Source organism: Mytilus galloprovincialis, chromosome 1 (genome assembly GCF_965363235.1).
Source record: "Mytilus galloprovincialis chromosome 1, xbMytGall1.hap1.1, whole genome shotgun sequence".
Taxonomy (NCBI): Eukaryota; Metazoa; Mollusca; class Bivalvia; order Mytilida; family Mytilidae; genus Mytilus; species Mytilus galloprovincialis.
The window spans coordinates 27,193,078-27,337,256 of NC_134838.1; the positions used below are offsets into that span (position 1 = coordinate 27,193,078).

Consider the following 144,179-nt stretch of genomic DNA (forward strand, 5'->3'; position numbering starts at 1 on the left):
ATTTAATCATTGTTGATAACTTCGTAGTTTTTGCACCTTCATGGCCTTTATTCTATGGTCCACTTCCATAATAGAGAACAATGTTTCACAGTTATATTTCGGAGTTAAGTTTCACAATTAGTTAAGTATGACAGCCATTATCACTGACCCATTGTTGGACTTCAACTGTTGTCTGCTTTTTGGTTGGGTTGTTGTTTTTTGACACGTTCCCTATTCCCATTCTCATTTCATAATAGAGAACGTGTAATGAGTGCACTAATTTTCAATAATATTTCGGAGTTTAGTATGACGTCCATTATCACTGAACTAGTATAACAGTAGACCTGGTATGGGCCATATGCCGGAGTTTCTCACTGCATGGAAGACCCATTGGTGGACTTCGGCTGTTGTCTACTCTTTGGTTGGGTTGTTGTCAAAATGACACATCTCCCATTTCCATACTCAATTTTAAACGGTTGAAAATTGAAACATGTCCAATATCACTACACAGAGATAGTTTATTTACGCACAACTTTTGTCGTCATCAATTAGAGATGCTTTACTATGGCATATTGACAAAATCATTTTATTGCACTTCCATAATAGAGAACTATATTTCGCAATTATATTTCGGAGTTTAGTATGACGTCCTTTATCACTGACATAGTATAACAGTAGACATGTTATGGGCCTGCTGAAGCACGCCTCTGGGTGCGGGAGTTTCTTGCTGCATTGAAGACTCATTGGTGGACTTCGACTATTGTCTGTTCTTTGGTTGGGTTTTTAAAATGGATATAAATTTAAACATGTCCAATATCCATGATATCACTGCACAGAGATTATTTGTTTCACACAACTTTTGTCCTCAATAAGATGGGATATTGACCCAAATACATCTGTTATGGAAGTGCAATAAATTAATGTTTTAGGAAAATGTTCCTTCTCTTTATGTACAGCATCTATTAGCCAGCACATAGCTATTTCCAGTTCAGTGCTTACTTTATTTACCACAATTTTTATATTGTCTTTGTTTGGTGATAAACAAATGTCAACAATATCTGAGCTAAGATTTAGTGCACTCATTACACGTTTTCGTATTTTTTAATGTACATGTTGCACTTAAGGCAAGAATACTAGCACTTGGACAAATGAATCTTACTTCTCCAATGTGTTGGAACCATTTCCGAAAAGCTGGTTTCCCATCAGTGTCTTCTCCCGTGAAATATATATATTCACAACATTAAGTGATTACTTAAACCATGTGAACCGATTTGTAAAGTTTGTTCTTATGTCATACTGCAGTTAAACTACTGTTCCAGGTTAAGGTGATGGTTTGACACTAGCAAATATGTCTAATCCCATCTCATTTTGTATTTACATTGTAAACGTCACATGTACTAGTACTGCCCCAAGTCAGAAGCCTGCAAATCTGATGATGTCTTATATCCATTGTTTCGTACAACTTTACTACAATCAGTCCTTTATTTTCATTTGAAAAGTTTTACATTTTTCATTTTGGGGTCTTTCAAAAGGTATAGATGCATTACATGTGGCCTCACTAGTTCATTTATTGATTTGCTCATTGTTGAAGGTACTATTAGCAATCATATTACATCGTCTTATTTTTATTAAAGTGAATGACCCTCTAGAGGGCATTAAGGTGTATTACTGTCACCTAGATTTCCATTACCTAACCTTTGTGTTGGGTTTGTAACTGATCTATAAACATGATAAATACATGTATGCGAACATAATATATATATATATAACAAAATAGAGTATACTGCTGTGTATCACTAAAATATAATAGTTATTACACTATTGAGATTGAATTTCCTGTCATTAATTTATCATCCACACACGAAATTGTGTTAAATTTTAATACTATATATAACATGTATAAACTTCACTTTCAGGTGTAGAGAATGTGATTTTTTATTTGAGACTAGTGTTTGTTATCATCCACAAGAACTTGTGGTACTTCAGTACTATGATATTAATAAAAACTATTATTTAGTTTTTCTTACCAAGTAGCAATAGTGTGGAACTCATCAATGACATTTGTAGTCACATTTAAAGTCTCCAAGACTTCTCTACAGATAGGGTCTTCAACCAGTGTCTCTGGAGATGCATATATTATAGTTACATCTGTCATGACCTCACTGATATCAGAACTGGAGCCTTCAACAAAAAATATTTATAAATTAAATAAAGTGTATGATTTTTTGTCAATATTGGACAACACACACTAGTAGCACGATTTCAGTCTGAAACGGTCATTTTGGTCTGATCACATCTTGATTGACTGGATTTACCGCTAGAAAAAATCGTCAAGATATTTAAGATAGTTAAGTCGCCGTTCAGATCGATAGCCTCATCAGGTAAATCAGTTCGTTAAGGCGTGTCAAGACGGAAAAGACTGAATCGTCTAGCGGGTTGTTTAGACCCGTTAAGACCGTGTCAGACCAAAACAGACCATGGATACAAAAGAACGTTCAAAATTTTTAGACCCTGTTTTGATCCGTTCAGTATACCGGTTTGATACCACGAGTTGCGCCCCTTCTACTCGATAATGTATTTTAGATTAATACATGTATATATGTATTTTATTATTACAATTTGAAGTATATTTTGATTAATTAAAAAAAAAAGATTAAATCTTGTGTTAATTCTTTATTTCTTTTCTTGTTTTGTTGAGGAACTAATAAATTATTCGTCTATATATATATGTTGTTTATTTTTTAATAAATGTTTATTTATATAAATATATATTGATGATTAAATGCAAGGACGTACGTTAATTGTATACACATCAGAATGTATGCCATAAATTTAACCTTGAAATGTTGTGAACACCGGTAAAAATGTTTTTTGTATTTGAAGATTAGTAACGGAAAATCCTAAACGTAACCTAAAAAAGTTAAGGAGATGTGGTATGATTGCCAATGAGACAATCCACAGAAATGCAGCGGAGGCAAATTAACACAGTCATGCATATTTTTGTTTTATGCATGACAGTTTCTTTAATTCGTTTTCTGTTGATATATGTCCTAGTTTACCGTTGAAGCTGTTGCTTTTTTGGTATGTTTATTTTTTTTTCGTGCGAGTTACTCTATTAAAGCTGGAAAAAAATATTCCCGACATTCGGAAATTCGAAAAAAGACTTCCCGGATCCCGAAACCTGATCATATAATGCATTCAGTCTCTGTCGGGACGGTGTTAAAGTATCACCGTATAAAAATTTTCATTCAAACAATATATCCTTATAATATTTATTTTCTTATCCATATAATATGTATATAGTACTTTGTATATACTTTGTATATATATATATATATGGCGTTGATTTAAAATAAAATCTGTTTTAGTTAAAACGGTCGAGTTCAATGGCACGTGCTAGTAATCAACCGGGTCAACAGGTAACAAAATCAATGATCCATAACGTAAGAAAGTACATGCCTATTATATTTTACAATTACTCTCATCATCATTCTTGATAAAAAGGTCTAAACTTTAATAAAGAGTGAATGAACACGTATTAGTGATGTCTGACCTTCAGTTTTTAATATAAATTAATGCTTATGTTTTTTTTATATTGAGCAAAGTAACGAATGTGAATATGTCTAAACACTATACCAAAAGACCATGCAAAATATTTGAGCGCCGCATGTAAAACCATTAAAAAAACATGTACTGTTAGGAAGTTTGTTTAGTATTCAAAAGAAACGTTTCGCTTCTCTACTTATATAGTTTAGAGAGTATTCCTTTAAATTGTGTCAGTTATATAAAGTAGTGTGTATTTGTATTCTATTTATTCATCTAAATGTATCATTATAATATACATTTTGTATTTCACAACTATATATACTATAAGTTGTAGTGTGATTGATTGTTGTTTAAAGTCCAGTGGCAAATACTTCATGCATGTTCAGGACCAGCTGTAAGTTTATGACATGTATGGAACTCACCGGTGTAGTTTTCACGTGTTATAATAGACAAAGAATAATTAATTTTTAAGATATCGAAACATAAAGGAGGCAAGGCGCATGGATTACCCGCACTTATCAGTTCTTTTCTCTTTTTTGTCTTAAACAAAAATCGATTTTTTTTTATATGTTTATATAATTTACGATAACTGTGGTGTATACGTGCTGTCAGACGAAAGATACATATGTGCCCTCTAAATATCTTTTTTTACTATGGATTGTTTGCTTTCGTACTGACGTTTAACACACAACTTTAATTACTGACTGTGATGTATGTAGAAATTCAAACGTACTGGAGAATGAAGGATGCAAATCCAAGCTTTGAATTAAAATGGTCATTAAATTTGCCACACAAATAAAAGAACAAGTGTAAGTGTTGGAATGACATATACAATATATCAACATGTGCATTGTCGGAGAATTTAATTTTGATTTTACTTTGGTAACTGGACAAAATTGAAGAGAGGCAGCCCAATCTTTTCTCCTTTTTGTTACGAGTACAAATAGATTTTATTTGCTTTATCACGGCCGACACTCGGCTAACCGAGAGTTTGGTCGGTTAATCTATATTGAGTATGCGGCTATATCGGCGGTTGGTCTGTTAATCGGGTTGGCTAAAGTCTGTTAATCAGGTGTTATCGAGAAAATCATTGAAAGTTCAGCATGTTTCACTGTATAACTTTTTTAATATATGTTTATCATAAAAAATATTCATGTCTAACAAAACAATTCAACGTACTGAATCCAGTGGTGTAATTATTATTTTTCTAGCTTCAATGTGCGATCTATAAAATGAAAAGGCGGGTTACTCATCAATAAATTTATACACATTTTACACACACAAACTGTACACAAAATGACACGTTTGTTGAATTTACGTGCATGCAATATTTTAAACATCGAAAAAAGACAGGCATTATGTGTGTTAACCATACTGAAATCATTGTGTGAAAAATCTTCACGGAAATCTGTATTTTGGTGACATAAATCAATCTTTAATTAAAACCTGGTCTGTTAATGGGTCGGATGTATAAAACCCGGTCGGTTAATTGGTCTGTTAAGAGTTATGAATGGCAATAAAAGTATAATTTTATTGCTATATGGGGTGTTATCGGATCAAATGGGTAGGCTCAAGACGAGCGGTTAAAATATACGGAAACAACACATGAACCAGTGGGGGATCCAGGGGGGGGGGGGGGTGTTCCGGGGGTTGGAACCCCCTTTTTTTGCCGATCAATGCATTTGAATGGGAGCCTATAGTTGGAAACCCCCCCTTTTTACTCTGGGTTGGGAACCCCCCCCCCCCTTTTTAAAATGGCTGGATCCGCCACTGTGAACAATGAACAATGTAAACAATGGAAATAGAAAATTGATAAAAACGGTTTCAAAAAGTGTAATATTAAAGTAATGTTAATTTCATCCAAGAATGGTCACATATGTCATGTGGATTCTGTTTAATTATCATGCATGACACCAACTTGTCCAGTATATAAATCAGAGATAAACGTCGTAATGTAACTAAACATCAGTAAGTAAAATATATTGGGATGCTAAAATATAAAGAATAGAGAAAGAATAATGAGTAAGATAAATAAAACGGTAAAAGGAAAAAAAAACGTCACGGAAGAAACGTGACATAACAATTTAGTTAAAGAATACAGAAATAAACAACACCCCCAATCCGAACCCTCATGGTATACACGATAATCTGGATGGATTAGCAGAATATAGAATGATAGATAAGGACAGTAGAGAGTGATGAATTGCTAAAAAAGAGAGAAAAAATAATAATTGTTTAAGAATACACACATGAAACACCCCTGGGTGTTGAAGCAGTAACGGATTGCGATGTACTCATATTGGTGACAAATGCTAGAAGTTTACATGCGGACAACTGCCGTTCTCCTCTACATTTATGAAGAAAGGAACTAAACGGAATAAAATGTATTAAAACTTAAGATGACCAAATGTAGCTGCATTCGCTCCTTTCCATTTACTTCTTGAGAATGACTAACATTGCCTATGTAAAATTTCAAAATCGTTTGTATGCACATTGAACGACAAATTTATGTGACGTATAAAATTTTCTGATGTCAGACACTCAAATCAATGAATGTGTTCGTAGATAGTAGATATTGTGTGTTCTGTTAAATTGTTCCTTTTAAAATTGTTATACGATGATGACTGATGTACCCATATTTTGACTATTTTATTTATTGTGTCTGTTTATTTAACGCCATCAATGTAAATATAACGGAATTTTATGAGACTGTCATTAAAGTGAGAGGGTTAGCGCTATAGAACCAGGTTTAATCCACCATTTTCTACATTTGAAAATGCCTGTACCAAGTCAGGAATATGACAATTCTTGTCCATTCGTTTTTGATACGTTTTGTTATTTGATTTTGCCATGTGATTATGGACTTTCCGAATTGATTTTCCTCTAAGTTCAGTATTTTTGTGATTTTACTTTTTTTTGTAAACAACATATGATTAAGTAATAGAAATAAAGAACCAATTGGAGGATGCTTACGAATTAGAGTTTTTCGTCCAGTGACAAATATCATGTGCATATGAGAATGACAACACGTTATATGCACTGGACAGATGTACAGTTTATATTTATTTTACCGGTACCCTGTGTTGTATTAGAAAGACACTTTCAGTCGGATTTGAGAACGTGCTACTTTGAACAGACACAAAAATTGTGGCTGATTGAAAACATTAATAATAAATTCATGCATATTCCAGCGGCAAATTTATATCACGCTATATTAAAGTGACACCCTTCAATAAAATGCAAAGAAAGTCAAAATAAAAATGCTCTTACTAATAAATCACAACCGAAATGAATGACAGACGGACATTTTTTACAAAACTTAATGAACAATTGCAATCAAGATATTTGAGGTTTGCGTTATAACGCAAATATAGGAAGAAAAATAAAAAAAAAAATGTGTGGCGCTAATTCGCTTTCGTAGGATACTGTTGCACCGTATTATCATTTTTTTTATTACTAAGAAACATCTCATTCTTAACTTTTTCTATGGGAAAATATAAAGGTAGCAAAAATAACTGTGGCTAAATAACTCTTAACTGACACAATTTCAATTGTCCAACCCATTAACAGACTTTATTCCCATAATTTTCACTAAAACGTGGTAATATTCACGTTATATTACAATTATGAAATATTTACCAATGCAAATTTATTTTTTAGACCCAAAGTACTATTTTGTGTCCTTTAAATGATATCTAAAATTGTTTGTTTCGACTTTTATTAAAAAATTCCTATGCGTATAAGCATAAATACTACATACTTTGCGCGACGCCTTTTAATTTTACTGAAAACTGCGTAGACTATGAAATGTTTTTACAAGTGGAAAATGTTCTATGATAGATATCATTTTGTCAGACACTTTTCTTTTTTTGATTTGGTTCTTATAATATGCCAAAAATCTGTATATTTGATACAGTTTAACATTAAATTGTGTGTTTTACTCTTAACAGACGCATAACCAACCCGATTAACAGACCAATCTCCCATATAGCCGCATACTCAATATAGATTAACCGACCAATCTCTCGGTTAGCCGAGTGTCGGCCGTGTTTATAGACATCGAATAGAATTCAGGGCATAACATTACGGAATATGATCTTCAAAATATACAATTTAATACCAATAACGTAACAAATACATTGTTTTTTTATATATATATATATAAAAGTAATTTTTTTATCATCAGTGCAAGCAGTAGCGTTTGTTTGATTTTAAAACACGAATCGATCTATACTATTTAAAATTACAATACGCAAGCTGAAACCGTAACAAGTGATTATTATTTTTGCACACGACATCTAGGCTGTCGTCCCACCTCTAACAGTAGACGGTTCTCTTGGTGGGGATGTTGGGTCCGTGTATATCTGCGTCCATTCGTTTTTCGTTTTGAAATATCAAAAACAAAAAACAAAAATTTCATAAAAACCAAAATGAAAAACGAAAGTGTTCTTTTTTTTCGTTTTTGATTTCTTAAAAACCAAAACGAAAAACGAAAGTGTTTTCATTTTTCGTTTTTGATTTCTTAAAAATTAAAATGAAAAATAAAAGTGTTTTCGTTTTTCGTTTTTGATTTCACAAACAAAAAAAGGAAAAACAAAAGTATTTTCATTTTTCAATTTTGATTTCTCAAAAACTAAAATCGAAAAATGAAAGTGTTTTCATTTTTCATTTTTGATTTCACAAAAACAAAAAACGAAAAACGAAAGTGTATTTATGTTATCTTTCCAACACAGTTTAATTGTCATTCAAAAAATGACAATGTTGTCATTTGTCATTCATTTAAAGGTCGTTAAAGTATACATGCACAGCGGTTGTCAGATCAATACTACTTTAATCGAAGATAATGTCGACGGATGCAAAAGCCTTTAGCAATCGGAACAATATGGATGCGTGAACTTTATTACTTTTAAGTTTAGAAAGGTCGATCCAAGATTATTAGGATCCATCTGCCAGTATTTTACGAACTACGAGGACGATAATGTATTTTGCTTGATTTAATTTTCAAAATTTCCGCAATGTCACAATTCAAACTGGGATATTAAATTGGTTTGTCATTAGGAGCCTATTATGTATTAATTTTGCTTATTTGTGAAGACTATATTAATATAAGGTGACATTAACTAGAGGTCGTTGATGGGGGATTATGGAATCGGGAATAGTGGACAAAAAATATAAACAATAGAGACAATGGACCAAGAAATAAATAAAATAGTTAGAATAATGGTGTTAAAATGTAATGATAAGAGAATAATTGTCAAAAAGTATAAAGAATAGAGAAATATGGCATAAAATATCACAGAATACAGAAATTAAGAACCTCGAATCCAGACCATCATACTAGTTGCCTTAATGAACGTTAGTTTGTCTCTGGGAGATTGATATTGGTTATCATATGGTTTCTCTTTATTTCTATGTCTATTAATTCAGAAGCATGCTTTCATTATTTACCAACATTTTACGTATCACATTATAAAAAAGACTATTATTTTGCAAACTACCATAGATTTCCGGTAATTGTTTTGCATAGACCACACCACATTGGAGTCCCTGTAAAAAAATTTTCAAGTGGACCGCAGTTACCCACCCTACCCCATCATTACATAAAAGTTAATAAACAAATGTCTACGGAAATACTTCTGTCCGAACAATGTGTAAAGGGGAGCTTGGTAGCTGATGTCTGCTTGAGAAAAAAATCAAGGTTGCTGTTTAGCTTATTTTTTGTCAAAGATAGGTCCAAAGTTGGGATCGAACACCGAACCCCATCCTTACCGAAAGTGTAATAAAAATTGTCCTCACTAGGTGCAAAGGGAAGCTGGGTAGCTGGGGTCTACAGTAGAAAAATCCAGGGTGTTGTTCTGCTTAGTTTTTTTTTCTAAAGTAGGTCTAAAGTTGAGGTTGTATACCCTACAAAAACCCTTACCAGACAGTTAATAAAAAAATTCTGCGGCAATACTTTTATCTGCTCTAGGTGAGAACGTAAGCTAGAGATCTAGGGCCTACTTGATCAAAATTACAACTTAATTTATAGCACGGATCAATCTTTTTTCAGCTAATAAATAATTTCCTTGCCCACCATACTTTGAATACAAAAAATAAACCTTTTGTCCAGTCATATTTAAGCGAAATCCACTAGTTCAGAGGTAGAATGTTTTGTAAAAACAGTTTTGTGTGGCAAAAAAAAGTTAAAGCACGAGTGCAACTTTCTTTTCTTTTAATGCAGAATTATTATTACTTAGGTGAAAATTTCATGAACTATTTGACAGGATGCCGATAATAAGGAAAGCTAAATCACCCAATAGTGCAATTTTGCCATCATTAAAAAAAATCATAATTATTTACGATTCTATAAACACTCTCGTCCGGACAGGTGTTGACTTTTTAAAATGTAAAGCGGGCAGTACGCTGTGTAATATATCGAAAGCGATTGATTTTGGCTTTATATAACTAATAATAACATAAGATGTATGTTTCATTATAATTCTACCTTTTTGGAGGACTCCTAAGTGGGGATGCGTTGCATGTGTGCTAATCTAAAAAAAAATCAAATCTTTTATTTTTCTAAACTGCGTTACATGCAAATGCGAAATAATTGGTGTTGTTTGTTCAGTCCAATTTATTTATAAATATTAATTTATTCTTTTGAATAAAAAAAACTACGCATGTAAACTTCAATGAATACAATAGTATTTAATACTAGTAGCCTAAATGTAAAACAATTGCAGCAAGATTTGAGGTTGAAGCGGCTCGATCAAAACGTGAATAGATGAGAAATTGTCATCATTCTTCTAATTAATTACAAAGTATTTTGTGAGAACAAATACTTATATTTTAGTGATGGTGATTCATTGTTGTTTGCCTCAGTCACCTCCAGTGGCAAATATTTCATTCGTGTTCATAACGAGAACACAAGTTTTAAATATAATAGGAAGCACTTCAAATAGTCGTTCGACAATAAGATTAAAAGTAAACTTGAAATACCACTGAATAATGAGAGAAGATTTAATAAGGATAGAAATTTAGCCTTGCAACAGCTCGCTACAATGGGACCACTAACATCATTGAGGAAGAGTTTTCAATTTGCAGAGAGTGATGGTCCTCTCAATCTACTCTGATGTCGGCCATCTCTATTCATACGTGTAGATACCAACATCACATAACGGTATCTAATTTAGATAAGATCATGACTTTAAAATCGCATTAGTAACGGTGATAATTCTGTTAAACTGTATTGTTTATTATGCTCGAGTTTTTGGTATGACTATGCGACCTCTCTCCTGGTTGGTCTCGTGAGAATAAGTTCACCTCGACAGCGAGAGGACTTTAGTCCGAATCCCAAACGGGTCTAACAAAGAGTTTTTTTCTTTCTTTCGAACTGTTAGCTTGTGAACTTACACGTTAAAAATCCATCTCAGTGTGTCGGTCTAGTACAAAGCAGGCTTAATTTTCATATTATATTTCCATATTATAGTTTTGTCCTAAATCTACTGATTTATATCACACCTGCTTTAATTTTCAACGATCGAAATAAAAAAAAATGGTACGTGAAATATTTCTACGGAACACTTGCATTTTTGTCTAAAAAAAATCACTGCTCCCGTATTATTTAGTCTTGTTGCGGTTTAGGCTTTTTATTCTGTATAGGTTTCTTTCTATAACAAAAATCTGTGTGTTGACTCTTAATGTTTTGATTGATATGTGTCGTTGGGTTGATGTCGTATTAATGTATACCTTTAAAATTGTTTTCAAAACCAAATGATGGATTGGGTATAGAAATATTCACATCTCCCGTTCGACAGTATATCTTTGCTAAAATTGGGTGCAGACGTTTGGTTGTTCGGTTGTATAAATAAGCAGCCGCATTTGGTCGAAAAAAAAATAGTCTATGCATGGTGTAGTGAGAGTTTCGCGCTATCTATACGTTAAAAAAAATTGAATAAATCGTTGAAGGGATATACGAACTTTGATTGAAATTTCTAAAAAACGAAAAAGGTCACCTGAATCTCCAAGTAAGCCAGTCGCATGGTTGAATTTAACACTTTAGAAGAAACGAAACGGCCAAAATAAGTTTAGTCTTATTATAAATTGTTGCCAACTTTTTCGTCCGTTTTTGCTTTTATGACAACTTTACCAGATATATATATATAAAGATTTGACAGTAATTGATTCACCAAAACGAGCTCAACTACATGTCGTTGTTTTACGCTTCAACATAAATGCATATGTATGTATACAATGGAGACTGTTTTCTGTTCTACTGCCCTTGTCCTAGATTGGCTGTATACAATCTAACCCCTGACATGGACTACTTTATTAAATGTTTACAAACAAATAAATGCAAAGTACGGTATTGTTAAAGGCCGTACAGTGACCTTTGAACGACTTTGACCCCCCCCCCCCTGCAGAGCTATAGAAAAACAGTACATTAAGGGGTGTTACACAGACTCTTTTTCGATGATACACAGACTCTTCTTAATTGTTACACAGACACTTTTTATGAATAGAATCACTCGTGCATGATCAGTGAGTTCATGGGCACTTTAATTTTCAATTAGATTTGAACTTTTTGGTTCACCGACTTATTTCCTGTCTTTTTATTGGATAAAATATTTACGTTAGCATCAATATCTATTTTCCAAAACATTTCCAGTAAAGTACTATTCATATCAGTACACCAAGGGATTAGACATTTAACTTCAAAGGAGGGGGAGGGTATGGTATAATAAATCAAATTGTCATCACTGTTGGGTTTCTCGTCTGAATATTTTACATTAACTGTGTCAGATGCCTCATTACAGGCTGAACCTTTTATAGGGTGCTCATTATAAAGTTTTAGTTTTTGGTCATTGTTGAAGGGTGTGCAGTGACCTATTATATAGTGACTAACAAGTAAATCACTTGGTCTACATGATTTAAATGGTTGATAGTCGTCTCACCATATCTCCTTAGGCCAAAATAAAAATTGTTTGTTTCCCCTCCCCACACCCAGGTAAAAAATAAGCCCCCTGGGATGGGAAACAGACATTCTTTTAAATGTGGCCTTATTCATGATCTTTTTATTGAAATTCTGTAATAAGAAGATTTTACTAGTCTATAAGTATCACATAAACTTTACATTATCAATAATCCATTAAAATGAAGTCCAGTCAAAATAACCATGCCAGACAGATATATGACAGATAATTTCATGAATTTCATGAATTTTTGAATTTCACAGTTCTTCCATACCCCAAATTTATGGTTAAACGTTTATAGTAACCATAGAAACAGAGAAAAAGACTAAACATAAAAACCATGAAAATGATGTCATTGTCAGATGAAATAAGCCATTCAAAAATGTCAAACATGTACAACTTACATTTATTCCATAATTATGCCAAAAGTAGTGATCCTATACATGTACAATGTAGCTTATAGCTTATGAGAAACATTGATGACCTTCGGCTATTGTCTGCTCTGAAGTTGGGTTGTTGTCTTTTTTGGCACATTCCCCATTTCCAGTGTCAATCTTATTAGGAAGTATAAACTGAGAAACAAACCTAACCATGTTAACATTGTATCAAACTGAAATAAGGGTTGAGATCTCACAAACATGTTTAACCCCGCCGCATTTTTGCGCCTGTCCCAAGTCAGGAGCCTCTGGCCTTTGTTGGTCTTGTATTATTTTAATTTTAGTTTCTTGTGTACAATTTGGAAATTAGTATGGCGTTCATTATCACTGGACTAGTATATATTTGTTTAGGGGCCAGCTGAAGGACGCCTCCGGGTGCGGGAATTTCTCGCTACATTGAAGACCTGTTGGTGACCCTCTGCTGTTGTTTTTTATTTGGTCGGGTTGTTGTCTCTTTGACACATTCCCCATTTCCATTCTCAATTTTATTAATCACTTAAATTATCCATGAAGGTCAAGGTCAGGTCAACCCAACCTGATAGACAAGTAGATCTTTCAAGATACTCATATACAATAAAATGTATCCAATTACATATATAAAATATACAGTATAAGAGAGCATTTCATTGATTAAGTAACAGTATATTTTACATGCAGTCATTGAACCATGAAAATGGGGTCAGGTGCAATGTACATATAATGGCAAACTGAAACATCATAACATATTAATTAGCTACTAGCATCTGAATACAAGACAAAATGTAAAGCTCTATAAAATAGCTTACATCATCACCCCAAGACTGTAATACAAATTTCTTGTATACAACCAACTTTCATGACTTTTGTGTAAGGCGAGACAAAATAAAATGATACTTTGACAGTGGCGTAGCTTTCATGTATGCTCAGATGCTCAAGCATCCACATCATTTTGACCAAAAAAAATGCAGCAGTTTAACTCGGAAGTGTCCAAATGTAACAAGGCTGAGGATATGGGGATAACGTCCAGTCATTTTCGAAGCAGCATGCCCGGTCTTTTATTTAGGATAATTTAGTTTATGTAAACAAGATAGTTGAATCACAATATAGTGTTTCAAGTTAACATTTGTTCGTAAAAACAAAAAGTCATCGGCTAAGGAAAGCGAAGAGGACTGATACGCAGACCCGTGGACATGTTTCATCTGAAATTGAACCTAGTGGAGAGATGGCTTCTCTTTTGCAACTATAGCAACTGACAACTAAAACACCATATCCTGATATCGTTTCTTGCGATATGGTAAACGAAGTGATGAAAAAATCAATTTGTAATATATCGTGATAAGTCCTAGGCTTATGAATTCCCGTTTCTATCTGGGTTCAAATACTAATATTATTTTCAATCAGTAAAGAACAACGATCCAATGTTCCCCGCCATGCACAATTACATGTCATACTTTATCTATCAAAGGGCAAGGAAAAAGAGAATCACTTTTTTTCTTTATCTTTTTTTATTTTCAATATCTTAAGAGAAATAAATGCATCACAGGAAATGAAATGGAATTTTCATTACAATTTATATTTCAAAGGGTCATAACTGGTTAAAATATTTGATTACGACTTATGTTCCAAATTGTCAAAGACATTGCTTATGTATGAGTTTCACTTAATCTGACAAGAATTGTACACATGAGAGTGCTATATGTAACAAGACCGACGATCGAAAATCAAAAACCCAAGGTTGTAGACTCAAATTCCTAGGACTTCAGTCCTATATTCCGAAGTTCCTAAATTATACAGAAGTGCCGCTGTAATGGGGTCCGTTTTTGATACATTGTATGTCAAATATGAGATTGGGTTCGAAAACTTTACATCAAATGTTTATGAATTGAATGATGATAGTTTCGAGGAAACAATAAAATTTGGTTAACAATAAAAATATATGAACTAGTGCCCGTGGGTATTTTTAATTTAAACAAAAATCTAACTAGTGTCGGATTCTGGGGGAGTACATGTGCTTAAATAAAAAAACAATCTGCATAAAAAGGTCCAAAATATTTTTCGCCTCGCTCCGCTCGGCGAAACATACACATCAATTCAACCCTGGCTACGCCACTGTTTGAAGTACATGTATTGTTTAATATGTTTGACTACTATTATAAAATGCCAGTTTCAGAATGAACAGTAATTTAGAAGATTATTAAAATACATGTAGATACATTCAGACTATTATAACTATACAGCAAGCTGTCATTCGACTCTAACCAACAACCATGCCAGGGCTGTAAAGCTTGTCTAGGTTGGTAAAAACGTCCATCATCATGCATATATATGACACTAACCAATAGTGATGGACCGTGACAGACCCTCATGGAAAGTAAAGGAGGTTTAACACTCCCTGGTGGTACATGTAGCCAACAATAGCAATGGCAGCATAGAAACTCTTATTATATCCAAATTCTTATTTCAAATGAATAATTATCCAAGGTGAATCAGATGATGTATGATCATGATGCTGCACTTTTAGTATTGACAATGATTGATATATATTCACTGAAACTAGAAATTTCCATTATTCCAATTTTCTATTCTTAATGATATAACTATCCAAGATAATCATGGAATTAAGATATGATGCACTACTAATATTCCTAGAAAACTTTAAATTCTCTTTATTTCAAATTGTTAATATTACTTATTTCAAATATATATATATGTATATATATATACATCAAAGGTATGCTCTGTCACCAAGTAATGTAGTACATTGTATTTCCTACATTTTTTCTATGAATTGTAAGTTTGCTATTTGTTCAATTCACAATTCTCTTTTTGTCCAATCAGATCATCCCATCAACTGTACATCATGACATAATGCTGTTAGCTCTATCAACGTTATTTCCAAACCAATAAGTAACACAAAATTATGAATGAATCCACCATTTCACAATTTATAGCTACAGGTACAAATGAGGTACCATATGAGAGTAACTTAGTGACACTATATATTTCCTATATATACATTGATAGACATGATATATGCCGCTTCATAATCTGGCTGGGAATCATGCATATATTTAAGTTCTACAAAATTAAGAGCACAACAAATCATTTATAACAAAATAATGAGTCATACCCGGTAAAATCTTAAATTTCTTATCACAAAAGATGAAAAGTGTTAAAAATTGTTGTTAAGGACGCAATGCCGTCTCATCATTTGGAATCAGGCATGTCAGGGCACAATATCAATATACTCTTTTTTTTTGCCCCGGGCAATTTTGAGGTTATTGCATATATACAAACCCAAGCCTTGAACATGTTGAAGGTATTCATAACACATATGTGACAAATTATAATTATTGTACATCACCCACCAGTGGCTATATAAATAGGTATATCATCGTCGTAACTAGTCCGAGATTACTCTGACGTCCAAACGTAACTAGTCCGAGATTACTCTGATGTCCAAACGGCTGTTTTGCCAGACAAGCTTGTCTCGGACTACATCGTAACATGTGAAGATTGGTTGGTTATTGGTTAATAAAAAAAAAGTGACAAATATTTCATGCAAATTTAGGACGTGACAGTTATCAATACATTAACATACAATATGTAGGATTACTCGATCAGGGGTTTAGGTCTTGTAACTGTTGTATAGCCTATAGGCCATCCCGCACAACCATACCATTGTGAATACCCCACATGTCAATGCATGTTAGGCAATAAACAGGGGTGGATCCAGCCATTTTTAAAAGGGGGTTTAAACCATACTTGTTTATATGTAACTTTTTAAATCATGCATGATTAAAACTAATTTTATTACAATAAACGGAAAACGATAAAAGACAGAGTTATATCTATATATTTTTTCCCTGCCTCAAATTTACTCAAATGCAATTTATATAGGTAACATAAAAAGATAAATGATAATGCATTCATTTACAATATTTAAAAATAGGTACATCTTAAATTTAATTTAACATATTAAGATCACGTTTTCAAGTGTTCACGGCCGACATCCGTTATTATTAAATAAGGGTGTAAAAATGAATGACAAATTCTTCACCACGTACGGCAGTCTGTAATTGCATATAAAACGTATTGCAATCACTTGTAAACCATTAAATATAAAGGTTCAGGTGCTTATATTCAATAATCAAATATTATTTCGGCAATCTGTTGATTTTTTTTAGTCAATTCGCGGCGATTTGTGCAGCAGTATGACTTTGGGCTACTTTTTTTATTTATATAATTATAAAACAGTGTTAAATAATTAAATAGGAAGAAGTTAGAATTCAAATTGAATATTTGTTTTATTTAAATAACATGATTAAGGGGACGTGGTAGACTTTCAGTTAAAAAAATCGTCTTCTTTCACAGTTTTATTTTATTCTTGAAAGGGGAACAACCCCTGATAAATAATGGGAAAGTTTCACTCGTTTTGTGTCCAAATTATTAAAATCTGAACACGACTGGACACGGTCTGACAACATCTTGACGTCAGTTTGTATCCATGGTCTTGACGTTTTCCTCTAGCGGTAAATCCAGTCAATTAAGATACGATCAGACCAAAATGACCGTTTCAGACTGAAATCGTGCTACTAGTGACACTATTCCAGATATAATTAGACTTATATTTTTGTAGGAAAGTATGAAATCTAGATTTCATATATTTGTTTTTCTTAATTGTTTTATACATAAATATGCTGTTAGTGTTCTTACTTTTGTGACTATTATTTAATTTCAGGCAATGCATATATACAATGTAACTTACTGCATGCAAAAGTGTATGCGCACTGAACATCAGACCAAACTTTGGCTTATAAAACTTATAAATAAACTCATCATAGATACCAGGACTAAATTTTGTATATACATGTACGCCAGACGCGCGTTTCTATATATATAAGACCTGTAAAAATCATCTCCAGAGGCCAAAATAATAACATGACAAATTATATGTTCTAAAATTCAGCTTTGGTCTTTAAATTCAAAACCTTATTGTGAAGATGGAAAGGTTTTGCTCATTGTTAAAGGCCATATGGTGACCTGTCATGGTTCACTTTTACCATGTATACATCAATTGGCAATCATACATTATTTTGATACTAGTCCTAGAGCAAAATTTTTACTAATGGTTATAATTGGTTGGGATTTAACAACCTGGGGCCCTGAATGAACTATTAAGGGTGCTGGTTTTCACCAGGTTTCATTCAACATTGTAGCAGCTACATGTACATACATGAAGATCTACAATCTCCAAGGATTTCTTACTACAGAAAGTGTGCATGTACAAATGTACATGTAGCTAGCATAGCGGCTAAATAGTTCAAGATCTCTGCTAGGTTAGATACAATTCAGTATTTAAAAATTTATGTAGCCCTAAGAAGTTGCTACTATATTGTCAGAGGTTTCCACCAAGTGCAGATGACTTAAAATCAATCAAACCCATATACATGCAGAGCACTAAACATGATAAAGACGGTCGAAACTAACCCTTAGCCTAAACCATGATTATACCAGTATGACTAGCTTTAACTATAAAACCTTGACTAATTAGCCCACATGGAATCCTTTATTACCCTTAATGCCTTCATAAACATGTGAATAAAGTGAAAGAAGACCAAATCATGTACACATGTCATATTAAACAACACAAAACAGAAGTGTGCCCCATCACAAATATTCATGTTTAGCTAAAGCAATATTATAATTACCTATATACGCTGCTTTAAGATTTGGTATCTTATGAAGCCTTTCAACCTGGTCCTTCATGATGAAAACTAGCGGGCAACACACTATTATTTTCCCAATGGCATTGACATTGTTGACATTCAATTCCCGTTGCACTGGAATACATAATTGAAAAGGCAAGGATTTGCCTAAACCTGTTGGAAGTACGGCCAAACAGTCATCTTTCGCTATTATGCACTTCAGAATTTCCAATTGCTCTGCTTTTAATTCCTCAACGCCAAACTAGGGTAGAACTTTACCGATTGCTCCTTCTATTTCGCTGGACGTCGCCATTTTGGTTGTTTAACCGAACAACAGTAATAAAACGATCGTTGATTGGATAAAAAGAAGGATTTTCCTTGGTCGAATAAAGGTTATAACCTTATTGAAAATTTGACCTCTGACGTGAACTTAAATTGGATGTTGTTAGATCTCCCACGCAGCGACCAAGCATTAAAAAATGAGCGAGTGAGAGATTTAATTTTAATTAGATTGAATTCGGAAAGTCCATAATCATATGGTTTAATCAAATAATAAAACGCATAAAAAACGAATGGACAAGAACTGTCATTTTCCCTGGTATGCCTAGATGTTTTGGCAATATTAAGAATTTAAAAAATGGCCAACATTATCATGGAAACTGGGCGAAAGTTTAACATTGGCCCTATTGGAAAACACATTGAAGCTGTTTTTCCTGCAAGAATATAAGATCAAACCTTCTACAACTTAATGGAAATGTAACATGGCATGTCCCAAAGTGGCACCTGTCTTTATAATTTAGAAAATGGTACCCGTTACCATGGAAATAGCAAAAATGTCAAAAAATCTAACAATGCTCCAAACTTAATGAAACTCATTATAAATGGTTCATGTTAAGTAAAGATAAGAATTTGGACTTTGGAATTTCCAAAATGGCCGCCGTTGCCATGGAAACTTTAAAAAAAAAGGAAAAGTTGAAAATGCCCTAAACTTCGGTAAAATTTACAGACGGATGCGTAGTAATGTAATTTTATGCATTCACTGCTTCAAATTGTAAATTGGTTGAAGTTAAGTGGCAGTGTGGGATGGGTGCCATCCGCTATTGCTTGCAATGGCAAATATAGTTGATGTTATTCTTCCACACATTTTGTCCACGCTATTTCTCGGAATTGAATGGACCAATGTTGATGGAATTAAGTTCAGTAGTTTTGTGATTTTACTTTGTATACCATAATGTGAACCACGATGTGAAGTTGTTCACCTGACTTTGGAATTTGCAAGATGGCTGCCGTTACCATGGAAACAGAACGAATGTAAAAAAAATCGTTTTAAGTATATAACTTGAGTATGCCTGAACTGAAAATTATCAAAGTATATATATTGGTGGTGTCAACTATATACAGGTTTTAGATGATTTTAAAATCTTTGGAACTGCTATATTACCATATTTAATAGTAACGCTCATCATCTAGGTAAGAAGAATATTCGATTTATGAAACGAACACTATTAAGTATTAAGCCTTGGCTGTATCCAGATAATCGACAGTTGTACAAAACCAAGAGTAAAGCAGTTACATACAGATAGTACGCAACACATGTTTAAACCTCATACAAAATGAGTTTGCATTTGTAACATACATCGAGACTGATCGAATTTCTGTGCGTTGGTACGATAACGTCGTCTGATTTCCTTGCATTCATTACAATATAAGTTCAGACTTACCACGTTGACAACAAACAACCATAATACCTTTTCAATAACATAAAGAATAACCCTCAAACATTTTTTTTTGGGGTGTGTGTGATTATTTAGTATAACCAATTCATGTTGAAGAAATGTAAATTATTACAATGTCTACAATCTTTGGTGTGTTTTTGCGATTTTACGATCGGGGTTATAAGAAAGTTATAAACATGAACTGGTGTCACAGAGATAATTCTCGCTTATTTGCAGTTGAAAAAATGTAAATGTTAAAATTAAAATTTTCCAAAATATTCGAACTCTATGGAAACTAGTAGTGCCAATGTTAATACAACTGCATACCAAACAATACCACTGACTTTTCATGAGAAGTTCACTTTAAACAAACCTAAATACAAACCTATACAAGAAAAAAAACCACAATTTCACAGTTAATAAACTATAACTGAGGGGCCAGGTCAAATTATGTGCCAATGATAATAGCCTATATCATTGACCTACTACTAGTTATTCCCCATAAACTGATCTAATCACAAACTAGTACATGAAAACTAAGCAAAAATTTCAAAGTCAATAGACCATGACTGAGGGAGTTGGGCCAAATAATCTCAATTGAAATAAAATATGCCAATGCTAATACAAATGCAAACCAATTATCATTAAATTACTTCTAGACTTAATCACAAACTAATACATGACAAATAAGCAAATATTTCAAAGGCAATAGACTATAACTCAGGAGGAAGGATCAAATAATTTCCATAATATTGGGATGTGTAAATGCTTATACAACTACATACCAAATATTATTGACTTACCACTAATAGTTCACCTTAAGTTAGACAGAAACAAAACATTGTTGACGCCACCACCGACGAATGAAACATCATACCTATGTCTCATTTTTTGACTCCGTCAAGCAAGAAAAAGTCGAAAAGAGATCAGTCTGAATTAAGTCAGTTTTAATTGATAATATTACAGATACACGTTGTTTATGAAGTCTACTATATCATATTACATTCGCACAAAATAGACTTCGTAACAAGAAGAGTGCTGGACAAATCTGCCTTGTATCAAATTTGATTTTGCTGGATTTCTGTGATACCAATAAATTCTAAATCCCTCGTTGTATATTTCTCTAAGAATTATAAGTTTTTCCAATGAAGCTGATGAACCATGGAATTCTACTAACAGCTGTGTGGTGTGTCTGAGAGCTCCGGTTTGGATAATATTTGGAAGAGACGCCCATTCAGAGTTTTCTATGTCCATCTTTAAAACGTTTACATTTCTCTGAAACATATAAAAACCACCTACTTGAAGATGTATTATCTACTTAAAGGAGAAATTACAGAAAAATACATCAATAGTATTTCTTTTTTTATTTATCAGTCAGGGGCATTACTTAAACAAGTAACATTTAAAATTTCCTATCCAAGTAATGTTGAAAACGAGGCTATTTTAAGTATTACTTATATAAGTAACTTTTCTAATTATTATTTTTATAGGTGTCCAACTATACAGATTTTACTAGCTTTAACACATTTTCACGGTCATCTGGTTATTTTTCCCATGAAATATAAAATCTAATCTTTCTGAAACACTAATTGCCTTTCTGACGCACGTATCTTTCATATCGACGCTTTTGGGTCAAATATTGGTCTCTTGGGACTATTAAAGTATCATTTTCCTCAAAAATCTTGAAGGTAGACAAATATAAATAGATAGAAACTTGTGAATTAATTAAGACTTGAAGTTATTTATAATTTGTAACCCAAAACAATTACATATGTTCCTTAAATAAGTGTTATTACTCATTCTTTCAAAGATGTACAAAATAACTTATTCAAGTAATATTTTTGTCAATATTTTGAAAGTAGACCTTTATCTCTATTATTCTCTAAAATGTAATGAATTGTTCATTTTATGATATAAAATGATGTAAAAATTCATGAAAACTACATTTATTCCATGCTTCTATTGAAATTTAAAATAACTGTAATGAGTAATTTTATAATTTTTTAAAACAAAAATATATTAAGTAACTAACAAAATTACTTGTTAAAGTAATGCCCCTGACTGTTTATTACAATCTACTAATTTAGATAGGTCATAACCATACACACGTGGTCCAAAAACATACTGTTGGGTGCAAACCAACCATTACATAAAGTAAGCGCAAGTAGACGCCACGTGCACATTTTCATGTTTTCGATAATTGTCAAAATGTAATGTATAACGTCTACCTGAGTAAACGCGCGTTTTCTCTGTGTTTGTTTAGTCAGAATTTAACAAGTTTATTTTTAACGTGCAATTAAAAGTAAACAGGCGTTTACTACAGATTTCACAAGTGTATTTTAATGTACTTATATATTATGGAGTAATATCATTGACTGTAATCAAATATGCAAATCGAAAATAAACTGTTGGTAATTTTGAAGTACCTTATCATGTGATATGGTAGGTCAGTGTATATAGGATACGACGAACATCAGCGTTAACGCGGGGTTACTACAAAATGTGCGTTTATTTTAACCAAAATAGAAGTAGAGTTTTTCACGTTAACGTAGAAGAACACGCGAAAGTAAAAACCAGTTTATTCTTGACACCATTAGAAGACGCGCCGTTTTCATGGAGGTGAACGAGAAATGAACGCCCGTTTACTTTCTATATCTACAGAAATTTCGAAGTTAATTCAGAGTTAAAGTTGAGTTTTCCTATATAACTAGCAATACGGTTTGAAGTATACATGTTCGCTTAAACTTTTCGCAGTGTGGAGCAGGATCTGATTATCCTTCCGGAACACCTGGGATTACCCCCAGTTGTTAGAGACACAACATATTTCAGTTGCCCGTACGTCCTATTATTTTTACAGAAATAAATAAAGTGCATAATTTCTTATTTTTTCCCCAAACAAGTACAGCTAAACCAGTTTTCTCCAATATTAATTTGTAGTTCTTTGATATCATCACACCAGTATGAGCTTGTTTTGTAGTTTATGTGTCCTTACTTATTCATTTATCACTCATATATTTAGCTGAAATAGATATAGCATTTAGAGTTTCTTAACATTGACAAAACAATTTTTGTGAAAAAAGAATGTGATTGTGATTGTATTTCAGCAAGATTAAATAGTCATCTTTCCATGCAAATGTCATAAATATGTTTATTTTTCTAGCACTGATAAGCACAATCAAGGAAACTAGATTATGTATGGGGATATTTAACTTAATGCATACATTAGAAATAGACAAACAGTCAACCTCGAATTCCAAATAGTAAAGTTGACTTCATCTCTTCTCTTTGCTATCTTTCACCCCTCTTCTAGTACATGTATAGTCAAAAAGTTTTTTTAGGATAACAGTTAACTTCCATCTAAAGAATCTTGTTATATTGCCTTTATAACATGGAAATGCTTGAAGAATGTTAGGCAAGCTGTAAAATGTGGAATGGACTGTACTCTCATTTGACATAATTTGGTGTAAAAACTGTTTATTTCGTTTAGATTAATAATAAATAGTCAATTCACTTTCCATGCAAATGTCATGAATATGTTTATTTTTCTAGCACTGATAAGCACAATCAAGGAAAATAGATAATGTATGGGGATATTTAACTTAATGCATACATTGGAAATAGACAAACAGTCAACTTCGAATTCCAAATGGTGAAGTTGACTTCATCTCTTCGTAAATTTGACGGACGCCATCACGACTTGGTTGACCGTAATTGAATAACTGTTTTATATCGGTATGTTTCCTTATTTCGTAACTACAATCCCCGTCCCTTTTCACGAACATGACCTTACGAATAAGACGTTATACCGCATTTGTATTATCACGAGCAACACGACGGTGCATATGTGGAGCATGATCTGCTCACCCTTCCAGAGCATCTGAGATCAACCACAGATTTTGGTGGGGTTCGTGTTGCTCTGTCTTCATTTTTCTATGTTGTATCTTGTGTTCTATTATTTGTCTATTTGTCTGTTTTCTTTTTTTTTTTGCAATGACTTTGTCAGTTTCGATCTAGGAGTTTGACTGTGCCTTTGCTATCTTTCACCCCTCTTCTAGTACATGTATTGTCAAAAAGTTAAAATAACAGTTAACTTCCATCTAAAGAATCTTGTTATATTGCCTTTATAATATGGAAATGCTTGAAGAATGTTAGGCAAGCTGTAAAATGTGGAATGAACTCTCATTTGACATAATTTGGTGTAAAAACTGTTTATTTCAGTCAGATTAATTATGAATAGAGTTGGAAATCCAATTATTCCGCCTGAATCTTTATGTTTTACTTCTGTGTTGATTTTAATTATCATGTATTTAAGTTTCGTTCACTCCTTAAGTTAATGAAAGATTTAAAAAAAAAAAGGTGAAAATCTGACAGCTTGGCTTGGGTAGGTGTATAATCTTTAAAAAAAAATGTTAGTAAGAAAAGTGCAGACTTTTATTCTTTATTGTTATATGTTTCCTAGTAACAGTTCGATGCATCATTGATGTAATGACAGGTTTCAAGTTTGAGAAGTCTTTGTTAAGGTAGTATTTGCATTCTCGAATTTAGGTTACTCTTTGTGTTCCCTACTTAAGTCAATGTATCTGAACAGTGTGATAGGACAAAAAATACAGTATCAACTAAACATACTTTTCCAAACTGAGGGATGAATCTGGTGTAAAAAAAATATGAAGTAAATTTACATACAGGTGAAAATAAATGTTTGATATTTTATTTTAATTTTGTATTCACTGCAAGATAAAAGACATTAACACACTAGCGGCCATAGGTTTTTAAGGATAACAAAAAAAGTAATCTGTCATTATACATACTTAAATTCATTTCTAAATATTATATTAAAAGTACTTCAGTAAACTGTGTATGTAGAATGTTGGGCATTGATAGAAAGTGATGAAAATTCTAATAAGGCTATCTTTATCCCTTATGGGCCAGGAAATACTATCGGGCCATCTTTACTCTTACATATAAATATGAGGTTAACAATCGCATAGTATTTGAATGAATGCAAAAAAATGAAGTAGTGGGTTTATTGTTCACACACATATCTATAACAGGTACTTATTCTAAGCTATACAAAACATCGATGGCACGATTATCGGAGACTACACTAAAAAAATTACTTGAATTTACTGAAAACAAGTATTAATTTTACTCAAATTCAGTAAAAAACAAGTAAAAATGTTTGACAAAGAATGAGTAATTAACGTAATGCCAAGTAGTTACCTAGTAATTAAATTTAAGTATTTTTTCAATGTATCTTAAATAATTCTTTAAATAAATACTAAGTAATTCTTTGAATTATTAATTTTATATATCTATAAATAATTTACAAATTAAATTTTTTTTTTTATCATAAATGCATATAATTTGAAAAAGTAACATATCGTTTTTAAGAATGATCATGTACTATATCCCTTGTTATAATCCATTTCTATTCTTGTTTGTTATATAAGTTAACATGGGCTACCTCCCGGCAACTCTTTGTGCTACATTTTTATTTAATTGAAATAGTACACAAAGAGAAGCAGGAAACATGAATACCCACAAATTGTCTTTTTTGTAAGGTTCTCCTTTCCTTTCTTGCTTTTCAATCGTGCAAGTATTTCAGCAAACTCAGTATACTTTTGTTTAAATTCAACTCTGAATGAGTTCCAGCCATTTTTCAAAAATAGCTAACCAAAGTCAAAAGAAACCTTAATTCTGTTTGGCCGAATATTTTTTCTGTCTAAAATCAAAAACTTCTTATTAAAAATACAGGACATATTATAAAATTTTGTACAGTTATAATAAATATATAATTATAAATTTTAGTAAAACTAAGACATGTAAGTTTACATTATAAAAATTATATAAAAAATGAATAATGATAATTTGAAGATATTTTGATATGAAAATAATTCAAATAATGAATAGTAATACTGATACTAAGTAATTCCAATCATTTTTTTTAAGCATTTCAAAATATTATCTAAAAACAGGCTTTTTTTCAATTTGGAATTATTTTCAAATATGTAATTTGCATGATTTCTTGGGTTTGAAATTCCTTGTTTATTCTGCACCACAATTTTTTTAAGCATTGCATTACACTTTCCATACAATATACTGTGTATATATAGTGTTGAGCCCGGCACAGTGCATTCTATTGAAACTGTGTTATCTTCTTTGTAATAGAAAGTAGTAGGCGCCAAACGAAACATTAAAATACAGAATAAATATGGAATTAATAAAATATTTCAAGCACAGGAATTTATGCAAATTCCATAATTAAAAATATTTCCAAGTTGACATAATAGCCTGTTTTAAAAAAAAAATGTTATCCAAACTTATATATGATAAATTGTTAAATTATGGAGTCAAATTTCATAGGAAGCATTTATTATTATATATAATAAGCCTTATGCAAGCACACAACATTATGTAGTGCCTTAACCTACTTAGTAATAGCCAGTTTTTTATCCATGTTATCAGAAGTAATTCTAGAAACTTTCATACTGCATTTTAGTATACTATAAATAAAAAAAAATGGTTAGTTCTTGAATATATGACTTAATCTAAGTTAATTCTTTCTACTAAACACAGTAAGTTATTATTTAAATAAGTTCTAAGTAATTCTTTAACTCAAGTGAATAAAATTAGTATTAATATTTGTTTTAATTTAAGTATTTTTTTTGATAGACACACATTTTCAGTAAAACTCGTACTTGTTTCAAGTTACTATTTTCATATCTAGTATAATATAAGTAATTGCTAGTAATATTGTGTAATTCGTAAGTAATTCCTAATAATAAGTAATAAAAAAGAATACTTAATTTAAGTAAAATATAATTACTGAGTAATTTTTGTTTTGTGTGTACATGTGAACCATACCAATTAAAGAAAAACATAATATATAGTTTACAGTAGATAAATCTGTTCTTCATATAACTGCGTTCTACACAATTGAACATTTTGAAATTCATTTACAAATAAGAAGTTAAAATTAGATTTGTCGTTGCAAGCAATAGCGGATGACACCCTTGTTCCCCAATTGCTATTGGTTCATTTAATTCCGAGATCCAGAGTTGACAAGAATGTGTGGAAGAAAAATTAAAAAAAAAACAAAAGAAAAAGAAACGAAAAATAACAATACATCACCGAAACTCCGTTAAGGGTGCCATAATAAGGAAGTAAACAGTAAGACACAGTAGGTGTTCGCTTACAATGTATTGTCTTTCTCAGAATTCTGTATAACATCAAGATAGAATTATTCATCTTCTATTATATCTTAGCTTGTATATGTCTAGTCTTTTAATATATATTAGTTTTATAGAAATAAAAAACCGATATATGCTACTATTATATGTCTATAGTTTTCATACTGATGATTATGATAACATTTAATATGGGCCACTGAGCTATAAATAAGAGACCAGGATTAAATGTTGTATTTACGCCAGACGCGCGTTTCGTTTACAAAAGATCCATTAGTGCTTTGGAATCCCAAAAAAAGGTTAAATAGGCCAAATTAAGTACGAATAAAGCTGTTTTTCACTTTGAATGCATCAAATCACATAAATTTAACCAAAAAAAGTTTAACAATAATACCGAATGTAATGCAAGTTTTTAAAAAAGGAAATAAAATAATCAAACATTATCCTTTAATAACTTACAGTATGTGTATGGAATATTCATAGTCATGGTTACAAATCAAACGATGATCTTTTTTATTTTTAAACAGTTTTAAGATGAGACATGTATATTTTATCAGAAACCAAGAAAGAAAAATGTAAACGATACAATATCCAAGTCTTTAACACCTTTTCAATATTAAGACATAATAGAAAAACAAACAAGATGGGGTATATATGTAACACTCCCAAACGTGCCTTCCCCCCAAACTTGTCCGATTTCCCCAAGCATGTCCGTAATATTCAAGTTTACCCAAACGTGTCCGATTTCATAACCCCCAAACGTGTCCGATAATTGTTATTCGCGTGTTAAACGTGTCCACTGTTTAACGCAAAAAAGTCTCACGCTAATACACGAACGTCCTAAATGACATCAATAACCTTTACGGCAATTCTGTGATGGGGGTCGCAGTTGATAAAGTGGTCCAGCTGCAAGTATGTATGTTCAAAAGGAGCGAACGTACAAATAATTTGAGTACAGTTGAATTAACCGTCTACTTAATTAACCATTTTGTACTAATAAACTCCAATGATGCCTTTTATATTAATCCGAATATTGCACAGCGGACTTTTAGTAGAATTGACTTCCCTTCTTTTCGATAGTTCTTGCATTTTAAAGCTCTTCAAATCATAAACTGGTTATCATTTTCTTAAATAAATTTTAGATTTCTAGCATCACTATATAGACATGAAGAAGGTTATTATCATACCGGGAATTTCGGATTGGGCCTACATTTTAATGGTTATCCGGGTTTACACTATAAATGGGGTTTTCATCTTAAAAATTAAAAAAAAAAAGTTTAGACCGATTTTTTTTCACTTCAGTAAGAAACTACTTCAATGTCCGTTTTGTAAAATAGGCCGTTTTAAATAAAAGTTTCGGAAATTAAAAAAAATATGTTGCCTCCCAATACACAACTGATGGCACAATGAATGAGTAAAGTTTAACGACCATAACTGGCTTCACTGCCCTCGCACGTTCAGAATGAAAGTTTTTTATGCGCAGAGAATAAGAAGTTCATCTACTCGAGGTATTTGATTTAATACACACAATTAAACAGAACATAGCTGCTTCATTAAAATTCAACATAACTGAACGGACACTTTTACCAGGGTTATACAGCCTAAAGTAATGTATATCTGATTTCTTAAATGAAATAGTAAAATGAGTATACGTTAAGGAAAAACACTTAAAAAAAATAAAAGGGACACGAATGATGGTTCCAGTAAAAGTAAAGAAGAGCTTGATATGGATACGTGTGGGGAATTGGACACGTCTTGGCGTTTATATAAATGACACGCTGTGGCGCCCTTTTACATTTAGACATTTTTTGCAGTTCAGTGACGTTATGTGGATACGTTTGATGTAATCGGACACGTTTGGTTGGAAGGACACGTTACGTTTCAGAGTGTTACAAATATAAAAAAAAGAAGATGTGGTATGATTGTCAATGAGACAACACCCCACAGAAGACCAAATGACACAGAAATAAACTTATATAGGTCATCAAACGCCTTCAACAATAAACTAAGCCCATACCACATAATTAGCTATAAAAGACCCTTAAATGACAAATGTGAAACAATTCAAACGGGAGAGCTAACGGCTCAATTGTATACAAAAATTGAACGAAAAACAAAAATGTAACACATCAACAAGCCACAACCACTACATTCCAGACTCCTGACTTTGGACAGGCACTTTATACATAATGTGGCGGGGTTAAACCTGTTAGCGGGATCCCATCTCTTCCCCTTGCATGAGACAATGGTGTAGCAGTACAATATAAGAATGAAGTATCAAACTATTTGAAAAAGGTTTAACTTATCAGATGGATAGAAATAGAAATACACAGAGTGGACAAGGCCAGGAACTTGTATATCCCAACAACAAAAAGACACTTATTACAGATTTGAGAGAACTCGTAGTTACTGACAGCAAGTTCAAAGCAATTTACAACTGATAAAAAAATTATGCATCTAAGATTAACCAAATATTACACACCCGACATCCAATGGATTTAGTAGAAAGACGTCACAAACAGGCAGAGAAAAATAAACACGACATGACATATTTTCGAAAACAGTTGATTAATAAATAATGTTATTACACGTTTTTAATTAGTTGAAAACTTATCATAGTAAATTTCCTTTTCCTCACAAACAAATAGTTCAAGTATGTCCTTTTATTAAAATAGTTTAATCATCACCAAATTCAAACAATTTTCACATCTCAGGCTGCCTGACTCAGGATGACTCGTAAAATAATCTATTTCATCCCATTAACCAAAACTACGGTACCACGATTTCCGAAATACAAGAACAACGTAACATCTTAAAAACAAACTGATATGTCAAAATAACAAGATAATTTATGGTGTTATGCTACTTTTTATGGTGTTATACTACTTTTAACAATATTAAAGATCATGGTTGCTCTTCTCATGTTATCTATGTAGCCGCATAGTAGTTCTCTTAAATTTAAATGTAAGGATGGATTGTATGATATAAATGATAGCAATATTGGAACACAATGACTAAACAATGTTGTTGGCATCTATTTAGAATGCTAGCATGTCCTCTTTTTATTTAAAATATTGAATCCTAAAGAAAATTCAGTAGTTTTCATACCTCAGACTCACTCGTATAATAAAATCATTTGTCTGCATCAACCAAAACTGACCATAATTGCACTTTATTATGTAAATCTTATAGTCGCATAGTAAGTCAATAATATATTAATGTTTGAGCATATTAGTATATTATTATGTTAATATTATAGTCGCATAGTAAATCAGTAATAGATTCATGTAAGGATGGATTGTATAAAACAAAGTATAGCAATATTGGAACATAATGACTATAAAAAAAATTCTGCATCAATTTAGAGGGGCAACATGTCCTTTTTTTCAAAATATTGAATCGTAAACTTTCAGTAGTTTTCATTCCTCGAACTGACTCATATCATAAAGTTATTTGTCCACATCAACCAAAACTGACCATATTAGCACTTTATTATGTATTTCTATATAACCGCATAATAAATATTAAAAAATACTAAAATTTGTTGAGGATTCAATATTCTAAATAGAAAAAAGATATGCTGGAACTCTAGATTGATGGGAACAACATTTTTTAGTCATTATTTTCTTATATTGCTATCATACGTATTATACAATTCATCCTTACATGGAAATATAACTCATTTACAATGCGGCTATATAGATTTACATAATAAAGTGCTAATTTGGTCATTTTTGATTGATTGAGTCAGGTATGAAAACTACTGAAATTTGTTTAAAATTCAATATTTCAAATAAAAAGAGGACATGCTGGCACTCTAAATTTATGTGAAAAAAATGTTTTAGTCATTGTTTTCCTAAATTACTCTCATTTATGTTATTCAATCCATCCAGATGACATTGTTCTATTGGCGCCCGACGAAGAATTACTTCAGCAAATGTTAAATATTGTTCATAAATGGTGTTCGAAATGGAGATTATGTATAAATTTTGACAAAACTGGTGTAGTGGATTTCAGATGTGGATCCTCACCTCGATCTGATTTTGGTTTCACTTGTGGAAATACCGTTGTAAAAATACGACAGCAAATATAGATATCTTGGTATGTGGATAGATGAACACCTAGACTGGAGTTTTACGGTTAGAGAAGTAAGAAAATCGGCCAGTCGAGCTTTGTCGGCACTTTATACTTAATTTATAGCCTGTGGCGGGATGGACTGTTATATATACGAAATTTGTTTTTATATGAAAACCTTGCTCAACCTGTATTGTTGTATGGATCAAGTATCTGGGGTATATCGGAACATAAGCAACTAGAAACTGTGCAAAATAGGACATGTCGATACTTTTAAGGAGCCTTAAAAACTCCACCAATCTAGCCGTTCGTGGAGATATTGGATGTACAACAGTTAAAACAAACAGAACATTGAAGTTATGAGATTATTTTTCAAAACTTTCTAATTTAGAGGATGATATAATAGTTCGGACTATCCATTGAAATAGTAAGACAAAACACCCATCGTGGCATTCACGTGTAGTAGCTTTACTGAGAAAATCTGAATTGAACTTTTTAATCAATCTCAACATAACAAGCAAACAAAAGCTACGAACGGCTCAAGACAAACAGCTATAGATCAGGAGAAATGGTTAATTGATGTTTTTGACGATAAAAATTCTATAAATGGAAACAAGTTAGAACATACATGGTTTAAAAACAATTGCAAAACTAGTTTATTTGTTAAAACAATCAACTTTCGTGACCATCGACGCATTTTATCAAACTTTCGATGTGGATCGCTGCCGCTTACGGTTGACACCGGACGTTACACCAAGCCGACCACTCCATTAGGTGATAGACTTTGTCTTTTATGCAATGACAATTTTAAAGAGACAGAACAATATTTTGTAATAGACTGTAACTTTTATTCACATATAAGAGAAGAACTTTTTAATTATATTAATGTTTTGAATAATACTTTTAATGTTTTCAACTCTGATGACAAATTTGATTTTATTATAAACTGTGATCATGCTTCAGTTTTATTAGCCAAGGCATTGCATCTTATGTTTAAACGTAGGAAGAAAAATTTGTACAATTTATTTTATAAATGAACTTAAAGGAGTTTTTTTTAGAATTTTTAGTATCATGAAAAGTTTTATTATTTAATATTTCTTTTACATTATAGTCTATATTTTTTTAATTTGAAAAGGATGAAAGTGTCTTATATGTCTAAATGGCAGGGATCTAATATGGTTTTAATGATTTTTATATGGTATATGATGATGTATATTGGATTGTAACACTATAATAAAGTATTTACTTACTACTTACTTACTTACTTACTTACTATTAAAATCTCACTTATCTAATATTAATAGATACGTCACCTATATATCAGTGTTGTTTGAGCGTCTTTATATACTATGATCATACGTTACTGCAAGCATGTAGCTGAACTAGATCAGTGGAAAATATGAATAACAAAAATATCTACGAAACGCCTGCTTTTATCCAGCTATCAACTCGTTGTTGTATAAATAAAAAGTTCAAAAATAAAGTTTTGATTATTTTTACTTGAAGAAATAAAGCCTCTAGTACTCCACCTCCATATTGAGCAAACAGTATTTTTGAAAGAAATTTTGAGAATATTTCTGTCTCTGACGTGACAGTTCCATTTCGTGTCTAATTCGTGGTCATCGGTTAAACTATGTAGATTTCTTTGAAAAATGTTTTAAAAAAAAGCAGATTTGGATTTCAAAACTAAACCTTAAAGCGTCAGTTATACATTGTAGGATATAAACAATAAATGTACTTTGTCGGAAATACTAAATGTATGTGTACTCGTTAAGAAAGGAGAGAAACCCTGGACAAGAGTCGCTTTTGCGTTCTGTTTCTAAATATTGAACAAAAAAGTATTGTTTTTAACAGGTAAATGTAATTACAGGTCACAATCGCCGCGATATAGCCTTTTTGTGTTAATGCGGCGTAAAGCAACCAACAATCAATCAATCAAATTACAGGTCACCAGATTAGCAAAGCTTTACCTGTTATATTGCTAATATTTGACAAACGTTTAATTTCCAAAACAGTTTACTTGTTTCTTTATTATATTTAATTAAGAAAGGAATCATCTTTTTTAGACAATCCTTTAGAATTTTTTTTATACTGAAATCTATTAAACTTTTTTTAAGAACAGTTCAGTGAAAATTGACTTCACAATAAATTCCAAAACATATAAATGAACTAATGTTAAAAAGCATACAGGACTAACAAAGGTCAATGGCTCTTGATTTCGGGCAGGCGAAAACATGCGGCGGGGTTAAACGTGTATCGTAAGATCTCAACCTAGCCAATGTAGAATAAAGAAATATATGCAAAACATACAAGTTTTCTAAGACTAGACCACACAAGCGGCGACCAAAGACATTGGTCATCGTGTATTGATGTGAAAAAGGGAGAAATAGAAACCATTTCATCCAAAAGGTATAAAATAGGAGAGTTTTATTATAAATACATTTTTCAAAGCCATACATTTTAACGGCATGATGATACACTTTTATTAAAAGTACTTATCGAGATATAAGACATATAAGACATAAAGCTTTTATTTTTATTTAGAGTCGGTATATGCAGAACAAGTGCAAACATAAGCTCTGAAGAGCTTTTAAAACCGCGGTTATCTAGACGGCAACAGGTATATTTTCAGTTTCATAAAAACGCCAAACGAAACATATACCCAAACGACAGCTGTGCAGTCCTTTTTTCTGCACCTTTTTCATTGAACCATGTGTACTTTGTGTTTCTCAGAGCAATTTAAGACTTGTATTAAAAGTAAAAACATTCTATGTTTTTTTTTCCAAATTAATTTGATAAAGAAAAGCATATATTGACATTTCTTAAATAGAGAATTAAAAATATATAATTTCCTTTCAATAAAATAATAATAAGGTCGTTTGTGCTCTTATAAACTCCGTTTGTGCCCTATGCGCTACATTGTGCTTGTATGTGTTCAAAAGGAGGGAGGTCCTTTGTGGCGTTTAAGAGACAAAAAAAACATGTCATAGTGAATAGGAATGTAGAAAAATTAGTCTCAGGATATAATAACTGTGTGAGATTGTTTTTTATATTTCTTTTTTATAATTTTTAAATGTATAAATAATTTGTTCCTTGTTAGAGGTCATGCTTTACCTCTACCTCTATAACCATTGCTCATGGGGTAAAGCACTTACTTTGTCCAGCAGGTAATAGTTCAGGTGGTCTTTGTGACAAACAGACACCTCCTACCCTATGCTTCAAAACTTTTACAGGTCTATTGTTATTTTTTATTTTAAAAACATGCCTACCTCTATTTCTGGTAACCATTGGCGTGAGGTAGTGATTACCGCATTGGACTACTTACACAAAGGTTCCTGGTTTTGTTTGTAGCATAACGTCCGGTGGCAATACATGTAGTTTTTTCATGTTCAGATCAAGAATATTTTCGAACGTCCCAAATATTATTTATAATCGTTATGGATCAGTCTGTTTAAATTGACGAGATGGTAAAATTGAAAACATACTTATACAACACTTTATCAATATCCCTTTCAGGTTGCATTTCTGTAGATATTAACAATGCAATTTTCCATAGGAACTCCTTTTACGGCTAAAACTGTACAACTTCTACTATGAAGTTTTGAAAAAAATCTTTTCCTAGAATTGAAAGTTCATATGCACTTCAATTTTTTTCAAGGGTCAAAATATAGGTCTGTGCGGCATATTTTCAACGTTTATATGCCCTGAACTTTTCATAGTTTAAACAAACACTAATTTTCTTAACTGCCCTACCTCGAAAGAAGGGTTACCACAGATTTCAATGTAAACAATATGCACATGTGTATTTACTGGTTACATTCCCAAGTTATGTCTCTATGAGATGGAACACAGAGAGCATAACTGGGAACCAGTATGTAAACACAATTAATGTTATATGAATATTCTAGATCTCCCAAAAACAGGCGTGTTTTGAGAAACAACTGTATTTACAACGTGCAACCTATACAAACATTTATTCAAATAGAAACATACTTGAGTTAATATCTTTAAAATCTGTGAGATAAATAAAATTTGGTTAAATAATGAATGTTCTCTATTTTCACCCTATATACAAACATTTATTCAAATAGAAAACACTCTAAAATCAGTTTTTTTCACATTGATACTCAATTATCAGAATTATAGCCTTTACGAAATCACTTTGTATACTCAAAGTTTTTTTTAACTGAACATTTTAAACCCCCAATCCCTGTTTCAATTTTTAAAGGAATTTGAAAACAAGACTTTAATTATTGCCAGCTTACCCTATTCGCATATTTTCTGATATAAAATGCCTAGAACCTGTTTAAAACTGTTTTGATGACAAATTGAAAGCATATCAGAATACTATTATACATGTAATGTTTAGAAGTCAATCATTACAACATTCAAAATTATATAAAGTATCCAATCCTGACTCTGTCTCCAGTCCACATCTTACTGTATGCCGATTTGTCAGTAAAAGTTCACATTTTCTGACTCAAATGGTCGATTTAGAATTCTTATCACATAAGTATCATCTGTTATCATATATCTGACACAATTTACCTAATAAATATTCTAGAAGTGTTCAAATAAGCCATATTTGCAAAGTTGTATGCATGCAGATACCAGTCTGAGATATAAATTCACTTGAAATGTTATAGAAATGACTGCTTACATCTGATTTTTGCATAACTTCCAAGCATAGTTATTGTTTTCTATATCAAGAACTAAAAAAAATCTTAAAATCATAGCATTTACAAGTTAAATTATTTGTTTTATGACCCAAGGATAGGCAATTTTCTATGTTTTTTGCCCCTGGGGCCTCAAATTTCCTAAATCATTCTGCTGTTTCTAGCAATTTGGAAAATGTAGTACAAATTCAGGATAGAACACACTATTGTAAGTTTTGTTGAGATATTTTTGTATTTCTAGCTTGTATTTTTTATGCCGTGATGACAAAAAAGCAGATTTAGGTGTTACGGCTTACTTTTGTGTTATCGACAGGACACAAACACCCCATAAATAATATTCAGGAAGGATCGATGAGCTTCAATGACTGTGAAGAGTAAATATGCGCACTTCTTAACAATTTAACTCACACATATGCAAATATTATGAATTAATTTTGTATTCAGGACTTTAAGTAAACTATGCGTACTGTAAACTGTGAATTTATGCTGAGTCGTCATACCTAAGGCCCAGGATTCTACCAATCTTCAGAAAATATTTATGAAACTTCATATTTGAGTTAATTTCTTTAAAATCTGTGAGATAATCAAATTGGGTTTAATTCTGAATGTTCTCTATTTTCACCCTAGTTAGGTTGCATTTCTGTAAATATTGACAATGCAATTTCCCACATGAACTCCTTTTACGGCTAAGACTGTACCACTTTTACTATGAAGTTTTGAAAAAAATCTTATCCTAGAATTAAAAGTTCATATGCACTACAATTTTTTGTCAAAGGTCAAAACATAGGGCTGTGCGGCCTATTTTCAACGTTTATATGCCCTGATCTATTCAAAGTTTAAACTATAACTATTTTTTCTAACTACCCCTACCTCGAATGAAGGGTTACCACAGATTTCAATGTAAACAATATGCACATGCTTATTTACTGGTAACATTCCCAAGTTATTTCTCTATGAGATGGAACACAGAGAGCATAACTTGGAACCAGTATGTAAACACAATTAATTTTCTATGTATATTCTAGATCTCCCCGAAAGAGGCTTTGCAAATTCTCTAATAGAGGGGGCATTTCAAGAAGTATCGTTTCCGTATCTGATACGTTGACGTATATGAACGTATTTATGGGTTATTGATTAAAATTGATGATTTATGTGTTTAGATAGTACATATTTTATATGGGTTTTTTTTGGTTAAGTTATATGTCTTTTGGTCATTAGTAAAAACTTTGTATTACACGATAGTTTTCAATCAATTGATTTTTACTCGTTTATAATGAAAGGCTCGATATTCAAACCTTTAATCATCACTTTTCAGACATAAATTTAAATAAAAACGCTGAAAATATTAATGCTTGAGTAAAAAACTGTGATAAAAATTGCGAGAATAGAGAAAAGAGAGATAACAAAAAGAGAAAGGGTAATGACAATTTCTGTTCTCTTTCATTTTTAATATTTGAAGAAAAGTATTTCCTGCTAATTAAGGTCTTTCCTTTTACAAAAGGGAAAGACCTTACTGTATTTCTTCTGTTTATTATTATTATTCTTCCGCCAAACTTTGACGAAGTTAGCAGCCTAAACCGTAAGACGCGTCGCTTTCATGTTCACACTTTGTATCTGTGTCATGAATTCCAGATTATCTGGAACTCACCCTGTTAGTCGAAATATTTTGTCGGTTCGGAGTAATCCCTCCGAAACCAAAAAACCTTGTTATCGTTCCAACACCGTAACCATAATAGGTAGAAAAAAAACAAAGGGTAAAATTTGTTCAGGACCAGACCTCGGTTCTTCGTTACATTTGGATCGAAAAGATTCAACGACTCATTGGTAGGGTTATGCCCCTATGAAAATTAACCGGTGTCGGTGGAACACCAAAACTCAGAAACCGTAAGTCGTAGAGACCTAGGACCTTCACCAATCATCATCAATTCATGTATCTTTGAAAAAAACCTCAAGGTCAAATTTGTATGTTGACCTTGACCTTTGACCTAACACCTTGTTATGGGATAATCTCAGAAACCATTATACTTACAGAAGTTTTAAATAGTGGAAAATGTTTGGGTCATTATGGCGCAACTTTGTTACATTTTGACCAAAGAGATTTGACCTTTCTATAAGGGGCATAACCCCTGTTTTAGGTTTCTGAAAAGACAAAATCAGCTTTTACTATATAACCAAAGGTCCTAGACCCTTGGGGTTTTCAGTAATGGCATTGGGGACTAATGACCTTGACAAAGGTCAAAAGGTCAAAGGTCAAGGTCATGTCCCAGATAGCGAATTTAGTGTTTTTAACCTTATATAAAGGATTTTTAGTGTGTTTTGGAGCTTTTTAAAGTTGACCTTGACCTTTTCAATACATTCTACGTCTGTTGGAACATGTATTTTACATTACAAAAGGAAAGACCTCTCAATTGTTCAAGAACAATTGACAGTTTAATTCATAAATATTATTGGTATCAGTCATCAATCCGACTCTACTGATGTTTCCATTTATCAGCAAATTTAATGTACTCGTATAGATATTATTAACGTCAAATTCATTAATATTCAATTTCAAGGCTAGGTAGTTTCAAGGTTTAACCACCATTAGTGTCTGAATTGTCCTACTCGTTATATACATGTAACTAGACAAATCTACTCACTGAAGTATGGTTCAAATCCTCAAAAATATCTTGCAATGTGGACACTTTCCATTTTCCTAATTTGCCTGTTACGCTGCTTAACCCCAAGTTGTGGAACCATAAACGGTCACCACGTCTCATGTCTGGTAGATTGATACTAAAATAAAGTGAGTCATGCTAATCTAGCAAAGTTGTTACTATAAATAAGCTTACCAACAAATGTAAAATACCTATTTTAATATTGGTGATAAATATGTCCCTGAAATAATCTTTACAGGGAAAATGTATTGTCATTTCTTTTGAAAACAGTACTTTCAGATTTGGTACAACATATTAGATAAAAGAATAATGTCACCAAACTTTCCATTAATCTAGAATTATTTCATATACTTCAAGCTCATAATGCACACACATATACAATTAGTATTACTTAATAACGGTACAGATGTATAAGTGAACATTAATATGAATATAAAACACATACAGACAGCAAACGTGATATTAGTTACATTGTAAACAGTCATATTTTTGTAAGTGGTGGTATATGCCATAGATTGATATATTAATATGTATTTGTTGATTGTGTTGAGTATTGAAATGGTGGTAGTGGTGGGTTTTTTTTAATAGAATACTTACAATATCAGAATTTATGTCTTTGATATACATATTATTATTTAGGCTTACCTTGGATCAAAAGAGTGGACTTCACATCCGTATGTTTTCGCCATATAATCATCAAAGCTAAAGTCATTGCTTATTCTGAAATATAATGTGAATCTATCATTATTTTTCTTGTTTTATATAATGACTCGCCGTAATAGTAATAATATTACTAATATTTTCCTCAACTATTCATTTATGCTGTTCTATTTATGATGTAGTCTTAATCATGTCTCAAGTTAAATAGTGCTGTATCATATGCTACCGATTTTCTAAATAACAGCCCAACAATGTTAGTTCTGTAAAATTAGGAAATCATTTTTTTTTCTTCTTCCCTGACTTAGTTTCGACTACATGCTATTGATATATCGAGATACAAAATTGTTATGTACTGTGACCGACGTGCTAGACCACTTGAACACATAGGCTCTCGGTGGCCGGTTGTGTCCTTTCTTCGTCAGTAAAGGAGTCTAAAAACAGCACAAACAGCATTTTACAAAATACATATAATTATACTCGTTCGGTTTGAACATACGCGTTTGGTCAGACCGTACGAGTATACTCATATGGTCTAGTACGACCTGCACCATACATACATTTAGAACAGATGAGTTTATTTTAGACAAACATTTATCAAAAATTTGTTATCAAGTATTACAGATTAATAGTATTACAATATATGAATAAAGACAATAAGAAAATATTAAATCAATTGAAATTAAATAATTTTGTATTTAATTTTAAAAAGAAGATGTCGTTGAATTGTCAATAAAACAACTCTCCAATAGAGTCAAAATTACAAAGAAATTAACAACTATGGGTCACTGTATGGTCTTCCACAATGAGCAAAGCCCATACATCAACCACTGGATTACAGGCTCCTCACTTTGGACAGACATGTGCATACAAAATGTGGCAGGGATATACATGTTTTCTGTCTAAATCCTCTGTTGGAACTCTCGCCCCGGGTGACACTTCCTGCCACAAGGAACATAAGGTTTCTTACATTTCTATGTTTCAATCATACATGTCCCTTTCATGCGAATATTTTGCTTGCAAGAGACAATATTGCTTGTTTTGCAGAAGCATGCAATACAATTCCAGTGTGCAGCTTTAACTTTGTGTGTCAAACGTTCTATATCACCGATTAGATAACAAAAGTTCAATATGCCAAATTCACATGATAATTTGTACAAACTAGAATCCTTACCAATAATAATTATCATCAACCCCGATGTTTTTCTCACAGTAACAAAACTACCTTTTTTAATCTTTGCATTATTTTTTCGACACTTTTTATTATATTGTCTTATTGTGTTTTGAACAGATTTTTTTATAATTTCTGTCCAGTATCTTCCATTTTCTTGCGTGATATGCAGGAGATTAACTTTTAAATAGTTAAAACATTAAATTTGTATTCCAATTACAATTCAACTTTTTAAATCAGTTATGTTGAGCCTTGTATTAATTTTGCCCCCGGGTTTATATCATCCGTTCATTCTATTTGTCTCTTCAATATTCAAGAGTTTATCCTGAGGTAGCACTTCACAGAAAATCAAATTAAAATTGAACCACAAAACGTTTTATCATCTTCCATTCCTGGCTTTGTAAAACATTAATCTAACTGTTTGTGTCATACATGTTCATTCGTCTGTAATAAGTGTTGTCCATGGATTTGATTTTCAGTAGTTAAAAGGGTGAAATATAATTCCTTTTCTGTGTATCAATTTAATATTGCAAAAAGGGGGGATGTCAATTTTTCCACCAAAAATTGGTTCAAAATAATATTTCAATGCCTTTGATGATACCTTTTCAGAAACTATTGACATTAATGATATAGATCAAATCGTCATCAATAACAAGCCGCAGCATTCACATCAAGAGATGTATGACTAAGCCGTCGTACACAGTAAACTGAAGAAAGAATTGATGCAAGCTATACTTTTTTGTAGTTTTAACATGAGTAGGCATTATATTAGTGATTTTTTTTGCCCGAGCGATAGTGATTATTTCGATTCTGATTAGGACAATTTAGGTAATTGTCATGTCCGATGTGTATAAGTGTAAAGTGTTTGTGAAGGCTCTTCCGTGAACATCCCTTTTTTGTAAGCAAGCAAACGACTAGCAATGAGTTCTTAAGAGGTGGAGTTTTGAAGAGCCAGCATGAACGGTTATCGTATCTAGGTCAAATATATCAATTTCGAATTGCTACACATTTACAGACATAATAAATGATTAAGTAACAACATGTACATCATTTAAGAGTTTGGAAGTGTTTTAAGTTAATGAAATATATTAAATGCATGCCAATTTGATAACATTCCTTCTTGTACAATGGTCAAAATACGCAGGAGTAAACATTTTTTTATTGGATTTAGAACATGGGTTTATTCACAAAGCGAAAGAAGCACGTAATATTAGAATTCTATTTTCAGATTAATGTGGATTTTGACAAATAAATAAAATAAAATGGGTAGACCGACATGCTTTTGGTATAAGCTTGGGATGTCAACTTGTACTCGAGCACTCAGGTATCGCTCGTTGGTACCAAGTATCGATTACCAAAATCATGCTCGACTAATCGGTTTCCTGTTTGGCTTTTGATTAAACACAAATATTTTTTCTTGAGAAAGCGTCCCGGAAAATTAAATTGTAATCACAATAAATGCAAAATATGATACGATTCGAATGTTTGCGTTTTACTGTTATCTAATATCCCTCAATAACTAGGTAGGCTATGAACAAGATCCCCTTTCAAAGGTTTACACTTTACACTAATTGTGTCTTAGTTATCCCACCGCCTCTGTACCACCAGAGTTTATATTTCCATCAACGATACTGTTAGTTACATACCAAAGTTGAGAAATCGCCTTATCCAAAAAAGGTTGATAAAATAATAATTTTGATCAAGAACAAATTCGTTTCACGATTTGTCAACCCTCAGGAAATGATTAAAGGCATCAGCAAGTTTTAATCATTACCCCTTCGTTGATTATTGTTTTTCTATTGTTTGGAGGTTACAAAATAATATTGTTTTACCAATAATCATTCTATAGATATTATTAGTTACTTGATTAGATAATTGCAACTTTACAATAGTAGTACATATAGCAAATATTAAAAGCCATTAATTTTAGTACAAAAGTCCTAGGACTATTATCTAGGTAATTATGTTGAGGTTTCTAATTTGAAAAAAAAACAAATGATTCACAGTACAAAGATGTATATGTATATCAAAATGAGTATCATTTTGCGTTTCCATTATGTAAATATTTAACCGAGCGAGTTCTCGGTAAGTACAGTACATATATTGATTTTAAAAGTCAAATATATTCCCATTTTAAAATCGTAATGAAATGTGGAAATGACTTTGTTCCTTGTAATATCTACCTATGCAGATCTACATGCACTTCACTGTTCTTTTCTTTGCTCTATATCAATTTTAAATGTTTCTTGCACTTTCCATGGCAACAGTGCCCATTTTGGAAATTCCATAGTTAAAAGTTTCATCTAAACTTGCCAGTTAACAATCATACAAAGCTACATTAAGTTTGATTTTTTCACATTTTGCTGGTTTCCACGGTAACAGCAACCTATCACAAAACTGTAGTGAAAGATGACTCATTGGTACATGGGAGGGAATCATAATAGTTTCAAATGAGTTTAGCTACAATTTTAACAATGTTTAAGAGATGAAATGTTGCTTTAACGTTTTTGGATTATGTTTTCCTTTTTGGCATTTATTAAATGGTAACGGCATATAAAAATTAGACAATATTAGCGGGCAAACGTTTAGTTTAAACATATTTGCAAAAATAGCAAAAGGGATTGGACAGAAGTTATAACAACATTAGAGACGTCCTCTCCCAATATAAATATAAACTCAAACTACATTAGATAATGGCGAAAAAAACAACATAGTAGTAATGCATGTAATACGTACTTCAAAAAAAAAATTAGAAATAAAAAGAAAAAAAAAATACAATATAATAAGGAATAATAATGAAACAACTGGACTGGAGTGAAAGGTTGTAAAGTAGAAATTTAGAATGTTAATTGATTGCTTTGAATCTTTGTGTTATTCTGATATAAGATTGTACGGACTCAAAATTGTCTTTGTTTTGCTGAAAAGAAAGGTCACCGTTACCAGCTAATAGAAGCTCAATGGATATAGCATAATTTTCTAATTTGGAAAACAGTATTTCTCTTGCTTCATTGTGAAAAGCTCACTCTAAACAATAGTGTATACTATCCTCAACAGGGTGGCCACAGCTGCATGCGGGACTTGGTTTAATATTAACACGATGTAAATCTGAATTTAAAGAACCGCAAATATTTCTCAAACGTGCATAAATGATATTAAGTTTTCTATCCCCACAACTAAAATAGGAAGGTGGCTGTATCAATTTAGACTTCATCTTTCGTTAAAAAATATTTATATTTTTGGACGTACGTATGTCGGGGGTAAGGCCATTCCATTCAATAGTAGTGGATGGGAAAAAGGATTTTCTAGTAATGTCTAGTCTATAACCGGGTACTTCATAATTATTACTGTTTCGCAAATCGTAGTTAGATACTTGACCAACAAGCGGGGGCATTAAATCACAGAGATAATCAGGGGCAGTCCCATTATGTAAAGAATAGAACATATTGAGCTTTCTGGTTTTTATTCTGTCCACAAGCAATTGCCAGCCAGTTTCAAAATATATAGCTTCCCGACTAGCAAACACGGGCAACCCAGTTACTAACCTCCCTGCTTCTAACTGAACATGTTCTAAATTGTCGGCTTCTTGTTGAGTACAACCATCCCATAACTCACATGCATATTCCATAACGGGTCTTATAAAAGTTAAATATATACGAGCAAGATAATTTCTATTCAATACATATTTCAATTTTTTAAGAACATTTAATCTTGTGCTTGCACACTTTAAAATATTTTCTATATGTGTATGGAATTTACCATTGGAATCAAAAGTAATCCCTAAGTGTTTATGACAGGAGACAAATTCTACTAATTGGTTTTGAAATTCTATTTCAATATCACCTGGGGAAGTATGGCAGGAGAATATCATAGCCTTTGTCTTATTAGGGTTAAAATTAATAACCCAATCTTTAGACCATACTGAAATTTGTTCTAAATCGCTGTTTAAGACATCCTCTATAGTGTAAGGATTATTGCTGGAATAAAAAAGAGATGTATCATCAGCAAACAATCGAGTTAGACTTGTCAAATTATCAGCTATGTCATTTAAATAAATAGAAATAGTAGGGGACCTAAAACAGAGCCTTGCGGAACTCCTGCATTAGTATTATAAAAGGCGAATAGGCATTTGAAACAAAAACGCTTTGTTTTTTATTTGAAATATAACTTTCAAACCATTCATACAGATTTCCATCAAAACCATACGCTTTTATAAGAGATGTTATACAGCGATCATCAAGTGACATGCATATCCTATAGTAAATTTCTATTAGCTGGTGAACGGTAGAATGACCTGGAATAAAACCTGATTGAGATTTGTATAATAACTTGTTTGCAATTAAGTGATTAAATACATTTTTAAACACAATTCTTTCAAAAACTTTACCCACTGCTGATAATAATGAGATTGGTCTATAATTGGAAACCAGTGATTTGTCTCCGGTTTTGTATAACAGCATGACAACGTTTAAAAAAAACAACGCCAAACGGCACAAGTGCACATGGCTATTACAATTTTGACATGACATTGTTACAATGTTTACGGAAGCCATTTATGAAAATTCAAATGCCAAATGCCGCATCTAAACATGTTACTCAAGATTATTGTAAAGTTGAAAGCTAGAAGAATATTTCATTTTATCAATTGTTTGCTTTCATTTCAATGGCAACACAGTAGTTTCGATGATTGTCAAAATCAACTTAAACCTGTATTGTGTGAACAATTAGATTGCCAGCAATAACACATATCACCCTCGTTCTTATATTGCTAGGGTAACGGCAGTCATTTTAAACATTTCATAACATATAAAGGAGTTAGTCCAGTCGACCCCTTTTTGACCCAAATTGCAAAATATAGCAGTTTTACAAGATTGTTAAAATGTGAACTTTTAGCTATTCATTGGAAAATATAATACTTCTTTTACATAAATTTTGGCTGATTTATTTAGATCCAATGCACATATATCGGGTACTAGCATCATTAAGTCATGCTTAATTACTGAAAACTTCTCAATTTTAGCATTTGAGTTCAATTTCAAACAGTTTACGTCTTAAGGGGGCTCGCAGGCATAAATCACATTTTGATCTAATATAGGATTTCTCTATATTTTCATATGAATAATCTCTATCTTATACTTAATAGAAAAATAATATAAAAAAGTGGGGTCACCGTTCATTTAAGCTCACAATCTGCCTTCGAAAGAAGCATACATTTTTGGAAAGGTACTTTTTCTGTTGAACTAATAGGAGAAATAAAGGTAAATCGAAATAAAAAAAAAGAACAAAATTACAAAAATCATCCAAATTTTACAATAGTTTAGTTTAAGTACAGCTCGAAAATATTGACAAAAAAAATTGGCCACCGATCAGTTTCAAAAGATATTTCAATTTTAAGGTAGATGAGGTGTCTAAATTATAATCTATAGAATTTTTTTATAATTTGCCGAAATGTAGTTTATATCATGCTTTTTAAAAGACAATAATAAAAAGAATTTTTGTCACGCTACACAGTGTTCAAAATTGACAGAATTTGTATAGATTATGCATAAATAAAACATGTTTTCCGCAAAAAAGCGTAAACTACACGATAGAATGTTCAGATAACAAATGAGAAGATAGCTTTAATAGTATGCTTTCAGTTAAAAAAAAAATGGGGTCACCGGACCCGTTTTCCTGCTACATAATAGAATAGGTAAATTCCTAACACATTTTATGGTAAAAGTACCTTTATCTGAATTATCTGCCCTTGCATTTGAGTTGCCTCCCCTTATGTTGCAAAGTTCGGAAAAATTTAATCAAATAAAACTTTACTGTTTTTTGTAAAAAAACAACCATAAATATGATAAAACACGTCATTTTCTATATTGAAATATTGAAATGAAAGTGATTACACACGAATATCCTACTTCTCTCAACATTTGCACATTCTATTAAAGATCTAGACCTTGTTTTCTGGTATTTCCAAATCCAAGATAAAGGAAGACATCTATCTACTTTAATGCAAAAAATGGCATGTTTACAACAAATGGAGACCATTTGGAGCTTTTTCAATGATATATACATTTTAACAATCATCTGAGGCCATAACAAATTGATTTTTTTTAATGATTCTTGTACCGTATGATAAAAAAACAACTAATAAAGTAATGAATAAAATTTGTAATGAAAAAAAAAATGTTTATTTTTTTCTCAAATTGTTATACCCGCGAGCCCCCTAAATTGGAAGAAGCTGCATTTGTGTTTATTCATAATATTAAAAGTAAGTTGTATCTGATGATAATACAAAACATATATAAAAGGTTGAGAGTGATCACGGATGTGGTCACTTTCATGTTTGACAAAAACCATCAGAAAAGCGACATCTTATAGCATATATGACATATTTATTCTTATTTCAGCTTGACGTTGAGCGTCTTTTGTGACTAAACGAGTTCAAATTTTTCACATACACTATGACTGAAGCAGACATTAAAGTGTTTAATACAGTGTTTTAAGTCAGATGACCTGACATTTTGTCCTTACCGGGGTTACTCCTTTTGGAATTTTTAGTCTGGGTATTATCAATTTAATTATCAAACCTAAGTATTCTTATGTTTTTTACGTTTTTCGAACGTCAAAAGAAACAGTGGCCATATTGTTCAAAATGCAAAAATTCACATTGTTCCATCAACATTTGTTCATTCAATTTCGAGAAACAGCGTGGACAAAATGTGTGGAAGATTAATAAAAGGGTAACGGCAGCTTTTTTTTTTAAAATACCAAGTCAAACAGTTCATCTACACATGTTTATTAACAGTTTGTAAAATTCCGTCAAGTTTGGAGTATTTGTTTTTCATTTTGTTTTTTCAATAAAAGTGATCATTTCAATTCTTTTAAACACAGATGTCACATTGGTACATGCTATTGTACGTACCCTTAACGTTTTGCTTGATTTGTTGTTATAAACTTCCAGAAAATACTGCTTTAAAGTTTTCCCTCCGGATACATTTTAAGTTTTCGCCCTCTATCCATAACAGTATCAGCCATTTTGGAATTGCTAAACACTGTCTGCACAACTAGGCATACACAGTAACATTTACGTAGAGTTTCATGTAGTTGGGTAAATTTAATAAAAGAAAGAGAATTTTTTTTTTTGCATGTTTTCTGATTCCATGGAAATGGACCGTTTTTGCATTGGAGTAGTTCAAAGGACAACTTCATAACCGATTCCTAATCTGCACATGGTGGTAAACATTATTATATAGTTATCCTTATGCTATCTCTTTTACAAAAAATAGCTTATTATTTAAGAAATGTAAAATAAAAATGACCCCACCCATCTTAGAGGCCCCAAGTAATTGGAAAGTGGACACCCTGGTATCATGAGCATTAGTTTCTGCAACCCCCACGATGCAGATTCATAGCATAAATAATTATAAAGTTTCACCCTTCTTCCAATTGTCACTAAATCAAGGGGGAATCTACGTCATCACGCAGGGTGTCGGCGATTGAAATTGGACCACCATTTTGTCGCTTCAAGGTAAGAATTTTACTTATTATGCCAGTTATATGAGGGTTATGATTATACAAAATAGTCCACCAAAGACTATATAAAGTAGGAAAATAAATGAGCCACTGCTCAATATTATTGGTTATCTCAATTTTGCAAACACTTCGATACCAGGTTTAGGAATTAGGTCAAACATGCAGGATATCGGTAAAATTTTTCATAACAACATCTTGATTATCAAAAACCGCCTACTTTATCAACAAATGAACATGTCCGAATTCTTTATTGTACTGGGAAAAATACTTGTTACTCACAAATATCAGTCATTATGGTCGAAAAACGTCTTATTTTTAAAAATTAGAAAAAGGATGTCGGCAACACATCGAATATCGACGGATGTCGGGGACACACTAATAAATTATTAATGTAATTGTCCTTTGATTTTATCAACCATTATGAAGATACGATAAAAAAAAAACCAGGATTAGTGTTCCTTGCTTGCTTCCATTTCATGCACTCAATTTCAAGATTCAATTTTTGTAAATATTCGAGAAAAAAAAAGTTTTAGAAGGTGAAAATCTGATTTACTTTCAGTTATGCCAGGGGTTCCACAGGGATCATTTATTAGACCAAGTCTTTTTGATACTATATATATATATATATATAAGTCTGAAAATTACACCAACCAGTGTTAGAGTTAGATTTTATACTGACAAATATATATAGATTGCCTAACAATGTAATTTTAACACACTATTTAGTATGTAAATATAAGAATGTTTAAAATATTTACAAAATGATGAAAATAAACGCAATATTTCGCTAGACCAACTAGCTTTATCAAGCGTGCATCTATCCAGGTGAAATCGGATGTAGATGATAAGAAACTTTTGCAGCTCAACGTCTGTGTTGCACTGAACTGCCTTCAAAATAAGAAAATTTTGCAGCTCAATGTATATGACCTCTTGCATTTAGCTGCTTTGAAAATAAGAAAATTTTGCAGCTCAATGTACATGTTGCACTTGGATTTAGCTACCTTAAAAATACATAATTGGTAGTTGAAGTTAGCAACGTCCATTGGCCAATATTACGGGATAAAAAGGACGATGCTTTGTTTTAAATTATTCTTTATCTTTCCTGTATCTTTTTTCGTCTTTTTCGTTAAGACCATCAGGTTCTAAAGTGTGGAGTTGGTGGATCCAAAAGTTTTCTCTTCTCCTTCTCGCCGTGGTGTCCCATTCGGTGTTGACTTCTATAATTTGGAAAGTGACATTATCAAAAGGATGTTTCGTTGAACGAAGATGTCTTGTGAGAGGACAGTTTTTGTTGGTTTTGTACGATGAACGGTGGTTATTGAGCCGAATATTAAATTTGTCCATTGTTTCTCCCACATACTGAATGCCACAAGTGTCACATGTTAATATATAAATTGAGTTCTCCGTTTTACAGTTGGAATTAGAGTAGATGGTATAATTTTGTTTAGTAACGGAGCTGATGAAAGAACTGCTTGTATTGGCAGCTTTACAACACAAACAATTCCTTCGACCACATTGTTTGTAGCAACCGGGCGATGGATTAGGCTGCTTGGTTAATACAGATGTCACTAATTTGTCACGGATGTTTTTAGGTCTTCTGAAGGCCATGACTGGTGGTGAAGAAAATACTTTTTTTAGATTTAAATCATTTTCTATAATTTTCCAATGCTTCTGAACAATGGATGACACATTTTTAAAATCAGGATGGTAAGTGAGTACAAGGGGTGTTCTGTTAGCTGCTTTATTCTTATCTTTAGTTTGTAACCCGGATTTGTTTTTATTTCTCGATTTATGAATTTCGCACAGCGGTATACTACTGTTGCCTTCATTAAACACCCGATAGATGTAGGGCCAGATGAAATGTCATTACCTGAAGATCCACCAACTCCACACTTTAGAACCTGATGGTCTTAACGAAAAAGACGAAAAAAGATACAGGAAAGTTAAAGAATAATTTAAAACAAAGCATCGTCCTTTTTATCCCGTAATATTGGCCAATGGACGTTGCTAACTTCAACTACCAATTATGTATTTTTAAGGTAGCTAAATCCAAGTGCAACATGTACATTGAGCTGCAAAATTTTCTTATTTTCAAAGCAGCTAAATGCAAGAGGTCATATACATTGAGCTGCAAAATTTTCTTATTTTGAAGGCAGTTCAGTGCAACACAGACGTTGAGCTGCAAAAGTTTCTTATCATCTACATCTGAAATCACCTGGATAGATGCACGCTTGATAAAGCTAGTTGGTCTAGCGAAATATTGCGTTTATTTTCATCATTTTGTAAATATTTTAAACATTCTTATATTTACATACTAAATAGTGTGTTAAAATTACATTGTTAGGCAATCTATAATTTTATTTGTGTAATTGAATTAATCTCTGTACTGATTAATCCACACTCCCATAGATTTGTATGTCATGTGCTGCTATTTATAGGCACTTATATATATATATATATATATATATACAACTCGTCTAAACATCAACCTAACAATGTTAGATCTGTAAATTTGCTTTCGCAAATTTTTGGTTCTTCCCTCGCCGGGATTCGAACCCATGCTTCTGTGATATCGTGACACCAAATCGCCTGCAGTGCAGCCGTCCCGCTAGACCACACGACCACCTGGGCTCTCAAATAAAGAGCTTTCGCTGGCCGTGTGTTACCTTTCCTCGTCAGTTTTAATCTAGCGGCGTACTACAGTACATGATATATAAGGCATGAAGATGGCCAATATATATATAAGAAAAAGTTAAGTAAAGTCCGTATGCTGGTAACATATAAGAAAATTATTAAAAGATAATAACGGTTTCAATGCATCACTTTTTTACTAGTACTTTCACTGCTTCCGCAGATCTTCAGGTAATGACATTTCATCTGGCCCTACATCTATCGGGTGTTCATGAAGGCAACAGTAGTATACCGCTGTTCGAAATTCATAAATCGAGAAATAAAAACAAATCCGGGTTACAAACTAAAACTGAGGGAAACGCATCAAATATAAGACGAAAACTACGACACAACAGAAATACAACATTAAAATGTAACAAACACAGAAACTAACTATTATATAACAATGGCAATTTTCCTGACTTAGTACAGAACATTTTAAGAAAATAAATGGTGGATTGAACAATCGTATGCATGGCCCTGTTGGTCCTTTATCGTGACCTTTGCTCAAGTTTTCTGGCGGTTTTGTTGACATTTTTTCAGTAAGGGGACGACCATTTGATTTTCGGGGGAGGTGGGGGGAGGAGGATTTTGAAAATAAAAAACTCAGCCTTGATAGTATATGATGTGTCCCCGACATCCTTCGATATTCGATGTGTTGCCGACATCCTTTTTCCATTTTTTAAAAATACGACGTTTTTCGGCAATAATGACGGATATTTGTGAGTAACACGTATATTCCCGAGTACAATAAAGAATTTGGACATGTTCATTTGTTACTAAAAGAGGGACGAAAGATACCAAAGGGACAGTCAAACTCATAAATCTAAAACAAACTGACAACGCCATGGTTAAAAATGAAAAAGACAAACAAACAACAGCACACACGACACAACATAGAAAACTAAAGAATAAACAACACGAACCGCACCAAAAAACTAGGGGTGATCTCAGGTGCTCCGGAAGGGTAAGTAGATCCTGCTCCACATACGGCACCCGTCGTGTTGCTTATGTGATAACAAATTCGGTAAATAGTCTAATTCGGTAGGTCACATTCAGGAAAGGGAAGGAGATTGTAGTTACGACGTGAGGAACATATCCGATATCATTTGTGATACGGTTATTCCATAACGGTCAACCAACTCTTTTGATAAAGTAGGCGGTTCTTGATAATCAAGATGTTGTTACAAAAAATTTTGCCGATATCCTGCATATTTCACCTAATTCCTAAAACTGGTATCGAAGTGTTTGCAAAATTGAGATAACCAATAATATTGAGCGATGGCTCATTTATTTTCCTACTTTATATAGTCTTTGGTGGACTATTTTGCGCTTGCATTTCCTATCATGATTTTCTTGATAGAGGTTTGCTGCTCACAAGGAAGCTATTAAACCAAGAGTTCCAAATAGTGAAGTTGAAATCATCCCTTCGTAAATTTTACGGACGCCATCACGAGTTGGTTGACCGTTATGGAATAACCGTTTCACAAATGATATCGGATATGTTCCTTACGTCGTAACTACAATCCCCTTCCCTTTCATGAATATGACCTACCGAATTAGACTATTTACCGGATTTGTAATCACATAAGCAACACGACGGGTGCCACATGTGGAGCAGGATCTGCTTACCCTTCCGGAGCACCTGAGATCACCCCTAGTTTTTGGTGGGGTTCGTGTTGTTTATTCATTAGTTTTCTATGTTGTGTCGTGTGTACTATTGTTTTTCTGTTTGTCTTTTTCATTTTTAGCCATGGAGTTGTCAGTTTGTTTTAGATTTATGAGTTTGACTGTCCCTTTGGTATCTTTCGTCCCTCTTTTGTATAATCATAACCCTCATATAACTGGCATAATAAGTAAAATTCTTACCTTGAATCGACAAGATGGTGGTCCAATTTCAATCGCCGACACACTGCGTGATGACGTAGATTCCCCCTTGTAAATGGCAGCCATTTAAAAAATAACATTTAATTCACATGTTTACATCACAATACATCGTTCTGCTAATTTATAAAAAGTTTCAAGAGTTTTGATAATTTTGAATATAATTGGTCTTTACAATTTTGAAAAATACTCTTTTCAGACAATCTGGAAAAATAATAATAAGGATAACAAATGGAATGGAAAAAAAAACAATATGTCACCCGACCTCCTTCAGGGTAAAATAAGAAGAAAAAAAGAAACGCAAACTAACATATGTCAACCCAGCTCTGGGTGCAATAATAAGAAACGGGACAAAAAATAAAGTCTCAAAAAATCACAAAAAGGAAAAAAAATAACAATAACAATATCTCATCCCAACTTGTTGAGGATGTTGTAAAAATAAACGTAGAATAACAATATGCCCCCTCTCCCAACTTCTTTAAGGTTGCCATACATAAAGAAACGTAGATAAACATTATGACACCCAACCTCCGTTGTGTAAGCCATAACTAGAATTACCATTACGAGCAATAGCATGTGTCAACACCCTCCGTGGGGGGACGTACTTCCTGTATTTTTTTGTAGTATGATAGTGGCAAAACAGGGTCTCTTTTAATGTCCTGCTGGTTAGAATAGGGTTCCTTTTTCATGTCCTGCTGGTTAGAACAGGGTGTTTTTTTAGACCCTGCTGGTGCGAACAGGATCGCTTATTTAATCATTTATGATATGGTCTTGAACCCAGGTTATTTACAGTATCTATTTTATACTGTCTAGAACAGGGTATACATTTTCAGAGTGTTTCTAGAACAGGGTATGTTTTTCAATATTTTTGTTTAAAATAGGGTATGTTTTTCAATATTTTCTGGTTAGAGCAGGGTGTGATTTCGCAAGTGCTGTCGGCACAGTTATACCTAAAAGGATAGGCAGTATCCCCCCCCCCCCCCCGGTGTCAACCTAGCCTCATTCTCCAATTACCACTGAACAGCAGCAATTTTAAGTTGTCAAACAATGAAACAATGTATGTAGATATATGCTTGACAACAAATCTATCAGTTATTTTTTAAAACCGTCGGAGCATTCTTCCATTTTAAACAATTGGACTGTTTTGTGGTGACAGTGGTTTTTTTTTTAAATCCACCAACAGCTGTAACATTGGCGTATGCCATGTGATAAATGTGAATTCCATTTTCTTCTCGTGATTCAATTCTGTGCATACGTTATTGAAACAGTACGTCAGATAAAAAATGAAAGTCGATTTAATAGAAATTTTGATTCACTTATTCTGTTATTTAATATTGGTCATCTTCAGTTAAGCTACAGCTTCTCAAACTCACCCAAATGAATAAACTAAACATGGAAAAGAAGGTCTGTATTGTTTGTCATGACAAACGTTCCATCCACCATCGGTCATATGACCTATTCGTATGACCTCCTTACAATGTGTTTGTATCGATGTTAAATATCTACAAAGTAAATTAAGATGTTAATTAATTTGACTATGAATCTGTAATAGACCAGCTAATTACAATTTCCAAACATGAATGTATTGTTTATAGCTCGTTTGGACAAATTAAAGTGTGTTTTTGTAATATTTTTTTTTTTGTTGCTCCAAGTTTTGGTAACGACATGATCTACTTAAACATCTGCTGAATATTTAACCTGCAGTCAACTTCGTTGTGTAGAGTCTGTAAACTGCAATTAATAAAAGCTTAGTCTATTACAACAGTAATGACCAAAACATCTGTGTTTCGATACTAGTAATCTATTTCAGTTTTTTAAGTATCAAACTTTAAGACCTTATTATGCATTAATTTTATTGGTTATAGAATATTACATTAGTTTTTAATTTGTTGAACAATTCGTTTGTACGTTTGTTTCTATCAATTTCTTTTTCTTTTGATTAATGATGTGTTAAAATTTGTTCATCATTCGTATACACATAAGTCGTGTTGTGTTTTTTTTTTTTATTTTTCCTTTTATTACATATAAATTTTCGTTAATGGCTGTCACATACGTACAGCAATACATGACCTTAACATATTTAGATGTTTCGTAGTTTTAAGATATACATGTGTACCTGTATACATGTGCAAATAGACACTAACATGTTTTTTTTTCTCCACGTATCATGGAAGACTTAATTTTAATCAAAATGATCAAGGTTCTGTTGAGTTATAAACCATTAACTGAACATAGTTTATATGTAGTCCATATAAGGGGGACGAAAAAAACCAGAGGTACAGACAAACCCATAGATTGAAAATAAAGTGACAACGCCATGGCTACAAATAAAAAGAGAAACAGAAAAATAATAGTACAGAAGACACATCATAGAAAACTTAAGGTATAATATTTTATTTTTTCAAAAAAACGGTTTACATTTTCTCTTGAACCCCACCAAATTGCCCAATTGATGGGTTTATTGATATTGAATAAAAGTTGTTTTATGCATGCATACCATAGAGAACTGTTTCGCAGAAACGAAAAGGAGAACGGTATTGCAACTTATGCATTCTTCTCCCCACTACATATCAAAACGGTTCCATTAGAACATACCTTCTATACAGCTCCAGCATTTCTACGTTGTTTAATTTCTTAAGCATCATGTCCTCTGGGATTTCTAGGTTTCCAGAATTGCCCTAATATACGTGATACAATTTGAGATGAAATCAATCATGAATAAATGTCGAAAGCAACAGGAACTACCTTATCTTAAAAAAAAACCCATATCAGAACTGTTTTATGATTATTATAATTGCTGCCTTGTACTTTAGACAGCAATTGCTTTTATAGTAATGTACAATAAAATCCTAAATATATATACCGACCTTTGTGTGTGAAGTAATTACCTTATCTACAAAGCTGGGTTCAAATTCAGATCATAATACAATGACAAATCCCCTTTGTTTACGCCGATCACACAATGTGTCGCGTTGTAGAACATAGATCGTTAAAGTTAAAGGTGACGCATGAACTTTACTGTCAATACGTAAATAAGTATTGGGTTATATAGAAACCATTCACGATTTCATACGTCTTGATCAATAAAAAGCATGTAAAAACAGTAACTAAAGAAATGTAGGATTATAAACAAGCTATAAAGAAAAATAGTTTTCGAATGCCACAATTTAGCGGAATGCTGTGACTCTTAATAGCAAACAATTAATTTTGCCGGGATAGACGTTAAGCGCACACACAGGTTATACCGCGTGATTAATGTTTACATCAATTGTTTATGTAGACTTCTACCCTGATACATGATGCGTTATCCGTCTTATTGTTTACGTCATTAAGGTCAGTGTACATGGTCAAACAAATAGCGATTTGAGTGTGCACTTAAGGATGTACGCTGGTCATGTTTTTGGCAAAGTTGGCGCACCGTAAATGGGGTGTAGTCGTAATATAAAAGCAAATACATATTTCCTAGGATTTGTTTTAAATATGAATTCGTTGTTATTAATCAATAACAAAATTATTTATAGCAAAAGAATTTCCGCGATAAGAAATTGTTTTAACTAAAAATACACGATTTCCGTTTCCGGAGGTGTCGGCTGCAGATGTTTATATTGAAAATTCTTTTTTTATACACATTTTTAACCTTTAAGATCGCTTTTATACATCTTTATACGTTTTACTTTTTATATACATTTATAATCAGTAATGGCTAAGCGTACGCCGGGTTTTAAATCTGTAAAACAGCAGCAAAAATCGGAGGCAGTATCTGAAGCTCAAAGAAGACGATGGGACAGGGAGACTTCAAAATTATTTGACACAACATTTGTTCAGGACCATCCATACGCTGCTGGGACTAAGCGGTCATCCCCAGATATATCTAACTGTGTTCACGAGGAGATAATTGAAATTGACAGCAGTAACGTAACCGCAGATTTTTCAGAATGGAGAGTAGGTCGTAGGGTTGTAGAATTGGGAGTTTTGGCTGATGGTGTAGCAGCTTGCAAGAAATATGGTCTTCCCCTTTCTTTGCAAAACTGCAGAACCATAACCTCTCACGGTCTAGCTGCCATTTTGAAGATAGTGTGTGCCAACACAGCATGTCTCTTCACTAACTTAGTCCCCATAGGAAAAAGACATGGAAAAGTATGGGATGTCAACTCCAAATTAACATTTTGTTGTAGTAAACATGAACAAGAGAAAGGGGTATATTTAAGAGGGTGTTAAACATGCTAAAGGGTTATTTTCTTGCAACGTGATCACTGTTTTTTTATTTCACATTCAGTCCTGCAAGACTAGTGCCTCATTCAATGTGTTCTGCTAATTTAATTTAATGTATATCATGATTTTCAAATGCGTAATTTGCGTGCTTGGGATATATTTTTTAAATAAATTTCTAACACTAACCAGGGATCGTCAAGTAAAAAAATGATTGAATTTTGTTTTTTGATAAAGAGTCAAGGCCTATAAAGGTCAAAGTCTTTATTTTTCAAGCAACATTCATGAATTACAGAAATTATTTTATATCTTATTACCATGCAAGCACCCCTTTACCATCATCATATATATAACACCTTTTATCCCTAGGTGTGTACAAAAAAAATCTACCTTGATAGCTTGGTAATCATGGTAATATCATATTTACAAGTCAGGTAATACATGTACATGTATGCTTCAGTGTCATTGAATAAAATGGGGTTTGGGGGTATACATGTATTTACCATCCATGATATCGATGCAGATAATAAATTTGTTATTCAGAATACTACTACTACATTGTAGTACAGAAGTGAACTTATGTCATTAAACAAATTATCTCTAACACTAGGCATGCTAGGTACAAAGAATATATTTTTTACATTGTATATTCCATAATATAAATCAAAATAAGTAAACATTGAATTACTGATATATGCATATGCAATACAAATACATGTACAAAAATGTACTTGTAGTGTCAATAGAACAACTCAGCACATATCATGCACATAGTAATATTTAAGAGTGATCACAGTGATTATTAGGATAAAATGTAGGATGCAACCTCATAATTAATTATCATTTTATATTTAAACAAATCATTATCCCACTATGTGGTGGAAGTATGTATCCTATTAAAAGCACAATACCTGAACTTTTTGTTTGTATTCTGTAGCAACATAATCAAGTTTTGAGTAGATATTTTTTGTGTATTGAGCATTAAGATTAAAATCTGGACCAATCAAATATGAAATTACCTCCAAATTAAGTAATAACCATTTATTTAATGTTATTGTTTTAGCTATGATTCATGTAGGACTTGGGGAGCAGCAAGTGAATGGAATTTTAGCAGAGCTGAATATTCCAACAGTCAGCCATTCCATGTTGGATGAGAGACAAAGAGAAATTGGAGGGGTGATTGAGCATGTTGCAGAAGAGTCTATCAAAGAGTGGATGACAAAACAAATTGCTTTAAATAATGAGTAAGAAATGACAAATTTAATGTTTTAATAGAAGAATGATTTTTTATAAACATAAATCTTATACATATTTGTAATGATTGATCAATTTTTAATTGCGTTATTTTTCTATCCACTATAAATGTTATGAAAATAAATTGCTTGCAACAATATATCGGTTTACAGTTTATTAAGAATATTTACATGCTGACTATTTGAATTTATTGCTTAACTGCCCTTGGCTTGGTTATGAATGTTTAAAATAAATATATATGAAATTATTTTCAGATGATTTTTTTTTTAATTGTCATGTATCCCTTCTTTTATTAATTGTACCAACTTTCATGATTTCTTTACTTTGGTATATGTGTTAAACATGTATTTTCTACTTCAGATGTGATGGAACAGATGACCTAACTGTCTCAGTTGATGCTGGCTGGCAAACAAGAGGAAGTGGTAGAGCATACAACAGTCTGACTGGTAATTAAATATTGACTAAAAACATTACAGATCTATATTTAAGTTTTTTCTGGATACAATATACATGTACAAATGTAAAAGTATTACTCTTGTATTTATTTGACCTGGTGGGACAGTGTATAATTGTATAATTAATGTAGTAGTAATCTACTGTAACTTTGATAGTGTTACAAATATTTCTTCCCAATTATGCTATTTGTAGGTGTATAAAATGTATGATATGATCAGTATATTGATAAAAAAGTAATGTCTCCAATTATTTCTGCCTGCCAATATTATTGCTTAAAGCAAAATTATATGAGCATAAGACAAACATATGTGGCATTAGGTGTTACCCTTGACCGTCTGCCTTTATATTGGTCTGTCCAATATTTAGTTAACATATGAGTTTTTCACATTTTAATACAATGTTTATTTCAACTAACCACAGATCAGTATAATAAACAAGATTCGTATGATTGCAAATGAGATCCACAATAGACCAAAGGAGACATAAATTAAAAAAATATATGTCCCTTCAACAGTGACCAAAGCCCATACAGCATAGTCAGCTAAAAAATGTGAAACAATTCAAATGAGGAGAAAAAATATAAGTAACACATCAAAAAACTACAACCACAAAATTACAGGCACCTGCATTTGGTCAGACACATAGTACATACAGATTATGGCATTGTTAAACATGTGAGGGATTACCAACTCCTCCACCTGTTGTCAGTGATGTAACAGTACAACATGATAACAAACTAAAAAAATCAGTTGAAAAAGGCTTAACTCATCAAATGTATACATCGAAATAAATCAAACAAAACCATATAGAGTGGAGGTGGCCAGGTACTTGTTTATCCCAACAAGAAAATGACATTAAGTACTGATCTGAAAGAACTCACAGTTACTGACACCTGATTCTATGCCAACATTAACTAATACAAAAAATCAGGCATCTAAGACAAGCTTGCAGTTCAGTGGTGTCACTTTCACTTTCTTAAGTTATGTCCCTTTTCTGTTTCACCAGCTGAAGCATCTGTGTTTATAGAGATATTCATATTTATTTAACAGGGCATTGCTCAATGATAGGTTCTAAAACCGGGAAGATTTTGGGTTATCAAAGTCCTGTAGAATATGCCAGAAAGCTGAACATGAAGGTAAGATAGTAAGAAAACATACATGCAGAAAGAACTTTACTGGGAGTGCAAAGGCCATGGAACCGGACAAGGTGGAAGAAATGGTCACCGACAGTATAGAAAAGGGGGCAAAAATCACAGCCATTATTGGAGACGAAGATACCACCACTATTGCAAGACGTAGGGCTAAAGTTGATCCAAGAATAAAGAAACTCTCAGACAGCAACCACATTAAAAAAACCTTTCAGTTCCAGTGTATATGATTTAAGAAAAAAACATTCCTGTCTCTCTCAAAAAGTTATTAACTACCTGATTAAATGCTTCGACTACCTCATAGCTAAAGGCAAAGGCAAGCCAGAATAAATTAAACAACATTTAGATGCACTGTCAAAGCATCCCTTCGGAGACCATAGTGGTTGCAATGTCAGTTGATGTAGGTTTATTGAGGAGTCTGGTCTGAAATATAGGTCATTGCCATTTGGTAAACCTTTACATGACAAATCTTTTCAAACTTCACTTACAACTTTATTAGAGAAATACAGAAAAAATCCAGAAATGCTTGCTAATCTAGGAAGCACCCAGAGCAATGAGAGCTTTAACAAAAGTGTTGCCTCTAAAGCACCAAAGAATAGGTTTTATGATGGTTCTGGAAGTTTAGGCTACCGTATTGATGCTGCCGTAGCACAGAAAAACAATGGTCACCAATACACGGTAGATGTAAGGAAGTGTGTTGCCTGTCAGTGATATCCCACTTGTAAAAATGATTATTTTTTTATTCAAGGGTTTAAAACTTTATGTTATTTACTCGTCAGAAATTCTCAGAACAAGTTTTCAAGGGATAGATAACTACATGTAGTGATGCTAGTATTTTATGATTTTTTTTATCTTCTGAGAGTAAAAAAATATTTACATGTACAAATGGGTTATCAGACTGCATGTTCAGTTTTATGATTCACAAGTTTTATGTTTTCAGAAATTTGATTTATTATTAAACTGTTACAAATTTTAGAGACCAAATTTTATGGTGTACTTTATACACATATAATCCCTTTTTGAGGGAGAGTTTAATTTTTGCATGAAATGTTGGATACCCTCTCACCTATTTAGTTTTTTATTCATTGCTAATAATAAAAAATAGGGCTGTTCTAAATTTTAACTTATAAAGGAGGATAAAGGCTGCACTCAAAACAATTTGTTTTGGTAAGCTATGTTTTCCTAACAATTATATATATGTAAGAATTGTATGTGAAATTAAAAAAATATGTCATGGTATTAATAAAGTGCCCCTTATATCCCCAACCTCCCTACCACTCACACACCCATGTGTTTAATCTTGAACAGTCCTATTGAATGACAGTACATGTTTATCCATAAATGATAATGCCAAATAATATAAATAAAGAAAACGATCTATTGTCATCTGTCTCTTTTATAATCAAAAGTCTCATTTCATTTTTAGAGACAAACAGTATATAAGTGTGCATGTATAGTAAATCAACTATTTTTCTAGTAATTTTGTCATCTTCTTGAATCAAATGTAAAACCTGCATTGTTTTTGAGAATCAAAATGACTTTTATTCTCATTTCTTTAATATCATTTTCATTGCAGGTAAATGTATCAACAGGTCTATCTCCCGGGATATATACCCAGAAGCTTGCTACCCTCAGAGATCTTCAGGCTAGAAAGATGAGAGCTGTTGTCACTACCAAAGCAGCAAAACTACGCAGAATTACTTTAAAATCAAACCGGTAATTAAGCCTTAATTTTCGTCAGCACACTATTGTGGTTTTTAGCTCACCTGGCCCCTTGAGCCAAGTGAGTTTTTCTAATTACTATGTGTCCATTAACTTTTACAAAATCTTCTTCTTTGAAACTACTCGACCAAACTTAGCAACAATCATTATGGGATATTTTGTTTTAAATAAGTGTGTCGGTTGACCCCACCTACTAACAAAAATGACCCCCATGGCTAAAAATAGAACATAGGATAAAAGTGCAAGTTTTGTCTTTTATTTTGAAAACCATTATGAATGGGAAAAATCTGACTAAGCAAAAGGGTTTAAAATGTTGCGCTCTACCAATTGTCCATAAACATCAAAATTCATGTTGATATGGACTTGCATTTCAGTCTTAACAAATTTTAAAGGAATTAATAAAATTGTGACCCGTCTTACAACTTATTTACTACTACTGTGGATTCATTTATTTTCGTGGGTATCAATTTTCGTGGATAGAGAAAAAAAAGACGTTTCGTGGTATACGTAAATTCGTGGATCGCTGATTACAACAAAAAAAATTAGATACGTAATTTGTGGATTTCTTATTGATTTAGATCATATAACATCCTTGGTTCGATCAACAATAAAAAAAAAAAAGAAGGAATTCATTGAAAAAGTTTTGAATTGTCAAAATCCTCGCTTAATTGGTCATTTTAGGTTAAAGTGTTCATTGATAACTTCGATTACAATAATGGGCAGAGACAACTAATTATTTGTTTGTTTTACAATTTATATAAATTTTTGTCTGAATTCTATAAGGCATTCAAAACTTTGATTGAAAGCTAATTTCCCTAATCACGATATAATAAACAGCGATATAAGTATAAGGTGTGAAAATAAATGTTCCTGTCATAAATAATATTACCTAATATTACCTACGGGCAATATCCCCGTCCTTAATCCTATCGATTTTTAATCACAGGTAAACCAAACTATGACACGGTAATTAACAACTTTCACGTGTTATGTTACAATGTTTATCCCTAGTCAACACTATACTAGAACTGCATAACATAACCGGAAATAAACATCCAACTCCATACACATTTCTCGGGATTATTCTTCGTTGAATTCTTAAATTCGTGGTTCGCTGTGACCCACGAAACCCACGAAAATTGGTATACCACGAATAAAAATGAATCCACAGTAATATATAAAATAGAAGGTGTGGTATGATTGCCAATGAGACAACTATCCACAAGAGACCAAAATGACACAGACATTAACAATTATAGATCAGCCTTCAACAATGAGCAAAGCCCATACCGCATAGTCAGCTAAAAATAGAACATAGGGGTCAAATGCAGTTTTTGGTTATATCTCAAAAACTAAAGCTTTCAGAGCAAATGTGAGAAAATTGTTCAATTGATCAAGATCTATCAGCCATGAAATTTCAGACGAATCGAACAACTCATTGTTCAGTTACTGCCACTCAATTGGTAGTTTTAAACGAAATTTTGCAGTTTTTTTTTATTATTTTGATTATTATAAATAGGTATAATTTGTAAACAGCAATAGTGTTCAGCAAAGTAAAATCTACACAAAAGTATATATGACCAAAATTGTTAATTGACCCCTTAAGGAGTTATTGCCCTTTAAAGACGATTTTCGCAATTAGTCCATCAAGTTTGCTTACATTTAAAATCTTCTCTGAAAATTAGGTGAGCGATTCAGGCTCTTGAGAGCCTCTTGTTTTCAAAACACCCATCTTATCTGAGTGAAAAAAGGAGAACACTGACTTCAATACCATGTAATCTTACATCTAACAACAAGCTGAAGTAGCCCATATGACACAAGCATTCAGTACATATATACCGGAAGAGCATCAAGCAAAGTGAATTCATATTTTGAAATTAACCATTTGTTTTTCTTTGAATTTCAGGAATCAGAAAACATCTGCGTGTGAGATAAGAGAAGGTACAACTTATAAATCAAATGCAGCCCTTTGTGACTTGAAGAAAGAAGATATAAATGAAATACCACCTCCATCATCAAAACCTGAAAATAATGCCATGTGCTTGGAAGATGCAAAAGAATATACTCAAATATATTTTGATATTGAAGCTACAGGTCTCAGTAAGTTTTAAGCCATCACATTGTATCGATCATTTGTTGCGATTTTGCCTTTTTTGCATCATTAACGTTTTGATATACCATCTGGAAAACTATAAAAATTAGATGTTAGGATTAAAAAACAAAGAAATTATATTTCACTCTTGATGAGATACAGATATATTTTTTATTATACAAGACAGTTGACGGTAACAAACATTTGCTCTTTATTTAATTTGAAAGTAATAAAAATTCATCCTAGATTCTTTTGTTATTATTTTGAAATTAAGTTAATATCCAGCTCACTAATTACGAAACATATTAAACGATTTTATGTTCGTTTGACATGTACTTCCGGTTTACACCGGCGTTTTATATATACAGTGCCAGGTCATTTTCTATTAAAGGTTGGGAACAGGATTATCAGATATAAGCATTAAATTCACTGACCCACTTATTTGTTTTTCACTTATTTAATGACAAGAAATCAATCAGCTACATTTATTCTTTGATTTTTTTTACAGGTCGAACATCACACATTACTCAGCTATCAGCGATTAGAGGAGAAGAAATGTTTTCTACAGATATGTTGCCATCTTGTGAAATTACCTCAAAAGCAGCAGAAATAACAGGATTAACTTTTCAAAACAATTCTTTATTTTTTCATAATGAAATTGTGCCAGCATTAAACATGAAAGCAGGTCTTATTACATTTATCCAATTTTTAGAAAAATCTGAAAAAAATGTTCTATTTGGACACAATATTTTCAATTATGACTGTCCTGTGTTGTATAATGCTTTAGATAATTGTAATTTACTTTCTAGATTTGAAAGCAATATTTTAGGTTTTGTTGATACTTTGAAATTGTTTTAAAATGTATATCCAGGTCTGCATTCATACGTTAATCTAAATTATGTCTAACACTTCTTGATTTTACTTATGGTGCTCACAATGCTGAGGAGGATGTAACTGCATTGCAAAAGCTTGTCAAAGAAAAAATTCATAATACATGTCAAATGAAATCTGCTTTTTATTCAAAAGATTGTATTTTGTATCAATAATCCTGTTTGAAAAAACTACATCAAAATCTTCTATCATTGAAATTACTTATTAATACTAAGAGTGGGCTTAATTTTTATCATTTAAAGTTAGCGTTTACAAGAAATGGTATATCTGGAATTAAATATATTTTTACAGAAAAGTGTGGATCATCTGTTAGAGTTACAAAATCATCTAAAATTATTTCAAGTGTATCAGATTTTTTTGAAAAAATGTAAGGAAGCTTTTTTGTGTATTATTTTATCACATGTTTATACTGTACGCTAATTTTATGTAAGGGAATTCAATGTTTGCTATACCACTCTTCTCATACAAATCAATTTATGGCAATACCATATATCAATCAGAATGAAATTTTAGGAAATGATTTTACTTTGAAATCAAGTATTATTTGTGGAACATTATATGGACAAATTTTCTATATAAAGTAAACAATTATGTGCACTTTTGAAGCCGAAACTTTTTGATCGCCTTAAAGTAGTTATGCAAATGAATGATCTGAAAACTATACCAATACAAAACGACCAGTTTTTGCAATTTTAGCAAAACTGTTAGTTTACAATTTTTTATTTGTTATGGCTTGAATATTTACTTGGAATATCTGTCATTTTCTTCATACCCAGTTAACCCTCATTATGATGTTGTGATCCGTGCATTGTTATTGAATCTTGTGCAATTGTATTGGATCAATTTATTATTAATTTACCTTGAAAGTGTTTATGCTTTTCATACAAGTATATTGACTTAATCAGACCATGCTGTTTGGTGTCAGCTAAGGCTCCTAGTTGAAGACTGTACTTTTACCCCTAATATTTTACTTATATAAAGTATGACTTGGATGGAGACAGGATTGAATTATTGTTATAAGTTCTGTTTATTGTTAACTTTACATGGTAGGTCAATGCTATTTGATCTATGCAATCAATTGGAGGTGAACATGTCAGTCTGACATCTGTAATTGACTAAGTTAAGTTTTTGTAATGAAGTCTGTTTCCTCAGTTACCATATATGGTAGGCCAATGATACTTAGTCAATGGATTCATCCAGAATGTACTTGTCAGTCTTGTGTACACATGTCACCCAACCATGACCTCATTTGCATGGTCCAAACGTTAAAATGTCGTGATCAGCCTGTTTTTCAATATTCTTCATAATAGGTCAATGATATTTGGTCTACATGGACAAATGTATGAGGAAGATATTCTGAAAAGCTTGTGAAATTGTATTCATAAAATAAATGTTTGATCTAAGAAAATAGAGCAAAATCAGACATTTTCCCGTACTCTTCTTTTTTTTAAGCGACTAGCAAAAAATAAAGCGCATGATGATATATTTTTTTTTATTGGAAATTAAGGACAAATGTATGAGGAAGATATTCTGAAAATATTGTGGCGATGTATGTATTACAAAGATGTTTATTTTAAGAAAATAACAAGAAATCATGAGTTTTCTCGTACTTTTTCAAATTTTAACTAAACTGCTAAAATAACACAATTTGTTGATTGGTTTTATAGAAAAAAATATTGAAAAATGTAACACTGATATGTATTCTACTTGTTTTGCCACCAATAAAAATATTTGTACACTCTAAATGTATTGTGCATCATTTTTTTATAAGAAACCTGTTTCTCTAGCTTTTCACAACTATGCCATATATGGGTATATTTAAAATGAGTATACCGAAAAAAAGAGCGCATGAACCCATATTTGTTTTTACATTTTTTTGAACATCTATCTGTACTGAATGTAAAAAACCTGAAAATGAAGGATCTTATTTATTTTGAGTTTGAGCAGCAATCATCATTAAGTCTCAAATACTGTTCGAATATCTCCCTAAAATATGGACACTGCACATATCTAATAATATGATCTACACCCTGACTAAAAACATGTATAACTTATACGTTGTGTCTATATTTCTTTAAACAGTGGTGTAGTTAGCTTAACATCATTTTACACTTCTGTTAAAGAAGTAAAAAAACTGTGCATTGTCAATGTCGTATCAACTATTAACAAAGGCTATTATCGTACACTTGACAGCTGGTAGGTTACTCGGAAGCATGTGTATTAAAATAGAAAATCGAAAAAAAAGTTTGTCTTGGATTACCTTATTACCATTTTGTAAAAAAATATTGATATGAATTTGAAAACAACAAATCTTACTATTGAGCGAACCATGTTATTTGTATGTCATGTATGATTGAATGAAAGACCAGCCGTAGGAGGTCTTTTTTTTTGGGGGGAAAATCCTAATTCCTCCTAAACATTTTTGAAATCTTTAGCAAAATCTTTTAAATAACTATACATGTCAGTGCATGAAGCAATTTACAACCCGATGACGGTGTCACTTTGTTAGACAGTTATTGTACCATTATAGTTGATGAAAGGGATTCTTTGGGGGAAGGTTTTGTTTTGTTTTTGTTTGTTTGCTTTTGTTTTCTGTTGGTTGTTTTTGTTTGTATCTATTCTTTTATTTTTTTTTTTTGGGGGGGGGGGGGGGGGTCATGCCATTTCATCACGGAAGAGCAAATGATTGTATATATATTTTTAACAAATGAAACTAATCAGAATAACATTCTTTTGAATGCCAACACATGTGTTCTTAAACTATGAATCATGATTAGTTCTATACTCTTTATACTAGTTATAAATTACGCGAACATAATTGTATTTGGTCATTTGATGGAATAAAAAGTTAAGAACTGACACGACGAAGAGAGCACGAATATTGATACATGTAGAAGTAATACAGATAGAAAATTAAATAGTCATACATGTAGATATTGCTAATGAAGTATCCTATACATGAATGAGTCTAGCTTGGCTGGTTATAAAAGTGTAATGAACAGTTTTGCATTATAACATGCATTTCATATAATGTTTTTTTTTTATCGTAGCTATACATTTTACAAAAAAATGACATCATCAGTAACGAAATATAAAATGTTCCTCGATGAAGATTTTTGATATTTCAGTCTTATAACTGGAAAGAACACACGATAACCATAAAACGAATTGTATGTAATTGATAGTTAACATTTTAATTATAGAATAGAATGATTTTACAAATATTCTTTTTATATGCCGTTTTATGCCGTGAAAGCATATATTTTATTGAAAATTTGTATCGTTCCAGTTGATTCTTCGCAATAACGTTCTGAAAGAAAAATAACTCCATATATGTATCTAAAATATGGTATTACGATTTCATTGCATATTGTACTTACCAAGTTTTGAGGAGTTGTGTCATCTGTTGGTAAACCTCTACACTTATGGTAAACCTAAGAAATTGATGGATTGCTGTGTATTAAATCATACATATTTCATTACATTTGTTATGACTTCTGCTTATTAGAGTTAAAGTAAAGCCAGCGGCTTAACAGTAACGTCATTAAGTTGAAGTACTTCATATGCATTCATCAAACTAGTAAAACGTCTGTTCTGTAGTTCATGCCACTATACGATAGCTTAGCCAATATACGCAATATTGGTGTCTTGACCAGACGAACTAATAGAAGTTAAAAGCGGGATACAAATGTGTAGTGACAACACTCCTGCATGAGGATATTTTACCACAATAAGTAAAGTTCTGACTCGGATTATGAGGAATTTTTATGTAACTTAAAGCTGTCACACAGAAGACAAGAAGTTAAGAGAGCACCAACGAGTAAATCGTAGAACAAACTTAGGATATACATTGGAAATACATAAACTTCACAAGTTACCAAAGTTAAACTTACCTATACTTACTAAAGATATACTAGACTGACATTCATTTTGACTCCTATGAAACAGCAATCTACTAAAACTTACACTTAGTGATTAATTGAACTACTTAAAGTCCCTTCTACAAAGACACGAGTTAATGACTATAGGATTTTTTTTAATGACGACAATAAATCACGATAAAGCAATCGTCCAAACCTACACGCTCGTCCTTCTTGATTTACAGTCTCCAATTTATACAATCACTAGCATCTGTAGTAACTATGATAAGACTTCTGTAAGAGGTTTCGAGCCCCTCGAACATACAGACGATACATGTACGTATTGATCACCAATAGTCCTGTCATCTAAAGTTAGGTAAGTAGTAGATACATAAAAATTAAGCAATAGAACACCGATCCACAAACCCGATTATATATGATTTACGCAAAGCGCTTTTAATACGATTTTAATAGCAAGGAAACTTGAGCAATACCGGACAACGTAGAATGGCCAATCAAAATATCATATGTTATATTGAAACCCGTGTTTGTTAACGTGAGCTTAGGAACTCATGCAGATGCAAATATTTTGCTATAAAAGGGAGTACGTTAGTAATTCATAATAGAAATGGAACCTTCTAGTTTTTATAAAATTGAACTGTTGAGGTAATGGAAGTAGAGGCTCTAAAGAGCCTGTGTCGCTCACCTGTATTTACAGATGCTTTGGAAATCATGTAAAATAAGGTTAAAACCATTATTTATAGTATAAGAGATCATTACATACTATAATAATATCTAAGATAATAGCAAAACACTGCAAAATTTCCAAAAAAATTACAAACTCAAGAGTAGCAACCCAATAACTGGTTGTCGGATTTGTCTGAAAATTTCAGGGCAGATATATTTAAATCTGGTAAATATTTTTGCCATCAGTCAGATTTGCTCTAAATGCTTCAGTTTCAGAGATATAAACTAAAAACTGCATTTTACCCTATGTACTATTTTTAGCCATGTCTGCCATCTTGGTTCACGGGCAAGGTCATTGGACACATTTTTAAACTGAATACTCTTATGATGATTGTGGACAAGTTTGGTTAGAGTTTGTCTTAGTAGTTTCAGAGGAGAAGATTTTTGTAAAAGATAACAAAAATTTAAGAAAAATTGGTAAAAACGACTACATAGGGCAATAACTATTGAAGGGGTCAACTGACCATTTTGGTCACTTGACTTATTTGTATATCTTACTTTGCTGAACATTATTGCTGTTTACAGTTTACACTTATCTATAATAATATTCAAGATAATAACCAAAAACGGCACAATTTCCTTAAAAATACCAATTTAGGGGCAGCAACCCAACAACGGATTATCCGATTCATCAGAGTAAATAGATCTTGACTTGATAAACAATTTTACCTCTCGTCAGATTTGCTCTATATGCTTTTGTTTCAGAGATATAAGCCAAAATCTACATTTTACCCCTATGTTCTAATTTTAGCCATGGCGGCCATCTTGGTTGGCCGGGTCGTCTGATACCGTTTTTAAACTAGTTACCCCAATGATGATTGTGGCCAAGTTTGGATTAATTTGACCCAGTAGTTTCAGACGAAAAGATTTGCTATAATGCACACAAAATGTACTCACTTCACGTCTGATTAAAAAATGCTATCCCTCTGAGGTATAAGCAAATAGATGCCTCATAATAGACAATATTTACAATACTTGTCATCTCAATTCTTTACTTCGAGAAACTTAAGTCCTTGATTCATAAACATTTAGAACGGAAAACGAAAATAATTCGTTATCAGATGATCAGACATTATTTAGTATAACATAGATGTTAATTCATTTTCGAGACTAGAGCGTTTTACAGTTAATTTTTCACGTATTATTCAATAAAATTGAGAATGGAAATGGGGAATGTGTCAAAAAGACAACAACCCGACCTTAGAACAGACAACAGCAGAAGGTCACCAACAGGTTTTCAATGCAACTAGAAATTCCCGGAAGCGTCCTTCAGCTGGCCCCTAAACAAATACATATGTATACTAGTTTAGTGATGATGAACGCCATACTAAACTCAAAATTGTAAACAAGAAACTAAAATTAAAAATAATGCAAGACTTACAAAGGCCTGAGGCTCCTGACTTGGGCCAGGCGCAAACATGCGGCGGGATGAAACATGTTTATGAGATCTCAACCCTCTCCCTATACCTCTAGCCAATGTAGAAAAGTAAACGTATAACAATACGCACATTAAAATTCAGTTCAAGAGAAGTCTGAGTCTGATGTCAGAAGATGTAACCAAAACAAAAAAAATGACAATAATACATAAATTACAACAGACTACTAGCAGTTAACTGACATGCCAGCTCCAGATTTCAATTAAACTGATTGAAAGATTATGTCTTCATCATATGAATATCAGGCACAATCCTTCCCGTTAGGGATTTGTATCGTACCATCATAACATATATGAGTAGAACATAACCCGTGGCATGTCAATAACTTGGTTTTGAATAAATGTGTTTAGTTCCGATGCAAAGACGTCGATTAAAACTACTTTTTTCGTTTAAAACGGATTACTACCCTTGTGAGTCCCCGACACAGTGGATGATATTGATATCCATTATCTTTCCCTTTTTTTCTCACTGTTTAATCTAATAACTTCTCTCCATTAAGACTCGGATAACTTGACCTATTCTTACTAGTTGAAATCTTAAAAAAAACAAACTATAAATAACGATAAAATCCATGGTGAACTTTTCTAAATTTTATCATGAAACAAAAATGACAATCTTTGTATATCCGGTTATCCAAAATGTCCAGCAAAAGCTGTAGTTGCTTAAATTCTTGGTTGTCGGAACTTCAACAAGTTTCTTTTAACAAACGCCATTTTAAGATGAGGACAATGCCCCCCCCCCCCCCCCCAAAAAAAAATGAATCAATGAGATAATAATAATAATAAGGTTTGTGTGATTGTTAACTATTAAAATTTACCAGTAAACTAATTTGACTGTCTAACAAAGAACGATATGTATGCGTTTCTTTAAGATATGATTGAAATTAGTCTAGATTAAATTATAATCCTGGTACCTTTGATAACTAATTTCGAAGTTTTTGACCAATTGCAAACATAAAATATTAGACACGAGCAAAAACGAGATCAAGTTTGGCATGCTTGTGAGTGACGCGAACTGACGAAAACGATACACATTGTGTCGAGCAAATGATATTTTACGATACCTATACTGTACACAGGGAAATAGTCGCAGTAGTTTTATTTTCGCTTTTATTGCGATAAGAATTGAAACACGAAAAAGTAATCACCGCGAAAATATCAAGGAAACTCAATTTATTACATTTACTTTTACAAATTGTAACTTTGATGGAGAGTTACCTCATTGACACTCATAACACATCTTCATATATCTACGTATATGAATAGAATATATATATAAGACTACTGTATAACACTGATTTTATAGACGACCCATATATATCTGAAATCATAAATGCATCTCCTAATGAAAAGCAATGTTAGAAGTTATGAACTTAATGCAAATCAGTACACCATAAACATGGAAGCAAACATTACGGATATTGTTATGTAAACAACACGCCTTACAATTATGTTAATGATACATGTCAATCAGTAACAAAAGTATCACCTCGTTGACTCCACCACACAGAATAATCAGCATTAATCATGACAGCATTCTATTTTAATTCACTCCTAATTTGGTCTACTTTTCTGTTTATGTGTTTTACAAGCAAACATGACAAACTTGTTATCTTCTATAACATTAATGAACCGAAAAGAAAAGATTTCTGATTGATTTTATTACTTGATTTAAGATATATGTAAAGCTGATTACTTTCAAAATCATTTATGAAAATATTTTATATGGGCCACTGAGCAATCGCGAATTTAAAACGGCGCGAATTTAAGCTTGTGTTAGTTAATCGCGAAATAAAGACGGCACGAAACTTTCCAGGTTTACAGAAAGAAGAAGATGCTCTACGATTGCCAATCAGATCTTACATTTACATGATAAAAGTTAAAAACTAAATATCAGCGTACATCAGTCAGCAATGAGTACAGCCTATACCACATAGTCAGAAAAGTAGAAGGTTCTGATATGACAAACATAAAACATTTAAACAGGAAATATACAGAATGTATATACAAATCAAAAATGATATTTCAGTAGCACAATGTCCGCCAATTTAAGATCTGACATTAATGCGGGGTTCACACATTGCCGATTATTGCTCCCGTTTGAGATCAGACAGCGATACGACACGAAAAGTGAAAAAGTCGGATTAGTATCCTCAATTATCTGGAATGTCCTATTACTGTCTGAACGCAGTCGTTTTAGTTCGTAACAGATTCCTACTGGTCGGGAAGGATCCGAATAGTTCGGCAAAGCACCCCGACAGTTAGGTGCGTCCCGTAACATTCGGGGAAACTCAGCCGATTTTGTCTAGTCGGATTACAATCGTGCCTATGTCGTGACAGATTCTGCTGTATCGGATCGAATTCCTAACAATGTTCTGTGTATTCGGGACGGTGTCCTGTGGAACGGGAATGATCTGGAGAAGTCCCGACAATAACAGAATACAATACGACTGAGACCAGACAAAGCCGTTTGCAATGCGATAGAGCGGACCGTGATAGGATTACGTTCCGACAGTACCTGATCATCCCGATTATGCCGACAGTTTTCGAACGGATAACGTCCGTCAGCATCGGTTCACTGTCTTGTCACTATCTGATCTCTGTCGGATTACATTCGGTAGAATCGGGACGCAGTCGTGACAGACTCGGTCGAATTTTACCTGGCGAAAGATACAAATCGAATTTCCATCCACGATTCACAGGATCTTGATCAGACTTTTGACAAATTTTAATCGGGAATGGTCCTGTCAAGGACGGCAGTACAAATCGTATATGTGTGACCCCAGCTTAAGGGGCTGATATTTAGACTGATATTTAGAATATATATAGGGTACAACATCACCATAAAATAACAAGAAAATGAACTTATATTATATATTTCGGTATATCCTTCATCAGTATGATCACGATGTAAAATGAATCATGTTAATCTATTCAAATTATAAAACTATCACAATCTTGAAATTTATACCCCCCTAAAAAGAAGTTTAAGCGAACATCAGATCTAGAGACGCTGGTAAAATTTTTAATTTCCTAACACAACGCGAAATAATGCAAAGATATGCCAAAATACAAATAGTGATATGAACTGGCACAACTCTTAAATTCCAAAGGTGACGACAGTTAAGATGTTACAACAACTGCGTGGAAAAACAGTCCCAATAAACCGCCCTTTCCGATCTAAGTTAGTATAACATTTCAAATTTGACAACGGTAGAGTATTGCAACAGAGACTGCGTATTAAAGTCTCCCAAATTAATCGCAATTTAATAATGATTAGAAAAATAATTAAATTTTATTTACTAAATTAAAACATTGAACGTGGCTGCGTACTTGTACATCCTTCCCAAATGAATGGAACCCTGTACTTTAAACTGGTCTACTTTTTTTTAAATCCTTAAAACTGAAAGTCCAGTACGGAAGTTTGAGTTACTGGAAACAAGTGATGGTAGGAAAAACAGTGATGAAAGGAAAAGAAGTGATAGTAGAGAAAATGAGTGACTCATTCTATGTTTTTTTTCATTTATGACCTCTGGGGAAATTGTCCTTAGCTTTCTTATCCAAAATATTTCACGCGCAAATCGTTGTGGTCTATGATTGTGGTGGTTAGGCTTTTGAAATCAGCTTGGGAGTGCCCAAGTGATCTCAAATGACGACTTACGGGGAGGTCGGGCTTGCAAGTGTAGTCACTTTGATGATCATTCATGCGTTTGTTGAACGGCTGTTCTGTCTCGCCTACATACTGCATTCAACATAGACACTGGAGAAGGTATACAACATTCTGGGTTTTGCAAGTTACATGCAAAATATAGTGTACACAGACCCAGTGGAGTGGAAAGTAAATGTTTAAATATTTAGTATTTGTTGACATGTCAGACATTGTCTGTTGCCATATGACTTGCACCATCCTGCGGTTGAACAGCTTTTATTTGAGGAGACGTCAGCTCTTTCAAATAATTCTTTCAGACTTGCTGATCTCCGAAAAGCTAAGACAGGAGGATTGGGACAGATCTTGGATAATTTTGAGTGCTTGGTGATAATTTGCCAGTAGGCACAGATCAAACGTAAAAGGTCAGTAAAGGGGGAATTGTATGTTAGAACAAACGGAACTATTTTGCTGCCCCTCTTCCGTTTGTGCTGTAACAGGTCGATGCGGCTGTTATTATTAGCACGTCCAAATTCCTAACCTATGTCCTATTTCTTATAACCTCGTTTGGTCAGAAATCCGCGAAGTTCCTGTAACAGTTTAGTGACAGCCTCCTCAGAGGAGCAAATCCGCTTTACTCTGAGAGCTTGACTGTACAGGATACTTTTAGTACAGTGTTTGGGTTGACTGCTTTGGGGAGAAAGGTACTGATGTTTATTTGTAGAGGTCTGTTGATATGACACCGTCCTTTATATATGTAGTCGTGCTAAGAAAGATATTTTATAGTCGAAAATTTCATATGTAAATGTAATTGATTGTTTGGCACTGTTTGCATGTCTGATAAAATCATAATTTTGTTTTGTTGGGATTCAATCTATTCCATGTCAACATCATCAATGAAACGGAACCAAGACAGAGGTTTGGATAAAGATGTTGAAATAATTTGTTTTTCTAATTTGCCCATGAAAATATTGGCGTAGGACGGTGCCATTTTCGTCCCCATCGCTGTCCCATTTATCTGAAGATAATGATCACCATTAAAGGTGAAACTGTTGCATTTCAGAAACAGAGTAAGCAGCTGGACTACACATTCTGTAGCTAGGTGGTTCTAAAGTGTTGCGTGTGTCCAATACTTTCCAACACGATTGTATTCAATAATCATGAGGTATGTTGGTTTACCATCAGGTGACATATAAAGTGACAGGGAGGGTTTCCTGAGGAATAGGATTCATGGATTCACTATTAAAAATATAATCTGTAGTGCCTTGAATGTGGTAAGGAAGATTTTCTACATGATATCTTAAATGAAAGTCTTCGAATTCCGAGACTTTCTCTGTCGGGTGGCCGTTTGCAGATACAATGGGTCTACCAGGGTTGTTAACCTTGTGTATTTTGGAGAAGATACCATCGACCAGGTTTGACGTTCGCTGGTTTAAAATATCAAATGGCATCCTAATATATGTGGCCGTCCTCGTGCTTTGTTTGTAACGCAGTGATAATTTGGAACTTAACTCGGAAGTAGGGTCATAGTCAAGCTTCTTATAAAATGTCTCTGCCTCTGCGATGTAGTTAGATTTGTCCATTATCACAACGTCACTTCACTTATCTGCTGGTTTTATCACAATATCTTCTCGGTTTTTCAGCGATTGTATGGCTTTTTCTTGTCAGAAGAGGTGTTATAAAATGACGAGTACTTGTTGCTAATTAGATGAACAACATCCGATTTGATTTTGTCGATAACTTCTTCCAATGTAGCAGATTAACTAGATTTTGAAATCCAAGAACTCTTCTTTTTAAAATGCGGAATTCTGATTTCTTCCTTCTAGTCAGACGAATCTTCCTTATTATCCTCCTCATTATCCTTGTTACCAAAATATTCACTGATTCTAAGGCTTCTAGCAAGGTTGTTAAGGCCATATTATCTATGTTACTGGGAGTTGGACACAAATTCAAACCTGAAGACAAGACTTTAATTTCGTTCTGAGTCAAAAAGACAATTTTGACATATCTTTGTAGTTTTTATGTCGTGTTTGGAAATTGCAAAATTTTACCAGCGTCTCTGATGTTCGCTTTTTTTTTCGTATACATTTCAAGATTGTGATAATTTTATAATAAGAATAGATTGACATGATTCATTTTTCATCGTGATTATACTGATGAAGGATATATGTTATCCGAAATATCTAATATTTGTTCATTTAATTGTTATTTTTTGGTGTTGTTGTACCCTTTTAGACTTATATCTTATGTAGTGTACTGTATCATAATTATACGATCCATCGCCCCATGTAAGATATATCGTTATCTATTATTCAGTCATTATATATATGTTTGCCAATCGCCAATGGCAGTCAGCAGGGTTTAAGAACATCAGTTGTTCGACCTGTTAGCCAAATGCGTTTTGTTAAAATATACCCTTTTTAATTTCGTTCTTTTGGAAAAGGTTGTTTGTGACGTATTTATAAACTTTTAAAACGAAATTGGTTTTACATGCACACGTATACAAATTTTGGTTTTTATCCAACTCAATCATATCTAGGTTTGAACGTAGTTTTCAATTGAGACTCGTTTTTATTTTTTCGTTTATATGTACATATAACTCTAAAAATTTACACAACGGTACTTATATAAGATGGTATTATACGAAGATGGTGTTATTTAATCGTGCCTGATGGACTCAAAAAATTGTATGACCGATAGTGAAAAAATATTTATAAAAAAGAAGAAAAACGCGGCAAATGAACCTCATACTAGTTATTAAAACGTAATATATCCTAGCGATGTAATTGTTGTTTCAATGTTGTAATGTATTCCAATGAAAAAGGCCGTAATGGTCGAAACGTACTTCCCCTCTTTTAAAACGTTTTCAACTTAACCAAAGTAAGGTTGATCGATATAATAACGAACATTTTGACGACGTTGATATCTTTTCACAAATTTTGTTTTCGTCGGTAATCTTGTCTGATCACGTAATTAAGCTTTGATTTTGGGGATTACGGGCCGCCTTAGTAGAGCAATTCAGATAAAGAGAATATTGGGAATATAGTGAAATAATTAGAAAATTCAGTTTCAACATACCATATCTAGATAAACACAACTTGTTCTGTCCTTGTTAATAGAAATAATGCACGACCATTCAGGTCTCGACCAGTATATTCTAAAACCTGCTTTAAACATCTTTCTCAAGTGCTTAAGTGCTGCTAAATAATCTATTCCAGATATTGGATCTCCATAACTGATCCGAATAGATAGCTGTTGCATCACACTAAGAACTCCACTGTGAATAACGTGATCAACAATTCCTTCTGTGAGTTTGTCCACATCAATGATAAGTATGTCCTGACCATTCTATCAATATTGAAATAAGTATATAAATTTCATGTAAATAAATAAAGGCAACAGTAGTATACCGCTGTTCAAAACTTGTAAATATATAGACAAAAAACAAAATTTGGGTAACAAACTAAAACTGAGGGAAACGCATTAAATATAAGAGGAGAACAACGACACAACATTAAAATGTAACATACACAGAAACGGTATAAGCATTAGACAAAATCCGATGAGAATAAAAAATATAACATCAAAACCAAATACATGAATTTGGGATAGAAATGTACCGTGAATCGTTTTATAGTAATGTGAATTCAAACTCAAATATAATCGAAAACAAACGACAAAACGGAAACACAACGTTAAAATGTTACACACACAGAAACGAACTATAATATAACAATGGCCATTTTCCTGACTTGGTACAGGACATTTTTAAAGATAAAAATGGTAAGTTGAACCTGGTTTTGTGGCATGCCAAACCTCGCACTTTAATGGCAATGTTAAATATAACATTGAAATGACAACATAATATTACAGGACTACAATACAAATAAATAGAAGAACGTATTAGACAAAGAAACACATGATTAATAGATAACAAAAGGCATCAGGTTTAAAATTCAATACGCAAAAAACACGCTTCGTCCACACAAGACTTACCAGTGAAGCCCAGATATAAAAGATCGAAAGTGAAAAACAGTACAAAGGTGTACAGCAATGAAGATCAAAAGTTGAAAAAGGTTGTGTCAAATACGTTTTTATGCTTGGAATAAGGACATCCTTATAATTTAGAACAATTAATGCTATGCAAACAGTAAATTTTATCAAATGAATAAAAAGATATACATAATGAAACTGAAGTATTAACTAATTACAGAAAACAAAACCCAAATACATAATGCAAAGACCAACACAGAAAAATAGACACACCCGACTTAGTCCAGGCCTCAACGCAAAAAATCTTAAAAATGACGTCAAATACGAAGTGGTGAAAAGACACAAAAATTACGTCACATTTGAATTTCTAAAACATCAAAAAAATGACGTCACATTTGAAAAACTATATCTCAAAAGTAAGATAGAATGAGGATTTATTTAAGATTATAATAGAACTAAATACTGATTTTACATATAAACACAATGCACATTGCAATACTTATTAATATTAATTAACTATAATATATATATATATGTCCAGTTTGTTTTGAATCCAACTTCAAACGTAAATTATCGTAGATTACCTTGAACAAAATCAAATCTAATAAATGAAGGCGGTGATTTATTTTCTTTACCATAACACATGAATATAATAGAAAAGACGAATTTCCGACGAGAACCACAAATACAACATCAAACTAAAACACATGAATTTGGGATAGACAAGTACTGCAACACGTCTTATAGTAATGCGAATTCACACTCAGCAAAACAGTCACAATCGGGAATAAGTCACGTTCGGTAATTAAAAGATAAGACGACGTAATGACAAACCACAATCTACCATGTGGTAAAAATGTCCTTAGCTAGTTTGGTCAAAGACACATTGTATGGATTAACTAATGCGTGATGTCAGGTTTAAACATGACATGAAACTATAACAAAATGATTTAACTTTGTAGAATCCTTATGATAATGATATACGCTGAATAATCTACTGTCATGTACATTTATATGCAGATCAAGCATAACGTAAAGACAAGGCACGTTAACGCGTCGTGCATATACATGTATGTAGTTTGGTAATTCCAATTATCGCGTTTATTGCAATGACGGGAACGCGTTCAAATGCGATTCTTTTTATATCATCTACTTTCGTAAATATTCGTTTACTCTGTGTCCGTTTACTCATTAGTTAATGGACGTGTACCACAGATTTGTAAACAAAATTATCTACTTATGTAAATACTAGTATGCGTTTACTCTGTGTCCGTTTACTCATTACACTACAAACCAGTAAAAGTCTGAAATGGCCTATATCTGTACTCGACTGTACTGATTTTTACTCGACCAGTCTAAATTGGTCTGAAATTGACTTGATAATACTCTACTGTAGTCCGAACCATACTTCACAGTCTGAATTTGTACTTAACCATTATATACGAGTCTGAACCATTCTCGACTTAGACTGAACCGTACTCGACCTTGTCTGAACCGTATTCGACCTAGTCTGAACCATACTCAACCAAGTCTTAACCAACCTAGACCTATTCTTTGCATCTATCAACTGAATGTTATCAATTTAGGAAATATTTTTAATAAAAATGAATTTGAACAACAAATTGAAATTAGAAATGTATTCAATAGAGTATTGAGATTAAAATTTCACAATAATCAATCATAAAATATAACTTCAACACGTGATCATCAACACTTACATAATTATATATATCAACTTTAAATATAAATAAAACAATAAAAAAATCTTAAAAATAAATTCTGACTAATATTTTAAACGTTATTCAAAATTTATTGAATGTATTAGAAGTATTTTATGGCCGTTACTGGACTATTTTCACCATTAACTTAAGCCTATTTTAAATTTATGGTGTCAGTTGAGTTTAGTTAATAATACAGTGAATGTTTTTTTTTATTAATATATATATTTATAAAAAAGTATATAAAACAACTTTAATCTAAAGAAATGAGACCTGAATTGTTTTGTTTTATGAAACCAAGAATCTAATATAATCATGATAATAGAATTTCCATAGCAATCCTTGATAACCTTTTTAATAAAGGAAATGTGTTCCAAAGAAACAGTAAAAATGAATTTCAATTAATTTAAGTACTTTTTGTCAAATTAAAGACATGGCATATATAAAGCACTTTAATGTGGTCTAATTACCTCAGTACATGTATGTTTTACAGGTAAACAGAAAGCCCTATTTTCTTAAATTCGTGTATAACTTATCTAGCACATGTATATTTGAAAGCCCTTTTATTCAATTGAACAGGATGTTGCAATTTCGAATCGATGTTATTTAGAATTTGATACCTCTGACCAGGTGTGATCTTATTTATGAGTTTGCCCCAAGCAGTGGTCATACTTTAAATTTCACCACTAATCAGAAAAAACAATTTTATTTATGTCTTTAATTTTATCCCTTTTTGAGATAAATTATATATAATAATTTTGTTTTTATTCTAAATATAATAATAGATATATTTCTAATATAAAGATTATTTGATCTAGTATGGTTCAGACCTATGGTTAAGTAGGGTTTAGACTGGAAAAATAGGTCGAGTACAGGTCGAGAATGGGTTAAGACTGTTTCAGACTGGTTGAGTAATAGTTCAGACTATTTTCAACGGCAAAGATAAGGGTCAAGTACGATTCAGTACAGTTGAGTATGGTTCAGACTGGGGTCGAGTAATGTCAAGTAAAAGTCAGACCAATTCAGACTGGTCATGTAAAAATCAGTAGATTCGAGTACAGATATAGGCCATTTTAGACTTTAATGGTCTGTAGTGTTAGTTAACGAGCGTGTTCCAACGATTTGTGACCCATATTTGGTTTTGCTAAATAAATGGATGACTATTGACCATCGGTATTGTTAGCTTTATTTGCAAATTATAAAAAAATGAACTATAGCTTGACAAATATGTGCATCTTGCACAAATAGTCTCCTTGATGGTCAGAGTACACAGTTATTTCGTAGTGCATTTCTTTGAGACAATAAATGAGAATACAAAAAAAAACCTGCAAGTTTTCTATGTTATTTTTACAGTGTGTTATACTACTTTTGGAACAAATTATATCAAAATTATAGAAAAGTTCCTCGGCCTTAACTCAAAATATGGACAATTCTATTTTAAGGGGGTCTTGAAATCTAAAACATGAAGAAATACATTTGGAAGGGGTAAAAAAAAGGGCAAGCAACACACTGTCCACACTAGGGACTTTATTTTTTGAAAAAACGATGACTGTGTACTCGGACCTGGTGTACCAAAAGAATATAATTTAGTGCCGGTACATTTTAAGCAGGAAACTAGTAAAGTATCGAAACCAAATATGGATACTGACAACAAATGTTGCAATTCAAACTTACATTACATATCTTCATTTTTATGTATAACAATTCAAAATAGCACCCAATTAATGGGTTAGTGAATATTAGAAATAAAAAAAAAAAAAGCATTGTCAATTTGTAATATGTAATATGTTGAAAATTTATATAAGTTTACAGTTCAAGCCTCAAATTGTGTTTAGCAATTCATTCTGATATACCAAAAAAAAAACAAGCTTTTAATGCAGTTATAATATATTCTAACAAAAAATGGAAGTCATTGGCACCAAATGTTATTGCGACAACAACTTTTGCAATTATGACCTGAAATTTGTTGATTGAATGTCTAACTATCCATTCTGATGTATTTCTAAGTACTCAATAATTATAGGTCAGTACAGGAATATTAAAAAAAAACAATGTTCACTTGTGGTTGATATAGAATTGAATATAATTAAATGTAGACTAATAGGGCTCTCGTTTTGTGTAAAACTCTTCATGAGCATAGAACATGATATGATAAGATTATTTGATTAAAGATTTGAAAAATCGAAAACTTTAAGTCGGTCACCGATATATTTTCCGAGTTCCAGACATTTGCAAATGGTAAGGAAACAACATAAAGTACATAGACATAACGTCAAAATAAAACATAAAATAAGAAATTTCAAGCTTACTTATTCTGCAGTTTAAACAAGTCCTACGATTTTTCTATAAAAATCAAATGTTTTTAAGGTATGATTTTCCTTTCTTTTGATAAATAATTTTCATGGGGTTACCGAAATCAGTCGTTGAAAGGGTGCTGCTGACCAGAAAAGAGAAAACAAATCATGACGTCGCCAAAGGGATTACGAAACGTCAAGGCTATATCAGCAGAATTGTACAGACCTCTTCTTTATAATTTGTTTGGCTTTACAAATGTGCTATAGAGCATATTATCCTGTCTGAAAAAGGATTGAGACCAATTATTGTTTTTTTCAGTGATTATACGAGATCCTATATATTTAAAACGTATTTCTGAAATGATTGAACACGATGTTAAAGGACATCTTAAAAAAAATTACATATGCGTATAAACATATTAACAGAAACAATAAAAGATCTGTCATTAAAATTGATTTTCCGAATGTCGATATACATTCAATGTTCACATGATCGACCACAATTTTGCTACTTAACATAAGGGAGGCGAACTGAAATTAAAACTTATAAGTCGAAGCCATACTGACAATGCCATGGGGAAAAAAAACGAAAAATGGCCAAAGACATCCAATAGTAAGTTAATGGGGAATGTGTCCATGGGACACAGATGATGCCCCCGCTTGCATATAATGTTAACTTGAAAACTGTGAAAGTGAATCTACCAAAATTTGTAAGTGATCTTAGTTTTAAGGGAATAAGCATATTGTATCCGTTTCATTACGTTTGGTTGAGGCAAACTATAAACTTATAGAACGGAAACGAAAAAAATGTAGCAATTTTTTAAATTGTTATTAGGTATAACACTAGAACGGTAAAAGTGACGCCACCAAAATTTAAACTAGATCTGTGTTTTTTTTTTTTTTTTTTGTGGCAATAAGCATTGTGTTTACATTTCCTAATATTTGTTTGAGGCAAACTTAAGTAGGAGAAGGAAAACCAATTTTGGGACGGACGGACGGGTGCATAATAAAATACAACAGTAAACGTTTATTCCCCCGATAGATGCAGAAGGTCATGCATATAAAATATATAAAATCATGTTTCAATGGCACGCGAACGCAACACAAATATGAACACATACTTTGATCCAAATAGAACTGGTCATTTGCAAACTTAAATGGTGTGTTTAATATGACACGAAAGGAGATGTGGGATAAATGTAAATTGTAGGCAAAAGACCAACAAAAATAATGTTTTAAAGTTTGTTTCATAATATCCCTACTTTTTACCTATCGTTGGTTTTCTTCCATTATCATAGTGAGGACAATGCATAGATGTGAACATTTAAAAACAAATGTATATAAATTCCAACTTATGTATCTTTTGTTTTTTTGTTGATCGGCTTCGCCGCTGTTGACAATGTTTTCTCCTGGTACCAATCTGCTATATCCCCTACTCAGCTATGTGTTATCTATATATTGTTCAACACGGAAATTATATGACGTTCTGATAAATGTATCCAGTCTACATTTTATGAGCTGTAATGCTCAATCTAACAATATAAAAGAAAAGCTGCATGTGATTTTGGACTCTAATTCTAAATTTAATTCTAAATTTTTAAAGCAGCATTTGCACATGTATACAAACTGAATATCAACTGAATTCGAAATAACTGTAGTTCCGAAATGTTGCGCATGTTAAAATGCATTGACTGATGCACGCAGAAATATCTAAATCTTCAGTATAATATATGTACTTTGGTAAATATTTTGTTTTTGAAGTGGCGGTAACTTGAGTAATTTTCATGTAGCGGATCTCTATTTTTCCCTTGCCGCATTTTCGTGCTGAAAGCTTGTAATTCACAATGTTCCATTCAATTCATATTGACTGAAAAGCAACATTCTTTTTTTTTATTATTTCTTTCATTTTGAAGGACAGTTTTACTTCCCGTTTGTCCGTGCATAAGGCTTCTTACCCTTTTCGATTCTCGTTCAAGTTTGTTGTCCATTTCTCTTGCTTACCGGTCTGAAGTAATTTCCGACATAATATTTCACAAATTTATGTCACACAGGCAGCAATTAAATGAAGGCAACAGTAATATACCGCTGTTCAAAACTCATAAATCCATGGACAAAAAACAAAATCGGGGTTACAAACCAAAACTAAGGGAAACACATTAAATATAAGAGGAGAACAACGACACAACATTAAAATGTAACACACACAGAAACGGACCAAGCATCAGACAAAATCCAACGAGAATAACAAATATAACATCAAAACCAAATACATGAATTTGGGATAGACAAGTACCGTGACATGTCTTATCGCAATGTGAATTAACACTAAAAAAATAAAAGAAAACAAACGACGCAACGTTAAAATGTAACACACACAGAAACGAACTATAATTTAACAATGGCCATATTCCTGACTTGGTACAGGACATTTTTAAAGAAAAAAATGGTGGGTTGAACCTGGTTTTGTGGCATGCCAAACCTCCCTCTTTTATAGCCATGTGAAATATAACATCAAAAAGTTAAACTTTTTTGCTTAAATATTCTTTTGCTATACATTATTTGTTTTGAAATAGTACTTATTTTTTGTCTAGTACTTTTATTTTCAAATTCTATTTATAGACCATATCGCGGACTTGAAAGAAAGCACTGTAAAGAAAGGTTTTTGTTTGTATGAATATCCATATGTTTATATTTAAATGAGAAAATAGTTATTATAACAGGAATATCAAATCAAGAATATCAGTATTAACCTCTTTTTTGACGAGGATTGAATACGTCCTACACCATGTAGACGTTTTCACAGTTGTTTTGAGAAATACATTTATTTCTGTGAAAGAAAATGACTGAATGCAAGTCTGTGGCTATTTTTGCTATGGAATTTCAATATATAAAATGACAATATATAATGTAAGCTTAAATTTCTTATTGTGGGAGTGTATGTGTGTAATGAATTTACGTGTTTATAATATTCTTATCAATACTTCATTTCGTTTGAAATCACGTTTCATATCAACATATCCGATTTTCAAGTTAAGTCTCTGATCTGTTCTAATTACCAGCGTATACACCTTATCGCTAATCCCGGCTGACCCGGCCGCTTGAACTTTTGACGTCAACAACAATCACTTTTCCATTGTGGCGTCAGATATTTTGTTTTATGACGTCAAAATTTTACGGAAACCTGTGCGATATCCATTAATGGCGGACAAATAGCGATAAGGTTTATAGTAAGTTAATGTATGGACAATAACTCCAAGGTATAATACTATAGGCAAAATACTTCCAGGACCCATTCTTTGTACTTTAAACAGTTTTGTAGAAACATCGTGTAGAAGTTCTTGCAAGCATTATGTTGGTCAGCTAGTAAACCCAACTCAATAACTTTCCGACCATCACAACATGCTAAGTTACTTTCATTTTCATAGAAGGGAAGCACTGTTCAACTGTTACAAGTTATTTCATTTTACATACTTCTATTTTTGTTTCATTTAATACTCTTCTTCCAGATTATTATTAACCATTATTCCGACGAAGCGGAATATATTCCAACATCTTGAAAATATTGTTTCTGTTGTACGGGAGATAACTCTCATAGCAACAAACGTCGATTTTTCCGTTTTCCACTTAAGGCGTTCATTTACGTACCTCTACCCTTCAGAGTAAGCCGCTGTGTTGACTTGCTGAAACCGACAAATGAGCGAATAACGCAATAGAATAAAAAAAACCTACCTCAAAACTCCTTATTCGTAACGGAAAGACGTCTGCTTTAGTTGGAAAGCAAGTCATTGAAAACGTCCGCTGTCGTCAAGCTCTATCCGCAACAATCGCAAGGGGAATTAATTAGGTGGCACTACAGTCGTCCGTAACGTCAAAAAGTCCGCCAAATCAATCGGTTAGAAGATTGACGTTAAAAGTCTTTTGTTCAACTTGTCATGCTTTTATTATAATTGAATTTAAAAATTTGTAGGTTTTGCAACCAATATAGTATCCAAATACGGATACTAACAGCAATAATCTTAAATGAAACCGGGTTCTCTATTACATATTTCTACACAATTTTGAAGCCTTCATTTTTTACTGTTATACATCAATTTTAGTGAACACTTGTCGTGTCAATTTGTACCTGGTTTTGGCTGCGTTTCTACTTCTTACAGTAACGTAGATTTTTTTTTCATTGTACCTGTTTCCAAAGTGCTCTTAAATACTGATTGGATTATAGAGATAAATAAAATTTTGATTAAAACTTGTTGTTTTTCACAATTCCATACGATACTTTTATTTTAAAGTAATTAAAACCTTTTTTGATCCCCTACATACATGTAAATTGACGGTGACATTGTTTTCTTTTTCTACATAACGTCAAGTAACGCTAACAAAATATGTGTCAGGGTCATGTGCATAGTTCGAAAAGTGTAACACAAACAAAGTTTTTCTTTATTTTAATAGGCGAGTGATATGAGAGCCAAATTTACATTTTTAATGCACCTACCTAACACACGGCTAAATTATATATCACTAGAAAGCTAAGAATGTGTACTTTCTAAATATCCCAGTCGTCAAAAGAAATTATGGTGCATTTTTTTTTAAATCGAGGTCAAAGGTCATGGGTGCAATTTCAATTCACGGATACTTCCAGTTGTAAAATCAAGTCAAAACAAATGCAAAAACGAAACAATTTTATAGGAATGCTGTATTACTGTTGGGAAAATGTATTTCTATCATAATATTAATTAATTTTGGTTGATTTTAACGGTAACGCATGTTACATAACGTTTTCTCTCGGAGTCTTTGAAAATCAACATTTAAGTCACACAAATGTATCTGTAGTCGCCCTTGCATTATCTAAATCATATAATACCTCAATATCATTTGATTACACGTATTTACAAACATATATATCTGCAAATTTGATATAAATAATCCGAAACAAAATATTTGAAGCAAGGGGCAAATATAACATATGACGTATTTTTAATTGTTTAGAAAAGTCCCATGATGAGCTGTTTATTAAAATTGAGGAAGCGTATGGTTTCCTGTTAGTTTGAAAGCCTGACAACCATAGAGCAGATTTTCTTTTATATATGTTGCAATATGTTGATATATAAAAAAGAAGATGTGGTACGATTGCCAATGAGACAACTATCCACAAAAGACCAAAATGACACAGACATTAACAACTCATACATCACTAAATCAGATATGATAAGAGTACTAACAAACATAACTAAAATGAGTAAAGTGCTACTGGTATATTTATATCAACAAATTGACAATTTTAATATAAAACATCACAAGGAAAATATGATCACTCATTGTACGTCAAAATGTGTTTGATTTTACTTCAGTCGGCCGCCGTGTATCTTCAGATATATAATTAATCAAACAACACTTGACAAAGTAGTTTGTACTCTTTTTAAATATTACACTAGTGATGACGTTCGGCTACTTCAAGGCACTAAGTATTACGTTTTTTTATCTTGTTTCACCGCTTCAAACGGAGGACAAGGCTATCCTAATATTGAACCTTTTATTTGGCTTTCTAATGTTAAAATCCCGTGATCGAAACGTCGGACCAATGGGATGTTGCACCATTTAGGTGTCGGAATATTGCGATATCGGAATATTATAGCTTCATTTTAACTTGTAATCTCGTCATTCTTATCTGTCAACATATCCATACAAAGACAACTTCCTTGGCATGGGCATATATCAGTACAGCAGAGGTTTTGCTCAAAGCGGACACAAGATCTACTATATACAGATTGAATTAAACATTTGGAATAGACATGAGGGATTTGTGAAAGAGACACCAACCCGCTAAAAAGCAGGCAACGGCCAAAAACCACCAATGGGTCGTCAATGCAGCAAGAAACTCCCAAACCCGGAGGCGTTCTTCAGCTGGCCCCTAAACAAAAATGTACTACTTTGAAATGATAATGGACGTCATACTAAGCTTCGAAATATACTCAAGAAGTTAAAATAAAAAATCATAAAGTCAAAACTAAGAAAGACACGATGCTCCTGACTTGGGACAGGCGCAACATTGCGGCGGTGTTAAACATGTTTTTGGAAATCTCAACCCTCCCCCTATACCTATACCAATGCGTGAACAGATCAAATCTTGTAGAAAGTTGGATGACATCATACCGGACCTATGTTGCCTTTTAGCCAACCAAAGTCATACGGAGATCTTTTATTGTTTCTGTAGTTGGGTCGACATTGTCTTGGATAAAATTCTAACCCCCAGAAGAAAAATAATATCATGTAGAATGTATGCCCCATTTTCATTGTTTCTAATCTCCTGATCAGTCAAACTTGTTAATAGTTATCAAAGGTGTGTCCATAAATACGGTGCATTGGTAGTGATAAACCTAAATGTAAAAGAGTAAAAAAAATATTTATAGATAATATACATTCTACTAAAGCCATACATCTAAGAACTTTGTCAATAGGAATATCTTACGCTTTATTAACTGCCGCAGATGTGCCATCATCCAAAAGACAACACAGAAATGTTTTTAAAGCGGGTGGCATAATTTCAATTGAATAATCCAGTGAAATGTTTTTTGATAATGGATATTCATCTGATCGGATTACAACTTTACCCTATATCTGCTTCCGTAAAGTAGGTGCACTAAGTGCTTGCAACCAGTTTCGCAGTCACTGCTCAGATCTTTTAATTTTACAGACCGAATATCACAGTCATTTTAAACGGGTAATTTTCCGTCATTACGGCATAAGACAAAATTATAGAGCTACTGTATACAATATTGGATGTACCTTGGCGCCTTGTTGAAGCTGTATACATGTAACTATAAATTGACCATGGTTTTTTAGTTTTTGTTGAAGCTGATAATATGTTGTGTAGTTTTCTCGGCGGCGATCCTCGGGCAGAAATTAAGCCCGGTTAACTGATCAAGTAATTAAAGTTGTTAACCAGAATACTTCCTTGTGTACAGGCACGTCATCTTTAATCGTCGAAATGTTAGTAAAAGCTGTTTTATGTTAAGAACTAACTGATAGCTCTTTAATTTCTGATTTCATATTTTGTAGCAAATATTTAGCGATGCAAGCTCGATGGTATAAAGATTTAATAGCAAAATTATCATGAGTTATTTTGTAAATCAGATCATTGTAGGAGATATATGTAGTAACACTTAATACAGCTTGAGTTTGCTCCTACGATACCTTATGAAGTTGTGTAACTTGCTTATAGGCTTTATACATTTGCAAAATATACAAACAGACAAATCAGAATGAGTTGTAGATCTACTGTCCTCGTTGATATATGAGAAGATCTACTGGTCGGTAGAATTGGTACATGTAGTACAAAGTCTTTGTACAGACAAAACAGAAGTTGATAGGTTGTGCTTACTTTTGAAATATTTATAGCAACTCTTATGATATTTTGTATTTTCAAATGGGATGTTTTCATTTTTTTCATATTCATCGACCAGTCTTCTGTAAACTTCATCTTTTCGTTTTCCCACTGCGGCAATACAACTGTATCTTCATTTAAGTGTTAACTACATAGTTTTTATGTAGTAAATATATGACAGACTATGCATCTGTGTCAATAAATGGATAATTATTTTGCTTTTTAGCAAAGGAAGGGTTTCATTGTGAACTGGACTGTGAAAATTTGACACGACTCGGAAGATTTTCTACAATTTTCCGATACGATTCCTTATTTAGAAAGGGGTGAATTCTACAGAACTCAAAAACTATGTTTTACTTTGATTTGATCTTTATTTTGGACGATTTTATATCTATTTAAGCTACACTGAAGTTAAAGATAGAAATAGAACCGTTTAAATATGATTTATCGTACTCTAATAGCACTATTAAGTACACGGAAATCGACTAATATATTCAGTAAAAAACGATAACGAAATAGATAAGGGATTCCGGAAATTATAGTGATTTTACCCAACATCATAAAATTACAGAAATTCGTGATTTTAAGAAATGTTGAGATAAAGTCTTGATCTTGAATGAAAAAACGATAACTGATGAGTAATTTGGTGTGATCTAAAACGGATAGATTGCAAAAACATTTAATAAAAATTTAATTGTAGATCCGAAAAGGTCGGGATTATGAAAATTTTCGTACAAAATGTCAAATATTTAGAAGGAATGCAAAAGCATGCGGACTTGCAGTTGTAAATATTGTTTTTCATTATTTTAAGAATCTAATTCACTTAATTATTCTGTCTAAAAGAAGAGATACGACTAATTTCCTTTGCTTGAAAAACATGTCGTAATTATATAATTTTCAACTAATTTCTGAAATAAACGTCAATTTTACAAAAACTGCACCGTACGATTTTGTGACGACCGGGCAAAAATCAAAGTTTAATCATTATTCTTTCATTTAAAAAAAAAATTAGCCGTGTGTTAGGTGGGTGCATTAAAGTCCTTAACTAGACGTCTTTTTCAAATATTACACTCGCCTATTAATGCGTTTGCAACTATTACTACGTCTTAAAAAAAAATCTTTATACTGAAAATTCATATAAGACTAATTAATGATAGCATATGGATGGACATAAGCACAAAAAATAGAAAATTTCTGGTAGAAAACTCATATTATATGAGAAAAGGAAATGAAGGTCAGTTAAAATTATAGTTATATATTAAAGTTAAAAGCCTTGCTTATGTAATTATCTCTTTACTACATGCAAGTAAGCAACAGTAACAAGAGCAAAATCTAGCTTATCAAGTCAAACAAGAAGTAAATTCATAGAGATGTGTTCTAACAAAATTAAATTTATTCAAATGGCAATTTCTTGTAAAATTAAATCATCATTGATCATAAGGTTAAATGCACAAGATTTGTCCAAACAACTTTCATTTCATTACTAAGATTAATATCCAATTATTTAGGCAAACTATGCAATACTTTGTTTATCAATTTGTAAAGCAGCTGAAGCCCCATTTTTCTCTCTCAAAAGTATACTTTCAACATTTAAAAGTGCTACTAGCTGTGCTAGATATCCTAATAATTGAGTTTTATAATAATAATGATTATAAAGTTAAAAATTATGTCATTTTTACTTACAGTATTATTTTTGATAGAAATTTGTGTAAAATTTTTGGTAAACTTATGCTTTTTCTGTAATATTAGGATATTTTCTAGGCAGTACTGTAATGTTTAACTAAAAAAGAAAGGCTTGAGTTAAAAGGCATTTTTTTACTTTGAAGAAACTTATTTTTTGACTCTTGGTCCCACTTTATAGAATATAAAATAATAATGATGAGTATAGTTAAATATTTTCATAATAGTCTTTTTCAGAAAGATTTTTTTATTGGTATAAACTATGTTTTATTGCAGTAAACATAATAAGAAGTGTTTTAAAATAAATTCTACAAGAAGTGAGTCCTTATATAAACCTTTATAAAAATTGCAAAGTAAATTTCATCAGCCAGAGCTAACTAATATATATAAAAAAGCTTAATAATATAAATATCTTCATTTTTACCCATATTTTGTCTTTTAATTTTTAGATTTAATCTATCTCTGAAAAGCAGGGAAGTATTTCTTCTTAATATCATAATAACAATTTTGCAAATCGAATTTAATTAATTTTTCCACTTTTTTTTTGTTGCTTTTTATTCATTTTGCTAGGTTTTAATTTTTGACTTGTGATATCAAGGGAAGGTAACTCCATGCACAAATCGGCAATAAAACCACCGCTTCGTGTCGAAAATAACTTGACGTTTGCGTATCCAATATTCAATTGACTAGATATTCATATCGAGTGTTTGTCTTAATGAGAGGCTTCATTAGATTTAAATTCAGCCCATCATTTTTAGTTTCCTCGAAAATATTTAAATTTGTTGATCAGGAGACTTGACAATTTTCACACAAACTTCTAGTTTGAAGATAAAGTAAAGAATGAAGGACTTTGATTTAATGTGACGAGTTAAAACTATGAATATTTAAGATTAGTTGGATCAATAAGTTTCTACTACGACAGTGGTATTTAGTGGGTAAAAATGAGGTTTGTCTCATCCGTAGTTTTACTGAACTTTCACATTCACGTGACTCTATTGTTGCTGATAGACTTGGGGTCAAATTGACCGCCTTTCCAACTGCTTGAGAGTTTTTAATTTGTACGACGTCATGTTGTGACATGACGTTAGTACACCAAGAGCATTTATGAATTTCACGGATTTTCATTTTATTTCTATTTTATTCATTTTAAGCCCGTGTACAGTATTTCTTTTTGTAATACATCATTAAAGAAATAACGGTTCTGTAATGTATTATTCAATTTCAATTTGAAAAAAAAGAAGTCGACATGTTTGCAAATAGGTCACATATGGAATGACGTGTTAGGTTATTATAAACGGCCTCCGCCATGCACATCTATGCATCTGCGCTCAGTTTAGAAATACCGGGAATTGTAGCACGCCGTTATTCACTTAGCGAAAAAAACACGTCATATCAAAATCTATATTAACCGTAGTTTTGTAGAGCTCTCAATTACTGTAAAACAATTCATCCATAAAAATTAAAAAGAACAGAATTAGAATATCGTTTGCATAGCATTCGGTAACGCATAATAACAAATCTGTTATTAAACAATGGACATCTAAACAATTTTTCAAAAGAGTAAGGTGTCTTAACGTCGATTGCTGTCCTGTGTAATCATATTTGCTATGTGGCTTAGCATTTGAAGGTTGTCAATATCTAAATTTTCGTTGGGCCGGTTATAGGTTACTACAAATGTACGTGATATGGATTTTTATCATATGCGTGTGCCATGCTTTGATCTGTATACTTTCATAAGGTTTTTCTTTGGTCTAACACAATATTTGTATAATTGTTTATCTTACGATATCCTAATTCTATTACAAACATGAAAAAACACACTTACTGATAAGATAGAAGTATAAGGAATAGTAAAACAAAAAGATGCATATACTTAAGAAAGATTGTATAAAATAATTGACACTGGACAGTACGAAGAATACGAACGCATGACATGATGGTGTGAAAATAAAGTTTCCAAATGGAATCGAAAGAAGTGATATTTTATCAATGACTTGTAATTACAAAATACCTAAATGTATTTCGAATTATCAACCTCTAAGAACATGATATTACATGTGCAAAAAAATAACCAAAAAATTATGAATCGACTCGATCGTAAAAAAGATACATATTGACCTGCCCCTTTTATATTATTAGTTCGATATTTAATAAATACTCGTAGCATGGTTTTTCTTGTATTTCCTTGTTTCAATGTCCAAAACATTTCAATGGTTTTGCTTAGAACATATAATCGTGTATCCTCATTAGAGGGGGGGGGGGCAATACCTTTTTGTGTTAACCTGTTTTGGCCCTTTTCAAGGTGTAGTTACCTGTTATCTGAGATCAATTAAAGCTGTTAACTGTTTTCAACCAATTTTGTTAACTGTTATCAGCATTTTTGCATTTTTGGTTAACTGTTTTTGCCAATATCTAGGTGTTGTTAACATGTTAACCGACCCCTGTTGCCCCCTATCATTAGAATACAAAATTTCTTTTTGCTACATCAAGTAAAAGTAGATATTGGATGGCACTGGTCCGTGTACTTCAAAATTCCTTATATATAAGAGAATTAGATATTACAATTGACCTGTTTACTATCCAAACGTAAAGTATCAATTAATTACTATACCGATCCGTGTTTCACTGCATCACTCCATGTATCAAGTTTAATAGTCTGACCTCCAGTATTATTTTTGATCTTTTGTGATGTAAATATTTCTTTTCCATTCATTGTACTTAAAAAAAAATTATAATCACGGTTAAATGTGTGTGTTTTGATACGTCTCGTCCTTTTTCTAAAAAAGTTAATCAGAAGGTACCAAGACCTTGTTGATAAATATTGCGTATCAACTTCACAAATAATACATGATGGTCTTGATGTATAAATTCTGCGTACTGATGTTGTTTATCATCTTAACAACGTGTTATATTTTTCTTTCATGTGTCTGTGTTCTATAATTAATATTACTTTTACTGTTGGATTGTTTTCTTTGATATACATTTAACGTGGCACGGTACTTATACATCCCATCAATGTGTTTGTATTATCTTTCATTTGTGCTGGTGTGTTTTGTAAATGCGACTTTTTGTGGTTCTTTGGTTTTTATAACGTGACTCTTTTGGGAATTTTGGGTTCTCAATGCTCTTCAACTTTGTATTTGTTTGGCTTTTTAACTATTTTGATCTGAGCGTCACTGATGAGTCTTATGTAGACGAAACGCGCGTCTGGCGTGTAAAATCATAATCCTGGTACTTTTGATAACTATTTACACCACTGGGTCGATGCCACTGCTGGTGGACGTTTCGTCCCCGAGGGTATCACCAGCCCAGTAGTCAGCACTTCGGTGTTGACATGAATATCAATTATATGGTCATTTTTATAAATTTTCTGTTTACAAAACTTTTGAATTTTTCGAAAAACTAAGGATTTTCTTACCCCAGGAGTAGATTACTTTAGCCGTATTTGGCACAACTTTGAGGAATTTTGGGTCCTCAATGCTCTTCAACTTTGTATTTGTTTGGCTTTTTAACTATTTTGATCTGAGCGTCACTGATGAGTCTTATGTAGACTAAACGCGCGTCTGGCGTATAAAATTATAATCCTGGTACTTTTGATAACTATCTGTACTTTAAAAGATCCTGTCAATATGTTATTGCTCTATAATATATCATTATGTTATGTTTCTATTATAAATTAGAAAAAAAACGTTAAACCACAAACATCAAAATTATTTAATCACGCAGTGGAATGAACCATTCTATAGAACTTATGGACTATTCTAAATCTCGGACTATTTTTTACATTATTTCTTACATACTTTTGATGTTTTAACCCTGTATGCTTACATTGCCCACGTGAAAATTTAAAATTGTTTGTATAAACATTAAACGACAAAAATATGTGACGTATAAATTTTCTGACATCAGACACTGCAAGAGTGTGTTTTTTATTTGATAGATGCTTTTGTTTTTTGTTAAATTGTTTCTTTTAAAATTGTAACACGATGATGACTGCTGTATCCATATTTTAACTATTTTATTTGTTATGTCTTTTTAGTTCACGCATCATTGTAAATATAACGGAATTTGATGACACTGTTAACAAAGTGAGAGGTTTAGCGCTATAAAACAGGTTTAATAAAACATTTTCTATATTTAAAAATGCCTGTACCAAATCAGTAACATAACAGTTGTTGTCATTCGTTTTTGATGTGTTTTGTCATTTGATTTTGCCATGATTAGGGACTTTCCGATTTGATTTTCCTATGAGTTCAGTATTTTCATGATTTTGATGTATCATCGGTCGTAAATTTGTATTTGTACACTATTTATATACAAAATGCATAACGTTTAATACAATAGAGTAATATACAAATAGGACATCAAATGTCAGGATAATTGGTCGTGAAGAGAAAATATGTGTTTTTGCCTCATAAAAACTTTTGTTATTGGAAACGATAGAGTCAAATACATTTTCACATAACTGCCTTTACGCTTTTTATTTTTCTCATTGTTGAAGGCATACATTTTAACTATAATTGAATGCATCCAATTCGTTTGAACGTTGGTTGATATTTGTCTTTTTAGCCATCATTCTTAAATTTCTTTATTTTGATATATCATATTGTTTCATTTTCAAATGATCGACCAAACACGTGCTTTTAAAATAACTCATACACCGTCTACTGTAAATTCAGAAATTAATGCGAAGTTTTTAATTTTTGCGAAAAATGCGTCAGAATTTTAAACGCAATAACTTAAACTCTCATTTTGAAATATTTTATATGAATTTTACAGAATTTGTTTCAAAATCGTAAAAATTAAAATTGCATTTAAGTCTAAAATAACAAAATCGCAATAATAAATGCACGCAATCATTTCTGAAATTACTCTATATGATTTTCGAAACACCCCATAGTATATTGAACGACAATCAACTTAAAATGTGTATCATTTTGAAATATTGCAGTAAGTTCTTTGAAACTTGATTTTCTGTCCTGGTAGATCATTGTCTGCAGCTGAGAATGGTATATATCTATACTATTAAACTGAAAGACCTCATTTTGTCTGTCGTTTCTCTTCCTATACAATAAATTAATCATCATGCATCTATGTCCATTGGGTACTATGCATAATCGCATTTGTAATTTATTCTGATGATTGAGTTATTTTGGGATAAAAACGAAAAGAAAAGGCGTCCGGATATTGTTTCCGTCATCAGACCAACTTTTAGTCTTAGATTAGACTTCTGGTTTTAAACTTGCACATGATTTCCATAACTACTCGCAGAGAAGACAATTATTTTCGCGTTTATCTACATACATGTAAAAAAAATAATTGTTGAAAGTGAAAGTAATGAGTTGTCCAAAATGAAACTAGGGTAGAAATTAGCATTTGTCATTTATACAAGATTAAAATCCTACCATTGTCATGTTAATAGGGCTCTCAAAAGAAAAATCACCGATGAATTGTCTTACAAGTACATTTTATTAGAATAATAGTGGTATATAAGCAGTTAGTTACATTAATTTCATGTTTGAATCAGTGCATTTTTTTAAATTTAATTTGATTTTTACCAAAAAATGCGTTGTAGCAAAGGGGATAAGTGATTGTTGTTTGAGGCTTAAAACGCGAAAATAATGGAATTTACAGAAAGGAAACAAATCGCTGACTTTAGAAAAATGGGAGAGGGATTTTGATAATTTTTCTGAAATTCTCCAGACATCCCACATTTTGCGAGCTGTAAATGCCCGCGATTTCGCTAATGTGTCATAGTGTTTATGATATGCCGTTTGTAAACATGTTGCTTCTTTTTATATATTGAGTCTTTAAAGTAATTGAATTTCATATTTCGTACCATCGTTAACGGACGCTACGAGATAAAATAGATACACTGAACAATTTTTTATATAGTTATTAGTTGATATATCCTGTTGATACTTAAGTCAGACATTTTGTTACAGGACTTAATGTTGGTAAATATTAATCTAACAAAAACCTACAATATTTCAGGGGTTGAACGAATAATGGGAAAAAACTAATTGTGTATCAAATTATAATACCTTGGTTTCTGTCTGTGGACATCGATCTTATAAGTCAGGTCTACACTTTGGACATTTTCATAGTCATCTACTGTACTACAAAAAAGAAAAAAAAAACTTTTCTTAATTGCATTGCTTTTAATAAATAATATATGAAAAGAATATTTTACACGATTTTTAGTTTCTTTGCAAAACGTTGCATTTCTCTGATAATGCAAAGAGAAAATGCAAACAGTTGTGTTCATGTTTTTTTAATGTAACCGTTATAAGGTGTATATGTCATATAATTGGTGATTCAAGGAGCATTTATTTCTAACAGTAATTCATCAGCACTGATTTTCGAACTCGTCAATGACATTGCTGCTTTAACCTACGCAATAGGTTTTAGAAAAATCTGGAAAGTACAAATAAGAGCGTTGACGATGCCATTTTTCATAAATTAATTTTTAGAATCACAACCATAATCATGAGTTAATGGAATAATTATAGGAATCTTGTAAACAAAATTTAAAAAAAAAACTATTTTTTTCTGAGTGATCAAAGATCAGTTCCTTCGATAGTGTAGACAGTAGATCGACAAAATGGGTTGATTTTATTTACCAACTTTGTAAAAACATGAGCAAGCAACACGATGGATGCCACATGTGGTATAAAGGGGGTATAGACCAGGGCCGTAACTACCTATGAGGCAGGCGAGGCAACTGCCTCCCCTATATTTTCTACACCAATTTTTTTTTTTTTTTTTTTTTAAGTAATAAAATAAAATATTGACAATATGTAAACTAAGAACTTGAATTTTTATTATAAACAACACACGTTTACAGTTTCAACAGTGTTATCATGATACGTGATATATCTGTCATTCCCCGGATTTTTGATCGAAAGTGAACCATTTCGGTATTTGTTGTAGTTTTTTTTTCGAGTGGCCATCCATCTGTTATTCATTAGTTTTTTTTACCTATGTCGTACGAGAACGCATATAAAACTTTGCTTTCGACAATTTTAAATAAAACTTAACTAATCACATTTATTTAGGGGCTCAATTAAGCAGAGGAAGTTCCCTTTGTATTGTAAATCTTTTATGATATCGGAACTTCGTTACTCGGACCATGGAAGTAATATTTAGATATATTACTTCCATGCTCGGACTGAATCGGTTTTTAACGTGTCTAGTCAGACAGTACGTCTCCCGATCGTACGAGAACATTATGGTCAATGCCTTAGTAGTTAAACACTCCCATTCGTTGTAGTTCTATTCATGTCTGTTCAGCTTTCAATAATATTGAAATTCAAGGTCCTCGATAAAAAAAAAATTCTTGCGTTCTATATTATCTTGCTTTATATGTTGTTTTTTTTACTTATTGGTTTGATTTATCTAACAAAATTATCTTTAAATACAGATAATAATTGTTTGCAAAACAAATTGCTTCCAGGTTCAAGCATTACTGATGAGTCTTAAAGTAAGGAAATCGAAGGAAAACGGTTAATTTTTGTTAGCCATTTTATTATTTTGAGAGAAAAAAAAATCAGCGGTCACAATATATTTAATGTTTATAATTATAGTTCAAAGTACGGCCTTCATGACGGAGCCTTGGCTCACCCGAACAGCAAACTCAGTTTGTTTTTGCATGAAAACTGCTTCTAGGTTCAAGCAATACTGATGAGTCTTAATCGAAGGAAAACAGGTTATTTTTAGCCATTTAAGTGAGGGAAAAAAATCGGCGGCGGCCCCAAACCCCTGCCTCCCATGAATTAGAACCCTAGTTACGGCCCTGTAGACTGTGGTGAAAAAGACGAAACGTGTTGTGGATAGTTGATATTTGACGTAGTAGCCGTAGATGTTTATTGACTAGAACTATGCATGTCGGTGATTATAAAATGATTGCCTTTACTAGTACTAGAAATGAATTGTGTTCACTATTATTTAAATGTACTTGGTCTTTTACTTGTAAACAAAATCTGTTATCACTATTACTTCGTTGATCCGGCGATGAAGAATCACTAAAAAACTTTTGAGCTTTCTTGAACGTTTTTTTTTTCCAGCGTGGCATCACTGATAACCATTCATAAAATCAAAAAATCACTATAACCTTCAGCCTCAAATAACACTGCCATATCTGTTGGTAATACGAAGACGAAGAATTGTTTTCAATTTATTTTAGTGTAAACAAGGTTTGATTGTGAAAATAATAAAATATACCTTACAAATATTAGATTTTGTTGTTGTTGTTTTTTTTTTTTGGGGGGGGGGGGAGGGGGAGGGGCGGGATGAACAAACGACAATCCCTAAAATATTCCATACATGTTAATGGTTGATTGGTAAATGTTAAGTTTGTGTTTTGCTCTGTTTTGCAATAACTACAAACAATAGAACAATTGTGTTCAGTACTTTTAGTAATACTAATGAAAAAAATGTCTCTCTGACAGGGTATATTATACATTGACCTCATTGCATGAATATCTTAAATGTTAAAGTTGTGTGAAACTTGCACATGGTGTAATACAGCCTTCATCTTTAAGAATTTCAACATAACACTAATGGTTAGTAAAGCATTCTTTTTCATTCTAGGTTAGTAATTAATCAATGTTTGTGTTTGATATTTTTCTAGAATATGACGTAACTTATTACGTTTGAATATTAATTTCCTTAACACTATTATGTAATTATTTCAATTTGTATACATTCGCCACCTAATTTGTTCAGCCATATTGAATCTCGATGTAACGTCATGAAAAAAAAAATAACTCTAATATCATCGATCTCCTATGTTGGAGGTGAGGAACGCCTACGAAAAACAAGAAAAAATAACTCTGTTAGGAAAACACGTGTTGGTGTGTTTACTTATTTATCTAGTTTTTTAAAGCCTTTACAACATAAAATTCCTGCGAAATATTTAAATTGCTTGAAAGAATTATTATACTAGTTAATAAAATAAACGATACACGACTTTGGATATATTTTTTCAAAAAGTATAAATATACATGTAAAACAAAATAAGATAGACTATTTTAAAAAAAAGCTTTCATTTGCAATATAGGCTTATATCATACTACAAATCAAAACCTGTCGGAAAGTCAATAAATTCCTTGTCAAAATTTGGTACAATTATTGCTGAAAGTTTGATAAAAAATCTACACACAATTTCCAAAGCACTAAATAAATATTCAACAGTTAATCAAGTTATGTGCATGTAGTAAATAATAGGTCGAAATATTTTTTTTACTATTTTTTGTAAATCTCAAAAAATGCACAAACAAAATGGTTTACGTCATAAATCAATGTTTTAGATCACACTGTGAATTTGGAACCTTTACGATTAGTTTTAAGATTGTTACCCTTTATTAAATTTCTCTTTACACATACTGTCTATGGTGAATCAATTGATAACGTATACATTGTTCCACTACTGAATTGTCTATTCTTCTCACCAGTACACTTGATACAATTAAAAACCTGATAATAAATTGTTCAAATAAGGCTTTCGAAAATAGTGGAATTAATTACCTTTGGAGTGTCAGAACTCGTTGGAAGTACTTGATAAATTGCATGTATATATTGGTGATTTTGTATCTTGTCAAAGTTGTGATTTTTCTACCCTATATACCACATAACCTCACATTCTCATTAAGAAATAAATCACACACCTAAATAAATGGGCATTTAAAAAGTCAGAATGTGAATATATAAGTTCAAACTCTTTCAGGTCATTTTTAAGTAGCAATAAACAAAAACAAAAACTATGTCAATTGGACATGCTTTGATACTATATATACCCTTGCATTTTTACTAGATAACTTTTTTGTTTGCTTTGGAGATTCCGTATATCGTCAGGTTATCGGAATTTTAATGGGGACTAACTGTGCACTACTTATTGCGGACCTCTATTTGTATTGCTATGAGTTATAATGTATGACAAAAATCAGCAAATACCCATCAAAACAACATCTGATACACTAATGTAATAATACTTTTAGATATTTGGATGATATTTTGGCTCTCAATAATGACGACTTCAGTATGTATACTAAAGAAATTTATCATGTTGAACTTACTTTAAATAAAACTTATACTAACAATGACCACTGCCCGTTCCTCGATCTTGAAATCTATATCATTAACGGAAAGCTTAATACTGAAATAAATGATAAAAGAGATGATTTTTCGTTTCATATCGTTAGTTATTCATTTTGAGATGATGATGTTCCCTTGTCACCATCTTACGGTTTTTATATATCTCAACTTGTACGATTCGATCGTGTTTGTAACAGTGATTTATATTTTTACGAGAGACATTTATGTATTACTGAAAATTATTACACAAGGGTTTTCGATATCACAAACTAGTCAAAACATTTACTAAATTTTATCATCGGTATAAGGACATCATTCGTAAATATAGCTCAATATGCAGACTTCTTATACTTTCAGGTATTTCACATCCAACTTTTAATGGAAATATTCTTTAAAAGCAAAAAAAAAATTCAATATTCACCTCAGAAGCAAACAAAACCTTTAAATATACTTATTAAGAAGGGATATAGTTGTCAGGTCATTAAAGATCGCATATGTCGGAGTTATTATTGATTCACTTATAGGGTCTTTGCATCGGAAGTAAACACATTTATCGAAAAACCAGTTGTTGGCATAAAACGGGTTATGTTCTTCCCATATATGTTATATCCAATTGATATTTTATCGTGTGGTTTTCTATGTTGTGATGTTATGTTATTATTTCGGAAAAAGGGAGAAGATTTGGTACCATTAAAACGTTTAATCCCGCTGCGAATGTTTGCACCTGTCCTAAGAGAGCAATCTGATGTACAGTAGTTGTCTTTTGTTTTTTTTTAATGTGTACGTGTTTCTCGTTTCTCGTTTTTTAAATAGATTAGACCGTTGGTTTTCCCGTTTGAATGGTTTTATACTAGTAATTTTTGGGCCCTTTATAGCTTTTTGTTCGGTGTGAGCCAAGGCTCCGTGTTGAAGGCCGTACATTGACCTATAATGGTTTACTTTTATAAATCATTATTTGGATGGAGAGTTGTCTCATTGGTACTCACACCACATCTTCCTGTATCTATATGATGGCATGATACTAAACCCCTAACGGGAAGGATTGTGCCAGATATTCATATGGTGAAGACATAATTTTTCTATCAGTGTAATTGAAGCCTGGAGCTGGCATGTCAATTAACTGCTAGTAGCCTGTTGCTATTTATGTTTTATAGTCATTTTGTTTATTTTCTTGCGTGAATTTTTTCGCTGCATTGAAGACCTGTTGGTGACCTTCTGCCGTTGTCTGTTCTATGGTCGGGTTGTTGATTTTTTGACACTTTCCCCATTTCCATTCTCAATTTTATTTTAACGATTTCTTGTGTGGCCGAACTTTGCTTTACAAAAAAACGGAGAAACTGTGTGATTTAAAAAAAATAATTGATGGGAAACATTATCTTTACCTTAAAAGAGAGGTTGACATCATTAGTTAGAACTTCTGTTTTAAAATTGTGGTATTATGTAAATTTTGTCCAAAAATTTGAATTTTGACAAATAACGTCAAGAAAGGAAATATTTATTTTAGTAAACTAATTTATATTTGCGTGGTTCTTATCACCTTCAATATAAGTCGTATAAACGGAAACCTTCATCTTTTATTCGAATAAAAGTCGTGTATCGTTTCTTTTGTTGACTAGTATATTTCCGTTAGTATTTAACTATAATTAAACGTTGTTTCATTCAAAAAGTCATACAAATGAATTAAAAAACAACGTAAACAAACAAACACGTGTTTTCCTATAAGCTAGAATACGTGTTGCTCAATTATATACTTGTTATTAATCTGCTGACATCGGGCAAGAGGCTTTATATTTAAGTTTTGATCAAATATTTTATATGATTCCATCAAAAAATAACAGTTCTCTTAGTGTCCGCCAAGAACCAGGAATTGAAGCTAAAACCTTTCCATTACACATCTGGTAAATATCCTTGTGTTAAATGATGAAAAACTGACCATTGGAAGGTACTTTAATCTTGATGAAAGTTGAAAATATATTTGAAAGAGATTCTTCCTTCCTACATATATTTTATTCAATATGTATCAGAGCTCAATAGTGTGATTTCAAATGTACAGATATCTCCCAGAAAACAATGTCCTCTTTCAAAAATAAGAAAATAAAGTTACAAGAAAAATGATGTGCAACAAAGACACCTTAAAAATGCAGCTATAGAATATTTCAAAGAACGCATTATTGACAAAAAAAAAGATATAGTTGAAACAATAAGACAGTAAGTACCCAAAATTCATTATTTTTTTTTCTTTTGATTTCAGATGGTTAGAAAATGTGAACACAAAATTGAAACAGCAAGGCGACATGGACAATAGTATACATATGACATGGAATGTTCAATCTAAAGTTCTTTGACGGCATCATGTTACAGCAGCAAACATGTTTGATCAGCAATTCCATACATTTCTGATGATTGTTATCCTGTCAGAAGCTTTCTGTGGGATTTCATCTTGTCAGAAGCTGAACCAATAGGAAAATTTAACGACTATTTCTATCCAGTTGATTTCAACAAAAAGGTTCTCTCAACACTCAAAGTTTATTTTAGGTAGAAAATGCTTCAAAATTTGAAGAGGATGTTAATGAAGAAAGTATCACGTTTATTAACAAATACATTACATGTGAGATACCGCATCAAAATAAAGACAAACAATTGCATAACAATGATATAGCAGTACATCAACGTAGCCAAAAATTTTCAAGAGGGATTGCAATAACAGCAAAGCAGTTAATTGATTTGGCTTAAAACAGATAACAAGAAATTGAAAACGGACAATAAAAGATAACAGTAAATGAGATATTGAAATCAGTCCGATCCAGGACTAATCCAGTTAATCTTATAATATTACCGGTTGTATCGATCTATACCTAGACCTTGACAGAGACATATTATATATATATTAAAATATAATCTTCATTAGGTATCCTGGCCATATCATTATGTATTAATAATTGAATAGTTTTGAATTTAATATGTACGCATGTACATACAAGGACCATATGCATTATTCCCATATATTATAATAAATAAAATTCAAATTTGAACAATTCTTAATATCAAGAAAAAGGAAAACATATGGCTAGAGATACCTGATGAGAACAGGCCTAGGTCCACACAACCTTAACCGAAACACCTGTTATATATATGGTGTACAAGTTTATCATTTCGTATTTATTATAATTTGTATTTTGACTTTGTACGAATTATAATGTGTACGTAAAGAGTATATGAAAATTGCAATGTGTACCAATTTCGACTTAAATTCCCTTAAAACGTAATTGTATAATAATTTATAACATGGATGTCGAATGTTTCTGAACGAAGTTACTAGTTTCTGTTTTTGTTAAAAAAAATATATCAAACGCACAGGCATTTGATAGATCACTTTTGTGATTTTTATATTTAATTTTCTAAGAAAATGAAGCCAGTGACAAATAATAATTTGATTTTATAGGATGATTTTTCCTGAAGAGCAATATCAAATGTATAGTATGGATTTTGTTTAAAAAAGAATGATGCACACTATTAAATTTGTATTCAATTAACCCATGATAAACCTTCAAATACCCTCAGATCTGTATTTAGTGTCTTTTTGTTGAGCTATGCAAGAACCCGACCACGTCCTTTCTGTGTAGTATTTCTATGTGTATCCATCTGCTGAGTTAATCCTTTTTCAACTGATTTTATAGTTTGTTATTATATTGAACTGTTATACCACTGTCCCGGGTTAGCGGGAGGGTTGAGATCCCACTAACATGTTAAACCCCGTCACATTCTTTATGTATGTGCCTGTTCCAAGACAGGAGCCTGTAATGCAGTGGTTGTCGTGTGTTCATTTGTTACATATTTGTTTTTCGTTCTTTTTTTTTACAGAAATTAGGCGGTTAGTTTTCTCGTTTGAATTGTTTAACATTTGTCATTTCTTAGCCTTTTATAGCTGACTGTTCTGTATGAGCTTTGATCATTGTTGAAGGCCGTATAGTGCCCTATAGTTGTTAATTTCTGTTATTAAATTAAAAAGGATTAAAAGACTTCTAAGTTTATGGACCCGACAGACGTTTCTCATATACTCTACACATGCAGAGGTTGATAACTTCAACTAGGAAATGATATTGTAGCTATGTTCATGATTAAAACTAATTGAAGCACACTACTTAAAAAAATACAAAATTTCAGGAAAATATTTAAGCTTTGAGCTGCGGGAGCAAGAGTATGGCTTACCAAGAATTAGGACACATCAGACGGTTTGGTAAATAGAGTAATGGGAACAAAAGTATCAATCAAGGACTACTCGCCTAACTGTCCCCAAACTATAATATATGTTCACTTTGAAATTGAAAGAAGTTGAAAAAATGCTAAGGTACAAAAGATTATCAGTGGAAAATGTTGTGTTGAATTGAAACCTTTAAGTTAAGACATTCCGTTATGCAATTGTGTACAAAAACAGGTTCCATTGAAGTTAGATTGGGCATACACTATTTACAAAGTTCAAGGATTAACAATTCAATGATGTGTTGTTGATCTAAATAAATATTTCATGTATCGTCAAGCATATTTCACGCTTAGCAGAGTTACCTCTAAACTGACAATTACATTGAAAGTATAGAAGCTGACAAAAATGACAAAAAAATCTTCTGACCCACATATTGTAAGAGTTGTTTCAGAAATGACAAGATTTTTGCCTGAAATTGTTGATGAAATTGAGTAACACACAAGATTATTATAGATAGTAAATCACAATATTCAAGGTTTACAGACTCATGCAGACGATATGAAACACAATCCAAACATGAGAAGTTCTAATCATATTTGTCTTACTGGAAAAAAAGGGGTGAACTATACCAAAGGGGCAGCCAACCTGGTTCATGATTTCATTTTTTTCTGTAAAGGGAATGCAGCATGGAGGTGTACGTGTGTTGTACAAGCTTTCAACATAAACTGACATATGAGACTTGACATCAATTCTAGAATATATAGTTTTCAAGAAAACAAGTAAACAAGTGAAAATATTATGGGAGCTACTGTATACAGAACTCAGAAGTATTATCTAGAAAAAAAATGAAAAACATGGAGATCTTAGACAGTAAGTTGAAAGAATTGTTAAAAAAAAAGTTGTAATTTGTGATTTTAATCAAGTATTGTAAAAGGTAGTTGTACATAACTCAAGTTCATGTCATCAAAGGCTTCAGACAGCTTGTTAGTATTCCAACAACAGAAGGTGTGGAACTCTTGAATATTTTGTATGTAAAAGGATGTTAAAGTGACGGAGTGTTTTAGAATAAAGCATATTGCATTGTATTGATACACATGTAACAATGATTGCAGCTATCATGAGGCACTGAAAACATTCATTCTATATGACAAAAATGAGTAATGTAAACGAATATATTGAACCAACAGCGCCAATATTATGAAACTAATATACACATATTAATTTTAATTTTGATTTTGGACATACCATAAATTAAAAAAATATATACATTATGAAGTCCAACCCTACGTTCAAGTCGTAGGATGCGGATATCAGCACTGGAACACGTTTGAGCGATACTCACAAACAAGGCCCTGGCAACAAATACCATAATGATCACTGGACTTGTTAAGGAGTTTGATCATCTGAATGGGCATGAACTATTTGCCACTGGATTTAAATCGAGCAAAATCCAATCGATTTATTAAAAGTGACTAAAATCAGATTAAATTATTGAGCCGGACGTTTATATTTTCCGATTAAAGTGTGTGCATTTGAACTTAAAAGGCCTTCAATTGTTTTATGAGCAATTGGTGCTTAATTATATATTTCAATTGTTTATATATATATTTTTTTAAATGATGGATGGTTTTCATTCAAAACAATCGTTAATGCAAATGGATAATTCCGTTTATTGTAACCAAATGTGTCAATCAATACCTGATCATTTTACTCAACTCATATTTTTAGTTCCTTTGAAAGTAGAAATTGTGGTGCATAATTAACTACTTCAATATATTTCAATAGATTACTTTAAGATATATGTTTTTGGTCAGACACTAGGTTTCTTTGAACATTTATCAGATATCACTTTTAGGTCTCTGCATTATTTTACCAACGGAAGGAAAAATACATATCTTCAAGATGAACATGTATCGCACTTTAATAATTTTTTTTTTAATTATTTCTTCATTCGAATAATATTGATCGCCGTGTGATAGACATAGTCTGCATATGTGAATTTATATTGTAGAGCACCAATTATTTATTTAATTAAATAAGGTTTGTCATACACAAATTCGTCAAAATTCAAATCTTATCTTTTACGATTAAATACTAAAGAACTGTTTGTCATGGTACCTTTGATAACTTTTTTGTACCCGGGTTCAGTGGTGTAATGAAAATGTTAAGCGAGGACACGATATCTTATGTTTCATTTAATCTGAATCCCTGCCAACATAATACCAGTATGCATTCACATATAGTGTGGATTAAATCCCTATGTATGTGTCCAAAAGTAAATTACATGATGTAAGAACTTTGACATCCCTTTTTAAGTCACATTCGTGCTATTTTGTACTATTTGTTTGTTCCAGAAAATCATGTGTATGCATAAGTATTCGTGCATTCCATTCATGTACATAAAGATACTATACATTTTAGCACATCACATAAGCGGACCCGATCGCAAATTTAATTAAATTTCATTATGATTTATGAAAATATACATTTCATTTTTTAATACTTGGCATGCACCTATCTACAATGTGGCAGTATTTTGTTTTAATTTTCGTTTTGCCTTTTAGTCGTGCTTACTATACGATAAGGACAATGTTCATTGTTGGAAGCCCGTTTGTCTTCTTAGCTGCTTAAATGTGTGTGCACTTAATCAAAATCTGTGGGTGATTCTTATCTCAGAGACTTCAATAAAACCTCTATAAGCCAACATTAGGGATGTAGAACTTTAAACACTATGGACAATTAAGACCATAACTATACAATCACATCTGAGACAAGTACAGCATAGATTTAATTACGCTACCAGCGACATGAAGTTAAAACATTTATTTTGTAATTAGAGTAAGTTTGTTTCTAACTTTTTTTAACTGTTCTATTAGACAATCTGTGAACAATTGATATCGTGCTTGACCATGTTTTCATCTAAATTTGAACTATATTTGTGTATTTATTTTTGTTTTCAATTATTGAACATAATGTGTATTATATCATGACAGTGCATCATAGGCCTATTTGACTGGCTGAAAGTTACTTTTTTTATATAATTGTTTGTTATAATTCAGGTTGCATGTTAATATTAGAATATACATTCATTCATTAATGCATTCATATATTTCAAACTGTACATCGCTCAATAGTACGTTACAGCATTCCAGATGCAATACAATTAGAACTATCCATGTTGCAGTCCGTTGTCAGATGGTAAACGACATTTCAGTCAATACTGATAACAGTTGTATTACTGTGCTGTATTTTACAAACTATCTTAGTTAGGATTGAATATTTAAAAGATTAAAAAAAACAAGAAATATAGTTTACCTTAGAACATGGATAACTGTCTTGCTGTTTGGTTTATTACAACCATCCTTACAAATATTCCATCCGTTTTTTATAGACCCGTGTCGACTTCGTTTGGCACAAAAATGTTGTACCGTTGTAGTAATTCTATCAAAAACAAAACAATATGATAATGAAGAGCAAACAATGAAATATTTCTTTTGCTATTATTTTGCCTTTTTCGAGATTTTAATTCAAGAAAATTGTTCAATATTTGTGTATGCTTTAACTTCCAAAATATTGTTTTGCGACATTTTATATATTTTTGATATTCAAACTGCTCATCACAGACCGGACATAATCTAAATACGCAGAACTCTTCTCACAAAAGAAGAAAGGAAATGGGGAATGTGTCAAATCGACAACAACCCGACCATAGAGCAGTCAACAGCCGAAGTCCAACAATGGGTCTTCAATGTAGCGAGAAACTCCCACACCCAGAGGCGTCCTTCAGCTGGCCACTTAAAAATATACTTAACATATATCCATTAATTCTTAGAGAATATAATTCATTTCTTCAGTTTATCTAATGTAATATGTTTAGGAATGAAATGCTAAATGATGCATGTATCCGTGTACATGTTACAAACATCACAAAATCTGACATTTATCATTTTCCAAATTCGTATGTTTGTTTAACATACAAGCTTAGTCTTGTTGTGTGAAAATATTGCTCTTCATATAGAAAAAAATACTCGTTTGGCACAAACATATTATCAACTGTAATTTTTCTATTAAAAAATAATTAATATCATTATAAAGAGTGAACATTGAAATATCTTCTGCTAGTATGTTGCCTTTTTTTAAAACTTTGATTCAAGAAAATTGATCGATTCTTGTGTATGCTTATGCTTTCAAATGATTGTTTTGCGGCATTTTATATATTTTTGATATTCATAATGCTCATCACAGACTGGACATAATCCATTTACTGATATGATTGATCAATTTGAAATATACTAATAAAATGTTTCAATTAAGGTAGATCATTATTATAGACTTTTTGAGACAGAATTTTCTTATAATTTGCCAAAATGAAGATTTTACTATTCTTTTTTCAACAATGTAATAAAAATATGGGACACCGTGCTATTTTTCATGCTATAAGGTTTTATGCTATGCTTTACGAAAACAAAAAGAAAAAAATGGTGTCACCGAACTTATTTTCTTGCTACAAGTGAGAAGAAAAAATCCTATTAGTCCAGTATATTTTTTTCTTTTTGTTTTCTTTATATACATAAACAATGTAACCGTTAAATTGCAAATCTATCTCAAGATGTGCAGAGTTGGGCAAATAACTAGACCATTTTTTTACTGTGACTGTGCAATTCAATATGTCGGTTTTCCATAAATCTACCTCAAAATGATACTTTGGATGAATAATGTTCAAAGTCATCATGTGAAAGATTGAATCGTCGATGTTTAGTGATTTACGACTGTCTTTGCTTTATTGTTCTGGTCAATTTCGTTAACAATATTCTATCCCTATGCCATATCATATTGTAAACATAGTTACACCTAATAATCAAAATTAAGTATCGTTCGGTAGAAACGAGTATCGAATACAAAAAAGTTACTGGACTAATTGGTTTTCTATTAAAATATTGTTGTGTTCTTAAAAAAAGAATTTATTAAAGCGGCGCCCGGGATATTTAATATGAACCAACATCAATTAAAATTCTGAAAGTATTGCGTTCATTTACTATTGCGATTTTGTCATTTTAGACTAAAATGCAATTCTATTTTTTCATATAAAAAAAAAACAAAATGTAATGCAATAATAACCTTGTCGCATTTTTCACAGTATTCAAAACATCGCAATAATCCTTAATTTAAAATAACTGTTTAAATCATTGCCAGTTTATATAATTAGTTCTTGTAGTAAATGGGAAATTAAGTTTGTTATAAAATTAAATCATAGTTAATATAAATGAGTGTTTTTGTCCATATCACATTTTGAGCACGATCTGCTTGCCCTTCTTGAATTCAGCCCATGCGTTTGTCAGGGTTCATATTGCGAGGATACAACAAATCCTGGTATTTTTAGTGAGTTTATTTATAACCACTAGGTCAATGCCACTGCTGGTGGAGTTTATTTTTCCTGAGGTTATCACCAGGCCAGAATTCAGCACTTTTTGTGCTGACATGAATTATTATTGATATAGTCATGTGTTTGGCAAATCTTTAATGACTTTTGGTCCTGTTTGCTCTTAAACTTCGTTCTTTTTTTTTGCCTCAGTATCTGTTTTTTTTATTTGAGGTTGACTGATGAGTCTTTTGTTGACGAAACGCGCGTCTGGAGTAAATACAAAATTTAAATCCTGGTATCTATGATGAGTTTATATACATGATAAAGTTATAGACAGAAAGAAAACAGAATCGACCACGGACCACAAAGTGGACAATTCAGCACAGTTACAAACACAAATGCAAGAGCAAAAATTATAGTTTCGACAGTAACAACTGCAGGAATTAAAGAGAAAAGGTCAACATTCAAGTGCAGTTACACTTCATTAATTAAACATAGCTACGTACGATGGAGATAGTTGAAATGGACAGAATTTTAGAATTTATTTGATGCAGTAGTGCACTTGAACCAAATAGAGAATTTTTATTCCTGTTCATGCAAAAAATGGGTAACTCTGGGTAGAGTGGTAGAGGTGTATAAATACAGCACAAAAAAATATTTTCCCAAATTCAAAAAGAGTCAAACGGTATAATTCAACAAAATAAATAAAGACATATATTTCTACTCGTGTGGACGCATGATTCAATTTTAAGGGTAAATTCATATATTTTTGTCATATATAATATGTTTATCCTGTTTCGACTCTTTAAAATTCAAGCGTCTATCCTAAATTGAGGTAAATGATATGGCCATCCAAATACTATTTCGATCCCTACCATCACTAAAGAGACATAAGTTGCCGAAATCTGGATATAGTGTTATAATATTTGCACATCATGTTTGTGGTGAACCATCTTTGCCGAAAGTTTATTGTTTTCTGTTTGGTAGTTAAATATGTATATAAAGATCTATTCTGTTACATCTTGTGATATTTTCTTTTGACATTCTTCAATGGCAGTTTAATTTCATCAGTTGTTAGTCAAATGAGTTTTGTTAGAATATACTTTTTCACATTTTTTGTCTTTTGGAAAATATCGTTTATGCTGTATTTAGACCACTCTACAACGAATTTTTTTAAATCGACACGTATAAAAATTGCGTTTTTTTACCAATGCAACGTTTGAACGTTTGTTTTCAATTTAGACTTGTTTATATTTTTGCGTTTGGGCTTGTATCATATTTTCCCTCCGCTTTATATAATCCGTTCATCCTATCTCGACTTTTTAAAATTCAAGAGAATATCCCTGATGAGGTAAATTATATGGCCTTCCAAATACCGTTTTGATCCCTGACATCACTGAAGAGACATTAATGGTTGAAATCTGGACATAATGTACTAATTTTTGCACCTAAATTTTGGGGATTATCATCTGTGCCGCAAATTTATTGTTTTTTAGTATTAAATAAATATTATGATCAATTTTGTCTTCGGCTGTAAATCAAGTTTCCTTCCGGTAATTTTTTTTTCCTAGTTTCACTTTTATATAGAATCGGAAGGTTTCAGCTAGATCAATTATCCTGAAGAGTCCCAATGGATGGATGAAATCGATTGAACTAGAACTGTTAACTTGCTATTTATTTTAATAATATATTATGCAAAATACGATAGCACATCGATTTAATTTCTATTCATGTACAGCTTTTATAGGTTTTCCCGTATATATATTCAACTATCTGACTATGAATATATACTCACTATATGAGGAAAAAGTACACGAGGTACATATCGATAACGAATATTTGTTATAATACTTAATGAGTTAACTTTGTAGTCATGGAAATACGTGTACTAGTATCTATTGTTCTAACGTTTTTTTTTTTTTAACTTATTAGCTGTTGATGACACCAAAGCTAGTGTATTGCATGCTGCCGCAATGACGATGCAAAGGTGCATGTTCATGTGTTCGTGTTTACAAAATATACATCAATATGTCAATCGAATAAACAATGTCAATAAATAGTTTTTTATGTACCTTTTGATGTTATATGTTAGGTCAGTGTATGCAGATTACGACGAACATTTCACCTATGCACAATTTCAAAAATCGCAGACGCGCCATTGTTGACTTAAAAGCGTAAGTAGACTTGATAGTAAACGCTCGTTTACTCTTTACAAAATTGAAAAAGCGCTATGTATGTGTAAACGCGGAGGTAAACGAGAAAGTAAACGTCCTTTCACTTTGTAGATCTACTGTATTTATGGACCGAAACTCAAACTATTTCTATCCGCCAACATGTAATTCTTGGTCTGCACCCTTGTTTGACAAAACAATACTTAACATTGTTATTTCTTAAAATGTTACTACCTGAGATAAAGGCAATCGACTATATTGTTCGGTAATGACTCTAACTCAGCGTCAGTTGGAATGATAAAAGTACCATCTGCAGTTCTGTATTTTTCAATCTGATACGAAAAAATTCATTTAAAGCAATCTACAAATATTAACAGAAAACTATGTTCCATTATTTGATGGTATTAATGTAAAACGTATCATTTGGGTGTTTTGATACGATTATTTAATAGAACAGCATCTTGTCAGGGTTCATATTGTTAAAATGTATAGTAAATAATAATTGAATTCTTTTTAATGTGTACATATATTCCAAACAAAATACAATCAAATTACCTGTTCTGTATAGAAGGTCGCCCTCTTATGTATTGGACTGAATGCTACACTAATGGTTTATACTAGTGCTTTTTTTTTGTAATTTTTAATACAAACGTTCGAAATAGACCCGCAGTACTATATAATTTTGGTTGAACAGTATATTGTTTTGTCTTTTTTTAGTTTTATTTTGTGTTTTGATGCTGTTTGCGTTGTTGTTGATTAGAGGTGGATGGTTGTGTCTTTTTTGTTTGTTTGTTTATATTACAAATACGTGTTTTACCAAAACACACTAATCATTGTGCTATTACTCTTGTGAATTTGTTAAACAGCATGTAGTACGTTACTGGTGCCATGAACCAATTGGCATTATCATCTGCTTATTCATAACAATGTATATTCGTAACTATATCAAAGCTCATATTGCAAATCCTTGAGATGTATTTGGTCTAGGACTTCTTAAATACGACTCTTGTGGTTATTAAGCACAAACACGTTTTTTGTTTTATTTATTCGAAGGGTGACGCTCATGGTACTCGAATAAGTTATCTTGAACAAACATGCGTCACGATCACATAACGAACAAGTTTCTAATGGCTGTTTTTCGAGTAGCAAAACCTAGCCATAGTGTTTTAGTTGGTCATGTTGGTTTAATTTAGTAAGCTTTTTGTTTTAGCTTTATTTGTGAGTTTTGATTGATTAATAGGATTTGTACACACACGCACAACAAAACACATGTGTATCTAGTGGGAAAAAATCCAAAACGTTTTACCCGCTGTGAAACACATAATTATAAAATATGCTCGTCGGGAATGCAAGCTTAAAGTAATCAGTAGCTACTGTTTTACGTTTCTTCGTACACAACTTTACATTTTACAACGATTCACATGTTGTTGTTTTCAGGAGTGAAATCATAAAGGCTATAATACCAGAAATTAGTACGTATATTTATTGATTTAAGTGAGTGGGGTAATTTTTTGTTTTTTGTAATACAGGAAATTAGTACGTTTTGATATCTTTTGTTTTCTGTTAATGTGGTCGATTTTTTGTAATATTCTAATACATGTCTGAAGTAATCAATCTTACAGTGCCGATGCAATAGACGTCATCATTTGGTTTGAAATCTTCTTGAGCTAAGTCTATATTCCCATCCTTTAAAAAAACATAGCTTTTTCGAATAGATTTCTAGTATCAATGTCACTTTAAGAGAGAAGTAACATATCTTAATATACACTTAGATTTTTCAGCAACAAGTAAAATAATTATGCCAGCAAATATAACTATTTTAATTGAATTGGACAGATATTGTAAAGTAACAAAATATTGATTGATGTTGTCAAAAGAATGTCGATCCTATGTAATTGACATTGGATACTATTTGTTAGCTGTATTTGGCAAAAGCTGTTTAATTTCTTACGTTATTTGGCATTTGTTTATGTTTATGGTTTTTTTTTATTCGGGTGTCACTAATGAGTCTGTTTGTACTTTTTGGTCTTTTAAACTTTCCTGATTTGAAAGATTGTAATGAGTCTGGTATAAACTAAACGCGGCGTGTCTTACATTTAAAATGTCAATCCTTGTATCTATGGTGAGTTTATATAGAACGCTAACTAACTTTGTATTGTTGATAGAATCATATTCAAAACAGTGTAGCTATGGCCATTGATTGACGACCTTAAATTATCCCATTGACTGGGGCAGATTATGTGAACGTGTGTCTGTAACGACCGCTGCTCACTTTGTACTTGTTAAAGACACTTAAACTGTGGGGTCACAAAAGGTTCTCAACACCTAAATAAAGAAATTCGAAAAACTAATCAGGAATAACACGATGTTTCGATTTATATGAATAATATAAATCAAAACATAAAGTTATTCCTGATTAATTTTTCGAATTATTTTAATATTAAAGGCGTTAAGAACCTTTGGTGACCTACAGTTTAAATTCTATAATAAGTAAGTAGTGAGCAGTTGTCGTTACAGACACACGTTCACCTAATTTGTCCCAGTCAATGGAATAATTTAAGGTCGTCAATAAATGGCCACAGCTACACTGTTTTGAATATGATTCTATACGCTCGCCTTTTCTCAAAGATATTGATATATTTTGTATTGCACCGTGGAAAATGGTTTTTATCATTTACAAACAAAACAAATACAGAGTAATATTACAGTTGATAGCAAATAAACACCAATAAATAATATGTGCTCTTTATGTGTTTGACGATTATCAAGTTTGAAACTTCTCAAAAACTGCAAAAGCTTACAACGTGATAAAATTATGTACTTTTCAAATTTTCAAATACAGAAAACAGGTAAAATACTGTTTAGAGTCATAAACAGGTCCTGTATAATTTCAACTGTCACCATTTGAATAGTAATAAATTGTATCAATATTGAAAGAAAACAACTTTATATATCCATAACATCAGTAACATCAAGGTTTTCGGTTTGGTCTGTGTCGTTTGATATCTATTTTTGTGTGGTCTATTTTTTTTTTCTTCTTGGTTTTCAGTTTCAAACGTTTCTCGTATTTTTTTAACTGACTGCGAGTTTAGACATATGGCATTTCATTTGCTTGTTACATCCTGTCCTAACTTATGGATTTATCACTTACTTGTTTGATATACTCATATTGCGTCCGTTTATCTAAACCTTCACTTCCAGGGACAATGAATTTAAATACAATATAGGTCAGTGAACCAAAAAACAAACACTGAACGATTTTTTTCTTTTTGGGATTCATTCTCCTGAAATTTAAAATTCCTAAGTTTTCTTTTGTGTTTCTATGATTATTTGTTTAGTGTTTTTATGGTATTTTTTCAAGATGAAACATGTGAAATTACATAATACAGTATTAGACACCAAGTAAAAAGAGTTAAGTAACACTTGTAAAATCGATCATAGATAATGGTGTAATAAGATATAAATATTACAATTGATTTTGTTAATGAAAGCTGCCTCTAACAATTGCGTCTTCTGAACCATTTTTAAATTATTTTTTTGAGCAGCGGTTAAGAAACATACAGAGTATTTTTCTATATTAATTCAATATTTTAAATATTCGATCTCATCATATTTTGTGGGCAGTATGGTCTTAAATCTACATTTGTATACATAGTATTTAAATAACAACGAGATATTATTCACTGTTATACTGTTGACAATATCCTCAGACACATCTAACATGACCTCTTTTGCACAGAAAGGCAAGAAGATGTCATAATTTCTAATCATATCTAAAATTGATAGCCAACCATTTTGTGTTACATTACATTCCCAAAAAAAGTGATAATAGTTTCCCTAATTTCTGAACAAAATGTTCATAGTTCAGGTTCTTTTAATTTACATGTGAATAAAAAATAATTACATGGTAGAATGCTATGGACAATCTTAAATTGAAAAATTTGTAAAAACGAATTGCTGGTTATAATGAATGGCGTTGAATATATAGCATTCCAATCTTCAATTTGTATATTTAAATTTATTTCCCATTTATTACGGAAAGATGATAATAATACTTTGTTATCCTGAAATAATTGATAGAAACATTTACAAGATTTTGCTTCTTTTTAAACTTTACTCTACTAATTTATTTTCAATATTATCAAGTTTAGAACGAACTTCTATCATGCTTTTCCGTCTGCTTGGAATAGCACTTATAATACCATCAAATGTATAGAATATGCAACATACCGCACTAACCATTTTTTTTTTCTTTTTGATATATCTGGCCTTTTATTTTTATGTAGACTAACATATCAGTCTACTGGCATTCAAATATTTTTCTGATCGGATCCACGTGGTCATAAATTTGACAAATTCCAATGAAAAAAACGCACATAAGAGTACAATTTACTATAACGCATTAAATCATGACTAAAACACTAACCGTGTTTTTCACACACGATAAGAAGGAACAATTAAAGGATAAACACTTACTGCATGGAAAATATATATAATCCTTTACTTTAATGTAATGGTGCTTGCTGATCAGTGCTGGACTGTTCATGTATTTATACCGCATTTATTGATATGTAGGTGAATGTTAATATAAACAATTCAGTGTAGTCTTCTATATACTCTGCTCCATTGAGTTTTAAAGTTGACAGATGACTAGATATCATATTCAAATAGCTGGCTTTGTAGTATATGTCCATGGCAATTTTCCTTAGCATTTTTACATCATACTTAATAGCTTTGTTTTTAAGTCAAATTTGTAACGATTCAAAAATCATATCTAAAGCTGCAAACAAAAAAGTTTTCGCTAGAACGAATCATATCTCAAGTTTTATCCGACAAAAGAAATGTACTTTCCAGTCATAACTAAGATTTTTTTTATACAAACTTGTTACAACAAGGCTAATAGATAAACTACTGTGGACTCATTATTATTCGTCTAATACCATTTTTTGTAGATTTTGTGGATACAGATAATAGTTATCAAAGGTACCAGGATTATAATTTAGTACGCCAGACGCGCGTTTCGTCTACATAAGACTCATCAATTACGCTCATATCATAAACCACGAAATTAAATTTCAACTAATGACCAATTTTCTAAAGACTTGTATGCAGACATCTGCAAAACCGCGAAATTAAATATCCACGAACATACAAGTTGTTCCTTATCCACTAAAATCGGTACCCTAAAAGATAAATGAATCCACAGTATATCTTTTAACCAGACTTGGTAAATGGTCGAGAAATTTAAAATATTCCCGGACAAATCTTGGTCCAAAATGATAAAGCAGTTTCATAATAATAGCAGATCAGTTCTTTTATCAAAATTAGAAGACGCGGTTTGATTAAATTTGAATAACTCTCCGCTTGAGGTAAAATAACAGTGATGTTAGCAAGTATAGGTCTGTAATTGTTATCTTACATTTCGTTATGTGTGTGTTGCAGTGTCGTTTGGTTTTCTGTTGCACTTTAGGGATTCTGTTGTTAACAACAATACTTGATGTGTTTCTCTCAGTTTTAGTTTGTAACCCGAATTCATTTTCTCTTAATCGATTTATGATTTTAGAACAGCGGTATACTACTGTTGCATTTATCTGTAACAATAAGCAAACACCATGTATCACATACTCAGCTGTATAAGACCAAACATGACATAACTTGTAATGTAAAACAAATCACACGAGAAAACGAGCTGACAAAAAAGCAAAATTTTTAACAAAAATCAAACACGATTCAAAAAAATACAGATGAAAAGGTCTTAATTCATCAGAATGATACAAATAAGAAAGACATCTAACAAAAATAAAAAAAACGGCCCTGACAAGGTACTCATACAAACCAACAACCAATGATTTGAAAGTACTCTCAATTTCTGACAGCTAGTTCAAAACCAGTAACAGCCAATGCAATGTCTAAACACTTTCACTACAAACCAGTAAAAGTCTGAAATGGCCTATATCTGTACTCGACTATATTGATTCTAAATCGACAAGTCTGAAATGGTCTGAAATTTACTTGAAAATACTCGACTGTAGTCTGAGCCATACTTAACAGTCTGAACTTGTACTCTACCAGTACTTAACCAGTTTATACATGTGCAAGTCTAAACCATGCTAGACCTAGTCCGAACCATACTCGACCTAGTCTGAACCATACTTGACCAAGTCGTACCCAACCTAGACCTATTCTTTGTATTTATCATCTGAATTTAATCAATTTAAGAATTGGTTTTACAAAAATGAAAGGAGTAGGTTCAGTAAGACCACGTTTTGGCCCCAAAATATAGCAGTTTTACAAACTTGTTAAAATGTAAATTTTGAGTTATTTATTGGAAACTAGAATGCTTCTGCTACATAAATCTGAACAGTTTTTGACCAAACAATGTACATGTATCGTGTACTAGCATCATTACGTCATGCTAATTTACTGAAATCTTCACAATTTTAGCATTTTAGTTAAATTTTAGATGGTTTCCGTCTTAAATGAATGTGGCCGCATTTGTGTTCATTCTTTATGTTGAAATGTAAGTTGTATTTGACGATAATACATAACATATATAAAGGTTGAGGATGAACACGGATGCGGCCACTTTCATTTTGGACAAAAAAACATCTGAAAACAGACATTTCTTGGCATATTTGATAGATTTTTCACATTTAAGCTAGAATTTGAGCATTTCAAATGAGAAAATAAGTTAAAATCTTTTCCATAAACTAATTGAATCAACTGAAATAGACACTTAAGTGTTTAAAAAAGTCTAAAATCTTTCGTCAGATGAACTTGAAATTTGAGGCCAAAATCGGCCCTTACCGGACCTACTCCTTTGAACAACTTGAAATTAAAAATGTATTCAATAAAGTATTGAAAATAATATTTAACAATAATCAATCATAACATAACTTCAACTCTTACATGATTATATATCTTAACTTTAATATATAAATAAAATAAGCTGATCAAATGATCTCAAAAATTAATTGTGACTTATATTTTCAATGTTATTCAAAAATGTTTGAATGTTTCAGAAGTATTCTATGGTAGCTCGACTCTTTTCAACATTAACTTAAGCCTAGTATAGAGTTGAGTTTAGTTATTAATGCAGTGAATATATGTTTTTATTAACATATATATAAATATAAAGCAACTTACAAAAAATAAAAAAAAATGAGACCTTTGTCTTGTTTATTGAAACCAAGAATTTGATATAATCAAGATAATAGAATTTCCATAGCAATCCTTGATAACCTTTTTAAAAAAGGAAATGTGTTCCAAAGTAACAGTAAACATGTATTTCAATTAAATTTAAGTATCTTTTGGCAAATTAAAGACATGTCATACAAAAAGCCCTTTAATATGGTTAGATTACCTCAGTAAATGTGTGTTTTAGAGGTAAAAAGAAAGCCACATTTTCTGAAAGTCGTGAATTACTTATTTAGTATATTCGAAAGGCCTTGTTAATCAGGATGTTGCAATTTTGAATAAATATCATTTAGAATTTTTAAAATACATCTGACCAGGTGTGATCTTATTAATGACTTAGCCCAGAACAGAGGTAAAACTGTATACTTCACCACTAATCAGAAGAACAATTTTATTAATGTTTTGAATATATTTCTTATTGATATAGATTATACATAATATAAAAAAAATGATCCGAAATTATAATAATAGATGTAATTCTAATATAAGGTAAAACAACTCATTGATTTTGTTTGCTGTTGTTATACAATATTATATATTTCAGTTAAAACGAAATTTATGTTAACAGTTAAAAAAGTAAAGGTTATTTGTTCCAGTATGGTTCAGACTGGTCGCGTATTGTTCAGACCTTTGGTTAAGTATGGTTTTCGACTGCAAAAATATGTCGAGTACAGATCGAGTACAGGTCAAGAAATAGTTCAGACTATTTTCAATGGCAAAGCTGAGAGTTAAGTACGATTAAGTCGAGTATGGTTCAGCCTGGGGTTAAATAATTTGAAATAAAAGTCAGACCAATTTAGACTGGTCGGGTAAAAAACGGTTTAGCCGAGTACAAATATAGGCTATTTCAGACTTTTACTGGTTTGTGGTGTATTGTAAAGCTAGCCGGAATTAAAATTGATGTCAATAACATTCATCGTTTCATCTGCGTTTGATGAAGTGATGTGTGTGATTAATAGAACACGGGCAAAAGATACCAGAGGGACAGTCAAACTCATAGATCGAGATTGTGACACTATATAAACTTCTGTGAATATTCAATATGATTCTGCTATTTATAGCAATAAACAATCTTATATAAATAGGTGTCTTCTGTAAGTTCCATCTCTTTTTTAACACTATTCAAAATTAAAATTTAAAAAAAAGGTAACATGTAATACTTCACCAGACTCAATCAGCAAATCAAAATAGCAACCACTTGTGTTCCAGCAGCCAATTTTATTGAAATGTTTAAAAAGCAAAAAATCTGTATAAGATTCTAAAGTTCCAAAAATCTCAGAATCTTGGACAAATATAATTTATCAGCGGAATTCGACAATTTGACTCCCAAAAGATTTCAGCCCGTTTTGAATACCAAAAGTTATAGTAATTCCTTTTTTCGGAGGACACATTTGTTTAATGAATAAAAGTACAATTTAAAATCGGGTTTTCGTTCTTTTACTCGTGTTTTGATTCCTCATTAGGAGGTACAGAAACAATGTTGGAATATAAAATAAAAAATAAATGCGTTTTTTTTCTCGAAAATACGTTATTGGGCAACTTTCAACCATTATGGTGGACAGACCAGTCGGCATCCCAGAACGATATTGAAGTGACGAACTGCCTAGGTCAATACCTTTGAAATGAGCCAGGTATAGTTTAGAACTTTACAGTAGGGTTATGCTAGGGAGTACCGAATGTGTGGTGTGCATGTAAACTATGTCATTGGGCAACTTTCAACCGCTGTACGGTACATGTACACAGAGAGAGTACTGATTATCATACTCCAAACACTGTGTAAGAACTTGGTGTCACACCAAGAAATTACAGCTACTGTCTACAAATATGTGGAGGAAATTGAAAAAAAACTTGGAGTATTTCCTCCATAAAATCCCTTAAGTGTGTAATACCTTGGTGTGGTTTCTCCGAAAATATGATTTTAATTGCTATAAGTACCTTTGAAGTGTGCCAGTAGTTGTTAACTGCAAAAACATACCTGCGCGTTCTCAATAAAAATTTTACAGTGTGTTGTACTACTTTTGGGACAAATTATATCAAAATTACAGAAAGCTTCATCGGCTCTATCTCAAAATATGGATAATTTTATGTTAACGGGGTCTTGAAATCTTTTGACAGCTTCTGAAGTGCTAATTTTTAACCTTTTTCAACTGGACCAAATCACTACTATCTTTAAAGTTCATGACCCAAATATTTTGACATTGTCATTTCATCCCTTGACTTGTTATTTTAGGCATAAAACATGGAGAAATACATTTGGAAGGGGTATAAAAAAAAATTGGCAAGTAACACACTGTCCACACTAGGGATTACATTCGTGAACAACGAAAATCAAGGGACGACAATTGTGGTCTCGGACCTAATAATGTACAAATGAGGTAAGAAAGTAAATAATTTTCCAATCATTTTTTGGAGAGAAATCTGCTGCACAGTGGGATACTTTGATATACCAGAACCAGAATTGGGAGTATATGAATGTGTCCTCCTTGTGTGTATTGTAGTGGTCAGATGGGTCTGGATTCCAGCAGAATATTAAAGTGGCGAATAGCCTAGGTCAATGCCTTTCAAATGAGTTAGGACTGGTTCATAACTTTGCCGTAGGAATACGCCATGGTGTAGCGAATGTATGTGGCAATTTTGAACCCCTGTGTAAGCCAGACGGGCCCAGATTCAAGAAATATGTATGTAGCAAATTGCCTGGGTCAATACCAGTACTGTAGAAAAAGAGGTCTATTAAAAAAAAGTGAAAGTGAAAGAGAAAATGAAAATGACGTCATATTATAAAGTTAGGGTAGTGACGATATTTAAAGGTAGTGGTGTAGAAGTGAAAGAAGTATTATTTAAACCTGTATCAAATTACGAAATCACATTACAGTCGTTTTTAAACTAATGTTGCCAAAGGCAGATAACTTTGTTGAATCTCATTAGATATTCATGTGTCATTGTACCCGCGACTCCATGATCTAAAAGCTTAATTTATACATTCTTTGGGTTAACAAGTTATTCACACTGTTTTCACATTATTGTTGATTTAATGAATGTGTGATGCATTTACTTTACAAATGAAGATAGGCACAAAAGAGTTGAATCTATTTGCTACAAAACGGGGAAATTGTATTTAAGCAATTAAAGTGATATATTTAGATCAGAGTTGGTTCAGTTATGCAGACCAACTTGTTGCATGCGTGGTCAAGGCTATTTTGATCATTATTTTTGTGAAATGTGTACAAAAAAATAAAGCTTCTCACCATAAATTATCGTACCTTAGGCGTAGCTCAATATTATCCTCGTTTCATGGGTTTTCGTGCTTTCAAGAATTCGTTGTGACGTCACATATTCCATTGAAAAAGCATGCATAATACAAATTAATATGACATACAAAAATATAAGACATGACAATAATAATATTTAAGATACTTTGCTATTTTACCATGGCGCTTTCTTACGACCGATTTGTAGAGACTCCATGATAAGTTTAGTTAGCATATATTCAAAACCTGTACGATAGCCCAAACGATAATGATATTAGAGATACATTGTACATGTACAGTCACATGTGATCAGCGCTGTTAAAATGGTACACCTGTACCATAGTTATGCTGGTGCCAAACTGTCGTGTTAACTTATCTACAAAGCGGTAAGGTTTGATTCCGAGATAGTACGTGTTTTATCTGTTAAAAATAATTTGACAAAGATCCAGTTTTAAATTATCGGTTGTAAGTAAACATATCATAATTTATTAATTGCTTTTATCTTCTTTTGTTGTTCTTTGTTTATTACTTTTATCGTCAAAGTTGGATATAGATTATTTTCTACAGAATGATTTAACTTGTCCCGTCAGACAAGCTGATGTGGTTGTTACTTGTGCGACTTTTTTCCCCTTAGGTACCAGACAAATCGACACGCATCAATGCTGAGCACTGCAGTGATTAAAAGAGATAAGTTTTTTTTACAAAAATATAATGGATGACGGATGCAAAGTTATGAAAATAAATGACTTGACCAAACCAATCAGTTGAGCAAATAATGTGAGACAATTGTAAAGTTGATTGATGGACAATTTCGAAGTTTAAATGTTGAGTAATCAGAAATTGTTTTGATAGTATTTAATATGTGAAACAGTATTTTTTGTTAGAAATAACAAAATTTTGCACACATACAAACTTTCAAATTTACCTTTCACATCTTCCCATATATTGACTAAGAAAGACATTGAACTTCACAGAGAATTAAACAGAAACATTTCTCTTCATATTTGTCTAGGCTAACTGCATGTCCTATGGATATGTCACTGTGAAATAAGAACAGAATGGCCCATACCTTGAGCTGGAAATGTTTATCATCTTTAGGGGGCCTCGGTAGCTAAGTGGTTTAAGTAGTTACTACTGTAGTCAATAACCAGTCAATACTGAGGTTGCAAGTTCGAACCCCGCTCGTGTGGCTGCACTCGACTCTATCTTAATTGACTCAGATTGTCAGTTTTCCTTTCGAAGGTCGGTTGTTTTTTTTCTGGGCACTCCGGCTTCCTCTCCCAATAAAAACTGGCCACACCGAAATAGCCTAAATGAGGTGCATAAAAGTGGCGTTAAAACACCAAAAATCAAACATCTAATCAATATAATATTTATTTTGTTTGCCAATATTCCCTATTTATTTGTTTATACCTTTATTCTGCACATTTTTCCTATTATAATCTTTTTTGTAACCCCCATATAAACCCTTATCGATGCAAACACTATTGTACGATGGTTCACATGTATGCAATCTTTTTAAATTGGAAATTGTTGTTGTCAACTCATGAATTTCAGAAAAAAATATATAATACTTAACACTTAAATCAACAACAATAATGCGTCAATAGTCCGCGGAAGTACTTTTTATTACGCTTCTGAATATAATGCATATGCCTAGGAAAACGGTATTATTATATTTTCCCAAATTTAGGTTGGCCTTTTGTGTACCCACGGCAGGTGAAGGATTTAACAATGAATAACTGCAATGTGCCATTATATTTACAATATAAATTGTGAAAGCCATTGAAATATTTTCTAGAGAATTATTCAAAAAGACTTCAAAAATTTCATACATTTGGTGTAAAATGACGATGGCCTTTTTGTTGTTTTGGTGTACAAACCTTTTTCGACTGATTTTTATAGTTCGTTTTTATGTCGTACTGTTACACCACCGTTCCAGGTCGGGCGAAAGTTGGGATCCCGCTAACATGCTTAACCCTTTCACATTCTGTATGTGTATGGCTGTCCCAAATAAAGAGCCTGTAAGTCAGTGTTTGCCGTTTGTGTATGTGTAACATATTTGTTTTTCGATCATTTTTTTGTACTTGAATTATGCCGTTTGTTTTCTAGTTTGAATGGTTTTACATTGTCATTTCGGGCCCTTTTATAGTTGACTATGTGGTATTGGCTGTGTTCGTTGTTGAATGCCGTACGGTGTCCATTAGTTGTTAATTTCTTTATCATTTGGAGAGTTTTCTCATTGACAATCATACTACAGATGGGTGCGGTCCTAACCTTGACAAAAGTTAACTTTGAGTTAACTTGTTGACTGCTTTCTAAGTTAACTTGAGAATTTTTAAGCAGTCAAGCAAGTTAACTTCGTTGTTACTGGACCAGACCTACGGTCTGCTTTTTTAGGACTGCTGCAGACCTATCGACAGGTCTGCTCCAGACCAGACCTGTGGACAAGTCTGCTTTTTACCAGTCCTAAGGACAGGTCTGCTCCAGACCAGACCTGTGGACAAGTCTGCTTTTGACCAGTCCTGAGAACAGGTCTGCCTCAGACCAGACCTGTGGACAGGTCTGCTCCTGACCAGACCTGAGGAAATGGTCTGCTTTTGACCAGACCTGTGGACAAGTCTGTTATTGACCAGACCTGAGGACAGGTCTGCTTATGACAGTATATCGTTATAAGAGTTTTCATATCAGACTTGAACTTTAATTAAAATACGTAAACAACATTCGCATTGTTTTTCCACAGATATCATTTATTATTTACTCGCTAGACATTACTAGATATTATACAAATTCTCTTTTTTTTATTTGATATACATGTATTCTTAAATAAATAAAAAAAATGCCTATACAAACACATAGAGTGTTTTTTTTATTATAAGGCGGATAGAAAGGTTGTCCAACGCTTCGGAGCAATATTCACGGGATATCAACAACATTGTCGACGTTGCTTCGTTCCCCGTTTTTTACCTGTCCCTTCCTTAATTTTACTTTATGCATAAATTTGTACACGCATGGATATTTCATTGTTATTTAACTTGTTTGCATTGGATCAACTGTTCTATTTTCCGCAGAATATTCTAACATAAATTGTACAGTGTCCGTAAGCATACGGTGTGGTAAAACTATCAACAATCTCGTCAAATTCGTCAGATTGATCAAGAGATTTGTCTTTGCCGATTAATTGAGATATGGGACGTCCTAGAATTATACTCAATGCACACTTTGATGAAATAGTTGCCACTTGAGGTTTAACTATAAGCAAAATCAATCAACCGACATAATAGATAAACAGTATACTATTTCCAGAAGAGAACCTTTTTTATTAAACCATTGTAACTAGGGTAGTATTTACAAATTAATACACCTTAATATTGCTATTTGTCCGCCATTGCTTGATATCACACAGGTTCCCGTAAAATTTGGATGTCATCAAACAAAATATCTGACGCCACAATTGAAAAGTGATTGTTGTATGCGTCCAAATTCAATCGACTGGGTCAGCCGGGATTAGCTATAAGTTGTATTCAGACATGTCAATGTTGGACGTACTTTGATGATGCGGCATAATAGTTTTGTTTTACACACCATCATGAACTACTATATATATGTAGTGACTGTTATTTTGAATAAAGAGATGAAATGCTGACACTCTCATTTTATGAGGATTTTTTTTGCATTTATATAGTTTCCCAATATTATTGATTACATGTACATTTATGGTCCTACTAAAAACTCCTGATATCAAAAACATTGCTGATCAGCTATGCAGGTATATAGATTTACAAATTAAAGTGCACATATGGTCAGTTTTGGTCAATGCGGTCTAATAATTTTGTTGTACAAGTCAGCATGAGGTATCAAAACTACTAAAATTTGTTACGTATCAGTATTTTGGGTAAAGAGAGGACATGCTGGCACCCTAAATTTATGCGAACAAAAATTTGTTCTTATTATATTGCAATATTGCTGTCCATTATATTATACATTGAATCCTGACATAAAAAATATGGCTGATTTACTATGCGGGTATATAGATACAATTTACAAATTAAAGTTCATATATGGTCAGTTTTGGTCAACGTGGTCAAATGATTTTGTTGTACAAATCAGCTTGAGGTATGAAAACTACTGAAAATTTGTTACGTATCAGTATTTTGAGTATAAAGAGGACATGCTGGCACCCTAAATTTATGCGAACAAAAATTTGTTCTTATTATATTGGAATATTGCTGTTCATTGTATTGTACATTTAATCATGACATAAAAAATATGGCTGATTTACTATGCGGGTATATAGATTTACAATTTAAAGTTCACATATGGCAGCATATGGTCGGTTTTGGTCAATGCGGTCTAAAAATTTTGTTGTACAAGTCAGCATTAGGTATCAAAACTACTGAAATTTTGTTACGTATCATTATTTTGAGTAAAAAGAGGACATGCTGGCACCCTAAATTTATGTGAACAAAAATTTGTTTTTATGATATTGGAATATTGCTGTCCATTGTATTATACATTGAATCCTGACATAAAAAATATGGCTGATTTACTATGCGGGTATATAGATTTACAATTTAAAGTTCACATATGGCAGCATATGGTCAGTTTTGGCCGATGCGGTCAAATAATTTTTGTTGTACAAGTCAGCATGAGGTATCAAAACTACTGAAATTTTGTAACATATATCAATATTTTGAGTAAAAGGAGGACATGCTTGTATCCTAAATTTATGCGAACAAAAATTTGTTCTTATTATATTGCAATATTGCTTTCCATTGTATTATACATTGAATCCTGACATAAAAAATATGTCTGATTTACTATGCGGGTATATAGATTTACAAATTAAAGTTCACATATGGTCAGTTTTGGTGAACGCGGTCAAATGATTTTGTTGTACAAGTCACATGAGTCAGCTTGAGGTATGAATACTACTGAAGTTTTGTTACGTATCAATATTTTGAATTAAAGGAGGACATGCTGGTATCCTAAATTTATGCGAACAAAACTTTGTTGTTATTATATTGCAATTTTGCTGTCAATTATAATTGTACATTGAATCCCAACATTAAAAATATGGCTGATTAACTATGCAGGTCAAAAAAAATTTATGATAAAAGAGATGATTTTTCATTTCCTATTGTTAATTATCCATTTTTAGATGGTGACGTTCCCTTGTCACCATCTTATGGTGTTTATATATCTCAACTTGTACGATTCGCTCGTGTATGTAACAATGTATTAGATTTTAGCGAGAGAAATTTATCTATTACTGAAAAATTATTACACCAGGGTTTTCGATATCACAAACTGGTCAAAACATTTACTAAATTTTATCACCGGTATAAGGAAATAATTCGTAAATATAACTCAACATGCAGACATCTTATACGTTCAGGTATTTCACATCCAAAATTTTATGGAAATATTCTTTATAAAGCACAAAAATGTCAGTATTCTCCTCAGAAACTAACAAAACCTTTAAATAGACTTATTAAAAGGGGATATAGTTACGATACTGTTGTCAGGTCATTAAAGATTGCATATTTTGACTTTAACATTGATTCACTGATAGGGTCTTTGCATCGGAACTAAACACATTTATTTAAAAAAAAAAAAAAAAAAAAAAAAAAAAAAAAAAAAAAAAAAAAAAAAAAAAAAAAAAAAAAAAAAAAAAAAAAAAAAAAAACAGTTGTTGGCATGACACGGGTTATGTTCTTCTCATATATTTTATGATAGTATGATACTAAACCCCTAACGGGAGGGATTGTACCTGATATTCATATGATGAAGACATAATCTTTCAATCAGTTTAATTGAGGTCTGGAGCTGGCATGTCAGTTAACTGCTAGTAGTCTATTGTTATTTATGTATTATTGTCATTTTATTTATTTTCTTTTGTTACATCTTTTGACATCAGACTCGGACTTCTCTTGAACTGAATTTTAATGTGCGTATTGTTATTCTTTTACTTTTCTACATTGGCTAGAGGTATAGGGGGAGGGTTGAGATCTCATAAACATGTTTAACCCCGCCGCAATTTTGCGCCTGTCCCAAGTCAGGAGCCTCTGGCCTTTGTTAGTCTTGTATGATTTTAATTTTTAGTTTCTTGTGTATAATTCGGAGTTTAGTATGACGTCCATTATCACTGTACTATTATGCATATTTTAGGGGCCAGCTGAAGGACACCTACGGGTGCGGGAATTCTCGCTACATTGAAGACCCATTGGTTGCCTTCGGCTGTTGTTTGCTCTATGGTCGGGTGGTTGTCGCTTTGACATATTCACCATTTCCTTTCTCAATTTTAGGTATATAGATTTACAATTTAAAGTTCACATATGGTCAGTTTTGGTCAATACGGTCAAATAATTTTGTTGTACAAGTAAGCTTGGGGTATGAAAACTACTGAAAATTTGTTACGTATCAGTATTTTGAGTAAAAAGAGGACATGCTGGCACCCTAAATGTATGCGAACAAAAATTTGTTCTTATTATATTGGAATACTGCTGTTTATTGTATTATACATTGAATCCTGACATAAAAAATATGGCTGATTAGCTATGCGGGTATATTGATTTATAAATTAAAGTGCACATATGGTCAGTTTTGGTCAATAAGTTAAAAAAGTTTTGTTGTACAAGTCAGCATGAGGTATCAAAAATACTGAAATTTTGTTACGTATCAGTATTTTGAGTAAAAAGAGGACATGCTGGCACCCTAAATTTATGTGAACAAAAATTTGTTTTTATTATATTGTTATATTGCTGTCCATTGTATTATACATTGTATCCTGACATAAAAAATATGGCTGATTTACTATGTGGGTATATAGATTTACAAATTAAAGTGCACATATCGTCAGTTTTGGTCAATGCGGTCAAATAATTTTCATGTACAAGTCAGCATGAGGTATCAAAACTACTGAAATTTTGTTACGTATCAGTATTTTGGGTAAAGAGAGGACATGCTGGCACCCTAAATTTATGCGAACAAAAATTTGTTCTAATTATATTGGAATATTGCTGTCCATGCTGTTCCTTGTATTATACATTGAATCCTGACATAAAAAATATGGCCTATTTACTATGCAGGTATATAGATTTACAAATTAAAGTGCACATATGGTCAGTTTTGGTCAATGCGGTCAAATAATTTTCATGTACAAGTCAGCATGAGGTATCAAAACTACTGACATTTTGTTACGTATCAGTATTTTGAGTAAAAAGAGGACATGCTGGCACCCTAAATTTATGCGAACAAAAATTTGTTCTTATGATATTGCAATATTGCTATCCATTGTATCATACATTGAATCCTGACATAAAAAATATGGCTGATTTACTATGCGGGTATATAGATTTACAAATTAATGTGCACATATGGTCAGTTTTGGTCAATGCGGTCAAATAATTTTGATGTACAAATCAGCGTGAGGTATAAAAACTACTGAAATTTTGTTACGTATCAATGTTTTGAATAAAAGGAGGACATGCTGGCACCCGAAATTTATGCGAACAAAAATTTGTAGTCATGTGTGTAAATGAATTAAACTATTGCAGATTGTGACTTCATAGTTCAAGGATGTATTACTAACAAGGGCGTATACAACTAACATCAAATATACTTCTTTCCAAAGATATACATAATAAAGTGCAAATATGGTTGAATTTGATAGGTATTGGAATATATATATTTAGTGCCCGTTATCATTGTAACCAAGATCGTTTTTATAATTGATTGATAGTCAGATCACAGATAAATTTCTGTTACAATGAAGTTTTATGCGTACGTAATTTTCAACTAATTCATTTTGTATTTAATACTGTTTATAAAACGGAAGTATTAATTTTACTTTATTTTCGATGTTTACACTACGAAACAAAGATATTAAAAATATTTTTTAAAAATCGTATAGAGCGGTCCTGGTTACAAGTTAACTTAGTGTTGAGCAGACCAGTCAAAAGTTAACTTGGGAACAGGTCTGGTTTTGATCGGATTTGTCAAAGCAAAAGTTAACTTATGTTAACGTTGTGGCAGGACTGGTTTCGAAGTTAACTTATGTTAACTTTATGACAGGACTGGTTCCGAAGTTAACTTATATCAATAACGGACCTGTTTCCAAGTTATCTTTTTGGCAGACATAAAAATAGTCCTAGGACCAAGTCCGCTTTTCAAGTTAACTAGATTTTGGTCCTAGGACTGGTCAGAGCAGTCCTAAGTTCGGTCACAGGTTAACTTGGACCAGTCCAAATGACTGGTTATCAAGTTAACTAGCTGTACAGGTTAGGACTGCACCCATCTGTACATCTTCTTTTGTAGTTGGTCATGTTACTTTTTGGCTCAAATTTAAAAAAAGAAGTATCAAGTATTAACACCACATATTACTGTTTTATCCGGGTCTTTATTATAAAAAGTCGTAAATTTAAAAAATGTTAGTATTGTCCAAAGTAATAAATTTACCAAACACTGTGATTAAATGTTTACATCTCACTTGTACCAGGGTGAAAGGGTTAACACTTACACAGTTGTTAGACTATTTTCACTATCATTCCTTTGAACACAAATAACATTTTCTTTCCATTATGTCCATCTAATGGTTAGCCATATTCTCGTCAAAATTTTGAATAGTAAGTTAACATTGAAATATGTTAGGCATATATGTCAAATAGCGAGAAATTAGTATTTAACTTTAAACGAGCTCACTGTTTTGTAATTTTGTACTAAACAGGTAAAAATATATCTAACCCTAGCATGACAACTAAAATATTGAACAAATAATGTGGGGCTGACTTATTTGTTGATTCATAATAGAGAAAATTAAATACCAACTTCGACATTAACCTAGATTGAAATATATATATGCCATATGAATTTTAAATCTAATGTATTGACTTTTGTATTTCATCCTGTGGTAATGGAATTTCCGTTTTCGAATTTTCTTTCGAGTTCAGTATTTTTGATAGAAAATGTATTTCGCTTTTATCAAATGAAAGCACATAGAAACAAGAACAGGAAATGTCTCAGCTTCGAAACGAGCCATCATACATATCCAAGATAACGATATGGACTGAGATACAAAAGAAAATATTACCATTACCGCCTATAGATAAACAATTTTGAACATTGACCCAAGATACAACAAGATACCTAGCAGCTCCTAGACTGATAAATGAATAATTGCACCTTGTACACCTGATTGTGAAAATGAAGGTCTTTTATATATACATAGTTATTACAGCTAGTTTAAGATAAACAGTATCTATAAAGATCAGCCACTATTTTCACTTTTGCAATGCATTACTGGTACAATCCTGGACACTTCTTTCAAGGTTTGAAAATTTATTCTTCATTGCACTCTAGCAAAGACCCATCAAAATAACATGACCAAAATGACACAGACATTAACAACTATAGGTCACCGTACGGCCTTCAACAATGAGCAAAGCCCATACCGCATAGTCAGCTATAATAGGCCCCGATAAGACAATGTAAAACAATTCAAACGAGAAAACTAACGGCCTTATTTATGTAAAAAAATGAAAGAAAAACAAATATGTAACACATAAACAAATGACAACCACTGAATTACAGGCTCCTCACTTGGGACAGGCACATACATAAATAATGTGGCGGGGTTAAACATGTTAGCGGGATCCCAACCCTCCCCCTAACCTCGGACAGTGGTATAAAAGTACAACATAAGAACGAACTATAAAAATCAGTCGAAAAAGGCTTAACTTATCAGATGGACAAAAATAATGACCACGATCCTTTCCTCGATATTGATATCTATATCATTATTGGAAAGCTTAATACTAAAATTTATGATAAAAGAGATGCTTTCTCATTTCCTATCGTTGATTATCTATTTTTAGATAATGACGTTCCCTTGTCACCATCGTACGGTGTTTATATATCTCAACTTGTACGATTGGCTCGTGTATGGTGTATGTTAAATGTTATCATCGGTATAAGGACATCATTCGTAAATATAGCTCAACATGCAGACTTCTTATACGTTCAGGTATTTTACATCCAATTTTTTATGGAAATATTTTTTACAAAGCACAAAAATTTCAGTATTCACCTCAGAAGCTAATAAAACCTTTTACTTATAGGGTCTTTGCATCGGAACTAACCACATTTATTTAAAAACCAGTTGTTGGCATTACACGGGTTATGTTCTTCTCCTATATGTCATGATGGTATGATACTAAACCCCTAACGTGAAGGATTGTGCCTGATTTTCAAAAGATGGAGACAATAAGTTTAATTGAAGTCTGGAGCTGACAAGTCAATTAACTGCTAAAAGTCTGTTGTTATTTATGTATTATTGTCATTTTGTTTATTTTCTTTGGTTACATCTTCTGACATCAGATTCGAACTTCTCTTGAACTGACGTTTAATGTACGTATTGTTATGCGTTTACTTTTCTAAATTGGCTATTGTTACCACATGACTTGCATCATCCTGCTATTGAACAGCTTTTATTTGAGGAGACGTCAGCTCTTATAAATAAGTCTTTTAGACTTGCTGGTCTCCGAAAAGCTAAGACAGGAGGACTGAGAAAGATCTTGGATAATTTAGGGTGTTTGGCAATAATTTGCCAATAGACAACTTTCGAGTTAATCCATTCCGTCAATGTTTCTTTGATTCTTTTGTACCTGAGTCACGTGATATCAATGAACTTGGGGGCATGTCTATTTCCGGTTTGTATTGTTTACATTGGAAACCCGGGAAATTTGCAATTGAAAAACATGCCCAAGTCTTACTGTGCAGCGGAGGGCTGCAATGCAGACGAAAGGAAACGAGGAAGATACGGATTTATGGCAGGCATACGTTTTTTCCCGTTTCCCATACCTGCATATCAAAAAAAGAGATGGACTGACTTGATAAGGCGAGATAATTTTGTTCCTGGCAAGTTCTCCCGTCTGTGTTCTCGTCATTTTATTGATGGAGAACCAAGTGTGCTGCACCCGTATCCAGAGCTTTTCGCTTATAATAACTATAAGGAAGTTGATGACCAAAGGGGAAAATCTTCAATCTTGAAAAGGGAAACCACAGTTACACCACATTCACACAGCAATGATACTGATGTTAGAGAGGCTCCTAACATAAAACAGACAACTTCAAGATCATACCTGGTAACTACTTTCTTTAAAGTTTCAAAAATTTTAATACAAGTTTTTTCTGTTCTTTGAACAGTTTGAAAATAAGACTCCAGGTAGAAAATTATATAATTATTCTTATCTTTTTGGGGCTTATAAGATAAGATAAGATAAGAAAACTTTATTTTGTTTCGGCATGAGTACAAATAAGGAACACAAGCTCTAAGGAGCTTTTGACCGAATATATTAAATAATATGTATTGCTTATTGCAGGTTGATGAAGAAGGCAACTGTCATACTATATTTTTGCCAGTTTCAAATGAAGTGACTGTAGAAACCACCAAGAATCAAACTAGCAGTGAAACAATGTTTCGTAAGTTTATTTACATGATTTAAGCTATTAAAGTGTACCCAACATTATATCTAACTGCAAGAAAAATGTATGTTTTTCTTCATGCTGTCTAATTTTATAGCTAGAAAAATACATTATTGTTCTTTGGGTTTACTTTAAAGAATTAAGACTTAATTTAGTATACAATATTTTTCAGAGATGCCTTTACATCATGAGTACATAAATCCAATTCCTTATCGTCCTACATTTTGTGACAGTGAGACCCAAACAGATTTGTCAATGAATGATATATTTGAATTAGAGGCTAACATAAAGCAGATGAAGTTTGACCAGGAGAATTAAGTCAAGACAGAAGAAAAACCTTGTTTGACTGCTGAATTTGTAGACAAAATTACTTCTACAGACAAGAATGTGTCATCATACCTTGGCATTCCTTCAGTAATGGCTCTTCTTGGAATATTTAGTAAATACAAAATACAATAATTTGCATTAAACCATGTAAATTCAGGGTTCCCATCATCTTTGCAGTAAACAGTCAGACAGTTTTGAAAGATTTTAACGTCTCCAAGTCTCAAATACACTCTAGTGAGAATCTTTATACTGTTTGCAACTCAAATCAAATCATTCAACTGATCATAAATATAAAAAAAACTTCAAATGAGCATTTGAAAATAATCTCATATTAACATGATTCTTGGCAAATCTTTTGAATCTTCTTGTAAGTATTGGCTTCGTTCATTGTTGAAGGCCATACAGTGACCTACAGTTGTCAACATCTGTCATTTTGGTCTCTTGTGAACAGTTGTCGCATTGGCAATCATACCATATCTTCTTTTTTTATATTTAAATGATTCTAAATTATGAAGACCATGTGGTATGTACATGTAATAACAAAAAATATAACTGAGGACTATACATTGTTGTTCTGTATATGTTTATTAGTTTATTTTGTCACTGTGTTGCTGTATAATTGACCTATACCAATCATTCTATATTGATACTTTAAACCTTTCACTTCCATATGAGCCTGTGTTAGCAAAATTCATTATCTTCACTTATTTTTGTAACAGGTTCAACACACAAAGACAAAGTGTAACTCATCATATTTATAACATCACCTTTGACCTTGTTCAATGTATTTTTATTGACTTTTATGGCTCTTTCTTCTTATTTTTAAGATTAATAATGTGTCATGCCATAGACTGATAAATATTATTTGTTTTCAGCTATACTTGACAAGGCATCCCCATCATTGAAGTACTGGAGGGGACATGAAGGAACACATCATGATGCAAAATACCAGTTAGAGAGCTCAACAAAAAAACCTGGTCCTTCAAGAAAACTGTCTCGGTACAATGAATTTTTAATTACACTTTTGAAAATCAGGTTGGCTTTACCTTCATTTCTTTTGGGAGATATTTTTGGAATTTCAGAGTCAAGAGTTTCACAAATTTTTTCAACCTGGATCAATTTTATGAATACTGTTTTTACTCCTTTATTAAAGTGGCCAAATTCCAAAAAAGTCAGAAAACATCTTCCAAAATCTTTTAGAACAACTTTTCCTAAAACAACATGTATAATTGACTGTACCGAGATATTTATTCAGAAGCCGACAACACCATCAGCTCAAGCCCGTACATACAGCACATACAAGCAGCACAATACATACAAAATGCTTGTTTCTATTACTCCTACTGGAGCATTTAATTTCGTTTCGAATTTATGGTGTGGTAATGTATCGGACAGATACATCACAGAGCATTCAGGATTTCTTGATAATATCAAAGCAGGAGATGAAGTTATGGCAGATAGAGGATTCCTGATTCGCGACTTGTTACTGGAAAGGAAAGCAACTCTGAACATTCCTCCTTTCACCAAAAAATGTGCTCAAGGAAAAGGCAGATGTCTTTTGAGTAGAGATATTACAAAAACTAAAAAAATTGCTTAACAGAGAATTCATGTGGAACGAGCCATTGGACGCTTGAAGAATTTCAAGATTTTATCAAATACTTTACCGTTGAGTCTTAAACCATTGTCAAATCAAATAACCAAAGTTTGCAGTTTTCTGTGTAACCTTCAATCACCTTTAGTAAAAAAATAATTATAAATTTGAAATTCACATTGTTTATTACAGTTTCTTCTTTTTCATACACATACATGTAATATACAAGATCTTCATTATTTGAAATATATATATGGTTTATTAAATCCATGTGTTTACTGGTTAAAAATGAATTTTTAGCTTTTAGTTTATCATTGAAAACTCTTTTTCAGCTACAAACATCTCTTATATTTCAGATAAATATTTTTTGGAAATTCAGTTACAGTTAGGCAAAAGAATTGCTTATCTTTCCATGTTTCAAATTGAAAAAAAAATATTTGAGAAATTAATTTAAGATTGCACTTAAATGCCACTATTTCTTTTTATTTATTGATTGCTGTCTTACTTTTCATTAATTGTTTTTTGTATTACTTTTTCAATAACCTTTCACGGAAATTCAATTATACCCTTTATTTAGGATGTGTTTTAATATCAAGATGTACCATCAAGAGTAAAAATAATAATTTTCTTCCTCATTTTTATCAATTTAACAAAACTGGAATATTTTTTTGTATGCATCATATTAAATTTAGGTACATGTACAGTCTTGATTGTGTTAAAAGCTTTTAAATTGAATAAATTCAAATGTAAAGTACATGTAGGACATTGTAAAGTTTTTAGATATATTATCTATTTAAACAGTTAATTATACTTTGATTGACGGCATCTGTTACTTGCACTTTTCTTTTTACATTATGGTCACTCAATGGTAATTTAGTCAGATTGTATAGCTTGTACAACATATTTATGGAAAAATTTCTCACATTTTACAATGATGTCATTGTATTGATTTTTGTCAAAAATAATTCTGTCGACTGCAATACCTTTCTTTGTGAAAAATACAAAATCACACCATTGCCTTTTACAAATCCCCATCTGACCTTGTATTTGGGTATGCCATGAAGATGATTCCTTTAGTCTTAGACAATTGTTCTCATCTTTGTACACATGGTAATGAGAGTCTAAGCAGGCATCTAGAGGGTTTTCATTTTGATGCATAAAACTGCACTTAATTTCCAATAAACCCTTCCCACAACAGCTGCAAGACACTACTCCATCAGGGGTGGCTCCCATGAATGGAAACTCTGTACAAACATAAAGACCACTATTGTCAATTTAAACATTTTTGTGTTTTGTCCTATACATTTCATTGTAAAATTGTCTAGCCACAGGTTCATTCCTTTTGCCAAAGTTAACTGAAGGACATGACAACATTTTTTCCTGTCCTAATAATTTCTTTAAAATATAGTTGGTAGGTTTATCATTAAATCTGAAATGACAGACAGAATGAAACAAAGAAGCTGTTATCCAACCCTTCCTATGCTCAAACCATGCATCATTGTCTGATTGCCCCCTTGTTAATTCCTCAATTTTAGAAATTATGCTGTCTGAATAGACAGTTTGCAAATAACTTGCCAAAGATTTCCCTTCAGACAATGAGCAAGATGATACAGCATCAGAAAGGGTAGGGATTTCAGCCTCTGCTTCATCCTCAGATGCATCACTTGGCGGGTCGAGGACTTGTAACACAAGGGAGTCTGTGCCTGAAAACAATTTGTACAAGTCTTTTTCAATACTTCTATGTTACATTGTACTGGCTGGTTTGTAATTTTTGGTCATGGGGGTTCTTTTTAGCTTTGTTGAAGTGTCCCGCCTAATTTCCATTTCATCAATTTCCATTGGCTCTGATTTCTTCTTAGGTTTATCCCATGTGCATACCACATCTGTACATGCTTGTGTGAACCTGTCTCTGTGTCTTTCACTAAAACTCTCAATGGAAAACAGCAAAGCAATACAATGCTTGCATGCCCCATTACCTCTGAAATTTAAAGTGCATTTTGCAAACCCCTTTCATTGAATTCTACCAGACAAGACTAGTTTAATTAGCACGATTAGATAAACTTCTGTGAAAGAAGGTAATAGATCTTATATATAAATAATAAAATTTTATAACAACATAATGACTATCATATCGGGGCCTTTTATAGTTGACTATGCGGTATGTGCTTTGCTCATTGTTGAAGGCTGTACGGTGACCTATAGTTGTTAATGTTTGTGTCATTTTGGTCTTTTGTGGATAGTTGTCTCATTGGCAATCATACCACATCTTCTTTTTTATAGACTCAAGAAAAGTGTTACTATTGGCACTGATTGACATGTATAATTTTATATCATTTGTGTATGCCCAATTTTTCATCAGCCAGGAGTTGCAAAGAGTAGTTATCATAGAATTCAGTGATAGAATTGGAATAAATTTTTACATGTTTTAATTCTGAATACTGCTACCATAAAAAAAAAAAACCTGCATGTATAATGGAACCATGTATGCAATGAATACTATGAAGTACATGTGATTTTCATTTTTAACAATATTTATATTAATATTTCTATAATTGCAAGCTAGGAGTATATCAGTAGTAATGTGTCATTTCTTTTCTGTGCATTTGAATGACCATGATGACATGTTTAGTACTTTCATGTCTGTTGTATCTTAGTGTCTTAGTGTCCAATAAAATTTACTAGACAACAACTTCAGTTCTCATATTATTCTTACATTGAAAACAAATAAAAGAATAGGATGAATGTATATCATTTAAATTAGTATAAAATACATATTTACTTTTTTGTTCACTCAACTTAAAATAAATTTTACCACATTCTGCTACATCTGGTTCTCAAACTTCAACATATCCGCATCATGTCTGGCATTAGAAAATACAGAAATCATTCACATTGTTGAAATAATGAAGCTAGTGAGAGAAACACAGAAATGACTGTTTTAAAAATAAAGTGCACTTCAATGTTTCTATCATTTGCCACAGAAACTAACGATTCAGATTGCCACTTTCTCCAGGTTGATTAAATTTTAATTGTCTTGTTAAGAAATGAGTAAAATAACTGTCTTCATGGTCTTCTAGCTAAAAAAAAAGCTATCAAGAGACACTTTCAATTTAAAACTTTGTAAGATGAATCAGCTACAGAATGTGTAACATGAACTACATTTTGTACATGTAATCAGAAATGTACATGTACATGTAGAAGCAGTCAATCAATTCAACATGATCACTGGTTGATATGACTTAACTATTTTATATGCTTTAAATCAACATAGTAAAAGGAAAAAGAACAAGATATTTATTGAGATCACTGATAAAACATTATACCTGTACCTTTCCATACATGTATATTCAAAGAGAAGGGGGAAAACAACAGTATTCCTGGTAGCCTGTATGCAATCTGATTCATGAAAACAACTGAACACAAAGCAACCTTGTTGAAAATATATTGAACCTTGAACAATGTGAACAACAATAAAATTCTAAACAAACTAGAAAGAAGAATCACTGCAACAAGGAGATACTTACGCAACACAAGAACAACCGCCAGAAACAATTTCACCAGAGGGTCTAACCAAAATCCATACATCATATGGAGATTCTTTCTGCCTTGTCTCTGGAACACAGGTACCACCAACATAATAACAGTTGCCATCAAATTGAGGACTAATCTTGACAGAATCAATATGGTTGGCTTGAAATAGTTGATAACCATTGTCCCTTTTGTAACTCTTTAGTTTGTCACCGGACCAACCACAATAATTCAGCATGTATACCAATATGTCCCCAATTTCAATGTTAGGAATAAATCTAAGATCAGCTGACCACACAACACTCGAAACCTCTGGAGCTATGACCTCCTTTCCCCCGATAACCAGTGTACGCCTTGTCAAACTTGAAATAGTGATGTCAGGTTCTACGTCGTTCTCCTCGTTCAATATAGGCAATTGAAGTTACAATGCAAGATCACAAAGTTTAACCAGATGATCTTTTCTATAAAAGTAACAGGTTACGCCTCTCTTTTGTAGAAAACCTTTCAAATTGTTTACGTTTTGAAGTTTGAAGGACATTTTCGTTTTACCGGAAATGAACATGCCCCTGTGTCACATGACTTAGGTACAAACTAAGTGCCGAAAATATACGGAATGGATTAACTCGAAAGTTGTCTATTGGCACGGATCAAACGTGAGAGGTTAGTAAAGGTTGGATTGTATGTTAGAACAAACGGGACTATTTTGCTGCGCCTCTTCCGTTTCTACTGTAAGAGGTCATTGCGGCTGTTTCTGTTTTTATTAGCGCGCAAACCCCTTATCTAGGTCCAATTTCTTAGAGCCTCGTTTTGTCAAAAATCCGCGAAGTTCCTGTAACCGTTTTGTGACAGCCTCCTCAGAGGAGCAAATCCACTTTACTCTGAGAGCTTGACTGTACGGGATATTTTTGTACAGTGTTTGGGGTGACAGCTTTGGGGAGAAAGGTACTGATGTTTATATGTGGGTTTACAGTAGAGGTCTGTTGATATGACACCGTCCTTTATAGATATGGTTGTGTCTAAGAAAGATATTTTAGAGTTGGAAATTTCATAGGTAAATTTAATTGACTAATGGGCGTTGTTTGCATGTCTGATGAAATCTTCCAGTTTTTGTTGGGATTCAATCCATTTCATGTCAACATCATCAATGAAACGGAACCAAGACAGAGGTGTGAATAAATATGCTGCAATAATTTGTTTTTCTAATTTGCCCATAAAAATATTGGCGTAAGACGGTACCATTTTCGTCCCCATCGCTGTCCAGTTTATTTGAAGGTAATGATCCCCATTAAAGGTGAAATTGTTGCATTTTAGGACCAGAGTCAGCTGGACTAAACATTCAGTAGATGGTTCCAAAATGTTGCGCGAGTCCCATATTTCCCTACAAGATTGTATGCCGTCAACATGAGGTATGTTGGTATACAATGAGGTGACATCTAAAGTGAAAAGGAGAGTTTCCGGAGGAAGAGGGTTCATGGATTCCATTTTACGAAGATAATCTGTAGTGTCTTGAATGTGGGAAGGAAGATTTTCTACATGAGATCTTAAATGAAAATCGACGAATTCCGAGATTTTCTCAGTCGGAGGGCCGTTTGCGGATACAATGCGTCTACCAGGGTTGTTAACCTTTTGTATTTTGGGAAGAAGATACAATCGACAAGGCTTGGCATTCTATGGTTTTAAATAACCAATTGTATCCTCATCTATGTGACCGTCATTGACATGGTTTGTAACGCAATGATAATTTTGGAACTAAACTCGAAAGAAGGGTCATAGTCTAGCTTCTTATAAAATCTCTCATCAGAGAGCTGACGCACTGCCTCCGCGATGTAGTTAGCTTTTTCCATTATCACAACGGCACTGTCCTTGTCTGCTGTTTATTTCACAATATCATCTCGGTTTCTCAGCGATTGTATGGCTTTCTTCTCATCCGAAAAGGTGTTATAAAATGACGAATACTTTTTGCTAGCTAGATGAACAACATCCGATTTGATCATGTTGGTTTAGTTGATAATATCTTCCAGTGTAGCAGATTTACTAGGTTTTGGAATCCATGGAACTCTTCTTTTTAAAATGCGGAATTCTGATTTCTTCCTCCGAGTCAGACGTGTCTGAGTCTTCCTCATTATCCACCTCTTTATCCTTGTTACCAAAATATTCTTTGATTCTGAGGGTTCTGGCAAAGTTATCAAGGTCATCTCCCAGTTTCATATTATCTATGTTACTGGGAGTAGGGCAAACATTATAAACAAGACTTTAGTTTGTCCTCAGAAAAAGAAACTGTTGATTAAATTGACAACCGTGTCGTTGGGATTGGTCGGAACTCGAAATTTTCTTTGAAATCTACGATTTCGAGGCTTCTTTTATTGTTTAGAGGGTCTGATTAAAGGGTGGTTAATTTGCACACCATCACGTTTTTTGTTAATCTGTTTGACGTGAAGCTTATATGATTCAATGCGTTTGATTTCACCAAGACGTAATTGAATTTCGTCAAGTTATATATATCCGTCTGAGCAAGAGACAACTCTACAACAGATTTATCCATCGAATCACCAGCAGTGATGGTGATACATTGCAATGTACATTATGTATATACAACTCGTCTAAACATCAACCCAGCAATGTTAGATCTGTAAATCGGCTGTCGCAATTTTTTTGTTTTTCCCTCGCAGGGATTCGAATCCATGCTACTGATATATCGTGACACAAAATCGCCTGCACTGTAGCCGTCCCGCAAGACCACATGAGCACCTGGGCTTCATTAAAATGAAGGTTTCGGTGGCCGAGTGTAACCTTTCCACGTCAGATTTAATCTAGCGTCGTACTACAGTACATGATATATAAGGCATGAAGATGTTATCCTTACAAATCAGCTAAATTACCTATAGTAAAGTAACCTCATTGGTTGATATCTTTGGCGGAAGTACATGTGATACATCCTTATTCTTTCAATATCCAAGGTTATATCCAAAGCTGTGGGAAGGTCGTGCTCCACGTGTTGTCGGCAAAGTAACTATATTCTTTAACTTTTACTTACATTTGCCTTGGTGGCAATATAGCCTTGGTGGCTTTAAGACCTTGGTGGTCATTTATATATGCCTTGGTGGCAAAAGACCTAGGTGGTCATTTACATATGCCTTGGTGGCAATAGACCTAGGTGGTCATTTTTATATGCCTTGGTGGCAATAGATCTAGGTGGTCATTTTTATGATTTTTTACATTTGCCTTGATGGCAACAATGAATTAAAAATACTAGCCTTGGGGGCGTCAAGACCTTGGGGGTCATTTATATTCGCCTTGGTGGCTTCTTGATAGAACTAGATGGTAATGTTTGACCTTGGTGGCAAACTGATGTTTTGGGATTTAGACCTTATGTAGTTATTATCAACCCAGGTGGTCAGATATTTGTAATGCCGTGCGCCGGTTAAACGGAGGGCAAAGTGCTATCGCTATATAAAATATATGTGGAAATGGGGGCTCTGGCCATTTTGGAAAATTGTAGTTGAAAGGAGAATAATAAATTGTTTATAGGGTAAATAGTTTCTTTTGTTACTTTTGACTGTGTTGTGGACTTTCCATTTATTTTTACATCGTACATACTGATAGAAATGCTATTTAAAGACTTTGTTAGAAAAGAATAGAAT

At 32.3% G+C, this 144,179-nt stretch overlaps 2 protein-coding genes and 2 long non-coding RNA genes across 4 annotated transcripts in view; 3 read left to right on the forward strand and 1 right to left on the reverse strand.

Moving 5' to 3' along the window:
- Positions 1 to 21,247: 21,247 nt before the first annotated feature.
- On the reverse strand, positions 21,248 to 114,839 carry LOC143070875 (putative methyltransferase-like protein 24). Its single transcript, XM_076244988.1, has 12 exons — positions 114,784 to 114,839; positions 113,398 to 113,495; positions 108,946 to 109,071; positions 97,379 to 97,453; positions 93,946 to 94,051; positions 77,350 to 77,619; positions 67,964 to 68,017; positions 55,408 to 55,490; positions 54,186 to 54,314; positions 39,555 to 39,629; positions 38,892 to 39,027; positions 21,248 to 21,590 (listed from the first exon to the last, which is right to left on the reverse strand). The coding sequence occupies exons 5-12, from the start codon at positions 94,045 to 94,047 to the stop codon at positions 21,315 to 21,317; spliced, it is 1,125 nt and encodes a 374-aa protein (XP_076101103.1). The 5' UTR covers positions 94,048 to 94,051; positions 97,379 to 97,453; positions 108,946 to 109,071; positions 113,398 to 113,495; positions 114,784 to 114,839; the 3' UTR covers positions 21,248 to 21,314.
- A 19,880-nt stretch (positions 114,840 to 134,719) lies between these two features.
- LOC143073227 (uncharacterized) lies at positions 134,720 to 135,398 on the forward strand. The gene is made up of 3 exons (XR_012977441.1): positions 134,720 to 134,752; positions 134,990 to 135,089; positions 135,265 to 135,398. It is a non-coding gene; the product is annotated as an uncharacterized LOC143073227 (long non-coding RNA).
- A 357-nt stretch (positions 135,399 to 135,755) lies between these two features.
- LOC143070607 (uncharacterized) lies at positions 135,756 to 137,337 on the forward strand. Its single transcript, XM_076244843.1, has 2 exons — positions 135,756 to 135,786; positions 136,295 to 137,337. The coding sequence occupies exons 1-2, from the start codon at positions 135,756 to 135,758 to the stop codon at positions 137,014 to 137,016; spliced, it is 753 nt and encodes a 250-aa protein (XP_076100958.1). The 3' UTR covers positions 137,017 to 137,337.
- A 6,168-nt stretch (positions 137,338 to 143,505) lies between these two features.
- LOC143073270 (uncharacterized) overlaps positions 143,506 to 144,179 on the forward strand; it is a 1,815-nt gene continuing 1,141 nt past the window's right edge. The window contains exon 1 of the long non-coding RNA XR_012977472.1: positions 143,506 to 143,544. This is a non-coding gene — a long non-coding RNA (uncharacterized LOC143073270). The remainder of the gene's footprint in view (positions 143,545 to 144,179) is intronic.

Excerpts from the sequence above, each read along its gene's own strand:
- LOC143070875 (XM_076244988.1), bottom strand. The coding sequence starts at position 94,047 with ATGAATGGAAAAGAAATATTTACATCACAAAAGATCAAAAATAATACT. Across the intron at positions 39,028-39,554 it reads GTCCACTCTTTTGATCCAAG|TATCAATCTACCAGACATGA; the intron begins GTAAGCCTAAAT and ends ACTTTATTTTAG. Across the intron at positions 21,591-38,891 it reads AGGATTTGAACCATACTTCA|AGAAATGTAAACGTTTTAAA; the intron begins GTGAGTAGATTT and ends TATATGTTTCAG.
- LOC143070607 (XM_076244843.1), top strand. The coding sequence starts at position 135,756 with ATGATTCTTGGCAAATCTTTTGAATCTTCTT. Across the intron at positions 135,787-136,294 it reads CAAATCTTTTGAATCTTCTT|CTATACTTGACAAGGCATCC; the intron begins GTAAGTATTGGC and ends ATTTGTTTTCAG.